General features: G+C 45.6%; 4 protein-coding genes across 14 annotated transcripts in view; all 4 read left to right on the forward strand.

Moving 5' to 3' along the window:
- The window catches only part of STARD3NL (STARD3 N-terminal like), a 17,526-nt gene extending 10,924 nt beyond the window's left edge, over window positions 1-6,602 (forward strand). For 3 of the 6 annotated variants that reach the window (XM_057431435.1, XM_057431436.1, XM_057431434.1), the window contains exons 4-8: window positions 1,357-1,434; window positions 2,794-2,847; window positions 2,949-3,066; window positions 5,553-5,651; window positions 6,533-6,602. In XM_057431435.1, coding sequence (XP_057287418.1) covers window positions 1,357-1,434; window positions 2,794-2,847; window positions 2,949-3,066; window positions 5,553-5,651; window positions 6,533-6,585 — 402 coding nt within the window. In that variant the 3' untranslated portion in view covers window positions 6,586-6,602. The remainder of the gene's footprint in view (window positions 1-1,356; window positions 1,435-2,793; window positions 2,848-2,948; window positions 3,067-5,552; window positions 5,652-6,532) is intronic. The other 3 variants (XM_057431437.1, XM_057431438.1, XM_057431439.1) reach the window with 3 other exon arrangements.
- A 2,229-nt stretch (window positions 6,603-8,831) lies between these two features.
- Window positions 8,832-21,984, forward strand: MLH1 (mutL homolog 1). 5 transcript variants are annotated; one of them, XM_057431476.1, is made up of 19 exons: window positions 8,832-8,969; window positions 9,657-9,747; window positions 9,865-9,963; window positions 11,059-11,132; window positions 11,858-11,930; window positions 12,660-12,751; window positions 13,149-13,191; window positions 13,617-13,705; window positions 14,803-14,915; window positions 15,509-15,602; window positions 16,106-16,259; window positions 16,978-17,336; window positions 18,030-18,178; window positions 18,964-19,072; window positions 19,614-19,677; window positions 19,995-20,159; window positions 20,640-20,732; window positions 21,100-21,213; window positions 21,703-21,984. In XM_057431476.1, exons 1-19 carry the CDS (start codon window positions 8,860-8,862, stop codon window positions 21,868-21,870), a joined length of 2,253 nt encoding a protein of 750 aa, XP_057287459.1. In that variant the 5' UTR covers window positions 8,832-8,859; the 3' UTR covers window positions 21,871-21,984. The 5 variants fall into 5 exon arrangements, with proteins under 5 accessions (XP_057287459.1, XP_057287460.1, XP_057287461.1 ...); XM_057431477.1 differs by lacking the exons at window positions 14,803-14,915; window positions 15,509-15,602; XM_057431478.1 differs by lacking the exons at window positions 8,832-8,969; window positions 11,059-11,132 and having other exon boundaries at window positions 9,658-9,747.
- A 12,172-nt stretch (window positions 21,985-34,156) lies between these two features.
- On the forward strand, window positions 34,157-74,472 carry TRANK1 (tetratricopeptide repeat and ankyrin repeat containing 1). The gene is made up of 24 exons (XM_057431656.1): window positions 34,157-34,191; window positions 42,585-42,719; window positions 44,180-44,303; window positions 45,617-45,767; window positions 46,760-46,878; window positions 47,920-48,003; window positions 49,786-49,924; window positions 50,488-50,619; window positions 50,966-51,133; window positions 52,010-52,168; window positions 52,539-52,790; window positions 53,645-53,821; window positions 54,494-57,373; window positions 58,517-58,716; window positions 59,168-59,305; window positions 60,552-60,692; window positions 61,374-61,530; window positions 62,529-62,617; window positions 64,106-64,209; window positions 65,619-65,751; window positions 66,593-66,738; window positions 68,673-71,743; window positions 73,215-73,316; window positions 73,583-74,472. Exons 1-24 carry the CDS (start codon window positions 34,172-34,174, stop codon window positions 73,693-73,695), a joined length of 8,934 nt encoding a protein of 2,977 aa, XP_057287639.1. The 5' UTR covers window positions 34,157-34,171; the 3' UTR covers window positions 73,696-74,472.
- Window positions 74,473-92,549: 18,077 nt separating this feature from the next.
- On the forward strand, window positions 92,550-115,140 carry DCLK3 (doublecortin like kinase 3). Of its 2 annotated transcripts, none has more exons than XM_057431552.1 (5): window positions 92,550-92,703; window positions 104,857-106,736; window positions 112,752-112,884; window positions 113,771-113,938; window positions 114,787-115,140. In XM_057431552.1, the coding sequence occupies exons 1-5, from the start codon at window positions 92,634-92,636 to the stop codon at window positions 114,981-114,983; spliced, it is 2,448 nt and encodes an 815-aa protein (XP_057287535.1). In that variant the 5' UTR covers window positions 92,550-92,633; the 3' UTR covers window positions 114,984-115,140. The 2 variants fall into 2 exon arrangements, with proteins under 2 accessions (XP_057287535.1, XP_057287536.1); XM_057431553.1 differs by having other exon boundaries at window positions 114,790-115,140.
- Window positions 115,141-141,304: the final 26,164 nt, after the last annotated feature.

Consider the following 141,304-nt stretch of genomic DNA (forward strand, 5'->3'; position numbering starts at 1 on the left):
TCCTCTTTCAGCCACGCTGTAGCTCTGTAGTTGCGATGCATTTTGCACTGCATGGACCAAGTTACTGATCTCAAAGTAAAAGCTGTTTCTTTATGGTTCTTCCAATGTTCCCGTTCCCAAAGGCCCCATGTTCCTCCAAGATCATTAATACTACCAGATCTTGTTTGCCTGGCAGAGATGAGTTGGTTTGGTGTGTACTATACTATATCCAGAATCTCTCTTTGAAATGGAGGTACCATGGAATGGAATGAGGTACCAGATACAAAAATGTCATAAGCTAGCAAACTATGCTACTGCCCCCTTTCTTGTTACTTTCCTGTCAGGCTCTTTATGATACAGTTTACTGCAGAAAGCAAAATGTTGATGCTCTGGAAATGATTTTGCCCTTCAGTTTAACCAAGGGTTAAAAACATGTAATGCAAGATAATAGACTTTTATTCCCTGGGAAAGGATGAGGTCACTGAATTCTGCAAAATGGTTTATGAGCTTATACAGGATTTCTTCTGTTTCTGCCACACAACACTGAAACATATGTATTTGCTTAAGATTAAATGGGTTCATCACACCTCTGTCCGTGCCTGTCCTTGATGCCCCTTAATTTTTAAGCCTTTGTTTCACGTTTCTCTAGATTCTGAATGCATCTTTTAAAGCAAGTTGGAAGAAATCCAATAGCGAAGAATAAACAGGGAAATTGAGGGTTAGCACCCCTGATTCAGAAATCTTGTCTGCTATCGATTGAATTTTCTGGCCCAGAGATGCCATACCTTCCCTTTATTTACTGCAGAGTATTTGGAACAGCTTGCTGTTGCAGGCTCCTCCATAAAGAAGAATTGATTGTTGCAAACCTAATATTGCAATAAATACTTAAACTTTAGTAAGTAGAAAATGGTTTAAAACAATTCTTCCCCTTTTCTGATGGCATTTGTGAAGTACTTACAGTTTTTAATGCTACTCTTGACCGGTACCACACCACTAAGATCAGTGAGATGCAAAGTGATGCTCAAAGTATTTGCTGGATTAACTGCATCTAGATTTAACTGCTTAGGTTGCAGCCAGGTAAAATGATCATGAACATACTTTGTGTAGCTCTCTTGTGTTTCTAACTTACTTGTGTAATTGCACATGCTTGTATATTAGAGCCTATGTAGGCGTATGAGTGGTGCCATTTGCTTTACAAATGGGAAATAATGTTCTGTTTGTTTTATAAGCACATGTTCAAATTTGTTTCTCAGTAACAGAGCTTGGATTGTCCTGTTTTAAGTTTTGTAAGAAATGAGTATTTTCAGTGAGCTGAGATTCTTGTGGTTCTGCTGTGTTCTGCATTAACCAACAACTATTTTTTTCCTTTCTCTATAGCTACTGGCAGTCTTTCGATTTAAGGTGTTAATACTTGCATATGCAATGTGCAGACTGCGCCATTGGTGGGCAATAGCTGTGAGTAGTAGCCAAGCATAATGGAGTTTTAACTAGAATGGATCAAACAGACAGAACTTTAGATGCCTCTTAACACTTGTATGTTAAGAATCATCTTGATTCATCTTGATATATGAAATCATCTTGATATAATTAATCACCTTAAAGTCTGCTGTACAGATTCAAAACTTCAGGAAGATTTCCAGCCTAAAGACAAGAATTTACCAGCACAGTGAGTGTGCAGCTCTGCTGTGTAGATGAGAGAGAATGCAAAACTTGATGATAATCTGTACCAGTCAGTGTGATAGTCCATACACCAGTCAGTGCTATAGATTATAAAAAATAGGCATGTTGCTGGCTTGGTGCAAAATCTTGGTAAATCTTATTTTCCCTTACACTGTGGTAAGTGCATGTAGAACATGTTCATGTATAACTTTCTTCAAGTGATTAACATGCAGCTTATTCAGTAGTCTGAGATTACATGCCATAATCTTTTAAGGTTATTAGCATGGCACACGCACACATGATAGCAACTGCTGCACTGTGTTTATTTTTAAGTGCATGCCTCTCAAAATCTCTAACTGTTGGTTGTGCAGCTGAAGAATCCTTCCAGTGGTATCCTCAGCTTGACACAGTTGTTTGTGAGGTGGTGGGAGTGAAGCCGTCATGGTAGTAAGCGGTCAGATATATAAAACTTCACTGAAGGTGTTGCAGAAGCTGTTAATCTTGAATTCCTACCTGTGCTTTACCAAAAGGTTCTGCTGTTACTTAAAGAATTGCTGGACCCAAATGCACTAGCAGAGTTATAAGCCTTGCCTAAGTGAGTAGTACTTGTCCACTACTGCTTTGTTTTATGCAGGCTGCCATTTTTTTATGGCAGGGACTCTAAAGTCTTCAAGGGAATTAATTTTTCACAGTATCAGTACATGAATTAAAATACAAATTCAGATTTACTCCTGTAAAGATCTTTTACCTGAAATAGATACTTTGATTTACATGGTAGCGTAAGAAGCATTTGGAGCAATTGCTGTTTGCTTTCTCCCAAATACATAGATAGTTTCTACAGGGGCTTTGTGAATAAAATACTGGATCTTCATTATACGGGAAGATCACAATTTACATAGCTCAGCATCTGTGTAGCATCTAAACTGCCTCATTGCTGCGTGGCAATTAACATTTGGAGATGTCAGTATTAAAAGTTACCTTTAGGAAGGAGGTTATTTTAATAGCACTTTATTTGTATCTTACATGTTATGTTTTATTAGCCTGTGATCTTGCTGTTGTTGGTAAATATTTAAAGTTGCAACTGATAGATAATGGCAGAAATGAGAAAGTAAATCCGTTTATTAGCCTTAACTGTTCTTACCCTGTCTCTTTCAGTTTACAACAGCAGTGACCAGTGCCTTTTTATTAGCAAAAGTAATTATTTCACAGGTATATATTCTACTCAACTGTTTGGTTTACTTTGTTGTTTTCTTGAAAGTAAAATTCTTCAGGGTAACTCTGTAATGTTGTGTGGTTTTCTTCCCTTCAAGCTGTTCTCACAGGGTGCTTTTGGCTACGTGCTGCCCATCATATCCTTCATACTTGCCTGGATTGAAACTTGGTTCTTGGACTTCAAAGTGTTACCGCAGGAAGCTGAAGAAGAAAACAGTAAGCTTTTGCTATTTCCCCTCATTTTGGCAACGTTTGATCCCATGTTATCTGGCAGAAGAATGCTTCTTTCAGATTCTCATAGGAAGACAGGCTGGGAGAGCTGGGCTGGGTCAGCCTGGAGAAGAGAAGGCTCCTGAAGGGGAGACCTGAGAGCAGCTCCGGGGCCTAAAGGAGCTGCAGGAAACCTGGAGAGGGGCTTAGGACAAGGGCCTGTAGGACAGAACAAGGGGAATGGCTTTAACCTGACAGAGGGGAGACTGAGATGAAACCTTAGGCAGAAGTTCTTCCCTGTGAGGAGATTGGAACTGGATGAGCTTAAATGTCCCTTCCAACACAAACCAGTCTGGGATTCTCAAAACTTAAAGAGCTGTGGGAAGAATTAAATCACATGGCACAATTTTTCTGTGAAGGAGCACATGCCCTCAGAGAAGTGGGGGTTTCATTAGTTTAAGGAGGCAAAGTTAGAAGTTGCAAGGATTAGATCAGCAGTTTGTCAGGCACTTAAGAGCATACATCATTTTTATGCTGAGGACCTGAAAATTCAATGGACTTGGGCTTGTAAAATTCTATTTTCTGAGCAATGCATAGAATAATCTCTGGTTCCTGTTTCAGGAAGAGCAGACAGAGTGACTAATTCAGTGTCACTGAGGCGGAAAAGGGAAGGCAAAGAAGTACTGTAGAAGGACTGCTTCATGCACAGGCAGAGTGAGACCAGAGCAATGGTGAATTGCAGCCTTGTGAACGTGAGGCAGCAGAGCACCTGACACTCCGTGTGTTCAGCTGAATGGAGGAAACCCATTGGTGTAGTTGAAAGAGAGTTTTGCTTGAGTGGTGAAGAAAAGAAAGCCTAGATTTCTGCTACAAGTGTTTTGTTAGTTTCAGCAGCAGGAGAGTGATGTAACAGTTCATTACAGTTCACTGTATAATTACCTGCAGTAGTCTAAAACTCTGCTGCAAGGGTATGTTGGCCTGTTAGGTAAAACAAAAAACTTTACATGGGCTTGGATGTCTCCTTTGGGTTTTTTAGTGCTCTAAAGTGCAATCTTTCTACTAGATCCTTTCCCTCTTCTTTTTTACCACTCCAACAAAGAAGTTGGTTAATAGCATGCACTGGGTTCTGCCTAGAGAAAGGGAAACTGAGGGTAATTATATTCCTCTTTTGAGGGGATGAGGAAATGCAGCTGCACTACACTTCTATGTCAACAAGTAAGAAGTGTAACCAGTTCAGAGACTTTTGTATTTTTATTATCCTGAATTTTTATAGACAAGATATTGGGTACATGCACATGTAAAATACTTGATCTTGTTGATAAAATTGAGGTTGTATTTCTAAATCCCTGTGGAATTCAAAGATACTTTCTTTTCCTTCATTCCTGCTGTGCTTGAAATAGATGGCATTTGTGTACTAATAGATGCTGCTATTTCCAAAAAAGATGGGGTTTCACTGGAAAATGCTGATTTGAAGCAATTAAGTCAGGCAAATGATAGGCACATTTGGATTGTGTTGGGTGGTGGTATATACAAAGTGCCTCATTTGCTTGTAAATCTGAGGCCGATAATGAAAACTGATTTTAGTAGTTCTTGCTTTTTGACCAGGTATTTTTCTTTCCTGTCTCTAGTGAGGGTAGAAGCTGACTTTTTTTCCATCCCAACCAACCAAAACCCACCACCACAGCAGTTTTCTGCCTAATGCAGCAGTGCTCATAAATTGGAGATGGTTTGCCTGTAACTTAACAAATAAAGGAGAAAAAAAGGGGCAAACCTGACTTCTTCCACTGAAGCTGATTTCCAGCTCTAAAAGTTGCCTTCTGTGAGCAGGATTTAAAGCTAAAGTCCAACCCCTGTGTGTCTTCTGGTATCTTGTGACTTATTGTTAAGTGTAGAGACTGATCTTCCTCTTTTGGACAAGTCAAACAGAGGCTTTAACTAGTTAATAGGATAAATTGGGATGTAGAAATAAAGTCTGAGTTGGAAAGGGATTTATTTATTGTTAATAAATGGCCACCTCAGGTAGCTCTCCTGATTCAGTAAAACATCAGGGGTTTCTTTTTTATCCCCCCATCAGTCTTCGTGTGGCAGAGAGTAAGCGATGGAAGTTAAATCCCCTTATGTTGACCTAAAACGCCGTCTTTGCCCAGTTATAACCAGACCTGTTGATGGCAGTGAGGATGAATTAGCTTCTCTCCCAACCCCTTTTGGGTTTATTCTGTATTAAACACACCAGAATAGCCCCATGTCATTTCCAGATCATTTTCCTGATTTCAGAGGAAACTGAGCCAAAAGGAGTGGAAGGTTGGAATAACTCAGTATGTTGACACAGACAGGTGGAAGCAAGCCATTGATGAGGAGTCTTTCCATGGCAAAGGGAGACAATGACTTGGTGATGTGTAGCAGCTCCCTGATCATTAAAAATAGACTTGACCTTTAAGATGCTCTGTGGTAGCACTGAGGATTGATTTGTTTGGGTGTTTTTGTCCTTTCAGGGTTTTTGATAGCACAGGATGCTTCTGAACGAGCAGCTCTTCTTCACCCCGGGGTCCTCTCCGATGGGCAGTTCTATTCTCCTCCTGAATCTGTAGCAGGTATGTTCATGTACTGAATGAGTTTTCATATTGATGTTGAAGTCCTGCATCTCTGACCCCTTCAGAGGGTAAGGCAGGGGAAGGGGCCCTTCCAGTTTGAGATTGTGATCTCTTCTTACCTGCTGGCAGTAGTGTTTCAGCAGTAGTGCACTATTTAATCTAGCCTAAACTTTGAGCTTTACAGTAGCTTAGGGTAGACAGTGAACCTGAACCTGCTCCAAAGCAAACGTTTTCCTCTCATAACAAAAAGAAAAAGCCCTCTCTGTACAAAAAGGCTGGTTCTGTGGGTGTATTAAATTGAGGGCAAGTGTTAATTGCATCTCAACTCTGCATGTCATGTGCTTTGCTGTAGTTGAGGTATAAGCCAAATAAGCCTCAAAATAAATGTAAACACAGGAAGATTTAAGACTGTGTTTGCAGGAACTGCAAGGAAACGAGTGATTTATTTCTGGATTGAGTGGTTTTGAGTTACTTGAGGAGGTAGCATGAACCCCCAAATACTGTTGGCAGTCTTTTGTACCCTAAACTGCAAATTTCTTCTGTAAAGCTGTGCTGTATTATGCAATACATTGAGAATATGAATAGCTGCTAATGGCCAGAGATGCATTTGCCTATCTTGCGTTATGGATTTCTATATACTGGTGATAATTCGATGGCTGTCTCTTGATTGCTGAGCATCTTGGCATTAATGCATGTCTTAGAGCTCCATCTAGGGTTGACAAAGCGTTAGGACATGGGAAATCCTTGCTTTGACTTGCCTTTTAATAAGCATTACCAGTGAGAGTCTGCTTTTTATTCCCCCACTTCCTTCCCCCCCCCCCTCCCCTTTTTTTTTCTTCTTCTTTCCAGTGCTCTGATAGCATTTTTATCTTCCTTTTCAGGATCTGATGAAGATTCTGAAGAAAAACAAGACAGTGAAAAACCAGTTGTATAGCAGACAGGAAAAAGCAGGTCAGTTCCTGTGCATACAGCCTGGATATTCCTGAAAACATCTTTCTTCTTACTTCTTCCCAAACCATTTGAACAGTGGGTACCTCTTAGCAGGTCATCACTTGAAGCCAGACTGTCCCCTAATGGCTGCCAGGCTCTTGAGAGCCTGGGGTTGAGTTCTCGTTAACCCAGGCCTACAGGGCTGAGAGTGCTGTGGGGAGCAGGGTGTAAAAGGCTGCAGGGTAGGGACAGAACCCCTCCAGCATTTCTTTGTGGCTGTGCTGAGAAGAGCAGTGGTGAACTGCATGTGTAAAAGCTTCTTTTTCTGGATGGGGGGGGAGAGTTGCTCCTCTGGAGATGGCAGTGCAAGAGTGCGAGGAAGAGATTTTCTTTTAGCTTAGGTCTAGGGCAAATGTTCTCACTTTGATGACTGAATGGACAAAACCACCTTGATCTTTCCCCTCCTCAGTCTGTATAATACTATGAACTGGTTCCACTGAAGCAGCTGCACCTGAAGGTTATTGTTAGTGCAGTTTGGTTAAATATGAAAGGTGATTTCCTGATTTTGGAAATGACTTAATTTACTTTTGGGATTCTCTTGCCCCATACTTTCACTTCACCACATGTGGTAAAGCTCAAGCTAGGGGAGATGTTACATGTTCTTGAGAAGCTGAAGCTTCCCGTCTGAAATCTTCTAATACTCCTCTGGAAGAGTAGAAAACCTTTTCCTTGTCAGTATCTGTTTCTTTGACTTGCATCTTCCTTTACCCTGACTTGTGTCATCTGTTACAGAAAGAAAACCTCTGAGGGAAGTTGTTGGGGTTGGAAACCGGCAACAACGTCTGTGACTGACTTGCCGATGGAGCTGCTGCAGGTTTTATTCCTTAGAAAGCAAAGGGAACGGTTTCCATGTACTGTAATACCTCACAAAGGTGTACCTTGGTGACATATGTATATTAGGTTGCCTCCCAGGTGATATGAAAATATTTGTCCATGATGTATTTTATTATTCAGTGATTCCTGAAGTTGATCTTCTACTGACTAGGTAATTACTGAAGCGTGTCGTTTTGTGTACCTAATCAAGAGACTGGTAATATAATGAAGTAAAACTTCTCTACGGTCGAAGTCTATTTAATGATTGTTGGGGCTCATGAGTAACATTATTTTATGTTATTGCTAATTTGTCATTCGTTTTACATATGCTTTTTTTTTTAACTCCACGTTTGCTTTTTTAACAGACATGTTCACTTTCTAAAATAAAACTGTTAAAACAAGGGCGATGTGTGATGAGAGTTTGTTGCTTTATCAGCTGAACAGCACCATGCACCGCCCCCTGAGTTCTTGGAGGGTCCGGAGCATTCTGGTTTGCAGAGGTCCTGTGCACGATGTGTGCTGCTGCCGGCTGGGATGCAGTGGTACAAACGTGGTGTCAAAAGGATGCAAGGAGCTCTAAATATACTAATATTGTATAACAATGTATATTTTATGTAGTATTATATTAGTATATACTATATATTTTATATGTCATACTAATATATATTTTATATCTTTTATTTTTACATAATATATATTATATATTATATTAATACATTATATAGTCTACGTATATTATTTATTTTATAAAATGTATATATACTAATATATATAAATATATGTTATAAAAATAAAGATATATAAAAACATATATAAATTTATAACATCAATATAAATTCATATGTACTATATAAATACATATAAGTATATTTATATTTTAATATAATTTATATAAAAATATATAAATACATATATAAATATACACACATATATGGTTTATATATTTATATATTTTTCTTCTCCTCCTGCCACCAGGCGGCGCTCTCCTCCGCAGCTGCTGGCGCTCACTCCTCGTTGCCCTTCCCGCAGCCAATCGCAGTGGAGCCTCGTGCTCCCACCGCCTTCCGGCCCCGCCTCCGTATTGGTGTTTTGGCCTCGTGATGGGCACTCTCGTCAGCCAATCAGAGCGCCGCCCGGCCGGGAGGGCGGGAAGCAGAGCCTGTCGGGAGCGGGGCCCCGCGGCCTTCCCCACCCTCCGCCATCTCCGTGCCGCGGCGGTGCCGCCGGTTCAGTTACCGGCCTCCGCCCGCTCAGCCCCCGCTGCGCTGCCCCTTCAGCGCCCGCCCCGGCAGCAGCCGCACTCCCGCCTCTCCCTTCAGAGGCACGTTTGTTGGCTGGGGCTGGCCGCGCCGCCGGCCTTTCCCAGGCCCCTTTGAAGCCCAGCGGGGCTCCTGTCGCGGCGCCGATGGCGGCTGGCATCATCCGGCGGCTGGATGAGGCCGTGGTGAACCGCATCGCGGCCGGCGAGGTCATCCAGAGACCGGCGAACGCCATCAAGGAGATGGTCGAGAACTGGTACCGCGGGGGGCGCCCGGGGCCGGCCGTGCCTTGGGTGCTGAGGGGAGGTGCGGTTGAGCGCGCGGGGGAGCGGCGGGTCCGAAGTGACTCTGAATCAGTGCCCGGGGCTGCTGTGGCCTTGGGTAAGGCTGTGAATGGTGTGCTGCCAGTGCGCAGTTAATGGCTCCTCCTGAAGAGAAAGGGCGGCCTGGGGTTAAAATTGCTGCTGCTTCGGTGGCGAGCGTAGCGCCGTGGGAGGAGCTGAGGCGGGGGGGGGTTCGGTCATGAAAGCTGCTCATGATTGCTGTGGATGGTGTTTGGAATCGCTGTAGGGAGAAGGGGAGGGGTAATCAGGCTGTAAGGATTTATCCGAAATAGGATGAATGCTGATATCCCTGTGAGGGTGCTGAGGCGCTGGCACAGGGTGCCCAGAGAAGCTGTGGCTGCCCCATCCCTGGCAGTGTTCAAGGGCAGGTTGGACACAGGGGCTTGGAGCAAGCTGCTCTAGTGGAAGGGGTCCCTGCCCGTGGCAGGAGGCTGGAGCTGGAGGAGCTTTAAGGTCCCTTCAGCCCAAACCAGTCTGGGATTCTGAATGGCAAGCAGAAATAAACCATCACTTGTGCGAGACAAGTTTTGTATCAAAGCCGTGCAGTCCTGCACTCTCTAGAATCACTGCTTTCTAGAATGCTGTCTTGTTTCCTGCAGCTTGGATGCTAAATGCACAAGTATCAATGTGATAGTGAAAGAAGGCGGTCTGAAGCTCATCCAGGTGCAAGATAACGGCTGTGGCATCCGAGTGAGTACACAAAGTTGTGATGTTTAATACTGCCTTTTAAAACATATTTCGATTTACAAATGTTTCTGACCTTGACCTGGGGATGGAAAGTGACTGCTGCTCGTCCCTTTCCTGTAGAAAGAAGATCTGGACATTGTTTGTGAGAGGTTTACTACGAGTAAACTGCAGAAATTTGAAGACCTGGCTAGTATTTCTACCTATGGCTTTAGGGGTGAGGTAAGCTCTTCATCAAGTTTTGACACTGTTTGCTGTTGGTTGTTACCCTGTTGTAGCGGGGTTTACACATACCGTTTCTTTCCCAATGGCCTTCACTGAAGCTTCTGCTTTCTGAGGGAGTCTGCCATGTGAATACAGTTTAAAATACATTTCTGTGTCTTTATGGATGACCAGGCAGAGGTGTATGTTCTTTTTGCTTTCTGGAGTAAGAGTTGGTTGGTTTTGTGTTCTGGGTTTTTAAGGAGAACAAGGCCTGTCTTCTGAAATGCTGCTTCAGAAGCCTGCAAGTAGTAGACAATGAAAGGTTTGAGTGGAAGGTGCCTCTTGCATGTCAGACATTTGTCTAAATATCATATGTAAAGCTAAATGTTTGAAATGTCCATTTGTCTTGCTTTGCTTTTGGTGTTAGTCAGAGTTAGTATCTCTGATCCCTTGGAGATACTTGTTCTCCACGTTCTCCTAGGCTGTATCTAAACTTGTCTGAAAGAACAGTCCAGGATGAGTTCTGCTTTCCCCTCCTGATGGACAATGAGATATTTAAGTATGCTGCGGGTGCTCAGATACGTAGATCCTCGTATGCTACAGAGAATGGACTGATGAGGCCTCTTCTCACACAATAGCACCATAGTCAGCTCCACAACCAGTGGACTCTGGTCCTCGGGCTGTGTGGGCATATCCATTGAGTCTTCCAGGAAAACCACTGTAACTGGGCTTTGTAATCTTGCATATGGTCAGGAGATGAATTTGGTCAGGGATAAGGAAGTAACAGCTGAAATCTTCCAGTTGTTTTTCTTAATGTGAAAGAAAGGGCACAGCTGCAATAGCTTTGCAAATTTCTTTTAGCTGTGTTACATGCTTGGCTACTTGCATTGACAGAGATAATGAAATGTGAGAAAAGCCAAAAGAAGGTCCTGGATAAAAGTCAGTGTTATATGTACTAAAAGTTGTTAAAGCCCTTTTGACCTGCACTTTCATTATAAGGGTGCTTATTAACTGCTTGCAAGCAGTATATCAAAGTTTAGTGATGTTGTTTAAAGTGTGGACACTCAGTAGTGGCCAGAGGAAGGTTTACAAAGGTGCTTTCTCTTTCTCCAGGCATTGGCTAGCATCAGTCATGTTGCCCATGTTACAGTAACAACTAAAACAGCTGATGCAAAGTGTGCATACAGGTAGGCTACCTGTTAATTACCCACCTGACTGCTGTGATCATTAACAGATGCAGTTAATTCTCTTAAGTGCTCTTAGTAAGGAGGAGTGACAGGTGGAGTTAATTGTCTTTTCAGTGACCTTAGTAAGGAGGAGGGTGGGGTGAGGGGTTGAGTGGTTCTGGGGTAGTTACAAGAAAGACCCAGAATGTGAGGAAACGTAGTTTGAGTGATTGTTTTGTTCTGTTTTACTTATTCTAGATTGTAAAGGTAAGCTTTAGCTAAACTGTGTGTAACTTGCTGAAAGACCTGTGTGTCTCTAGTGCTCAAAATCCTATCAAAAAGGAAACAGATCTTATATGTAAAGTCAAGAATTGCTTATAGCTGAAGTGTAAAGCGTAGTGGAAGGAGTTTTATTAATCCAGGTCTAGCTATTAAAGATAAAAGGCAATAATCCTGCCTTTACAGGAAAAGCCTCAGTAACCCAATTTCAGAGCCCCTTTTTCTCTGCTGTTCTTCTCACTCTTCTGCTGCCCCTCTGGGTCCCAAGGTCAATGAACAGTTTTCCTCCAGCACAAAGGTAGTGGTGGTGGGGATTGCAACCAATTGTCAGTGTCCCAAGTTCCTTGCCGGGAGGAGTCTGCTGATGATGTGATTTCTTTTGTCTTCTCCCTTTTGCTGTCCTGGGTCTGTCTGCCCTCTGTAAACCTGGGTGTCTGACAACTTCTCCTGTTCCTTTTTCTGCCTAGAGCTACTTACAGTGATGGAAAAATTAAAGCTCCTCCAAAGCCCTGTGCTGGGAACCAAGGAACTCAGATCACGGTAGGGTTTTGTGCCTGTTCTCTCTTGTCCCTTCTCTGTTCCCTGCACCACTCACTACTATGTGTTACGTGTCAGGTACATGACAGCATCACCTTGTTGAGTGTTTTCCAAGTGATGATGTGTCATTTGTTGGGGGTTTTGTTTTGTTTTCTTCACCAAAGAGAGCAAGGTAGATGTCAGAAGGTGCTGGGGTGCTTTGGTTGGTTGGTTCTGGTGGGAGTGTGCATCCAGCCAGCTTCCCACGTCAGCCTTTAGGATGATGTGTCTTGAAAAAGAAACTGAGATTTAAACTTCTGCCTTTCTCAGTATAGCAGAGAAGTAATTTGCATATTGCTTAAATAGTGCAAATGAACAGTTTAAGCTGCTGTTTTAATGATATTAACAGCCTTGATTGCAGTAACTGTTTTAATGCTTACTTGCATTTCATTAGAACACACCGTAATCTTAACCTGTTGTCAAAGAAGCTGTGGCTTGCCCCATCCCTGGCAGTGTTCAAGGTCAGGTTGGACCTTGGAGCAAGCTGCTCTAGTGGAAGGTGTCCCGGCCCGTGGCAGGGGTTGGAACTGGACGTTTTAGTTGTTGCTGGGTGATGCTTACCCTGATCAAGGGCTGTTTGGTCTCTGGTGCTTTGTCAGTGGTACTTAGTTGCCAGCTGGTTTAAACCACAACAATTCCATAGCGAGAGAAGGTTTTGAAAGTTAGTTTTAATTGTGATCTTTTTCTCCGTAGGTTGAAGATCTCTTTTACAATGTAGTGACAAGGAGAAAAGCTTTAAAAAATCGAAGCGAAGAATATGCAAAAATACTGGAAGTTTGTGGCAGGTAAATCGAAACAGGAGTTTCCAGTTCTTTAATCTGCCCTGGGGAATGCCAGGGACTGGCATGTGTGTGCTTGGTGTCATTTTTCAAGGGAAGTAACCTTCTCCTTCATATACTGCAGTCTTTGGCTTTAAGCTGACAAAGAGGACATTTAGGTTGGATATAAGGAAGGAGCTCTTCCCTGTGAGGGTGTTGAGGCACTGGCACAGGGTGCCCAGAGGAGCTGTGGCTGCCCCATCCCTGGCAGTGTTCAAGGGCAGGTTGGACACAGGGGCTTGGAGCAAGCTGCTTTAGGGGAAGGTGTCCCTGCCCATGGCAGGGGTTGGAGCTGGGTTTGGAGCTGGGTGAGCTTTTAAGTTCCCTTCCAACACAAACCATTCCATGATTCCCTGTTTTTCAGGTATGCCATCCATAACTCAGGCATCAGCTTTTCAGTTAAAAAGGTATGACAATAAGTCTTTATAATTTCACTGTGTGTATGTATATGTAATGTATGTGTCTGATAATGCCAGGAAGTGTGCACTGCATCTTCTGCAGCGGGGGTAGCGTATAGAACCTTCCCTTGTGTTGAAATGCTGAAGCATATTTGATGCAGTTTGGATAGGAAATGCATCAGTTAAAAGCAAAAAAGGCACAAATACATTTGTCAGGAGTTTGGTTGTTTTCCTGTGTGGCCAACACTTTATTTCATTGTAGCTTTATGAGCTGTTTTAGCTTCTTGTGAGAGTCTGGTCACTAATTGCTGTATGAAAGAGGATGGGGTCAAGAACCTTCTGTGCTATTCTTAATTATTAGCTGAGCTGCTTATGCTCCTTGCTTTCAAACTGATTTTGACTGAATTGATGATGTTCGTTTCTGCTGACTTCAGCAAGGTGAAACCATGTCAGATGTTAGAACCTTATCAAACGCCTCAACAGTGGACAACATCAGATCCATCTTTGGGAATGCTGTTAGCAGGTATGCTGATGCCGTGTTTCCTTCTGACATTTTCTAGTAAGCCATAGAACCCTAGAATGGAATACAGATCTCCTTCCCCTTTCTCTCCTGATGAACATGGGCTGTGCTACCTTCTGCTTCCTTCAAGCTGAATTGCAGAAAAGAGGCAGTGTTGCAGTACCAGAACTCTCCCCAGTCTCGCAGAATGTGGGACATTCCTTCAGGATGTCAGAAGGAAAGAGGGAGGTTGCAGAGCTGTTCCTGTGATGCATTAAAAGAGAACTCAGATTCTCTTTACTGGATTCCTGTGGTTTGCTATGTTGACAAAAGCCACGTTAGCTGAGGCTGAGCAAACAAGGCAAAGCATTTTAAACCAAATACTTTTTCAAGAGAGGATTGTTTTTTTTCACCACGCTAGGGAAAATTCTCTTTCTGAGACTTTCAGCTGTGAAGGATCCATTGAATGGACTTGTAGAATGGATTTGTCCCATGAATACATGGGTGTCAGTTTGATTCAGTTACTAGAGTCTCATATGAAGGGAATGTAGCTTCTAATATAGGCAAACACTGTTATGAGACAGCAAACTAGAGAGGTTGTTTAGTGGCAAGGTTTGCAGTGTTTGTGTTTCTTTCTTATGCTTTTGTTTTTTTGTCTACTGCTAATGCTTGTTGGATACAGGTTTGGTTTTCCTTTGTGCTTTTCAATGCAAATGTTTTGATCAGCAACACTTTCACTGTGTTGAGCCTGGCTTGTTGTTTTGAATTACAAAATGAACACAGATAAAAATGGCACTCAGCAGATACCAAGGTTGAATTGGAAATAAGTGTCCTGTTAACCTTCTCTCTGCCAGCTTCTGAAGCTGGCCCAATGCCTTGCTATAGAGCTGTGCCCACAACCTGCCAGAGTGCATTTCCTTGACTAATGAATCCTGAAAATCATAAAGTTATGACAGTGATTTTGGTGGCTCAGCAATGAGTGTTTGAGCTCTCAAATCATTCCTGAGGTTTCATGGTACAACTGTGAGATGAACACAGAAAAGTACATTGCTGCTCGTGAGGACTGCTTGAAATGTGCATCAGCAGAAGAAGTCATTATTTGTATGTGTCTCTGTGAATAGGGAACTGATAGAAGTGGACTGTGAGGATGAGAGCCTGGCCTTTAAAATGAAAGGCTACGTCACAAATGCAAACTACTCTGTGAAGAAATGTATATTTCTACTCTTCATAAACCGTAAGTTTGGAACAAAAAGGCAGTGTTTTGTACATTCACAGCGTGCTCAGGTAATCGGCAGAAGAGCAAAACTTCCTGAAGAGCTACAGAGTGTATGAACCTTCCTAAAAACATGGAGCAAAAAGTGTTACAGTTCACTGTCGGTCTGAAGGTGGTTCTCTGTTTGTAGCGTGCATCATGCTTTGCACTCTGTATAGTGGGAAGCAGCAAAGGCTGGGCCTAAAGACACTGAAGCTTGCGGAGTGTCAAGGTTGGGATTGTGTCCTGTCAGCTTACATGGGGGTGGTCTCTCCATTCTGTAGCCATGTTGGCGTGGGGTGCAGCAGACCTTGACTGCATGCAGTAATGAAAAGGTAGTCTGGTTATTTTAGTGTTTGTAGAAAAAACTACTTCTAAATATAAAGCATCCTAAGCAGATACTGCCTCTTCCTGGGTTTACATGAAGAATAAATAAGTCTTGGGGGGAAAACCACACGTACCGGGTGCCCTCTGAAGATAGGAAGCGTGAAGATGTTGGTCTGGAGAAGCAGTGGGGTGCTGTGTGCTGTGTGTCAGTGAGTTTCTTTAGAACAGTGCTTTGTTGTGTGTTTCAGATCGGTTGGTGGAGTCGGCCGCTCTGCGGAAAGCCATAGAGACTGTATATGCTGCTTACCTGCCAAAAGGCACACATCCCTTCCTGTACTTAAGGTAAAGTAACAGGAAGAAGTAGCCTTTTAATACCACCGTGTAGCATATAGCTGGGGTGATTCGGTTTAGAAGGGCATTTGTGATCCTGATAGTAGTGTTAAGCATTGCACCGAGGTAATTAATTGCCAGACAGGAGGTAATTAAATCACATTAAAGAAATCTTTAGAGAGGTCTTGTTTTCAGAGGTATTGAGTGTAGTTTCAGGTTGAGTCCCCTCATATTAAATCATGAAACACTGCAAGCAAAAGATACTTCTGAAACCTCTTTTTAGTCATAGTACAGTGGAGAGATTGGTTTGAGCTTCCTTGTGAAAGCTGGTTTGGGGAGTTTGGAGTAGAGTTCTGCAGATCAGTTATTAATACACCCAACAGTCTGACTGCAGCGTAACTTCAGGAGGTTTCAGGACCACTTTGACATCTTTGTTATGAAGTAACAGCCCCACCTTTTGTACTGAATCACTCTGTGCCCTCTCTGATTAGATTAACTTTTCCAATGTTTTCCAGCCTGGAAATAGCCCCCCAGAACGTAGATGTGAATGTGCACCCTACAAAACACGAGGTCCATTTCCTTCATGAAGACAGTATTCTAGAGCGTGTACAGCAGCACATAGAGAGCAGGTTACTGGGCTCAAATTCCTCAAGGATGTACTTCACTCAGGTGAGAGCGTGTTTGCAGTGACCATGGCTCTGCACTGTTTGAGCTGTGGTGGATAAGTTTACTCTGTTGAATTGCACAGTCTATGCAGTGATTGACAGTCATCAGCCTTGTACTGGTATCTCGAGATCTTTGCGTCTTGGGGATTAAATTGCTTTAATAAGCCAATGTTAATGTGGCAAAGGAGAGGAAAAGCGTACAAAACCATTGTCGGTACCCTCCTGGCAGGTATCTGATCGGTGGTTTTGGTTTTACAAGTGTATTAGACTTGATAGGTGGTAAATTGGGTCTTTTTCTGCCCTGGTTCATGTGGAAGATGTGACTGAGGAAACTGTTCCAGGTATTTGACACCACTTTGGGTGTATTTGACACCACTTTGGGTGTATTTGACAACACTTAATCAAACCAGAGGAAAATCAGAAGATTCCCTAATCTCTCTTTATGTAGAACATAGTAAGAATTGCAGCTATTTAAAACCACAGATTTCCTTGTGATATTTTTTACATAAAAGGCTATTTTCCCTCTGAGTCAAAGGAATGCCAATGAACCATTTTCTCAGCTGCCCAGACAGCCACATTCCCATTATGTGGATTGCAGGTGCAGAGCTGGTGGCCTGTTCCAGCAGCTGACAGTGTGTCCGCGGGGTGTGAAAGCTCCTCCCCCTGAGCAGTAATGCGCTGTGAGAAGCGTGGCTGATCTTTGTGTCCTCTTTCCTTCCAAGACCCTGCTTCCCGGGGCTGACTGCTCGTCCAGCGGGGTTGTGAAAGCAGCAGCAAAGTCCTCGGCGGCCCCCAAAGGAGCCAGTGACAAAGTGTACGCGCATCAGATGGTGCGCACCGATTCCCGGGAGCAGAAGCTGGATGCTTTCCTCCAGCCAGCAAACAACCCCCTGAGCACAGCCCCCAGGGAAGCACCAGCCCAGGGCAACGCCAGGCCCATGGAGGGGGCCGTGGGGCCGCAGGATGCTGAGATGGCAGATGTCAGTGCTCCGGTGGAAGCTGCCCCCCGTGTTCAGGACCCAGCGGTGCCCGGGGGGCTGAGGGACAGCGGACGCTTGTCTCCTGAGGCAGCACCGCCTCGGTAAGTGTCACCTTTCCTGAGGGAATACCCGTTTATTACACGGCACAGCCCTGAAACTGAGGAGTTTGGGACTTTCTTGGAAGATTTTTCCTAGAATAATTCCAGGGCATTTTGTGGAGAAATTGAACTCCAGCTGTGAATGGCAAATCACATGAGTTGTGATGGAGTTTGTACCTGGGGTGTCTGCGCATGCTGAAAGGCAAGCAACTGTGCAATAATGACATTAACTTCAGCACAGGTTGACCTTTGGAGGCCCTCCCTTTTTGGGGGTATAGAAACCCCATCACTGAATTTGACAGACATTGTCCTAGTGAAGATAAAAGTGCTGGAAGGTTTCCATAGCTCCCGCTGTTATGACAGGCCAGAGCCTTCTGAGGGAACCTGATGTCAGTGTCCCCCACTATGATCATTAAACACGAGAATGGGAAAAAATCATTAAAAAATCCACATTTTCTTTGATGTGACTTTAGAGCCCAGCTTGTTTTGTGCTGCAACAGGTGCCTGTGATTGGTGTTAGAGTCAGGAATCCTCTTAAGAATTACCTTCTCCTATGGGATTATGCCCAGGAAGTAAAAGAAAACAGGCTTTTTTCCTGGGAAGCATTTTGTGTCAAGGTACAACATCTGAATTGAGCATCCCACATGTTGGTGTGGTAGAAGAATTAACATAGGTCCTTTTGGTTTGCTATTGCAGGAAGAGACCACGGGAAGACACGGATGTAGAAATGGAGGAAGATGACAGCAGCAAGGACATGACTGCTGCTTGCACCCCTCGAAGAAGAATCGTCAACCTGACCAGCGTGCTGACTCTCCAGGATGAAATCAGTAGCCAGGCACATGCACGTAAGCAAGGCTTCTGCTGCTCCAGATTAGTGTTGTTTCACCAACGGTGTTGGAACTGCTGAGGAAAAAGGTATTCAAGAGGTGGCCCAGTCAGCTCCACTGTGCTGCTGAGTAAGCTTGTAACTGAGATGTGTCTTAACCACCAAGGGCCAGGGTGTGAAGAGGTGGTGTCCAGCCTGGAGAAGAGAAGGCTTCTGAAGGGGTGGCCTTAAAGCAGCTCCAGTGGCTACAGGAAACCTGGAGAGGGGCTTTGGACAAGGGCCTGCAGGGACAGACCAAAGGGAATGGCTTTAACCTGCCCGAGGGGAGACTGAGCTGAGCTCTTAGGCAGAAGCTCTTCCCTGTGAGGGTGCTGAGGCGCTGGCACAGGGTGCCCAGAGAAGCTGTGGCTGCCCCATCCCTGGCAGTGCTCAAGGGCAGGTTGGACACAGGGGCTTGGAGCAACCTAATCTCCTGTGGCTGGAAATGAATTCTGAAAGTGTTCCAGTCAGACCCTGGGATTTATTCAATGTTTAATTTGCACTGTGGGTTGTTAACTGTTGTGTTACATCCTAAGTGAGAACTATGTATGTTCATGCACACAAATGAGTAACACTTCAAAACGTGGGCAATTGGTAGTACAGACCAGTAAGCAGCAGCAGGGCTGTAGCAGTGACTGAACAGTCATCCAAGACTGTAATGCCAAAACCCCACAATCCACTCAGATAAATAAACTAGGGCAGGGTTGCAAATATGAAACTATACCTTGTTGTTTCTTCCCCCTCCCCTCCCCTCCATTGTTTCAGGTCTTCAGGAGATGCTAAGGGACCACTCTTTTGTGGGCTGTGTCAGTCCTCAGTGGGCACTGGCCCAGTATCAGACAAAACTGTATCTTCTCAATACAACAAAGCTCAGGTAAAGCTCACGTCAGACTTGTCAGCCGAAGTAAATGCCAATGATTAATGTAATTAGAAGAAGGAAGGAAATAGTGGGGAAGACAACATCATTTACTTGTTGCCTGTCTGAAAAGTCATGAGGCAAAAGATGGAGCAGGGAATTCCGAACAGTGGGAAACAAGCCTGGTGTGCTGGGGAAAAGCGACAGGGCATCAGCAGAACTGCCATAGCAGCTGTACTGTGTGCTCCTGGGCTGGGGAAGGGAAAGATGTTGTATGAGTAAAGAGGTTGAAATACAAGGCATCAGGATTAATGGATAGCGGCTGCATGTGTGAGTGGGTACCAGTGTGGCCCATGTCAGAAACCAAGAAACAAGATTTACTTGTCAGCATCTGGATAGTGCATGTGAGTCTTTAACTAAACTGTTCAAGTCTGGGTTAGTGTTACCAGATGTACACATCTGGTGTTTCCAAGAGGAGCCTCACTTTCCCCTCTTAATATTGGGAACTGGTTGAGACGTGATCCTGTCCATGTAACTGACTTTTGTGCTTCCAATTTAGCCAGGAACTCTTCTACCAGATCCTTATTTATGACTTCGCAAACTTCGGAGTCTTAAGGCTGTCTGTAAGTACAATTTTCCATTCTATCCTGTGTAAAATGATTTTAAAAGCACTTCTTTACAAGAAGCCTCTCCTCTCGGGGAAACGCACGGTTTCAAATGCTGGGTTTTGTCCACTCCAGGACTGCTGCTGCATTTCTTCTACACTAAGAATAAAACATAGAATTACCAGTCTGCTTTGGAGCTTGGCTATGATAAGCAGAACTGTTTGCTCTGCAGGCTGGCGATGGTAAATGACAGTTAGCTGTATGTGTAAGAAGCAGCTGCTGATTTCCACTAGCGCATGTTGATCACTAACAAGTTTTGCCTCCTCCACTTTTAGGAGCCAGCTCCTATATATGAACTTTCAATGCTTGCTTTAGAGGACCCTGAAAGCGGCTGGACAGAAGAAGATGGCCCAAAAGAAGGGCTCGCTGAGTACATTGTGGAGTTCCTCAAGAAGAAGACTGAAATGTTGAAAGAGTATTTTTCTCTTGAAATTGATGAGGTAACTGCTGCTCTTACTGCTAACAGTAACTGAAAGGTGGCCTTGGCAGTGCTGGCTTTGTGGCTGGACTCCATCTTAAAGGTCTTTTCCAACCTAAATGATTCAATGCTTCTGCATTTTGGCAGATACCTGCAGTAGTCTGCTTGCAGTATCACCAAGAACTGTCAGGATTTAAGCTGCTTTTAGAAGGCTGCTACACAAAGTAGTTCTACGTCCAGTTAGTTACCAGGTCAGAAGCTTTAGTCATTGCTTCTATAACTAGGATGTAGATCTCCTAATGAACGAGATGTGCACCTGGTTACAGCATCCCCATTCCTCTCAAGGTGCCTTGCCTTTGTCCTGACACATCTCTTACTCTACAAAACCGAATCGCTTCATCGAGGGTCATATAACCCAGGCACTTCACCTGGATTTTGGTGCAGTTACTGGAAGAAAGAACATTTGGGGCTTTTTACTGAAGCAGCAGTGATTTTTTTACAGGAAGGAAACCTCGTTGGGTTGCCACTTTTGATAGAGAGCTATGTTCCGCCGCTGGAAGGACTGCCCATGTTCATCCTTCGTTTGGCCACAGAGGTATGCTCTCTTCATGGTTTTATTCATTCGTAAATGACTCTTTCTTTTTAGGAAAGAATGAAGTGAATCAAATTAATTAATTAGAAGCTGCCAAGGCAAGGCTGGAGTTGGTTAAAGGCACTGGTTCACGCTCCAGCCACTGCTCCTGTGGCTACTGATGAGTTGTGCTTTGCCTCTGCATTCACTACTGATGGAATGAGCATGTACTGCAAGTTGAAAGCTTGCGTTGCTACATTTCTTTGTTCTGTACTTTTACCTTGTCAGCACAAAAGTGGCCAAGACATTATGATGACTTTAACATGTTAACAGTCTCTATCAGGTCTCTGCTGCCCAGGTTGTACTAAATGACTTCTTTTTCTTCTAACAGGTAAACTGGGATGAAGAAAAGCCATGTTTTGAAAGCCTGAGCAAAGAACTAGCACTGTTCTACTCCATTAGAAAGCAATACGTAATAGGTGAAGCCAACCCAACAAACTCTCAGGTACATGAACATGTAACTAGTCCTGTGAACAGGTAGCACTACACAGGAAACTCATCCTCTTTCAGCTCTGGACTTCTGGTACCAGCACTGCTTTTAGTGAAGTGAATCAAGCAGCAGTGTGGCAAGATGAATGTGGCTTACATTTGTGATTATATGTATTAAAAGAACCTTTTAACTCTGGGTATTGCAGGGTGCTTGGTATTACAACAGTTCTTGGCCTCTGAATGTTTTAATCTACTGAGCCATAATAGATCTCTATAGAAGAATAAGGATGCATAGAAATTATAAATACGGCTTGCTTCTGTCTAAGTGTCTGCTTAATCATTCAGTAAGTGACTTGAGGTTAAAATTAACTTGGCTGTATGCAATGAACTTCTCTAGTACGAGGAAGAATTTTACCATCATGGTAGTCATATGTAATAAAGGCTTTTAAGGAATGCTCTCCTCTTGTCAGTTTAATTGCTTCTCTTTTTTTCCCCTGTATTTCAGGCTGAAGGTTCTGACTCTGGCTCAACAAAGTGGAAATGGACTGTGGAACATGTACTTTACAAAGCTTTTAGGACTCATCTTTTACCTCCTAAACACTTTGCAGAAGATGGCAGCATTTTGCAGCTTGCTAACCTGCCTGACCTCTATAAAGTTTTTGAGAGATGTTGAGCAAGTTGTTGTTACAGACTGGGGCATATCCAAAACCACTCATGCTGCATTCTGTTCTACTGCGTAGAGGAGAAAGCTGCAAGCTTCATGGAGGAAAGAAGAGGGGGTTTAATATCATACAGGATAGCAAATGGTCTGTTTGTTTTCCATCTGCTGATGAAAGAAGGAAAAGAATTGTTTTAGCCATGTGTAAACCCAACTGTAGCGCCTAAAATCAAATGCACTTAAACTCAGTGGCACTGTTAGGCAGTATGTTAACAGAATACAGCTCTTACTGAAGGGAAATCACTTGGTTGAGTAAAATCTTAATTGAAATGTGAGTGCTTTTTGCTTCTTGAAAACAATACAGGTTATCCACCTCCTTTTGGTTTGTTCGTGTCTGTTGTGTGACAGTACCTACCCTGTGGATATACATGTGAAGTGCTTAAGATCATCTGTTGCTGCAGGAGCTTGTCCTGTAGAAGTTCAGACCTCTTGCTGAAATAGGGCCAATCCCTCCCCTTTAACTCAAGCAGTCAGCGTGCGCACAGGACATGGGTGCATTATATAATAGAATGTGTGTCACATATTAAAATATATAAACATAAAATATATAAGAACATACACTTACATATCAGTATATGCTTTTTATATAAGTTTATTTTATGCATTTTTTAGGATATATAAGTTTCTAAATACATATAAAGGGTGTTTAAATGCATCAATTATATATAACTTTAAATATCTGTGTACTAACGTATATACTATATACGAGTACAATAAATATTAAATATATAAAATATATAGTAACAGTACGTATACTACTTATAGTGTGTATATGTACACTATACTTGAATAGAATGAATACACAATATATAGCATACTATTATTATATATAAAATATATATTCTATACTAATATTACATATAAAATATTATTCAATTTAGAAAAAATAAGTATATGTAAATACATATCAATATATATAAAAGACAAAATATATATAACGTATATAGTAAAAAAATATAAAGTGAATGTACTAATATATTTTCTATTTTATACAGTACTAGTATATGCTATATTTATTACATATAATATACTTTTATGCATATGTTTATATTATGTATATTTCTACATATTTATATAAGTAAAATACATAATATTTATATATATATCTTTTAAAGTAGATATTTTATATATTAGAATATATGCAGTATTTGTTTATAAAGCAAATAGAAAATATAAATTATATGGTATTAGAGTGTATATATAGTATAGAAATTATATACTATGCATATTACTATATAATATATATTTCTATATGATATATATTTAGGTAATTGCATATCTTATATATTTATTTTTATATTTTATATATTAGTATATATCATGTTTTATAAAAATATTTATAAAGTGATCAATATATAATATATATGACATAACATAATATATATTATGTATAAATTACATATATTTAAATACATATATATTTAATATATATAAATTGCATATAAATTTATATGTATTTATGTATATACATTATATATGTATTTTTAATATTTACAATATATATTATGAACTTAAGTATTAAATTTGTTTTTTATAAAACATTTTCTGTTAGTATATATCATATCTTTCATAAAATGTAAATATGTTTTCTATATTTATATATATAGAATATATATTTTTACATTTTTTATAAAATATATATTTTTTCTATATAATGATATAAAATACGTTTTATAAAAAGAAATGTATATAAGTATAATATATACTATATAAATATGTCGTCTCTATTATACATAAATTATATATACACAAAAATATATATGGCTTGATATATAAATATATTGATATATATTGATATATAGTTATAGCTCATATATTTTAAAAAACTTGTATATATTAGAATATGTATAATTACATAATGTTGTAGAAAAACTTATATAAATATCATCTATAGTATATAATAGATATGTATAATATGTATACATATGTATATATACACACACGTGTATATATGTATGTGTATGTATATAATATATAGAATGTTTTATAGCACATGTCCTGTGTAAACATAGCCTGCCTAGGTGGGAGGAGGAGAGCGCCCCCTAGGTGGGAGGAGGAGAGCGCCCCCTATGTGGCAGGAGGAAAGCGCCCCCTAGGTGGGAGGAGGAAAGCGCCCCCTAGGCGGCAGGAGGAAAGCGCCCCCTAGGTGGGAGGAGGAGAGCGCCCCCTATGTGGCAGGAGGAAAGCGCCCCCTAGGTGGGAGGAGGAAAGCGCCCCCTAGGCGGGAGGAGGAGAGCGCCCCCTAGGTGGGAGGAAGAGAGCGCCCCCTATGTGACAGGAGGAAAGGGCTGCCGAGTAGCAGGAAGAGTGCGCCCCCTAGGTGGCAGGAGGAGAGCGCCCCCTAGGTGGGAGGAGGAGAGCGCCCCCTATGTGGCAGGAGGAAAGCGCCCCCTAGGTGGGAGGAGGAGAGCGCCCCCTATGTGGCAAGAGGAAAGCGCCCCCTAGGTGGGAGGAGGAGAGCGCCCCCTAGGCGGCATTAGGAGAGCGCCCCCTAGGTGGGAGGAGGAGAGCGCCCCCTAGGTGGGAGGAGGAGAACGCCCCCTAGGCGGCATTAGGAGAGCACCTCCTAGGTGGGAGGAGGAGAGCGCCCCCTATGTGGCAAGAGCAAAGCGCCCCCTAGGTGGGAGGAGGAAAGCACCCCCTATGTGGCAGGAGGAAAACGCCCCCTAGGTGGGAGGAGGAGAGCGCCCCCCTAGGCCTCAAGAGGAAAGCACCCTCTAGGTGGCAGGAGGAAAGCGCCCCCTAGGTTTGAGGAGGAGAGCGCCCCCTAGGTGGGAGGAGGAGAGCGCCCCCTAGGTGGGAGGAGGAGAGCGCCCCCTAGGTGGGAGGAGGAGAGCGGCCCCTAGGTGGCAGGAGGAAAGCGCCCCCTAGGTGGGAGGAGGAAAGCGCCCCCTAGGTGGGAGGAGGAAAGCGCCCCCTAGGCGGGAGGAGGAGAGCGCCCTCTAGGCGGCAGGAGGAGAGCGCCCCCTAGGTGGCAGGCGGAGAGCGCCCCCTAGGTGGCAGGCAGAGAGCGCCCCCTAGGTGGCAGGAGGAAAGCGCCCCCTAGCTGGGAGGAGGAAAGCGCCCTCTAGGCGGCAGGAGGAGAGCGCCCCCTAGGTGGCAGGAGGAGAGCGCCCCCTAGGCGGCAGGAGGAGAGCGCCCCCTAGGCGGCAGGAGGAGAGCGCCCCCTAGGCGGCAGGAGGAAAGCGCCCCCTAGGTTTGAGGAGGAGAGCGCCCCCTAGGCGGGAGGAGGAAAGCGCCCCCTAGGTGGGAGGAGGAGAGCGCCCCCTATGTGGCAAGAGGAAAGCGCCCCCTAGGTGGGAGGAGGAGAGCGCCCCCTATGTGGCAAGAGGAAAGCGCCCCCTAGGTGGGAGGAGGAGAGCGCCCCCTAGGCGGCATTAGGAGAGCGCCCCCTAGGTGGGAGGAGGAGAACGCCCCCTAGGCGGCATTAGGAGAGCGCCTCCTAGGTGGGAGGAGGAGAGCGCCCCCTATGTGGCAAGAGCAAAGCGCCCCCTAGGTGGGAGGAGGAAAGCGCCCCCTATGTGGCAGGAGGAAAACGCCCCCTAGGTGGGAGGAGGAGAGCGCCCCCCTAGGCCGCAAGAGGAAAGCACCCTCTAGGTGGCAGGGGGAAAGCGCCCCCTAGGTTTGAGGAGGAGAGCGCCCCCTAGGTGGGAGGAGGAGAGCGCCCCCTAGGTGGGAGGAGGAGAGCGGCCCCTAGGTGGCAGGAGGAAAGCGCCCCCTAGGCGGGAGGAGGAAAGCGCCCCCTAGGCGGGAGGAGGAAAGCGCCCCCTAGGTGGCAGGCGGAGAGCGCCCCCTAGGTGGCAGGCAGAGAGCGCCCCCTAGGTGGCAGGAGGAAAGCGCCCCCTAGCTGGGAGGAGGAAAGCGCCCTCTAGGCGGCAGGAGGAAAGCGCCCCCTAGCCGGGAGGAGGAGAGCGCCCCCTAGGTGGCAGGAGGAGAGCGACCCCTAGGCGGCAGGAGGAGAGCGCCCCCTAGGTTTGAGGAGAAAAGCGCCCCCTAGGTTTGAGGAGGAGAGCGCCCCCTAGGTGGGAGGAGGAGAGCGCCCCCTAGGCGGGAGGAGGAGAGCGCCCCCTAGGCGGCAGGAGGAGAGCGCCCCCTAGGTTTGAGGAGGAGAGCGCACCCTAGGTGGGAGGAGGAAAGCGCCCCCTAGGTTTGAGGAGGAGAGCGCACCCTAGGTGGGAGGAGGAAAGCGCCCCCTAGGTGGGAGGAGGAGAGCGCCCCCTAGGCGGGAGGAGGAGAGCGCCCCCTAGGTTGCAGGAGGAGAGCGCCCCCTAGGTGGCAGGAGGAGAGCGCCCCCTAGGTTTGAGGAGGAGAGCGCACCCTAGGTGGGAGGAGGAAAGCGCCCCCTAGGTGGCAGGAGGAGAGCGCCCCCTAGGCGGCAGGAGGAAAGCGCCCCCTAGGTTTGAGGAGAAAAGCGCCCCCTAGGTTTGAGGAGGAGAGCGCCCCCTAGGTGGGAGGAGGAAAGCGCCCCCTAGGTGGGAGGAGGAGAGCGCCCCCTAGGCGGGAGGAGGAGAGCGCCCCCTAGGTGGCAGGAGGAGAGCGCCCCCTAGGTGGCAGGAGGAGAGCGCCCCCTAGGTGGCAGGAGGAAAGCGCCCCCTAGGCGGGAGGAGGAAAGCGCCCCCTAGGTGGGAGGAGGAGAGCGCCCCCTATGTGGCAGGAGGAAAGCGCCCCCTAGGTGGGAGGAGAAGTGCGCCCCCTAGGTGGGAGGAGGAAAGCGCCCCCTAGGTGGGAGGAGAAGTGCGCCCCCTAGGTGGGAGGAGGAAAGCGCCCCCTAGGTGGGAGGAGAAGTGCGCCCCCTAGGCGGCAGGAGGAGAGCGCCCCCTAGGTGGCAGGAGGAGAGCGCCCCCTAGGTGGCAGGAGGAAATGGCTGTTTAGTAGCAGGAGGAGAGCGCCCCCTGGTGGCAGCAGGCTGCATCGCACGAGTGCCAGCGCCTCAGCACCCTCACAGGGAACAGTTTCTGCCTAAGAGCTCATCTCAGTCTCCCAGGTAGGTTAAAAGCTCATCTAAAAACCCAGGTAGGTTAAAAGCTCATGCCTAAGAGCTCAGCTCAGTCTCCCCTCTGGCAGGTTAAAGCCATTCCCCTTGGCCTGTCCCTACAGGCCCTTGTCCCGAGCCCCTCTCCAGGCTTCCTGCAGCCCCTTCAGGCACTGGAGCTGCTCTCAGGTCTCCCTTTCCAGAGCCTTTTCCATGCTGATCCAGCCCAGCTCTCTCAGCCTTGAACCCCCGTCCCAACACCGCACATCCCTGTCTGCACTTGGACATGGAGTTGTTGAGCACCAGCAACCGTCCAGCCAATTCCTTATCCATCCTTCCATCCCATGCCACTTATATTGACCCATGCATCACCCACCTCTGCACTTTGTGTTGACATTACTTACCCTGCTGCCCACTTTGGGATGGAGAAAGGAAGTCATGCTCACGTCAGAGAGGGTGTTCTATCACTTCTACCACCGAGTGCATCCAAATAATGTGGCAAAGCCACTTTAAAAGACCAAAGCTTTGTCAAAGCACAATCACAGCTGTTGTGTTCTATCTATCGGTACAAGATGGGAAAGCAGACTACATGACTTAAACAAGCCAAAGTTCATGGGTGGGATGTTGCAGGTGGTACCCAGGCACCAGTGTCTATGTGAACCTACAGACATCAGTGCTCAGAGGGACGAGTGGCTGATGGGGACTAATGGCTGCATGTCATGTAACCTCTGAGCCCTCTGCCTCTGCTATTTAGGGGTGTCCCCTTCAGCGCAGAGACACCGAGGGCACCGCCTCAGCTGTGGAGCAGGAAGCGGGCGATGCTGCTTTTTGGCTTGGAAGGGACTCTGACCCCAGTGCGGGCACCAGGGTCACTGCTGTGCCTGTTGGCACGGCAGGGCTGTGTTTGTGGGACCGGTCACGAGGCAGGAAACGAAACCGTCCGCTCTCTGAACTCGTGTGCAGGAACGGACCTTGGCAGCTGGGGAGCCTTTGGGGCGCTTCCTGCTCCTGCACCGCGTCCCTGCCACGCACACGCGCTGCCGGGCGTCACCGAGCCTGCAAAGCGCTGCGTGTCCTTGGTGCTAAATGAGGGGAAGGGAAACAGAAACTGGAAAGGGTGAGCCCGCTGGCACAGACAGCGCTGTGAGTGAATGGGTAGGAGGTCAGGAGTGCTGGCTGGTCTGGGATGCTCGGGTGCAGGTGAAGGGGCACTGGGAGGAGGTGCTCATAAAGATGAGTATGGCAGCATGAAGTGATGCATAAAGCCCTGTCTACGTAGCTCCTCCATCCCTTCCGTTGCAGCTGTAGAGGCATTGCTGTGGGTACGTTTCCAAGGGAAAATGTTTCTCTTGGATGGGAGAGCGAATACCAGGTCCCACCACTTCCTTGTCACTCCACACGGGAACCCGCACATCACAGCTCAGGATGGAGGCGCATCCATTGCGTGGAAAGGATGGGCCTTGGCACAAGGCTGATGCTAGAAATCACGCCTGTTAGCTCTGCTCCTTTCTCACAGACGGGAAAGCCTCCCTCTGTGGGGAAGAACATCCTTTGGAACACATCCATGACACGTGTCTCAAGCCATGCTGAGCTTGTGCGAGCTACTCCACCTAAAGCTCTTGCTTTCCTGGGCAGCCATCATCTTCTCCTGGCTCCTGAGAGTACAGCACCAAACCTGGGTCAGATACTGCTGCATCTTACTGCGGACCTGCGTCTAACGGGGTGCAGACTCGGCTCCAAACTGAAGGCACCATGTACGTTGTGATGCCAACATGCACCTGACACTGACATGCGGCAAACACACGTCTTCCTCTGTCCCTCGAGGACCCAAGCAAGCTATACCGCATGTCAGGGCCCTGGAGAAACCAACTAGCCTCAAGGGCCTGACCAACCTCATCTGGATCACCCCATCCCATGGACCTGGCGTTCTAGGGGCTGTGTTTGACCCTGGTTCTCCTCCCCGGGCCTTATCCTGACTCTCCCCACACGACAGAGTAAGTAAAAGAAATGACACTGGCCATAAATGATGTCTGCAGCTATCACAGGTGTCAGGGCAGAGGTTTGTGGTGTAGGTGTGGTTTCGTGGAGGTACTGGAGCTGCAGTTTCTATCAGGATGATTATAGCAGGATGTTTGCTTGACTTCACAAGCGTACCTCCAAACTGACGTAGTAATGCTGGTGATGGGCTCCTGTTTACCACAGTTTCTTTCTGAGGTCAACAAACATGTCCCAGAGAAATCACGTGCTTCAGAATAAGAGCTTTAAAAGAATGTTTAATGGAATCTTCAGCCCATAGGAAGTAAAGGGTAATGCAACATGACTAATGGCATTCTTTATACGCTTAAACCACTTGTGGCACAGCGTGTCCCGAGCAGGGGCTGGAGCCCTGTGACAGCAAGCACTGTGTACGTTGTTAGGAAGGCAATGTAATCTTTTACACCTCCACAAGGCCTGTTGTGCATGGAAAGACCGCTCTAGGGATGTCTCTGAGCTAGACTTTAACCCAGCTATTGACACCAGCATTAAAGCTGCAGAGGCATGGAACTCATTTAGTATCGCCCAAGTAGTTACCTTCCTTTGCCATCTCCTTTTATGGCTCCTAAACAACTCGGAGTAACTCAGCCAGTTCAAGACTGTTTGCATGAAGTGCAGTCACTGCTGTGAGAGCAGCTCAGTCTTACAGGAGGCAGGGGCTGAGCCAAGCCAGTGATGAAGAATGGGCTGGGAAAGCAACAGGCGCGACCAGGGTAAAGAGACGTACGTGCTCCTTCTGCACCCACCATCTCAACCTGTTCGTTCTGGAGGCAAAACAGCTGAGTGAGGAGGAGTGGGGACAAAGGAAGGAGGAGGAAGGTGAAGAACAATAACTGAACAGTTCCGTATTTAGTAAAATGTGGCTGCATTTATTTCACCTTAGAAAGCTGAGGAATGTAGAGGTCATTGGCTCCAGGCTCAGATGTCCCCCAAGAGCCACCTCATCTACAAAAGGAAAGGTTAAGGTATTGAAACTCCAGCATATGTATCTTGCCATTCTTGTAAGGCCCAATCACGCAATAATCTCAGAAACGTAGTAGAGCCCGGGTTGGAAAGAGCCTCCAAGCATCCTCCTGTGATCCTCTGGTCCAACCTTTGGTGGGAAAGGGAGCCTAGAGAAGATCATCTTGGAAACCTCCAGGGATGGGGGCTTTAGCGCATCCCTGAGGAGCTTTTTGCAGGGGTTGATTGTTCTCACTGCAGAAGATTTCTTTATTACGTATCAAGCTGAGGACAACTGTATATAATTTCAAGTGTTTATTCTTCAGTTTACGTCTATGAGTACATAATAACTCTCTGCAGCTAATAAAGTACCTTTAAGTTTGTCTTAAGCTTTGGCTAACTGAGACTGTGCCAAAAGAACCGGTCTTTCGGAACATACTAAATCCCAGGGGAAAACCCACAGTGACAGATACAAGCAATGCCCTGCACTAGTATTACACCATCATACAGGAGTTACCAGCCAGAGCTCACAGGATGGTTTATAAGGATAAGTCTTACATTCTGCAGAATACACAGTCACACAGGTCACAAAAATGAAGGAGAAAAGGAGGGCTTTTGTGTCACGCTTCCCAACCGGCCAAGAAGGGGTTTTTGTTCCGAAGGGAAAGATAAGCAGACTGTCAGAAAAACCAGCATCACTGGGAACAGGAGCTTGGAAAACTCCGAACGCTGCGGGATAATGACGCAGTTACTGGAAACGGGGAGAAGAAAGAAGTTGGCATCAATTCCATCTCATAAATTCCATCTTTGTATCATTTTGGGAACACAGAGAATGCTGCCTCCGCACCAACGTGTGACTCATTTACATGAGCGTTCTGCTTGTGACAGGTTTTTATGGCAAATGAGAAGAAGACATAACAAGTAAGGCTGTGGTAGGTTTGTGAAGGATGACTATGAATGCCTCACCTACGGCAGTGCCTCCCTAAGAACCAGGGCTTAGTCTGCAGCCAAGTAAAGACCATTTTCACACTGCAAGTGAAAGGCTGAAGGGCTTGCAGTAGCTTGACAATGCAGGGTCTTGTCTGGGTTCTGCTGGCCTAAGGTGATTTGGCCTTATTTTACCAGTGATAGTAATTATCTAGAGGTTAGGCTGGGTTTAGATTAGCCTTAGTTTATAGTGACAAGATGTAACTGTATCTTTGTTGACTGTGGTGCTATCCTAGAACAGAATGGGAGCCACAACACTCAAAAATAGGATGGTACCAGAGGCCCCGGGACATGAACACAAACCACAGTGGTCATCACAGGAGGATAAGCTTGTTCAACCAGCTCAGGCAGGAAAGAAAGAACAGATTACTGTGCCAGTGAGAACCAAAGAAGAGCAAGTTCCCATACACAGGTTGCATTAAGGGAATATGTAAGTATATAGGCGGGCAGTCCCCAAGACCAAGAAGGAAAGGACCCCCACTCCAGCATCCCTGGAGCGTAGCAAGTCTTCACCTTGTACAGCAATTTACTTATTTTTTCCCTAGGAAATGCAACTATGGGCATTTTAAGGTCCATATAAATAAATGCTTGCATTTTAGGCAGACAAGTGATGTTATGGTTAACATACTGGCAAGAAGAATGAACTCTGGTTCCAAATTCTACTAGGTATGCCCTGCAGGGCCTTGCACCAACCCCCTGCTCATCTAGGTGCCCCAGGGTCCTATAAAGTCGACTTAATTCCTTACTTGACAGTGCTGCACACGCAGGGTATGATGAGGGGATATAAATACCTAGCACATGGACTTCAAAGTGATTTTCTCTTCCTGAGCTTTCAGAACCTGCTTTCCTTCAGAACTCATAAAAATGCACTATAAATTAGGGAGAAGAATCTCAATTGGGGCAATATTTTCTAGCAAAACCTCCTCTTGCCATCTGTACCTGCCTGAGGCTGTGTATGTGTGACACGTAGTCTTGAGCAGCTCTTCTACTTGCAGAAGCACATTTTCACCTAGCCCTGGACTGTGAGATACTGACTCAGAGTATAACTACTGCAGCTTCACAAGTGACCCTGTGGCAGGTGAGCAGCAGTAACTGTCTTGAATTATAGATCATATCACATATATATATATATATATGATTCTATCATAGAATCATAAAATAGTTATGCTTGGAAAGGACCTTAAGATCATCCAGTTCCACCCCCCCTGCCATGGGCAGGGACACCTCACACTAAACCATGTCACCCAAGGCTCTGCCCAACCTGGCCTTGAACACTGCCAGGGATGGAGCATTCACCACTTCCTTGGGCAGCCTTTTCCAATGTCTCAGCACCCTCACAGTAAAGAACTTCTTCCTCATATCTAACCTGAACTTCCCCTGTTTCAGTTTGAACCCATCACCCCTTGTCCTATCGCTACAGCCCCTGATGAAGAGTCCCTTTCCAGCATCCTTGTAGGCCCCCTTCAGATATGGCATACTTTGATTTCACTGGAACATCAATCCAAAGTTTTTCTGTCTTGGGATAGGAGGCTTTGTGTCATTTTGTTTTTTTCTTTAGGTAGACACTGCATTAACTTAAAGCAGCTTCTTCTCTCTAAGTAAGTTTAGTAATGCATCAGTACCAGCAGTGCTATTGCTTCTGCTGCTGATACACAGCCAGCCACTGAAGCACAGATTTTGTGTTAGTGTTTTCTCCAGCATCCTAAAGCTGCGTGAAATCCACTGCAAGACGAGTGGGGTCTGCACTCAGCCATGCTAAGGGTTCCAAGAACTGCACAGACACTGGGGGTGCTTGCCAGGACAAGCTGAAAACAGCAGAGATCTGTGGATCAAGGTTCTGTGGTCTGCATTCTTGCAGTTATCTCCTTCTAACCAACTGGAGACAGCTTGGAGAAGCTGTCCTAAACTTTGCTGCAGTAAAAACTGTAAGAAGGGTGAAAGATACCATTTCCCATTAACATGCATATCAAGGAGACTTATTTAAGGGTAAATGAGGAGGCCTTTGCAGAGACTGCTGTATCAGCTATGAAAATGCTTTTTCTTACAAAGAGGTCTATAAAGGTACCAGGGTAGGAAAAAACCCAGTTACGTACTGGAATGCTGCTTAGCTTGCTTCTCCTTAAAAACAAACAGAAAATACAGGCTCTTGTTCTCAAGCAATCCCCACCTTTTTAACTCCTATTCTGCTGGAGCTGCAGCCTGAAACCCCAGCAATTTAAACCCTCTGAAGTGATTTCCTCACTCTTCAGTATTTTCCTCCTTGTAGCAGGTCTTTGCCTTTTTGTAGCCTTGCCTCATGTTAGAGGGCATGGTCTCTGCTTCTTGTTTTCTAAAGGAAACTGTCCACCTTCCGGTGATTTCTTAAGCCTTATTTACTATTTCTAAATACTCTCTTTTTAATTGCTCAAGCCAAATAAAGCGATTGTTGACTTTGAATGGGTCACTGACACATTACAACTAAGTTTAAACACTGCTCCATGGGCTTAATACTTTCGAGTTGGAACAGTAAGTACATGCCGCAGATAAGCAGACTTGAAGCTGGTATTCAGGAGAGTAGGTTATCAGACCCCAAACTAAGCAGATCTTTGCATTAAAAAGATCCAAAGATTATAAAACCCAAAGAATTCAAAACTCCTTTACTGGCACTTGGGGCATCTCCTCTCAGCAGCGAGGAGTTTGGTAAGACCGCGGTTCCGCTGCCTTCTCTTCTATTTCTTTTTAATTAACTGGTCCTCAATGTCTCCAAGGGAAAACCTCACCACATTCCTGTGTATTTCCCATGACACCTATGGCCCTGGGGAATTATTTCTAGGGATTAAATCGTTCCTGGTGTTTCCCTTCTTCAACAGATCGTCACCCAAACCAACTCAGTTTAAAACTGAGTGTGTCAGAGCAAAGGAGCAACTAGGAGAGTCTGCTGGTGGCTCTCTGCAGCCGAACAGAGAAACAGACTTATTCACATCAGCTTCAACAGGGAAATGAGGAGCTGGGCACAGATCATGTATGATTTTAAAGCTGCGTGCACCCAGTACGATGAACCCATCTGCGTGACACAAACTGTAACGCAGGTAGAAATGCTGAAAGGTGGAAATTTCCCCCCTGATGCTGGCAGTGCACGCAGGTGTCAGCGGCAACACGGACGAGGAAGAGACGGAACGTGTTCTGTCCCAGGCTGCGTGCTGAGATCCAGCAGATGCCTTCTGCTTTCCCACTCCGCTCACCAGCTGCTCGTGGCAGAGTGCCCAAGGCCACTGAAACCGCATCCCTCCCCAGAGCTCAGATCCTGGGCCAGACCCGGATCCATCTGCTCTGGGACTCCCCATGCTCCTGATGCTCCCCAGGTGGGTGCACAGTCCCTCGCCCCCTCTTTGGGCCTATTAACCCTTTGCTACCTGCCCCGCTCATGCTAACACGGGGACTTGTATCAGGATCCTGAACCTTTCCTGCTGAGGCAAAGCAAACGCACGCAATGGCTCCTGGGTTGTTACTGCAGCCTGGTGCAGGAAGATGGGGCTGGTGAGGAGATTCTCTCCTGCTCTGAGGAGACCCCCCCTGCAGTCCTGATCCAGCATCAGAGGGACGTGGAGCTGTTGGAGCGAGGCCAGAGGAGGCCATGGAGGTGCTGCGAGGGCTGGAGCAGCTCTGCCCTGGAGCCAGGCTGAGAGAGCTGGGCTGGGTCAGCCTGGAGAAGAGAAGGCTCCTGAAGGGGAGACCTGAGAGCAGCTCCAGTGCCTGAAGGGGCTGCAGGAAAGCTGGAGGGGGGCTTGGGACAAGGGATGTAGGGACAGGCCAAGGGGAATGGCTTTAACCTGCCAGAGGGGAGACTGAGATGAGCTCTTAGGCAGAAGCTCTTCCCTGTGAGGGTGCTGAGGCGCTGGCACAGGGTGCCCAGAGAAGCTGTGGCTGCCCCATCCCTGGCAGTGCTCAAGGCCAGGTTGGACACAGGGGCTTGGAGCAAGCTGCTCCAGTGGAAGGGGTCCCTGCCCGTGGCAGGGGTTGGAGCTGGAGGAGCTTTGAGGTCCCCTCCCGCACCACGGAGGCTGTGAGTCCCTGATAACTCTGGCAACGGGAAGTGCCCACAGGAGCCGCCTCGCTCCCGAGTTTTCCCTCAACCCGTGGAGCGCCGCAGCAGTTCCCTTCCCTCTGGACACAGCTCGGCGGCTGCACGGCCCCTCAGGGTTCCCGCCCCCACCCCATTTAACCCGTTAAGCGGAGCTGCCGCCCCATTTAACCCCTCAGACCCCCCCCCCGCCCCGCTCGGTGGTGGCGGCGGCCGACGGTCCTCCGGCCCGGCAGGGGGCCGCACGCGCGGTCAGCTGACAGCTGGTGCGCGCGCGGCCGGTGGCAGCGACCCGCGGGAGCGCGCGTGGCGAGCGCGGGGGTTGGGGGGGGGGGGGGGGGTTGGGGTCTGCGCGAGTCGCGGTCGCGGTGTTTGCAGCAGCCTCCCCCCAACCCCCCCCAACCCTCCCCCCCCCCCTCCATCCGCGGCGGCGGGAGCTGCCCGGGCTGCGCGGGTCCCTGCGTGGGTCCGCACCGTGCGCGGTGCTGCGGGGCTGCGCGGTTCTTTGCGCGGGTCTGCGCGGCTCTGTGCGCGGGTCTGCACATCTGTACAGCTCTGTGTGCGGGTCTGCACATCTGCGCGGTTCTGTGTGCGGGTCTGCACATCTGTACAGTTCTGCTTACAGTTCTGCACATCTGCACAGCTCTGTGCGCGGGTCTGCACATCTGTGCGGTTCTGTGTGCGGGTCTGCACATCTGTACAGCTCTGTGTGCGGGTCTGCACATCTGCGCGGTTCTGTGTGCGGGTCTGCACATCTGTACAGTTCTGCTTACAGTTCTGCACATCTGCACAGCTCTGTGCGCGGGTCTGCACATCTGTGCGGTTCTGTGTGCGGGTCTGCACATCTGTACAGCTCTGTGTGCGGGTCTGCACATCTGCGCGGTTCTGTGTGCGGTTCTGCACATCTGTACAGTTCTGCTTACAGTTCTGCACATCTGCACAGCTCTGTGCGCGGGTCTGCACATCTGTGCGGTTCTGTGTGCGGGTCTGCACATCTGCGCGGTTCTGTGTGTGGGTCTGCACATCTGTGCGGTTCTGTGTGCGGGTCTGCACATCTGCACAGCTCTGTGTGCGGGTCTGCACATCTGTACGGCTCTGTGTGTGGGTCTGCACATCTGTACAGTTCTGCTTACAGTTCTGCACATCTGCACAGATCTATGGTGCGGGTCTGCACATCTGTGTGCCTGGTTCTGCACACCTGTGTGGTTCTGTGTCCAGTTCTGCAGATCTGCACATCTCTGTGTGTGGTTCTGCGCATCTGCGTGGTTCTGTGTGCGGTTCTGCACATCTGTGTGCGTGGTTCTGCACATCTGCACCGCTCTGCCGTGAGAGATTTGGCCTCTTGGGGTGGTTTCCCACCTGGGGGGAACTCTCCCCATCTCCCTGTGTGCAGGAGCAGGAGGTTCCCTGGAAAGGAACCCGTCAGGAGTGTTGGTTTCGGGGTGCAGGGTGTTTGGTGCTGAGGGTGGCTGTGCTGGCTGGGAAGCTGCCAGGGAAGTTGAGGGAGGAGCAGCAGAGTGCATTCCTGCTCTGCCAGGCAGCTGGGAGCGTGCGTTGCCCTGGTACGGTTTGCACGGGGGAGCTGGGGTTGGAAGAGCGCTTGTGGAGAAGAAAGAGAAACTCCTTTGGCACAGCGCCGAGCTGAGCGGTGTCTGCAGCGGGGCTTGGATCCCTTCCCTGGAAACCAGACCTCTTGTGCGAGGTCGTGGAGTGGTCACTTACCAAAACAGGGCATTCGGAAATGAGCTTGGGCGCAGCTTCAGGAGGAGGAAAGGCAAAAAGAGCTCTCGGCACCCATCGGGTCTTATTCCAGTTCACGTAAATAAGCTCCAGGCTGGTGGGGTTTGTTGCAGAGGGGAAGAGGCTTTGCTTCCCCATGAACACATGCGAGAGGGAGTGTTTCCTCCCCGTGTTTTTATCAACACGCAGTTAATCTTGTCAAGCGCTGGCTGCCAACTGCGCAACCTTGAAAGCCTTCCTGGTCTGGGGTTGTTTGCGTTGTTGTGTTTCAGATGCAAGAACCATCTTGAGCTCATCTCTACAGTAAAGGAAGTACCGAGGCAGTTTGTTGGCATGGTCTTCCTACCCGGCCAGCCCTCTCTGATGACAAGGCTGAGCAAACAACTGCAGCAGTGTAAACATCTTCCTCGAGCTGAGCCAGCTCTTGTATGGCTGAGCTGGACAGGGATTTGCAGATGGTGGTTGGTTCAGAGGAAACAAGGTTAACCTTTTTCTGCTCTTTTATGAGGTTTTGGGTTGGGTTTTTTTGAGTTGTAAAGCAGTGATGACTCTGGAGATGGAACATTGGACTTGGGTTTGCATCATATATAACATGGGACATGCAAGTCCTGTCTTAGTTTACTGGAAATCATAAGTATATGTGTCAGGGAATCATAGACTTGCAGGTTGGAAGGGATCTCGGGGATCATCTTTGTAGGCAAAACATGATCTAGATCTTAGAAGTATCCAATGTTGGAGCCCACCACTTCCGTGGGGAGATTATTCCAATGGCTGATTGTTACCACTGGGAAAAAAATCCCTTTTGTGTCCAGTCAGGGTCTCCCCAGGAGGAGCTTGTGCCCATCACCCCTTGTCTTCTCCATGTGCCTCCTTGTAAGAAGAGTCTCTATCTTCTTTGTAGCCACCCTTTAAATACTGGCACATGGTGATAAGGCCTCCTCCCCTGCGCCTCCTTTTCTCCAGGCTGGACAAACCCAGTCCTGGGGCTTATCCCACCACGTTTCAGATATTGCTATGGTACCACAGCTTTCTGACTGGGCACAGAGCCTCTTTGTGTCCAGTTGCATTAGTACACATAGAGTTGGGGTGACTGGCCTTCTGGCTTTCATCTTGGGAGGCAGTTACGGAGCATTTGTGGCTGCCCTGGCTTGTTCCCCAGTTAGTTGCAATGGTGGAAGCAAGGCCACTTTGGATCTCACCCCGCAAGCCCTCCAGTTTAAAGCCACCTCATCAAGTTGGCCAGCCTGCTGCCAAAGATTCCCTTGCCCCTCTAGAGAAGGGAAGGTGGATCCCGTCCCTCCCTAACAGGCTATAGTCATCAAAGAATGTCCTGGTATAAAAGCCAAAACCCTCATGATGGCACCAGCCCTGAAGCCAGTAGTTCATTTGCAAAATATGCCTATTTCTGGCTGCACCCTTCTCTCTAACTGATAAAAAAGAGGAAAAGATCACTTTGGCACCAGTATTTTTCACTTGCACCCCCAGTGCTTTATAGTCTTCCTTGATTTGCCCAGGTTCTGGCATGTGGTATCAGTTGTGCCCATATGAATATGGACCCCACTGGTCCTCCCAGGGGAGGCCACGGGGGTGCTGTAAGGGCTGGATCCAGGCTGAGAGAGCTGGGCTGGGTCAGCCTGGAGAAGAGAAGGCTCCTGAAGGGGAGACCTTGGAGCAGCTCCAGTGCCTGAAGGGGCTGCAGGAAACCTGGAAAGGGGCTTGGGACAAGGGATGTAGGGACAGGTCAAGGGGAATGGCTTTAACCTGCCAGAGGGGAGACTGAGGTGGGACATTAGGAACTGGATGAGCTTTAAGGTCCCATCCAGCAGAAACCATTCCGTGATTCCATGGTGAAAGAGTAGCAGCGGGCAGTAGCAATCTGTGCTCTTGACAAGCTGCAGAACCCTCTTGGCAGCATCTCGGACTGTAGCTCCAGGGAGGCAGCGCTCCCTGTCAGGCTCCTCAGTGCTCCTTAGCAGGGAGTCACCCAGTGTGAGCACTCATCTTTTTGCAGTGTCCACTGTGTGCTGCTGGGGTGGTTCCCCCATGCAGAGCTTGCTCGTAGGTGAATACAGCTGTATTCATGTGCGTAATGCTTCCTGTCTGGTTTCGTTGCAATACCGGAGGGTTGGGATGCAAGTGGCACTCGTGCGACTCCACGCTTGCCTTAACCATCTTATGTGTACCCTGTTAACTGGTAGGTTACAAAGGAAGGTTTGAAACTGAAAGCAGAAAAGGCTGTTTGGTTTCTTAGGAAAACAGGATGTGCTGGGGAAGGAGGCCATAGGTGTCACTGGTGCAAGCTGTGAGGCAGCCTCCAACAAGAGCTTTTGTTGAGCAGCAGTGTAAGTTCAGCTGGCGAGGGGAGGAAGAAAGGTGTTCTGAGATGCCACCTGTCCTGCTTGCAGCTGGGATGGAGTTAATGCTCTTCCCAGCAGCTGGTGCAGTGCCGCGTCTTGGCTTTAGCCTGAGAACAGCGCTGATAACGCACTGTGGGTTTGATGTTGCTAAGCAGTGTTTACACAAAGTCAAGGACTTCGAGGAGCTGGGAGTGATGGGGAGGGAAATGAGGGGAGGCACAGCCAGGAGACCTGACCCAAACTGGCCACAGGGCTATTCCTCAGGGCGAGAGGAATCAACACTTAGCTTTTTAAACCTCCAAAACCGCTCTGCTTCCGAGGATGCTCTGACTGGAACAGTCCAGTGGGACGCTGACCATCGCAGTAACGTAAGAGTTGGCAACATGTGGAGGAAATGGGAATGTTGCCCACTGGCAGCAGTAGGGGTTGGATCCGATTGTTTCCTACCTAACTGTATCATGTTTTGTTTTAATTCTTGGAGTAGGCGTAAATGTGCTTCATTCTGCTGTCATGGTCATGCTGGTGGCTTTAGGAACCATAAACCATGAGCAGAGGACACCATCCTGTCTTTGGTTTTCTTTGTTGTGGTATCTGTGAAGGACAAGGTCTCAGCAGTGCACTGGGAAGGGTCTGCTCGACCTTAGGGTTACCCCCACGCGTTTGTGTGTTTCCTGGACTCTATCACTCTCCACTGTGTGAGGAGAACATCTCTTTACTGTGCGTGGCTGGGATGGAGCTTGGGAGCTTGGCCTGCATGTGGGACATGGTGGATGTTGCCTTTGCACCTCTTGTTTTCTTTCTCTCTTCTTCCACTTCTCTCTCGCTTATGAAACAGTTCTTATCTTTACACACAAGTTTGCTTGCTTTTACGCTTCCTCTTTCCCTATCCTGCAGGGAGTAGGGGTTAACACACAGCACTCATCACAACCTTCAGCTATATTCAGATGCGGTTGTGACCCACTAGAAGTAACCGACAACAGCATTGTTTAATGCTCACCGTGCTCAGTAGACTTTATGTATCTCCAGTTAATGCCCTGGTTTGGAGTTAAAGCTGTTTACTCTTCAGGAGGATGTTGGGCAATAGCAAGGCGCGCTGAGCTGAGTCAGCACGGCGGTTTCTCTTGGATCACGAACTTAGATTTGCATGCCTGTGCATCTCCTGGGTCTCCAGACTTGGGTGTAGTTGCTAAAGCTTGCAGCAGGCATCCCAGTTGTTTAAGTGACCTATAGCTTGGAGTTTTGGATGGGAAACTGCAGTGCTGGGAAAGGGTAGGGATCTGTGTTCTGCTCCCTGGAGCGGGAGGGGGATGCCACCTCCTGAGCACAAACAGGGGGTTCAGTTCCAGCATCTCTCAACACAGGACATGTTTGAAAGCCCCTTTAAAACTTACGTTGTAAGTGGGGTCCTTTTGCTCTATCATCCGTCAAATGCCTTGTAAATACCTTTTATTTGTAGTTGTGCTTTCAGCAGAGTCCAAGGAAAAGTGAGGTAAATGCGGTTCTGGGTAGCAGTGTCACCTTAAGTGGAAGCATAGCCATCTTAGCAGAAGGAAAAAGCTCAGAGTTCAGCTGTGATGTAGAAAACCACAGGTTCACGTGCATTCCCACCTGAAGAAGCTCCTGCGTAGTTGAACTGGTTGGGTGTTATTCTTGGTGGAAATCATTCATCAAACCTGCTGAAGCCACAAAGTTGAAAGCTGGGAGAATTACAGAACTATGAGGTTGGAACTGTCTCTTAGCACCTGCTTTTTATTCTTTGCTTTGTTGCTCTGTTTTATCCTTTCCTTCTCCTCACTAGTGCTCATACTATGCAGTGTAAGAGCTTACGCTGTGAGTACACTTGATTTGCTGCCTGGAGAAGCAGTGTTTTTAAGGCACATAGTGTACGCACACTGCTCAGTGAAGTGATGATTTAATTTGCTGGGGTAGACATCATAATTACTCCTCGAATGTGACTGATCGTTGAACTTCGCCGTGTAGGTGGGAGCTATTTTCATTCGGTTTAGTTCGTAGCCTGGAATTCCATCTGGATTTGGCGCTTCCCTGGAATGAGCGAGGTGATGTTTGGGTTGCAGACTTCACCGGGGTGTCTGTTTGTTTAATTGAAGAAGATACAACTTCTGACAGGCCTTTTCCCAGCCAGCCTGAAGCAGTTGGGATGCGAGTGCCTGGTTCTGCTGTTGCCTCTTCACGGTTGTGGGCTGCTGCTTTCCTCCTGTGCTTGGTGCAGGTGTCCCTGGATAAAGGAGGGAGGCACTGTGCCATCCATAGCGTGCCTCTTCGTACCTCTGTGGTCACAGTGCAATCCTGATTCTCGGTGTTTCAGGTTCATTGTGGGGAATACTACACAGTAAGTGCATCAGTAATACTTCTTGGTTCGTCTGGAGGTTCATAGACTTAAAAATATCTAATGTGCTCTGTTGTGAAGTGGTCCTGGGCTGGGATAGAGTTAATGTTCTTCCTGTACTGGACCTAGTAGCTGGTACAGTGCTGTGTTTTATCTTTAAGATGACAATACCCTTGATGACACACTGGTTTAGCTGCCTGCCAGGTTAAACCATGATGTTCTGTTGGCAGGTTGTGAAGTTTACAGGTCGTTCCTGGCTTTGTTCCAGCCCTACTAATACCAGGATAATGAGTAAATCTGTGCATTCCTTTTGGGCAACTTACCCTCACTTAATAGTACTGAGATTTGTGAGATTCGTGCAGGTTTTTGCAGGTAATGGAAATGGGTTTTGATCATAAAAACCCATCTGGGAAGAGTAATTCTATGCAAGGCTTTAGCACTGAGTTTCTTTCTCCTTTGTGATTTTGATGTGCTGTTTCTCAACATACATGTAGCTGGGTTTTCCTCTTGTGTTTGTTCCCTTTATCTAACTGCTTCACCAGGTGATTTGTTTGATGTAACAAACCTGATATCACAATTTCAGTGATGAAATATTTCTATTCTTCAAATCTGTTTCAGTCAATGCCTCTTTTCACCTCTGTTTTCTTATGTTCGTTTTCATAGCTGTCCGAAATCTGGTTCAGGGTTCTCATGCACTGCTAATATACTTAGGTTGCACTATTGTCATGCAGGAATCAAGTTTCAGAGGTGCTTTGTGTCCACTGGATTCTTGAATGTCCAGGCAGACAGGCTGGGCAAAAGAAGTCATAAATAAAAAGCAAGTTTTGGGTTGGATTAGTTAATAGCTTCATGTATTTCTTAAGCATCATGTATTTCTTTGTTCCCTCTGATATTTCCCTGTGCATTTATTGTGTGTGCATGCCTTTAAATCGTTTGGGATCTTAATTAAAAGGTTTAAGACTTGAGGAAGAAAACTGGGAAAAAAAGCATAGCGGTGGTAGGTCTGGTTCATTAAAACATAGCTGGGAAGTTGGGGCATCAACAGCAAAGATGAGGCTTTCACCTGAGGTGTGTTTTACTGTTCCAACAATAAAAAGAGTGCTTCTTTTGTCCTCCTTTTCAAAGATGCAAAAACTGAGGTGAAAATTTGAGTGGATTTTAGGGAAAGAAGTGTCTCATAAATCACTGCTTTTGTTTGATTAATGGATTTTTCCCCCCCCTCTTCATTAGCATGGATGCCATGGAATATGCACAGTTCATGAGGCAAGCTGGGAATCAGGATTTCAAAAATGGGAATTACTCTATGGCCATCAGAAAGTATGATCAAGCTCTGCATATGCTCGGTTGTTTAATGCAGTGGGTCCCGTAAGTACTCTTGAATTACAAGATGTAAACCAGTTGTTACATGGGTCGTCTAATTTGCTTTAAAATGATTCATTCAAGTTACTTTGTTCACTTTTGGGGGTCTTTTTTAGTATTCTTTGATTTGTTAAAAATAATTCTTTAGCAAAAATGTTTTTTTTTGTCTTTTCTTTCTAAATGTTAAGTGCTTGATTTCATCAGTTAACAGCTGTTGCTAATGCTACTAATGATTAAATGGTTGGGTATTGTACTAACTGTTAAACATTCCTTACTACCATGTATTAAAACTGCTGTTAACCTAATTTCACATCAGCTATCAGTTTATTTTCCCTCTTAGCCATTTATACCAAGTAGTAAAGCAAGTCTGGAGTATGTGCAGGGAGTGGGAAGGAGCGAGGGCAGATGTCAGAAGGCTACATCCAGTGCCTGCCCCTTGCCTGATCCCTTCATCGTATTGCAGGGATCTGCTCCTGAGCATCAATTTGCCCCTTGCTGTCAGTTGCTTCATCAGGATTTGCTTGCATGCAAGAGAGTGCTCTGAGCATATTCACTGTAGTTGAAACAGCTTTCTTGAGTGTAAGGAGGAGGTAGGAATAAGGTGAAGGATGCAGTGCTGTGGTGTGTGCTGTTTGTTCGAGTGCAGGCAAGACAGGCTGTGCAGGCTCCCCAGTAAAATCCCCCAGCAGATGGTTGGACACTGGAGGAAGAGTTTTCACAATGAGAACAACCAGCCATTGGAATAATCTCCCCAGGTGGACTTCCCCACGCTGGATACTTCTAAGGTGCAGCTGGACAGGATGCTGGGCCATCTAGTCTAGGTCACGATTGCCTGGGAAGGTTGGACCAGATGATCTTTGAGGTCCCTTCCAACCTGGGATTCTGTGATTCACTGCCCTGTGGACTGTAGTTTGTAATTTGTGTGCAGCTCTATCCACAACCTTTCGAGATCCAGCAGCTGCATTATATACTCAGTATGTTCTGTTACGTAAAAGACATTTCTCTGTTTCTTAGCTGATGTAAATGTGGATCATTCTGTTCACTTCATCAACTGGTGATACAGTAAAATGCATTTAAGTTGTTTATTGGTGACTAGAATGTGTTTAGCATTCTTCCCATCTAGTAGCTTCCATTTTTGTGCCTATTTTCTCCCATTATTGGCCACTGGCTTTCACCAAGCTTTATCTAGGTGTGTCGAGGGGGTCTGAACTCTTTCTAAATCCTCATACTGAGTTATTCCAGTGAGTTGGCTTTCTGCTTCAGAAGAGACCAGGATATCACTAAGATAATAACATTTACAGTGTCTTTGAAGCTGATGTTCAAATGGTCTTTATTTTCTACAGCTCCATTTCTACCTCTAACTTTGTTAAGTGGGTGATGTAGACTTTATTTCTTGTTTCTAAGTATAAAGTACAATGTGTCCTTCTTCAAGTGAATAAACAGTTATGCTAAAAATGTATATTTAGGTGTACCAGGGACATTGCTGTGCTGTACTGCAACAGATCGACTGCCTTGTACAACCTTGGCAAATGGAGGGAAGCAGTGTTTTCAGCCTACCAGAGCTTACACTGGGATCCACAGTACGTTAAGGTATCGAGATGTTTAAGATGGCAGTTTTTGCATGACTGACTTTGTAAAACAAGCATCAATATCTGCTTTTTGTTGTGTTTTAGTTTTGAGGCCCGATAAGCAAATAGAGCAGAAAAGTCCAGAATCAGTGTCTAACTGCACAAAAGCATCAGAATTACTGTTGTGATAGTACTTCTAATAAAATGAAGTCGCTCTCTTTGGCACCAGGAGATGCTGGTTCTTTCTGGCTCCCAACAAGAGAGGCACCAATGCTTTCAAGAAAGAGAACTGTTTTGTTAATATCCCAGACAAGGTGACAGTAATAACATCTTATGTGCCCTTGTGATGCTGGAGACCCAGGGATGATGCAGGTCCCTGGCCAGGCCATGGCACCGTCCGTGGTGAGGTTCACCAGCTCTGTCTTACAGAGCCTGGCTCCCAGTACAGATTCAGCAGTCACTGGCAGCAGTCAGCTCTGGGAGGGACTTAGCTTTGAAGTCTCCCTTGGGCAGTGTGCCCTGATATTCTTTACATGTTAATAAGCCTGAGGTTCCTGAGAACAGTGTGTGGTGATCGAGGTCATATTGTATTTCCAGTGGACAGAACAATGCACTACGCATACTCTTGTGATTAAATACGCATGGATTAAGTTACACTAAGTTACACATTGACCCAAATATTCATCTGTTAGGAGTAAGCAGTGGTTATACAGTGTTTATGATACAGAAGCATACACTTGGGTTGGCTTTTATGTGCAGTAGTCTTCTGGACCAACAACTACAGCATCCCAGAGACTTCAGGAGAAGGTATTTGGTTTAAACACAGTAAAATAGCATGCAAATGCCAATTTAACTTGTGCTGTATTGCAGCATGTGAGTTATTGGAGCAAGTGGACTCCCCTGTGACTCAGGCAGTTCAGTGGCTCAGACTCAGCCGAATTCAGTGGTGACTAGAAACATGTTCAGGTGCCACTGACTGAAGAATAGATGCATTGTGGTAAATACTGCAAACTGCGGTGCCATGGGGACATAAATGTATATTCTAGACTTTGTGAGGGAGTTAAGTTATAGTTACTAATGGTATGTCTTCCAGCTTGTAGTTATTTTCCAGATTTTATGTGTCAGGATTTACCACTTACAGTAGCTGTGATCACATCGGTAGCATACTGTGAATGTCACGGGGTGTTGTAGAACTGTGTGTAAGAAGCTGCAAAACCAGTCCATGTCGTTTTTCTAACATAGAGAATTTAGGAAAGAATTGCAGTGTTTTGTGATAAAGATCTCTGAATGTTTTCTCAGCAGTGGTCTTTTTTGTTCTGTTCTTTTTTTCCTCAGGCTTACTACAGAGCTGGCCACTCACTGATCATGTTGGCAGACTCTTACGAGGCAATTTCTATGTTTCATAAAGGTTTGATTCTCCTGAGTACTTCTGCAGATCGCACTCAGATCGCTGATTTCATAGCAGGAATCTTCATCAGTGTCAACGGTAAACTCAGCTCGAGAGCTTGGTTTGTCTGCTTTCAGTAGCGATCGCGAGTCCTTGGGCATCCTTCATGAGATCATTCATTTAGTCCTTAGTGCCTCAGGTCCATTTGAAGATGATGAACATGGCGAGCGGCCTGACCAAAATCAGTGCGGTCCAGTTTGTGTACGTCAGATGCCAGCCATCACAGAGCACTGTGCAGGGGAGTGTGTTGCCCCATAAGAACACATCAGTTGTGGAATAGGTAGAAGAGGTTAAAATTCAGAGCTAGGGAGGCAGGATTGCATATTTGGAGCTCCAGACCCAAGAGACTTTTCATTGTTTTTTGCCCAAGTGGCTCTGCTTCTCTTTAGCTCGATAGATTTAAAACTAATGAGAAAATACTCAGCTTAAACATGATTTTACAGCCCAGTGTATTGCGGCGTGGGGTTCTCCCTCAGCTACTGATGGCCAGCACAAAAAGGGGGAATTTGGCTTTTCTTTGCCATTGTGTGGTGGGTTTTTTTGAGCAATAACCATCTTACCTCTCCCTGGCCTCTCCTCAGTTCCCCTTTTCTATTTGCCTGTTTGTCCAGTTCTCAGGCTTTGTATGATGAGGCGTGCAGCCATGCCAGGAGATTCTGGGTTGTGCCCCTGGTGCATTTACTTGCACTTGTAGCCCTGTGTTAAGGACCTTGCTTCGCTTTAGCAGTGTCTGTAGCTGGGCTCGCCCACAAGTGGAAGAGCTGCCACAAGCTGCACAACATCTTGGGACTTAGAGGTGTTTCTTGAGGGCAGGGATTAATACCTTTTCACCTTGTTGAAGGAAGACTGGCCATGGGTAACAAGGTGCTGTGTCAGTTGGGTGGGAAGGATGCTTAACCCTACATTTGGCATTCCTCTGGGTGTAAATCACTGCTAAGTTTGTCACTGTGCAATGAAGTTGTTTAGTTGGAGCCCCCAGCTTTAAAGGGCTGCGTATACTGACTGGTTTTCTCAATTGCTTATTCTTGCAGATGAAAGGGACTTTCCACCAACTTTCCGCCCTGCTTATGATTATATTTTCAGTGCAAGGTTTGATGCACTGATTTGGCAAGGAGTGATAGAAAGGGTGGCCCAGAAAGGGAAGTGGCGGGTAAGTGTTGCTGCATTGCCTACAATGAACCTGAAATCCCACTTGTCTCTTGCTGTTATCTCTCTTGTAATTGTGGTGCCATCTAGAGCCAGTATGGTTAACAGAAATCGCAGGGGAAAACAATACATGTTTATTTGTGGTCCCTTCTGCTTTTTGCTTCTGTGTGCAAGCTGGATTTTTGAAGCTGTCTGTGAAAGATACCCAAATAAAAGAGCATCTCAGGCATCACCTTCCCTTAAGCTCATCAACTGCACCACACAGGTTGGTGCTCTCCGCAGACTTGCCGAGTACAATCCCACTTTTATGTCAGTGATGAAGATATTAAATAGTACTGGTGCCAGTACGGACCCTTGAGAGACAGCACTCATTACTGGTTTCCACTTGAATACGGAGCTGTTGTCTGTAACTCTTTGGATGCAGCCATCCAGCCAATTCCTTGTCCATTCATCAAACCCGTATCTTTCCAAACTGGAGCTAAGAATGTTGGTGGGGACTGTATCAAAGGCCTTACAGAAGTCCAGATAGCTGATATCTGTGTTCTTCCCTTGTCCCCTGGTTAAGCTGTGTGAGTTTTCAAGGAGCAAAGTCGAGTTTTTAAGGAAACTGAAACCACAGAAAGATAGGATGTGCATTCCTAGCTTTCTGCTCAGGATATCAGTGTAGCTGGGGAGTCTCATCCCCGTGAATGCAAAGGTCCATTCCTAAAGCGAAGGGTCACTTCCCAGGTGTATTGGAGGGCCTGACCTTTCTACATGGTTTTTATTTCGGAGGGAACTTCCATCAGTCATAGCTTCCCACAGCCCGGTGTTTATTACAGTCATTCAGTTGGAAAGTGGAAAGGGAGACTCAGTATTTTGTTACAGTCTCAAGCAGAGATCTGTGATGTTGTTGGCCCTCGTTTGCTTTCCTACAAGGTCTTCTGAGGCAGTGAAAAACAAAGTTTCTGAGTGAAACTTGGGGTTTTAGGAATTATGATTTTATTTTTATCAGTTTTCTGAGTGATGCTTAGAAGATCACCATCGTTTTGGGTTTTTTTCCTAGTCTTGTCTCTTGCTGTTGTCTGAGAAGAAAGCATTGCCCCCCAATCTCACGGTCAGCCAGGTCTCACTGAAGAACCTCTTTGAGGTAAAGTAGCATCCTTCTTTTTTGTTTGTCTTGTGTCTGTTGCTTCCTGTTCCCTTTCATGAGAGGGATTTTGCCATCTTGTGTTCAGGGCTAAAACAGACAACAAAAACTGAAATGGAAGATAATACATGAACTTTGTGTGGTTCTGTTAAATCAGCTGCTCTGTGCCTTTTAAATGGAAATTGAAACATCCCAATTCTGCAGAATTTCTGCTTGTAATTTAAGATTTCCTTTAATTTGATCAAAAGAAGACATCTTCCTCTCATGTGTCCATGTCACACTTGTAACCAGGCAATTTAATGCTGAAAAATGACTGACATCAGTTAAGCTGGATATATTCTCCAGCCAGGAGAACTTACAATGTACATAGAATACAGTATTTTTATACTTTACTAGCACGTCTCTGGACTGCTTTCTGGTGCTGAGCATGATTATAAGGAGCTGAGCTGGACGCAGTGTTGGCATTTTCCCTTCCCTCGGTGCCCCACATTTTTGGTAGGTTACTTTATACCTGGGCAGCAACTGCTAAACTTTCTCCCTAAAGGCTTTGACACCTTCCAAATGACAGAGAGGATTTTAGCAAGATGCAAACAGGCAGTTGTAGACCAAGGAGCCACAGGTCCTAATGCCTTTCACGGAGATGATGGCATCTGCAGACAGCAGATCTTCATGGTGTTCTTCTGCAACTTGCTCTCTTCTTCTCCTTCCCCTGCTGCCACTGCGTTCTCCCTGTAATCTGTTGTATTTCGAGTCTGGAGCTGTGCGCAAACAGTAGTCCTTGCCAGTCAAAATCTGGCACGAGGTGTTAGAATAAAGAGTGTATTTGTGGATGCTGGAAGCGTGTGTGAAGGCTGCTATTTAAAAAGATGACTGGCACAAATGGAGGAATTATGTCTGAACGCTGCTTCCGACCACCCCCTCATGTCCTGATCCTTCTGGCATATTGTCTCAATTTCCTTCTGAGCTTCCTCTGCCCACCTCCCGTTACCCAGACTGCGGTACCCCTTGCAGGCTGTGCTTCGTGTTCATTAAGTCCTCATTAGAACATCCTTTTTCAGTTCAGCTGCTTTCTGCTCAGGTTGCGTGCTTTTAAAGCGGGTCTGTAAACTTCCCTGTGAATGACCTGCTTTTATCTGATCACCTGCTAGGAATTTATCTGCCCAGAAATCTGTCTCCCAAGGTTTGACACCTTTACTTCATGTGAGCAGTTGTATTATCATTGTTGTCTTGATTATGACAGATGTTTTCTTAGCTGGATGAGAGTAGGGCTTTGCCCTTCTCTCCACTCTGGCTTCCTGACTGGTTGCCCGAGTTCCCTATACCTCTTTCTTTCAGTCTCTAACCCCCTTTTCCCAGTTTCAAGTATTTTGCCAGTCTTTTCTTACTTTGAGGCAGCTGCCTGCAAAAGCTGCCTCATCAAAGCTTAATAGGCACAGCATCCAGCCGCAGCAGTATGTGCACTCAGATGCAGTACATTTAATAGGCAACTCTAAGGCAGAAAGTTGCAGTCAGTTACAGCAAAGAACTATAGAAATGTGTATTGTAAAATAGACTTTAGGTTCAGTGCTCTTCAGAACCGGCCAAGATGGGTTTTTTTACTCATAGAAGAGTATTTTGTTTTGAGTTTCTATTGGAATTGTTAGATATATAAGTGTTCCATTTTACAGTGGACATGACTGTTACTGTTCCACTGATTCTTGTCATGAAAGACATGAAAATAGGATTAAAAAAGCAATGCCCTTTATGTGTGTAATGTGTTATAATTGTTCTCTTTGTTCTCAGACTTCTGAATTGTATGGCCATGGGGAGAAGATGCAAGAAGTAGCGGAATTAGTCAAGTGGCTAATCTCCATGGGGGCAAAAGTGGAAACCATTGGCACGTGTCTACTTCATGCTGTTATCAGACTGTGTATCAAAGCAAGTGAGTGACATCCACAGCTAAAAAACCCAATGGTGGCCTTCATCAAAGAAGGAAAAAACGAACCAGAGTATTTTGAGAAACTGAGCTGAGCTCTTAGGCAGAAGCTGTTCCCTGTGAGGGTGCTGAGGCGCTGGCACAGGGTGCCCACAGAAGCTGTGGCTGCCCCATCCCTGGCAGTGTTCAAGGGCAGGTTGGACACAGGGGCTTGGAGCAAGCTGCTCTAGTGGAAGGGGTCCCTGCCTGTGGCAGGGGTTGGAACTGGATGAGCTTTAAATTCCCTTCAATCCCAAACCAGGCTGGGATTTTATGATTCTGTCTGTATGTGCTAAGGAGTCATGAGTCAACCTCAAATTTGTGCTTGCTGGTAGTCAGCAAGGACGTAGCATCCTGTCTCCCACAATGCGGCTGGCTCTTACCATCGCTTCGTTCTTCTCCTCCTCACTGTCTTACAGAAGAGGTTTCATACAGATGCATCTTGCCACTCCATAGGGGAGAAACCCAGGATCTGTTTCTGCTGTATCTCTGCTTACCCTTTATAACAAGTGGGGGTTTTATTGTTTCAGGAAAGAACCATCTCTTCAGGTGGTTACTGACTCAGAGGCCAGACTTGAAGGACCGCATCAACCAGAAGGACAGAGATGGATGCACCCTCTTGCATGTTGTGGCATCTTCCAGTGAATATTCCCAGAAACGCAGTAAATACAATGATTATTTTCTTCTCTGCGTGTGCTGGTTTGTTTTCATATAGAAAAATGAGTAATGGAAGAAAGTTTGAAGCCCCGGTGTTTACTACTTCCTGTGCTTCCATTTCCTAATGAATTACAATGAAGAGAAGTGTTTTAATGTTTTGAAGGGGTTTCTTCTGGGGGAAGAGCACCCAATAATTCCTCCTCCTTCTGAGACATTAGAAAAATTTAGATTTATATTAAAATTATGCTAGAGAATGTGCCAGGAAATTAAAAAATCAAAGGGAAAACAGAACAAAACCCCTGAACAATGAGAACTCTTCTTCCTCTGATGTTTATTCGTGCAATGTTTTAGGCCAAACAGAAGACGTGATAATGCTCCTGAATTTTGGGGCTGATCCCACTGTTCCAGATGCACGCTCAAGATACGTCATAGATATCTTGAAGAAGAACAAAAACTTTGATGCTGTAAAAGCGGTCAGCAATCACATTGAGAAACGCACTTCCTCTGAGAAACAGACAGGTACTACATGGATACACGACATGGACTGTGTGGTTTTACTGGTTTAAAATGACATCCTTTAGATGCAAAATTACTTGGGGAATAGTTTTGTGTAACATTTCTTATGTTGTCACCCTGATGTCCTATTATTCAGTGATGAAGACTTTGTCCGTGCCTGAGGGTGACTGTTGTCCAACTGATGATCTTAGTATATCAGCCAATAAGTAACTACAAGTTGCTTAAGGTTACTATAACCCACTGGTTTTTATTCCTTACCCTTAATATGAGGCTCCTCCTGCCATAGAAACTGCTTCTTTTTGATGCTTTTTCAGTCTTAAGTATTTATCTTCACGGGTTTTGTAAAATGAATGTTAAAATGTTGGTGGCATATTTAGAATATTTTATAACAAAAAATATTGACAAGAAAAGGAGAAGCTCTGAAATGGTGAAAACGTGAGTGAAAGGTTGCTGACACTTGGAAAAACCAACTTGTAGTCAGAGCTCTTTGCTCACAAGGGTTTAGCCATCTTTGATCTATGTCCCTGCCCATGGCAAGGAGTTGGAACTGGATGAGCTTTAACATCCCTTCCAACCCAGACTATTCCAGGATTATGATCACTGCGAGGCAGCAGTGTCCTGCCTGTGTGCAGATCAACTTGTGAACTATTACAGTTTCCAACCTAGTGTATTTCAGTCGAGTGTATTTGATGAGGGTTCCCAGTATCCTGTAGGATTTGAAATCCATCACAGGTCTAGCTCTTGCACTGTGAGTTTCAGCCCTCTGATTTTAACTGCCGCTGCACATTTCTTAGAGGCCTGAGATGTGACATCTTCCAGTCGTGCCCTGGAAACATACCAGCGAGGAGCTGGATTTTCAATCTCTAAACTGTTTTGCAGGGGGGAGTGAGAGCAGAGCCGTAGCTGACACAGATTCTCTCCTGGATGTTCTTGAACAGTTTGTCCAGTTCTACAGGTCAGAAGATGGAGCACATCATAAGAATGTATTGAAGGAGGATGCAGTTAAGCGGTTTCTGAAACTGCTGTCTTCTGTGAAAGGTACAGTGAGTTCCCGTTTCTCCTCTTCACAAAACCTAATTGCTGAGAAAGGTGTGTTTGATGCTACCAGACAGGTTTTGCCCTTCCTTCTCTTCCCTGTTTCTGCAGCTGGTATTACTGGAACAGAATGGGCTTTCGCTTATTTTTCTGTTCTGTTCTGCACTTAGAACCACCACAATAGGCACAAAAATTCAGTGTGATGAACCAAAGTGTTCAGGCTTGTTTACTGGCCATCATAAGGACAGAAAGATGAGAGTGTTGCGTTTTGTACTTTGAGTTTAATGGGCTCATTACTCTGAAAGCGGTTTACAGTGTGATGGGTTTTATGATATGGCTTTGAGTGAGTGGTGTTGTCTTCACTGTCTTGCAGAAATCCCTGAAGGGGTGGTTTGCAACATCTCCCAGGCCTGTGCTAGCAGCTTCATAAAGCAGTTGCTGGAGAAGCAAATGTGGCATAAAGTTTTGCTGCTGCTAACAGGGAAAGCCAGTGGGGAAGAGCCATCAGGGGAAGGACTCTTCAGGAGCTGCAGTCTTGCAGATGTTGACATTGGCGACGTTATCCAGCGGTGCGACAGATGGGATAAGCAAGTGCATCTCATAAGATGCTTGATCGAGCGAGGAGGTGAAAAACTGTGGGATATGAATCTGTTATAAGAGATCCAGTGTTTTATTTGGCATGTTTGGAGCAACGTAGTTTCAGAGATACCATCACATGGCTTTTGTGGTTCTCTGTATGTGCAGCAGCTTGTTGGAGTGCATTGGCTCCGATGCCTGCATCCGTCGTGTGGGACATGGGGAAGCCAATAAGGCTATATGGGATAGAAGATGTTTTCTCAACTGGAATTTGGCTGTTAGGGTTGAAAGGCCAAAGAATCAAAGAATATTGTTGCTCCTTTGTTTGTAGTTTCCTTGGGTTTTAATTCCTCCGTCTTTAGGCACAGTATTATCCCGATAGAAACTGCAAGCCACAGTCTTTGGGTTTAGTCTGTTACAAGTCATTGACTGCTTCAGTGATCTTAAAGGCATGACCACATGTCTTTGTTTTTTCAGCTAGTACAGACACCATCCTTTTTCTTGGTTTGCATGAGGTTTATTTCTAGGATTACTCTGTCAATGTGCATTTCAGTTTATAACTTGGTGTTCACTATAAATTACGGGCACACAGTCCTCCTCTAGCCTTGTGGGTGCCAGAAACGCAAGGAGGCTCCTTGGGTTGGTCAGTGACTGACTGACTTGAAGAAGGTATGTTCTGGCCTTTCCTATCACAACAGCAGGACTGCTTGCTCAGCTTTATGGGAGAGAGCAGGAGACTTTGAAGATTTTCTTAGTCAAAAGTTCTTCAATGTGTAAAAAGCTGTCAGAAAGATGTTACCTGCTCAGCAATCAGCCTGTGCCTTCATCTGTTTGCAGCTTTCTCTAGTTTGCAGGTCTGATGTATCAGATTTAACCCCTGTATTTTCGTGTTCTTCACCCCAGCTCTGCCGGATGGGATTGGAACCAGCTCTGAAATACCACTGCAGATATGCCTCAAAAAGAATTATTTTGAACTGGTATATTTGCTGCTGACCAAAGGTGCAGATCCTCAAAATGTCTCCATTGCAGGTGGAGATACCCCTCTGCACGCTGCAGTTGCCATCTATTTAGATAATAAAGGTAAGGCTCTTGTGTGCCTGGGCTTGGGGGACATAGAAGCTCCAGCAGATGTGCACTGTTCATTCAACTGTTGGAAACATCCTCATTTCTTACCTGTCCATCCAGCTGCCCCTTCTCCTGCTGTGCAGGTGACCAGAGGGAATCAAGCAGCTGGAATGTCTCCACTAGTTACTGTGTCGTGGATATTTAGAATCACCGAATGGTTTGGGTTGGAAAGGACCTTAAGATCATCCAGTTCCAACCCCCCTGCAGTGGGCAGGGGCAGCTCACGCTATTCTTTACAATGATTTTGGTGTGCCACTGTTTCACCATTAGGAAGGAAACATTTCACATACATTAACCAGTTTAAATCTCATCTCTTACCTGTGTCTATGGAATGTCTTTTCTCTTTTTTTTCCCCCCAAAGAGGTATTGGACTGATCTTATTTTGTAGGAAGTTGCTTTAGGGACAGTTGCAGCGCTAGGCATTTCTAAAGCTTTGCTGTTGTAGTGTTGTTTTCCCTGAGTACTACAACAGCTCAGTTTTGAACCATTTCAAATGAGCAAGTTCTACAAATCTAAAATGGTATTTTTTGTTCTTAGGGAAGCAAATTGATTTTCATTTAATAGCTGCAGGAAATAAAAGCAGTCTTGTAACACAAGTGATGATTTTGGTTGTTCTCTCGCTTTCAGATGGCACTGGTTTGAACATCCTGAACTACCTCCTTGACCTCTTCGCTTCAAGACCTTCCGACTTCCCATGTCTTAATCCAAACATACAAGATGAGAATGGAAATACAGTGATGCATGTTGTTTTTCAGAGAGGCTTTTCAAAACAGACTAAGAGAATAATGGAGTCGTTGGCAAAATTTGACATTAACTTCAATATAAAGAACAAATTAGGAAGAGATGTGAGGCACAGAATTAAAAAAAATGACCCACTGCTGCTTGCCTGGAATAATGCTGTACTGGAGAAGAAGAAGCACCGTCAGGATATAGCAGGGCAATCGGTTAAAGCATCCAAGCTTGTTCCAGCCTCTGAGATTTCACAGCCGAAGAGCACAGGGCGTTCTTCATCTGGGTCCTCAATAAAGGCACCATCTGGCAACATGGTGCATAATGATTTAAAAACCCCGTGTTCTGTGAAGGCAAAAAAAGATCAGCTGGCAAAGCAGGAAACAGAAAGAATAAATAGCCCTTTAACACTCCAGGAGAGTCTAGTGCAGGCAATCACAGCTCTGATTCAGCAGCTGAAATGGGGTGACACCCTGAGAAAGGATCATTCTCTGGTGCAAAAGCCATCTTCAGCCCAAACTAATTTGGAAGAGGGAAGAAGTAAGTTCTTGCAACCTTGTGGTAACATAGCTTATCCTGAAGGAAAAGGGAATGACTGGGAGAAAAAGAAGGGAGTAGGGGATTTTACTACAGCCCTGCCTGATGGAGAGAAGGAGGAACCAGAGGAAGAGAAGGGGAAGATCGTGGATATTGAAGCGTATGTGCAGGAGTTTGACAACATGACCTGGGAAATAGAGTGCACTCCTGAGATGCTGAAGACATTGGGCAGCAAAGCTGTGCCTCATTATCTGAAAACTAAAACTATCATGACAATTAAGCAGCTCGGCAATGGGGAATGGACCAGGGGACTTCAGAAGCCACTGAAACACTTGAAAGCTGATATCCAGCTGTATGAAGCCAAGTTGGGTAAAGGTGCAAGGATGCTGTGGGAACTTGCAATTGACTTTTCTCCTCGTTGCAGCGAGAGTGCGGAAAAGATCATGGAGACAGAGCAGGCCAAGAGTCTTCCAGAAAAATCGGGCAGAGTTTACACAGAAATAATCAGAATTTGGGCCATTGTTCTTGACCACTGCAAGCTGAACCGCGTCTTGGATAATATCTGTATTTCCTACAATCGTGGCTTATCCTGCATCTTGAGGAAGAAGCTCAAGGGCATCAACGAAGGGCATCAGAACCACAGTGTGACAACGCAGAGGCGTGTCCCGCGTTGTTACATTGAAGACCTAGAGGCAGAAAGGTCCAAAGAACATACCATACCTGAGTATTTCCCTCCAGCCAGCGCAGCAGAACTGGAATACAATATCATGAAATTCCACAGCTTCAGTACTAACATGGCCCTTAACATTATAAACGATGTCCATTCTTCTGTTGAATACCCTTTCCGAGTTGGGGAGTTGGAGTACGCAGTGATTGATCTCAATCCAAAGCCCATGGAGCCAATCATTTTAATTGGGCGAAGTGGGACAGGGAAGACGACTTGCTGCTTATATAGGCTTTGGAAGAAGTTCTATTCGTACTGGGAAAAATCCGCCTTGGCAAATGGTCCTCTGCTGGAGAGGCAAACATGGCAGCAAAGACAGTGCAGCGAGGCTGAGAAAGCGAGGTTAGAGAAGGAAGAAAGTGAGCTAAAACAGGACAGCGATGATTCAAGTGAGGAGCAGGTGAGCGACGAGCAAGACCAGGACAGCGAGGATGAAGCTGTTCCTGCAGGCACAGCTGGGGCAGAGGTGAACTCCTGCGGTGACCACGAAGAAGACCAAATGTGTAGCGCAGAAGCATCGAACAGGCTGGAGCACCTGCACCAGATCTTTGTGACGAAAAACCCTGTCTTGTGCCAGGAGGTTCAGAAGAATTTCATTGAGCTTAGCAAGTCTTCCAAGGTCACCAGTCACTTCAGGCCTCTGGAGCCAAGTGTGCACAAGCTACAGGATGTTAAAGATGAGAATTTCCCGCTGTTCGTCACCTCCAAGCAGTTGTTGCTGTTACTGGATGCATCCATGCCTGACCCGTTTTTCCCAAGGAACGAAGACGGGAGCCTGAAGAGAATCATTGTTGGCTGGAGTCCTCAGGAAGACGTGGTTGTACCAAATTGGCAAGAGGAGGATGAAGAAGGGAATGTCGAAGCAGAACGTGGTCATGAGGAAGGAGCTGCAGATGCGTACTCTAAGGAGAGCGATCCTCGGACTTTTGTGACTTATGATGTATTTGCGAATGAAATGTGGCCCAAAATGATAAAAGGTAAAAGCTTGTACAATCCAGCGCTGGTCTGGAAGGAGATCAAATCGTTTCTGAAAGGGTCTTTTGAGGCCCTGAGCTGCTTTGGGGGTAAACTTACGGAGGAGCAGTACAAAAAGCTAGGCCGAAAGAGATCACCGAACTTCACGGAAGACAGGAGTGAGATCTATCACCTCTTCTGTCTTTACCAGCAGATACGATCGCAGAGAGGTTACTTCGATGAAGAAGATCTGCTGTATAATATATCTCAAAGACTCTCAAAGCTCAGGGAGCTGCCTTGGTCCATCCATGAGTTTTATGGTGATGAGATACAAGATTTCACCCAAGCTGAGCTAGCCCTGTTAATGAAATGTATCAATGACCCTAATGCCATGTTTCTAACTGGTGACACTGCCCAGAGCATCATGAAAGGAGTTGCTTTTCGCTTCAGCGATCTGAGGTCCCTGTTCCATTACGCAAGCAAGAACTCCATCAGCAAGAAGCAGCGTGTTAGAAAACCAAAAAGGATCTACCAGTTGTACCAGAACTACAGGTCCCATTCAGGTAGAGTAACAAATCATAGAATCATAGAATAGTTAGGGTTGGAAAGGACCTTAAGATCATCCAGTTCCAACCCCCCTGCCATGGGCAGGGACACCTCACACTAAACCATCTCACCCAAGGCTCTGTCCAACCTGGTTCTGAACGCTGCCAGGGATGGAGCATTCACAAACCTCCCTGGGCAACCCATTCCAGTGCCTCACCACCCTAACAGGAAAGAATTTCCTCCTTACATCCAATCTAAACTTCCCCTGTTTAAGTTTTAACCCGTTACCCCTTGTCCTCTCACTACAGTCCCTAATGAAGAGTCCCTCCCCAGCATCCCTATAGGCCCCCTTCAGACACTGGAAGCTGCTCTGAGGTCTCCATGCAGCTTCTCTTCTCCAGGCTGAACAGCCCCAACTTCCTCAGCCTGTCTCCATACAGGAGGTGCTCCAGTCCCTGCTCATCCTCGTGGCCTCCTCTGGACTTGTTCCAACAGTTCCATGTCCTTTTGATGTTGAGGACACCAGAACTGCACACAGTGCTCCAGGTGAGGTCTCACAAGAGCAGAGCAGAGGGGCAGGATCACCTCCTTCGACCTGCTGGTCACGCTCCTTTTGATGCAGCCCAGGACACAGTTGGTTTCTGGCCTGTGAGTGCACACTGAAGCCGGCTCATGTTCATTTTCTCATTGACCAGCACCCCCAAGTCCTTCTCCTTGGGCTGCTCTGAATCTCTTCTCTGCCCAACCTGTAGCTGTGCCTGGGTTTGTTCCCACCCAGGTGTAGGACCTTGCACTTGGCATGGTTAAACTTCATGAGGTTGGCATCAGCCCACCTCACAAGCGTGTCGAGGTCCCTCTGGATGGCATTCCTTCCCTCCTGCATATCAACCAAACCACACAGCTCGGTGTCATCAGCAAACTTGCTGATGTATTTATGATCTGAGTCTTTGCTCTTCAGGTCACTAATGATTGAGGGTTTCTACTGGCCAATTCCAACCATCTTCAGGCAGCCTGTTTTGTTAAAGAGATCAGCTTTGTCACATGCAAATTCTGACAAGATGTGTCTTGTTTCCAGGCTTCTAACAAAGTCTTTTAAAAGTGTGTTTGTGAGAGAGTATGCGACAGACTGAGGTTTAAAACCTGTGTTCTGCTCATGGCAGGTATTCTCCGTTTAGCATCTGGAGTGGTGGATTTGCTGCAGCATTATTTCCCGGAGTCTTTTGATCGGCTTCCTAAGGACTGCGGTCTCTTCGATGGACCAAAGCCTACGGTGTTGGAGTCCTGCAGCGTCAGTGACCTGGCAATTCTGCTGAGGGGCAACAAAAGGAAAACACAGCCCATTGAATTTGGAGCACATCAGGTTTGCTTTCCTTAGGTATACGGGTTTTTGCAGATTCTCCCAGCTCTGATGCCGGGTTATCATTTATGGACTGCCGCAGTTTGAGCCCTTTTATCTCACTGATAAATTATGCTTTTTGAACTTAGAAACCTTTATTGTGTTGGTTTCTGTTTCTTCTTAATATGTCTGGCTTCTGTTATGTTTTTTGCATCAGGGGTTGCCTGTCCTGTTCCTTTCTAATTCCACATTTTCTTACACCAGATCTACAACTGCCTGCACATACCATGCATCTGTCAGTCTTCTAGTGGCAGCTTTGTGAGCTTGTGCTTGAATGTCTGTGTTAAATGTTGCCTGGCTTTGAGAAGGCTCTTGCATTGTCATGGCATGTCTGTGTGCTTTCTCTATGCAGTTGCTACCTATTTTATGTTTCCTTACTAATATGTTCTTTTTTTGTTACTGTATTTTATGGCAGGTGGTTTTAGTGGCAAATGAGACTGCAAAGGAGAAGATACCTGAGGAGCTTAGTTTAGCACTTGTGCTGACAGTTTATGAAGCAAAGGGCTTGGAATTTGATGACGTTCTTCTTTACAACTTTTTCACCGATTCAGAGGTATTTAATTCTTACCCATTTCCTGCATTTTTAGTTAACTCTTCATTTGCACATGGTCCAATTGGCTTTCCAGCCGGGGAAGGACTCCCTCTCACCTCTGAAGATGGGTGGTTTCACCGCAGCAGAAAACGGGCTTAGGAATTGAGACCATTTTCCCTTGGTGCTGCATTTTCCTTCAGATTGACTGTTGGAATTCAAGGGCGAGCTCTGGGGTTAGCACAGCACAGCAGTGCGTGCATACACACGCTTCTGCTGCATATCAAGAGTACTCTGCTAGCTGACAGCATGCCCCTTCAGGCTGCTCCCTGTTCAGGTCAGAGGAGGTGGTGAAGGGACACTCTATCACCCGCTCATACTCTTTATCTTATACTGGAGTTCTGGGTCCCCCAGAAGCACCTGAGATCCCCCGCTTTGCATCACCACAGAACTGAAAAACAACTATGTGTAGAATCAAATAGTGTGTGTATGTGTTTGAGGGTGGCAGGAAGAGGGATGCTTTGTAGCCATCCACGGCTTAGCTCCGGAAAACTCATTCTGGTTTAGCTCAGGAGTTGTCCAGAAACTTAGGAATGTTTCACAGTCTGTAGTGGAGACCATTGCCCATAGAATGGCCTCGGATAAGTAATACGTAGCTTGAAGCCACCTCAAGCCAGTTGCACTCTTCCACATCAGTATGGTTTGCTGCTCAGTCTTTACCCACTCTTGGGCTGAGCCATGTGTTCACTTTCCCCCAGGTTGGTCTGGGTGGCTCAGGGTGCCATTACTCTCTTCTAGCTATTTGGAGGAAAGTTGTTTGTTGGGCTTGATAACAGCCTGGTGCAGACATGTACCTCAAGAGAAGGTTAACCTCCAACCCTGTTTGCATTGGGATGAAGTTCTGCTTTCTTGGAATATTGAATGTTCTTTACATTCTTCCCAGAGATAACTTTTCCCCCCACTCATCTCCTCTGAGCCTTCTTCAGCTGTGGGGGTGAATTTGTCAATCACATCCCAGAATCCCAGACTGGGTTGGGTTGAAGGGACCTTAAAGCTCATCAAGTTCCAACCCCTGCCACGGGCAGGGACCCCTTCCACTAGAGCAGCTTGCTCCAAGCCCCTGTGTCCAATCTGGCCTTGAACACTGCCAGGGATGGGGCAGCCACAGCTTCTCTGGGCACCTTGTGCCAGTGTCTCACCCTTATCCTTTGCATTTGTGGGGAGTAGTGATTGCTGCATACAAGTAAACTTCATTCTCTTGACATTTTAGGCTAGCAAAGAATGGAAGATAATTTCTTCTTATACTCCTGGTTTGGATGTGCAAGTAGGAAACAAATTGCTCATCGAAATGCCTTTAGAGGATGCTGCTGGTGCGCAGAAAAGAACTCCTTTTAATGTAGAAATGTACAAGGTGAGTTTTTTTTGTGACACTGGGATTAAGAAAGATAAACTCAGTTTTTAAATCTTAGAAGTAGGGAAATTTCTTCAAGAAATCCTTTCGGCCTGTATTTCCATGTGTTACTGAGCTTGCTTTTTTTGGTAGTTGTTCACATTTGTATAATCCCTCTTGATTGTAAAAGACGAAGTGTTTTGTAAATGCAGTTTGATATGAGAAGGAAGACTATGGGTAAGAGACTTTCAGGTGTCTTTACGGAGCAGCTGCGGTTAAAGCAAATAACAGATCATCTTGCTGATGTTGTTGGTTTAGTCTGGTTTCAGATCAGCGTCACTGCCTTAAAATGAAGGAAACTTCTTAGAGTTTAATGAGTCAGATATTTTTTACCATGCAGTGTTGAGAATGATTAATTGTGTGTGCAGGTGTTTAGGAGGAGAATGGACTGTCACACCTACAGCTGCCTCAGTTGCAGTAGCTGTACTTTCATGCAAATTATCTGGACAATTGCTTATGTAATTGAAAAAAATGCATATTTAATATTGAGAGTTCCTTGAAGATACTTTCTTCTTGGTTATTAATTATATATATGCACAGTTTTCTTATAACTGCAAAGTACATTTCTTTGTAGGGGTTTAGCTCATCTGGCATTTAATCGATTTTATTTGGTGTGCTGCCTTTTGTTTGGTTCTGCTTCAGATGCTGAATGGAGAGCTGAAGCAGTTGTATACTGCCATTACAAGAGCTCGAGTCAATCTTTGGATCTTCGATGAAGACAGTGATAAACGGGCTCCAGCTTTTAAGTATTTCATCAAAAGAGAATTTGTTCAGGTTGTCAAAACAGATGAAAAGAAAGGTAAAGTTATCCTAAAGCTTTCTTTAAGAGGCTGTCAAACAGAACAGCCTGCTCATGCTTTCTTACTCTGAGGCTGTGTAATAAAGAAGGTTAAACTCCGTGCTCCCTCTAACAGTGCTCATTGATAACAGCCCTTGCAAATTTCCACTGATTTCTTTTGGCTCTAAAGCTCAATCGTATATGTTAATATGTAACTTCATTCATTAGTATGAGTTTTCCTGCTGTCAGAGGAGAAGAGTCAGAGTTCATTCAGGCAGATCTGACCTCGTAATTAGGTCTTTTTGAGTTCGAACCAGTCAATTTAGGTATGTGAAATATTTAATGAGTACAGATGGACTGGCAGTCAGTACTGTTTACTGCACTTAAAGATAGTATGGGATACAAAGATAATTGCTTAAGCTTACTGTACAGACCTTAAATGTTACATGCATGGAAAAGTGCCACTTACCAAGCCATTGATACCTGGTGTCAGGTAGGGGATCTCTCAGCGTCGAGGGGTAACGTTGAGAAGCACCCCTGGTCAATGGGAGATCACCTCCAGATCCACTGCTATGCAGGGAGAGCTCAACGGACCCTGATGGCTAGAGAAATGTATAGCATAAACTGGTTGATTTGTGGTCAGGTTTCTGCTGTGTTTATAGTTTCAGCCACTTGCCAGCCCAGTCTGCAGCCAGACTGTTGGCTGGTTTGGGTTTGGTGCTGTGCTGTCACCAATAACCTCACACAACAGGATTTACTTCAGTAAGGCCTGCTTGATGAGCATCTGCCTGGACCAGAGCTCAGTTAGTTCAAACGAAGGAGTGCATCCATCACACCTGTACAGGAGCAAAGGCTGTTCACGGAAAACCATCCTAGCTAAGAGAGGTTTATCAAATGAAAGCATTCGTTTGATACGGTTATCATTACTGGTGTCATGTTAATTCTTAGCTTTGGGGCATGATAGGTGGTTTCTGTGGGTTCCCCATTCTAACATAAAGTGATTACCCCTGACCTTCTAGACTTTGACGACAGCATGTTTGCCAAGACTTCAACTCCAGAAGAATGGATTGCACAAGGAGACTACTACGCTAAACATCAGTTCTGGGAGGTAGGAGCAAATGTTTATCTGAAGTAATGGTTATTGCCTATTCTGAAACCTCCTGGGCTTTTCCTTTCCATCTCTAAAATTGTCTCTAAGCCTTCGGTTGCTCGTAGCAGCCTATCTCAGTTTGTGCTTTGTAGTTGTGTAGGTGTCTACAGACTACTTGTTAACAAATGGCAAGAAGTAAGCAGGGACAGCGAGCCTGTTGTCTGTAATACTGAATTCACTCCTCCAAAATCTGCGCTTCAGTGAGGGAAAAGCATTTTAATGTGCACAACTGAAAGATGGTTGAAAACCCCCAGTTGTTAGCAGCGACTGGAATTGACTGGAATTTGTGACTCTAAACCATGTGCAAAGTTAAGATTGGACGTTAGAAAATGGTTCTTGACTAATAGAGAGGTTGGTTGCAGGAACAGGCTCCCCAGGGAAGTGGTCACAGCACCACATCTCTCAGAGTTAAAGAGGAGTCTGGATAATGCTCTTACCCCTCCCTGTGAGGAGCAGGGAGTTGGCCTCAGTGATCCTTAGGAGTTCCTTCCAATTTGAGGTACTCCATGATCCTATGAAATCATATTCTGGACACTGCTTTTGATCCTGGCAGAAGGAAAGATTCCATTTTTGCTGATGGCAGTGTGAGGGGTTTTGGGTGGAAAACAGTTATTTATAACAAGGCAAAAATCAAAACAATCAGCTGCCTCTGTACAGTCTTTATCTCCCCTTGGAAAAAAGGCAATTTCCTAAATGGACAGCAGAGTGTTTAGATAAAAACCACACAGCTGGAAAAATCTTGTCTTGTAATCTGAAATGCATTAGCTATATTATCTGCTATTTTGTTTGCTTTATAACCCTCATCTTTGCTTATCATTGCTACATTAAGAAGGAATTATCTGGTGAATCTGGCAGTTCTAAGAGTGGTTTGCAGTGTGCAGTTTCCGAACAGAAGCAAATACTAAATCAGTGGATAGATTAGAGAAATAATGGTGTTGCAGAATGAGTGAGGTGATAAGGAAACAAACCTTGCTAGGAGCATGACAGCTTCTGCTGTTTCTCTTTAGCTTATCACAGAAAGGGCCTGGTGTGGTAAAAGCATGAATAAAGGATCCATGCTTTTTGGTTGACCTTTGAATTGGTTCTCCTATCAGTAATACAATTTATGTGGTAGATGCCTGGTGACTTCCCAGTTAATGGTTGAGGACATCATTCAGATTGCATGTGCTGTTGCTTCTATCAGCCTTCCAGGAGGGTTGCTTTCACTACCTCCATGTAAAGCCTTTTAATTAAAGCTCTAATTGTGATGGTCCCATGTGGACTGACTTCAAAGCTTTTCTTTTTGTCCTACAAATAAGCTGCAGTGTTTCACCTTTTTCTTCCTCCAGGCACCCTGCTAGTCTTTCTGTTTTCCATCACAGTGACTGTAAAATAAAGGCTTCCTTTTATGTGCTAAGCCATGGGCTGGATGCTGGGGTGTGAACGCTGTGTATGCTTTCACCCCAGGTGGCAGCCAAATGTTACCAAAAGGGAGGAGCAGCCGAGAAGTCAAAACTGGCCCTGGCACACGATGCTGTTCTCAAAGTGCGCTCCAAGAAAAGCAGCCCCAGGTAAGTGTCACTGCAGAGGGGTGCCAGTCGCTCTGCAGTGCCAGACCTCATGGGGAGACTCCCACCATGGTTGTGGGACCACACTGGGGACCCACGCAGGTGAGGTGTCTCCACATCTGTGTCTGTGGGTTGCAAAAGAGGTGAAAGGAATTGGGAAGTCTAGCATAGCTCCAACAGGATCTAGGGCACTGCTCCCTTTGGGGAGTACTGAAAGCAGTTGTACTCCATAGGCTGTCCAAAGAAAAAGTGGCCTTTGAAAGTGCTTACTGGTTATGTGAGAGAAAAGCAACAGGTTTTGCATTGCCTCAAGAGGCTTTATATTCTTAGACCTAGGTAGAGGAGCGTATGTCATCAGCAGTGCTCAACTCCAGTTAGTCCCACTCCATATTCACTTAACAAAGAAGAAGGAGTGGGGTAGTACATTGCTTCCGCTAACAAAAAGTGGGCTTTGAGGTAAAATTCACGTTAGCCAGGGGAGAAAGTTTGCAGTTTCCTGAAGAGGCTGAAAAACTGCCTGGGGCTTGTCTCAGATAAGACAGGAAAACACTTCATGGGGAGGACTGTAAGTGAAGTACTTCCTTTTCATGCTGGGGAGGTTGAAAACTGGCAGTGACATCAGGAATAACTAGAGCAGAGCAAGGTAGCACTGAAGGGGGAAGGTCTGGAGAAGTGTTATTACTGGATAAAATGAAAGGTTTATCATTTTAATTGCCTGTTCTATATTAGTGGTCCTAACTACAAGTAGGATATCCATAGCATTTCGTGATCATAGAGAATTTGTTGATGGGATTGAAAAAAACCTTCAGTTGGCTGTAAACTGGGGTGCTTGTCAATTAGATACGATCTGAGGAGAAGAAATGGGTTATCTTAAGTTGACAGAACATATGTCATGATGAAGCTGTGAAAGTGGCAGCTTTCTTTAGCAGAGGTATTAATGCCAGTGTACGAAGCATAGGTAAGATTCCTGTGAGCTCTATAATATTAACTGCTCTGTACAGTTCTGATACTCCGGTCTGAAGGATGATGAATTCAGACTTGGTCTGGCAATGATACCAGAAAGGATGGGCTTAGGAACAAATTTGATTGCTGTCTTTAATGGCATTGAGGCTAAACAGCAGGTAGGAAGAAGGAACAAGTTCAGCTAGAAAAGAGAAGCAGCGTAGAACCACACTAAGTGTACCTAAGTTTGAGAACTTAAAGCTTTTTACTGTCAGAGCAGTGAGATTCTGGAACAGGCTTCTGGACAGAACAGTGATAGCCCAAAATGCAAGTACTTGCAAGGTCGTACCTCATCACTGTATGTATGAAAAAGAACGCATGATGTCAGTGTTGATTGGATTCAGTGACAGATCATGTGTTCCTAAATGTAATTTGGATGTAGTTAGTGATTTTCTCTTTATTTTCCACAGGGAAAAGCAGATGGAATATATGACATTGGCTAAAACTTACTTGGAATGTGGAGAACCAAAATTATCACTCAAATGTCTGTTTCAATCAAAGGAGTTCCGGCTTTGTGCAGAACTGTGTAAGAAGTTAGGAAAGGTATGAAGTCCTCTAAACTATCCTCTCCTTATCCCTTTCCTTTTCCTACAGTTTTTTTTGGTGACATGGTAGTAGCTGGATTAAACCAGGTCTTTAAGCTGGACTGCTCAAGGGAAAGCACTTGTCACAGGATAGCCAGAAGAGGAATGAAGAGGACAAGGATGCACTTACGCAGTCGAGGTCCATTTCTTCGCCTTTCCTCGAATGTCACCACCAGTCACTTCTGCTTTGCAGTCGAAAGTTAATAGTGACTGATTTCCTGAAACTGTGAAGAGCTGACCTGTTACTTCATCCAGGACTGTGACCGTAGTGAAACTTCACTGGTGACAGCCATCTCCATGGAATCATGAAACTTGTGAGGGCTGACAGTGATTTTCCAAGTGCGGGAGCTATTCAGCGTTTTTATTTGCAGTGCATTCCTGCTAAAAGGAAGTGAAGTGATTGCTCCCAAATATGTAAAGTTCCAGAAACAAAGTTAGTTCTGCATCCGTAACTGTTTCAACTTAATCCTGATGATTCTGAGTTAATTTGCAAGTGAACAGAAGCATCTGTGGTGGTTGTTAACAACAGGCAGAGCTGGGTGAATGAAAAGTACTTTGGAAATCCTGTATAATACCTTTAATTTTACATTCTGGTTTTTTTTCAGACGCAGGTATTTTGAAGGCTTCAGTTCAGTTTTAGTGGTGGTTATTTAATGTGTATTTAGTTACATTCAGATACTTTAATTGCATTTTATTAAAGTGTGTTTCTCCATGAGACACCTACATGATGGAATTAGTAAATTCATTCTATTTGTGTAGTTTTGACTCCTTCCGTTTCATTATTGACTTCTGCGTTGCAGATGAAAGATGCTGCACTTTACTATCAGAAATGCCAGTGCTACAAAGAGGCATCCGAATGTTATGAACAAATTGAGGAGTTTGATCTGGCAATTAAAATGTATTGTCGGGAAGAGCTCTATGAAGAAGCAGCAAAGGCAGTTGAGAGGTATGCCTTCCAAGCTGGTTTTGGAATACAGTTCTTTTTTCCATTTCCAGATTCCAGATGACACAGTTGGCTCACCTCAGATTGTCACAAGAGTTCTGGCTGGTGACTTTGTTGTGTAGGAAGTTAAATTAACTTGGTCAGAATTCTCTCTTGGGTAATGATAACCCAGTGGGAGCATCCACTGTATTCTACTGCAGCATTCTACTGCATCCACAGATGGAGCGGTGACTAGCTTCGTTTTCCTGGGATTTTTTTCCAGTCTCTATTTACTAGTTGTGCAAGTTCTCCTGCAGCCAATCCTCTGAACTAGGTTCTTACGTTAAATGCAACAAACACATTGATTTGAAGTATTAAACACTTCCCTTTTAAGACTGAAATAGTAACAGATTTAGCTTAGTGCCACCTACTGCCACTTAGGCAGTATATACCATTAGATGTATGGTATATAATGCAGCGGTTGTTGTGGCAAATGAACTATTTGTCTATCAAAATCCATGTAGGGAGCAAAGAACAGTAATTTAAATGAGCAGCTTGGGCTGCCTGTCCGACACATTCTTGGTCCCAGTCTCTAAGGTGAACTTTTCCATACCATCTCCCCTGTGCTGGCCAAGGGCAGTTAAGAACTGCCTCTCGCTGTGCTTGATAAACTGATTTTATGAGTATCCCTGTGACAGAACTTTGCATCTGGCACTGTCCCTGTGACCTCCTTAGCACATTCTTGCAGAAAGAGTACATTTATTGGCTGCACCTCTCATTAATTCCACCTAAATTGCACTTTTAAAGCATATATACACCAATTAGAATTCTAGCAAGGCCTGTAGTTATGCACCTTAACTGAGAGCCTTTGTGATGTCCTTTTAATAATGACAGCTGGTTTTTGAAGGATTAAAGCTTGTTTCATATGTAAAGATAGTTTGATCCAAGAATTCAAGCATTAGAGGCACCAAATAACCATGTTTTAAATCAGCCTCCCCAAATCATTCCTGCGAATTCATCAGCAAAGGTACCAAAATTTGCACTCCCACATTCGTCATGAAAATATGATAATGAAAGGCTAATGATAATTTACTCACCCATCAGGAGAAAAATTACTCATTCTCAGCATGCAGGAGAAAATAGTCTTGCAAGAATGGCTTAGGGGATATCTTAATAATTTCACAGCAGCCAGTGATAAGAACTGAGTGGTTTAAAGTGCTTGTTTTGAGAGATGCAACCAGGTATTTTGCTCAGGCACTCGATAAGCAGCGCAGTATATATAGGTGCGTGTGACAGAATTGGAAGAGTCCTCTAAACTGAGTGGTTTATGTAAATTTTACAGGCTGTTACCTATATTAGCCTTGGGGAATTCATGGAAATTTGCATTTATTCCATTCTGGCTTTTGTTCCTGTAAACAGCCATTCTAGCTTGAGGTTTACTTTAATAAAGAGAAGGTTACCACTGGCAAAATGTGGTTAAAATAATTTGTACAGTGATTTGACAGCATGGAGAAAGATCCCCTAATGCTGTAAAACACCTCGTGGTCCCCTTTGTACCAGAAGTTGTCATGATCTTGGTTCAGACAGCCTTGCGTTGTAACTCGGTTTCTTCAGTAGATCTTTTAAGATGATGTGATTGTTTTTCTTGCATGACAGACATCACTTAAATTACTTGGCCTTTTGGAAGAAAGAGCTTCTGGGGACAGCTATTTCCTAGCATCATAGAATGGTTGAGGTTAGAAAAGACCTTTAAGATCTTTGGGTCCAACTGTTAACTCAGCACTGCCAAGGCCACCACTAAACCGTGTCCCTAAGTGCCCCATCGACAGGTCTTTTAAATACCTCCAGGGATGGTGGCTGTTTAATGCTTCAGGGGCTTTTTAAAACTGAAACGGGGTGGGGTTTTTTTGCCTAGGTTAGTCACGTATGGTATTAAATTGATGCATCTGTTATTTCAGATATGAAGAGATGTTGAACACAAAAGGACAGATGGTTTCCAAACTCTCCTGTACGGCAAATCAGTTGTATTTGGAAGCAGCTGCGAAGTACCTGAGTATGAACAGAACGGAGGAGATGATGCGAGTCCTCTCAAAACTTGACGTAGAGGATCAGCTCGAGTTCCTGAAGTCTCGTGGCTGCCTGCGCCAAACAGCAGACTTACTCAAAAGGGAAGGTCGTGAGGAGGAAGCTGCCAAGCTGATGAAGCAGCATGGCTTTGCTCTGGAAGCAGCTAACCTCACGGCTGTAAAAGAGTTCCGTGCATCGTGTTTGCTTGCTGCAGCTCGCGCCGGTATCGCTCGCTGTTCGGAATCGGACCCGGTGGGAATGGAGCTCATCCTTAAAGAAGCCCTCGAGCTGTATGAACAAACGAAGCAGACGTCAGGCATTGCTGAGGCTGTGTTCTTGCAGGGGGTTCTGAAGGGAGACTTCACGAAGCTGAGCAGCGCCTACTGTCAGTTCCTGTCTCTGAATCACGCCGCTGGTGCCGTGGAGGCTCTCTTTGCGTTGTCTCGCTGCAGCGCTCCTTGCCAGAACGTCCTCTTTATGGCAATACGTGGCTTGATGGCTCTGCTGAGTCTGGTTAGGAGTTTGAAGAAAGCAGCCACCAATGCAGAGAAAGATATGGTGAAGTTATGCTTTGCCTACTTTGGGATTGTCCCAACAGGTGACAGTTGCCTGGTGTCCCAAAATGAAGGTGAACCCATTCTCAGGTTTTTGTTAGGCAAACCATGTCTAAAAGAGACGAAGACAAAAGGTGGCTTCTCAGTAAGCACAGAGGAGGTAAAATCAGCTTTGAAGTGGCACTTGTTAAGCAGATTGTGCTCAATCACCCATGAGTTACTGAACAAGCATTACCCTGATATTTGTCTGAAGTTCATTGTTGGCCTGAACTGTGAAGATAAAGCCTGTAAGGATTACCATAAGCCCTTGTTGCGCCATGAAGCAAAGACAATAATTCAGTGTAAAATGCACCTGGTGGCAATAAATGGCCTGCTATTGGAAGCCGCCTGTGTTTTCCCTAAAGAGCTACTTAACCAGTACAAAGGCTTTGCAGACGTTTTGACTGCTGACAAACATGCATCGTGTAAAGCCCTCCTGGATATGTTTTTTCCTAGCCATTTCCATTTGAGAATACTGTCTGAGAACCCAAAGGCATGCAAAGAAATCCTGGAGGTCAGTAACGTTATTTCCAAACCCTGCAGAGCAATGTTGAAGGCGTACCTCACGTTTAAGTTTAAAAATGAAGAGACTGCAGCCAGAAGAGAATCGACTGACTTGTGGCTACACATCATGCAAGTCCTCATCTTATCCTCGGGGTATCCCGAGGAGTTTGAGAAACTGCTTTTTAAGGAAGAGGACGATTATAACAAAGAGCTCAACCTTGCTTTGGCAAAGGCAAAAAACTCCCCAAAGGGGAAAGGCCAAGGAGGAAAGACCAAAGGAATAGAGGGCAGATACGGTATGTTGCTGCCTGACAAAAATGCTGAGCACGGAGGGAGAACACACTTGTGCTTCATTCGCCTCCTTGAAAACTCACTGGAGCAATTCTACGTTCACAAGAACCCGGAAAACTGTAAAAGGTTTTTTTTCCGGTTTATGAATGTCCTGGTCAAGAAGTGCACGAGATACCTGATTCCAAGCATAGGAAACACGGTGATGTTGTTGGAATTCCAGTATATTCTCTGTTGCGCTGTCCTGATGCGTCTCTCCAAGAACATTACTCTCTGCTTTCCAAAGAGCTACATTGCTCTCATCCATTACTGGGAGTTCTTGTTCAAAAGCAAGGACCGTAACAAAGAACCTAGAGACACATTTTCTATTATACAGGAGTACAGGCCGAAGGACACCTATGTGGCTGTACAGAAGTTCATGTTTCACCTCTATTATCTGGCAGAGGTTTTGTGTGGAGTTCATGGAAGGTTCAATGTCCTTCTGGATGCTTTTGACGACCCTGACTGTATAACTTCAGGGGAGGCTGAGCGGACTGTCGTGCTGTGCTTAGTGATGCTACTGAATGCTGACCAGGTGCAGAGCTTGAAATACAAATCCCTTTTACACCACCACTTCCCTGAAATCAAGGCGATGCTGAAATCTCAGCACTCGCCCTCTAAAGTGCCTAGAAGGTTGCTGAGGGTTGTGGAACAAGTGAGTGATGCTACACACGTCAGAGAAATCGCTGTGGGCCTGCAAGAGCTGCTGACAGAGCGAGATGAAGAGTACTTGGTGGACTGCCGATGGAGGTGGGACTCTGCGTACACTCAGGGGCATCCACCCATACGGGGCATCCTGTACGAAAACATAAACCTCGACAGGTTTGTGACCTCTTTGGATAAGACGGAGTATGCTGATGAGCTAGAAAAGGAGCTTGAAAGGGTTCATTGCCTAGAGGACCAGAAGGATCCCCTGGAAGTCATTGCACTCAGCAAGCAGCAGAAGCAGGAGCAGAAAGCATCTGCGCAGCGCCATCTGCGTCGTGTGTTCCACGTCGTTTACCTGTGTGTGAAGTGGAAGAGGAGGGCCTGCTCCAAAGCTGAGCCTGTTGCGATGGAAGGGGAGGAGTTTTTATCAGAGATCTTCAAAAGAGCAGATATCGACCAAACCCAGTGTGACCTCTGCGGGGTCAGGTTTATCCAGAGCAGTGAGAGCTATTTCAGCCGGTCAGAAAGCATGGAGGCAGACACTGCTGAACCTGTGACACCAGCAGAGATCAGCGGAGAAGAAAAGCTGCATGCAGAAGGAGATGCGAGTTCTGTGGCCAGTGAGGCTTACATAGAGCACAGGAACACAGAGGAACACAGGAGTAACAGCGCTGCCTACAAATACTACGCCGACTTTTTCAGGAGGAAGATAGATCCGATGATACGTGATGGACTGGAAGTAGTGGAGGCCATTATGGAAAAGAGTTACACCCAAGGCCATTTGGCGTATAAAGAAGGTTCCAACTTACGCCAGAGAAAAATCAAAGAGAATATTAAGAAGATTTCAGATGCAGTAGAGGAAATCTATGAGAGAAAAGCCTGGGCTAAAGGTAGGAACTTTGATGAGACATTTGTGGCCAAACTGAGGATCTTAATGGGGTCAAGAGAAAGGTATTTCAGGTAGCTGAGGAAAAAAGAACTGAGACAGCTGAGTGTATCAAATGCATTCTGACCTCTTCCAAAGACAAAGTAATCCATCCGATAGTACAAGTTAAGTGAATAGTGATGAATTTTAGTAAAGTGAGTTTTACCACATGAGCAGATGTGCTGTGTGCTCTGACTTTCCAGCCTTACAGCAGTGTGTTACGTTAGCCCAGGTAGTCTTTGCTTCTTTTTCTACTGTTCTCTGCTCATTTTGTTCTGCCAGCCGTAATAATTGGGATATGCAGGGGCAGAGCATTGGAGTCTTTGGTGAAGGATACCTCTGAGTAGTCTGCCCTTGGACTTGTAATTTTGCTAGGGCTGAACAGAAGTGGATACTTGACTACAGATCTGTGGGCTGTCAGACACTCAAAGGCAACCCTGGTGCTCAGTCCACATGGCACTCAGGAGACACACATTTTGAGTATCCTTTTTTTCACCCATATACTTGAGCATTCATCTAAGCTGATTTTTGCAAGCAGATTTGAATGAGCAGCCTAGGAGCACAATTGTTTGGAGTATTTGCTGTGGGAAAGTGACATCTTAAATCAAAACATTGTTACTGGCTTTAGTTGTGGAAATCTACCAACCCCATCACGTTATCACTTTGCCTGTGATGTCTGACAGGAGTGAAAAGCTGTAATCCTTGATACGTTCATCAGCTCTGATCAGTGAGCCATGGTAAATTTGTACCTAAGCGTTCGGTTGCGATCTTCCTGTGTAAGCTTTACCTTTACTCCTAGTGGAAAGCTTTACCACAGGGATGAATTCCATGAAGTTTTGCTTATTATTTAGTTGGCTTTCTTCTCAGTGAACCACGCTAGCGAGGAATGTGATGGATGCAGTAAGCTTAATTAAGTAATAGTTGATTTTGTTATGACAATTGCTTGATGAATGTTACCTTGCTCTTCCACTTGGTGAAAATATATTTACAGCAATTATTTGCCTTTGAGGTTACTTTTTCCTCACTTTATAACAAGCGTTTTACAAGTCCCTGATGGTGCAGTTAATGAAAGGCTGCAGCATCTTGGGGCGATGTTTGACTTGTGTAATGGAAATCAGGAACTTTCATACCCCCAAAACAGATAAGCCAGGATATTTTCAGGAGTTTCTGGTGTACCTTAAAAGGGACAACACAAGGATGCAGAGCTTCTCTTCTGCTAGTGCTAGTGAGGTTAATTGGAATGGGGAGGAATGCATCCAGCACCTTCATCCCCGCTAGTGAATTTCCCTGCATGTGAGATCAGTGGTGACTGAGACTTCTTCCTTTGCAGCAGCATCACAAAGGCATCTCTGAGTAACTCTGCTTTGTGCTTGGCTTTGAGCTGCTGTCCATCTCTCGGCTAGTTCTTACACAGTGTTAATTGTGCTCCATTTCAGCTGAAGAGGCAATAACCAAACACACCAGCAAATTGGTTGCCACCATTGATGAGGCTCATAAGTGGCTGAAGAAAATGGACTCTCATCAGATAAAAGAAGAAGGTATGTGTTCGAATTGCACAGGTTTCCAACAGGTTTTCTATGTAAAAATTAATTATTAGTGCAGCAAGTGGCTTGGCAGTCCCTGCTTCCTCGCAGAGCTCTTAAATACTTGTCATATTAAGCCCAATACTTCTTAAACATGATTATATATTATATATGAAGCTATATTGCCGACATAAAAGAGCAATGACATAACTTGGCATGCTATCAAGAGGAAAAGGTGTTGGGGTTTTCCATACTTCATTCCTTTCTTGTTCTTAATACAGGCTTTGTGCATGATAGAGACTTGGAAAATGAAGTGGAAGATGAAAGCATGGCTTTTGAAGAGCTCGTCTATAAAAAACCCTCCAGAAAAAAAGGAAGATGTGGGAAATGGTGATGAGAAGCAGCATGCAGGTGGCTGTTCTCTCCTCCTAACAGTCTAGTGTTAGAATTAAGAAGCAAAATAGAGGGATGGAGCCAGAAATGGGAAGAGTCTGAAAAAAAAAGAGCAATTTACGCTATTGTGTTTATGTCACTTGTATTCTGTCAGAATAATTACCTATGTGCTGATGATGTAGTTGTTGAGACAAATTTCCTTTCAAACCTCTATGGTAGCTTGAAAGTAGTGAAAAGCCAAAGAAGCAGCAAGTAGGAAGAAATAAGAACGTTTCTGCCTTACCTCAGGGTATTTTCCCACTCTGTCTTCTTTTCCTTCTTCCCTCTTACCTTACATCATCATTCTTCTGAGTTGGAACACTCAGAACAATAGGGTAGTTTCTCTGATTTTAAGAGGTTTTAATCAGTGTTCTTAGGTTACCATTGTAAACCAGGTGTGTTCTGAGTCTTTCTATGTCTGGAAACTCTTGAGTCTTCAGGTGAGATGCTTGCAGTATCTCTCTTCTATTTTTATAGGCAAAACCAGTGATTTCTTAACACATTCCTATTTTTGTCAGTGTACATACTTCTAACTGGCTTAGTATGAACATTACGGATTGTCCTTCATTTCATCAAGTTTTGATATAAACTGTTCCCTGTATATATTGAAATACAGATAATCTGCCTTTAAAAGAATATTGGCATTTTAAGTGTTTTGTAAGGTTTAATTGATAAAAGGCTTTTTGTAATGTATAATAATGTTTTTATAAAACCTGTAAGATTTTTGGAATCACTTGAATCTTGTCTTCTGTTTTCAATGCTTCCTGAAAGCTGTATGTGACTGCCTGCATCAGTGAGCGCACAGGCTGGGTCCAGAGTATCACGTCGTACTGATGCTGGTTTACTTCTGGGATTTTGGTGGCTCCAGCATAATGGTTTGGGCTGGGATAGACTTAATTTTGTTCCTAGTAGCTGGTACAGTGCTGTGTTTGGGATTTAATAAGAGAGTGATGCTGATAACACCCTGATGTTTCAGTTGTTGCTGAGTGGTGTTTATCCTCATGAAGGACTTTTCAGTCTCTCATGCTCTTCCTAAGAAGCCAAGAGGGAGCACAGCTGACCCCAGCTACCCAAAGGGATATTCCATATCATAGAACATCATCTTGGTAGCGGGGGGTTGACTGGAAGGCACTGAGAGCCCCGGGAAGTGGTGAATGCCCCATCCCTGGCAGTGTTCAAGGCCAGGTTGGACACAGGGGCTTGGAGCAAGCTGCTCTAGTAGAAGGGGTCCCTGCCCGTGGCAGGGGTTGGAACTGGGTGAGCTTTGAGGTCCCGTCCAACACAAACCAGTCTGGGATTCTATGAAATGGGAACTCTAGTTGGATCTCCAGGCCAATATGAGTACTTAAAGGTTTTTTTCCCCTATCATGATATCCATAAACAAACATAAACCTTTCTTTTCCATGGCAATCTCTTCAGATCCTGACCCTCTGTGTGCATTAATCCTATTGGAATATTTATTTAGCAAGAAGCGGTTGTCCAGATACACCCTTGGGAGTGGTTTTGTGTTTGTTTAAAAGCTTTTCTCACCCTGGTGGAAGCTCCAGTGTTTTGGCATAGGCAGAGCCTTTGACTTGGAGGGCTTAAGAGCCTTGGTACATGTGAGATGCGTATTGCACCGAGACCTTGGAACTGAGTAGTGGTGGCTGCAGGCTGTCGAGCCCATCCATCCACCTTCTGCCTGTCTAAGCCATGCTGAGTTCAAAAGAATTAAGAAGAGGCTTCAAAATCACAGGAACTGGTGACTTAAAATCTCTCTCCCTGGTGGTACAAAAGTGACCCCTAAATGAAAAAGAAGACTGAACTATTTGCTGTAGTTGGAAGATGGGGATGTGCTCTAAAAGACACTTGATCCTCCTGTGAATAGGAAGGACTGTGTGGTAAGTGGTGGGGGTAAGTGATGGGTATTTTCCACCTTTTCACCCTTACTTCTCTTAACAGCATTGTTTCATAATACTGTCCACTTTGATTCCAGAGTGCTTCCCTGACAATGAGCTGTTCTAAACTGACCCAGCAAAACATTTCAACACTTGCTGGTTTTTAGGTGTTTGCTTTCATTCCTAAAGGGAAGCCTTTGATCTTGATGCTCACTGAAAACAGGAGGGAAGAAATTCTCTTGTCTCAGTGTAAATAAAGCCAGCTGTCCCCATGATGTGATTTGGTGACAGCCAGTTTTGAAGCACCCTTCCCTATATGAAAGGGGACCACGGATGTTGCTGCGGAGCTTCTGCCTTTGCTGTTGGAGCCTTGAGTTTTGGTGAAAACTTTCACACCTGCACTTAGTGAGTGTCTCAGCAGGAGAGTGCACTCTGTGGGGATGCCCATCGTGTACAGGAACCCTGGGGAGAGGTTTACTGGGCTAAGGCAGATCATCATAGAATCACAGAGGGGTTTGGGGATGGAAGGGACCTTAAAGCTCATCCAGTTCCAATCCCCTGACAGGGAAGAGCTTCTGCCTAAGAGCTCACCTCAGTCTCCCCTCTGGCAGGTTAAAGCCATTCCCCTTGGCCTGTCCCTACATCCCTTGTCCCAAGCCCCTCTCCAGGTTTCCTGCAGCCCTTTCAGGCACTGGAGCTGCTCTCAGGTCTCCCCTTCAGGAGCCTTCTCTTGTCCAGGCTGCCCCAGCCCAGCTCTCCCAGCCTGGCTCCAGAGCAGAGCTGCTCCAGCCCTCACAGCATCTCCGTGGTCTCCTCTGGCCTCACTAAGTGAAAGAGTTGCCTGTTCTCTGGATCCTGGTTGCACTCACAGGTAGGTAACACACCGAGCTGCTCAAGCGTGTCAAAATACAGCAGCTCTGGGTGGATAACAGAGGTAAGCAGATACTGGCTCAGAGCCGGGGTGGTGCAGCCGGGTATCTTGGTATTGGCCAGTTGCTACTATTCCCACCCATTTTCTTCTGAAGCCTCTTCCTTCCCCCCCCCAGTCTGCTCAATTGCACGGTCAAGTTCAAAGTGACATGACCTTCAAGGCAAGGAGCGCTGTTTCCCAGGCTACCTCCGTGCTGGTAAGGCTGCTTCTGCTCTTGTGTCCATCAAATGCAGCTATCAGTACTGCTTAGATAACTCCATCCGTTTTTAGAGCTGGGAGATTTTAGGACAACTGGTGCTTTGTGCTCTTGTGGGGTGATTCTGCACTGTATGGTGTGTTCTTGTGTTCTGCACTGTGTGGTAATCAGTGCTGGGGTGAGTTAGCAGTGCTGTCGTATTTATTTGAACCGTGATTATTGGGCACATACAAAGCATTCAAGTACTTGACCAAATCATGCAGAACCACGTTTTCCACAGCTCTTACATAAACCATGGTCAGGTTTCCTCAAAGATACACTTGGAGCACTTAACAAGGAGCTCTTGGCTGGAGACCTGCATAAGGAAGAGAGGCGTCAAGCTGAAGTGAATGAGTAAGTAACAGAAAAAGCTGTCAGCTTCCAAGCTGCTTTGCCTGTCTCTGTAAATAACATGCGTTGGGAACCTCACTTCTTCCTGACCCTGTCGCTCCCAATGCGTCTGCTCTTCAATCCGGTGCTGCTCAGACAAGATTAAACACCGCCTCATGGGAAGGAATTGCCCAATGTTGCATTCAGTTTCTCACCTCCCTTCACTTAGGCTGGAGGAGCCTGATGTTTAACAAGGGGGTAAACTCCGAGTGCCATAAGCTGTACCTGTGTCATGGGGTACTTACAGCTCCCTGCTCTGCAGCAGTCTGGGTGGAGGGGGAGAGAAAAGACTTTGATTGCTCTGTGGAATAGGTTTTGTGTTGGGAATGAAGATTAGGTTTTAATAGATTAAACTGGCTGTTTGTTACTGAACAGTGACCATGGGTGTGGAAGGGAGCTTGTTGCCTGTTTCCCCCAGGTTTTGCCTCAATGATAAATGAGGCAATATCTGCCTTTTTCATCTCATTACTCTTGTGCTTTCTCTTCGAGCAGTATCTCAAGCCCAGACCTTGAGATCTGGCCTAGAATACTGTCTGGACCCAGGTTTTTATAGTCCCTGTAGTTCCATGCGGTGGACAGCCTTGTATTCGTAAGCACGGGTTTTCCCTGCTCCTCATAGTGCCGGTTCCACAGATGTAGAAGTGTTGCACCCCGGCTTAAAACCAAAAGATTGCATTGTGTGTTTAATGATTTTTGATGCTTTCTGCCTTTATTTCCTGAGTCGTTTCGAGTGTCTTCAGCAAAACCTGATTTTCCTCCCAAGCCAGGAGTGCTTGACTTACAAAGAGACAGCAAATCTCAGGCGAGCACTTCTTTCTAGGAGCCAGGTATGAAAGGGAAATACCAATGGGTCACGAGACTTGGGATTAAACCTCAAAACTGGGGAGTATGGCTGAGTTGGACTGCTTGTGACAGGGGAAAGAGAATCAGCCTTTAGTGTCGGGTATCCCCTGTTCCATTCCATCCCCAGGAGTCGGGGTGGCGGGGATCAGCAGTGAGCATCATGTGGATTTGGGGGCAGCGCCTAATGAAGAGCGCTGGAGAAGCCTCTTCTTACCCAGGGTGCTGGTGAAGAGATGTCATAGCTCAGCATGAAGCACTTGGGCGGTGGGTGTGTGTGGAGGAGAGAGTGGGATCGCGCTGTAAAAAGTGCTCACATTTTTAGCCAGACAGCACTTGTGCAGCAAATAAAATCCCTCCCTCCGACAGATGGAGGAGAGGGGAGTGGGAGGGAGCTTTGGAAGCGCACGTTGTCATTTCTGCCTCGGCTGCAAGGGAGGGAGCACCAAATACCAGCCGACAACAGAGAGTGGATTAAAAAGTGCATCGAGGAGGGAGAGGCGACTCCCCGTGGAGCAGCTTCCATCTGGGCCTGTCAGAATGCTGTGCAAACATTAGGCAGCCAAGCTTTGCGGTCGCCCAGTGGACGTGTATTGATCATTCCTGTTTAGAGATGGGGAAATTCAGGAAGAGAGAGTGCAGGATGAAGGATATTGCTTGTAGGGCTGGAACTAATGCTGCCAGCATCTTCTGCTCCCAGTCCCTATATGTTGTTCAGGCTTGGACCAGCTCCCTGGCATTGACGTGGATAATCCCGTACATGTCTGACCCAGCCTTCCCCTGGAATACACTCTCATTTACTTTCCTTGATCAGGATTAATTTACCTGTCGCTTCCATTAGATCTGATGAAATTGAAAGCTCACCTGGAAAAATTCCCATCTGAGAATGACAGGGAAAGGATCACAAAGTGAGAGTATCTGCTTCCACCTGCAAAACCCTACTGATTACCTCAATACTTGCTTTTAAATGAGAAAAGAAGCATCTCCGATGGTTTCTTGCAATATAAATAAATGAGCTTCCCACATCTCCTCAGGAAAGGGCTGCTGGTTTAAAGCCACACTTCCATGAGGTACTTGGGTGAGGCGTTTAAACCTGAGCTCACAGAGATCTGTAAGTTCTGCTGTCCGTGCCCTGCAAGTGAGGCTGTGAGTGTATCTGCACCCAGCACAACTGCCTCAAGACACCTTTTCATCTTTACCCATGTGGGAAAGGGAAATAAATCTGGTAAAAATCAGATTCATTTCATCAGTATAAAAGGAAACCAAGCAAAACCAGAGTCAGATCCTTCAGTTCTTACTGCAGGGCAGGCAGGTCTCGGTGTACAAGCTAAGTTCAAGTGGACCTCCTGAACTCCTCTGACTTGTTCACCCAGTAGGAAATCAAAGAAAGGCTGTTCTTTGGGCAGTTCAAGTGGATGTTGGTAGCACTGACCTGCTGATGAAGGCTACAGGGCACTGAACCTCTTGCTTTCCCTCTTGGGCTCTAGACAGTGTTTCTGTGGCTGAGAGGACTGCTGGAGCCAAGGTTCTGGAATGCTGGGCTCCTTGGCTGCTCTTTGGGAGGTGTTCTGGGTGCCTGATCAGGGATCCAAGCCGTGGATTCATCTCCTGGGTTTGTGCTTTTGAACGGTGGTGTCTCAGACCAACCAGTCCTGTTTGTCCCTGCTGTGCTAAACCAGGCAGCAAAACGCATTCTGTAAGGAGCTGGTGTTCATCATTCAGCTATTTTTATAATTGCAGTTTATTTGTGCCTTCAGTGCTGACTCATAAAGCAAGGTATTGCACTGGAGCCGGGAGGGAAATGACCCTGCCTCTTCTACTGCTGCTTTGGAATCTGACTTCTTTGTCCCTCTTTGGGGATCTCTGTCCTACTTGCTGTCACACATCGGCTGATTGACAGGAAGGCATCAAGAGCCTTGGGCAAAACCAGCTTTATAAGCGAAGCTGGAGAATCCTTCTGCTCCATTTAGAAGAAAAGTCTCTTACGTAGAATGCAAGAGCATGAAGTGACCCATTTCTAGACTAACTTAGGGGTAGATGAACAAAGAAACTCACATGAAAGTCTGATGGTTTATTTTGCTGTGTGAATCCACAGAATACAACAGTGGTGGCTTCAGGACACACAACTGGGCCCACTGTCAGGGGTGTTTCCTACTAAAATGCCTTTACAGCTCCTGACCTGACCATTGCCATGAGAATGTACCCTGCAGGTCAGATTTAGGTATGAAATACTCATCAATGACCTGGGTGAAGAAAACGTATGAGCTAATTTAGTGTGAGGTGTCCCTGCCCGTGGCAGGGGGGTTGGAACTGGATGATCTTAAGGTCCTTTCCAACCCAAACCATTCTATGATTCTAATGACAAAACCTTGAAGAGGAGGAGTTCCACCTCCTCTGCTTCCAGGTGTCTTGAAAGACAGAGAGATGGCCACATAGAACTCCTGAGTCAGACAGTTTTAACTCCAAATTAAATGTTTTGTGACTACTCAGAGTGTTCCATGTAATTACGTTTAATTGATTAAAGCGCAGCGAGTGTTTGCCTTTTATATGTAATTGAAATTTCCATCCAAATTAGCTTAACTCCAATCATGACTAAAAAGGAATCCCCTTAGAAACAAGAAACATTATCTGCGTTTCTCTATTAGAATAGCCTAAAAATTCAGTAACCTCATTACCCGTTCTGCTGGTTCCCAAAGCAAAAGTACCAGATTTAGTAAGCCCACCTCACTTACTTGCAAAACAGTAAGTCTTAATAACTGCTAAAAGCGAGGCTCAATCTCCAGCAAAATAACTAAGTATAACAAATGTGAGATAAGAATAAAGCTACATTTTGAATCAGGATGTGTTCTTTGCTGAGCTAAAGCATGTTAAAATTAGCTTTTCCAGCCTTACCCATATGTTACCTTTCTCTTTGAGCTCTTGGAGGCTTTGAGTGCATTTGCTGATAGCTGTGTCTGTGAATTTGACTTTTTCTTTAGCTTTTCTTTCTGGTACCAGTTGAGGAACGAACAATTAATAGATGACCTCAAACCATGCGGTGACCTCAAAGGTACATCTTTCTCTCCCTTCTATTTAGTGCAAGCACATTAAAGCAAATGTGTCCAGTAAAAGTGCTATGCACTCATATGCAATACTAGGTGCTTGGCTCCCCAGTGAAATCCAAAATCCTCTGTTCAGAAATGCATGCGGTTCATGTAGAGAATAAAACTCTCTGGGATGTGATCCAGTGCAGCCATTACACTGATTTATGAGACCAGCTCAAATGCGCAGCTGCCTCAAGCCAGGCATATGGAAACAGCAGAGAGAAGGATGAGTCTCTCTCTCTCTGAGGTGCCCTGGTGTCTACATGAGATCCATCCCCCCAAAGTGTTTCCTGAAGCTCCTGCCTGAAGCCAGCACTGAAATGGTGGGAGCTTTTGGACACAGAATGGGAGCATCAGCCTCTTCCTTATCCAGAATACTCAGACCAACCTCTCCCACCTTGAGACCATGAGACAAAGCTGAGCTGGAGGCAAGGTTCCCCCTTGGATCTGGCCCTTTCATGCAAACAGTCATTAAGAGACTTACTGGGTAAGAAAGGGAGGTGGTGCAGGGACCAACATCTCACAGCCTAGCAGCGGGGTCGCTGGGTGATAAAGCCTGCTCTCCTCTTGATGGTTGTGCATTGCACACGAGATAACTTCTGGCTAAACCAAAGGCACAGAGAGCATTCAGAGGTGGGCAAGAGGAAGGTGACACGCTCAAGAATGTGTGTTTGGTTTGATGAACTGAAGCGTCGCTTGTGTGGCCTTTAAACTCTTCCTTAAATCTAGCTCTTGGTCACTCCTCCGAGAGCTCAGGAGTGAAAGAGCCAGCGCTGCTTGTCTCTCAGCACAGGGATCCTAATTGTTTCCCTTTGGATTTATGCCACGTCAGTTAAAGCAATGCGCAGTGAATAAACAAAGCTGTAAGTCATGTGCAGTCATCCCCAACCTACTGGCGTTATTAACAGCACCCACTCCTTGACTTCATAACAGCGAGATTCAGCTTCCCTTTGAATTCTCCCCTGGAAAAGTAGCCATAAAAAACCACAGGAGGCTCAAGCAGGCTCTGTTCTGAAGGAATTCTGATTGAAAACTGATTGTCAGTATTTACCACAGCGTGATTCTCTCTCAATGGTCCTCCTTTGGGGCGCTCACTGAACATTCAAACCAGATAAGCTTCTAATCTTGCCTCCAGATATTCCCTATGCCCTTGCACTGACGATGCGTGCTTTACTGGAACACAGAAATTCACTGGAGATTTATTCTTTTAAATGTCTGAAACAAGTAAATTCCCATTCCTGCCTTAAAAAGAGAAGTTCAGAGCACGAATCTGTTCACGTGGTGCTTTTCCTTCCCTTATCAACTGGTTGGAGCGGCAATCTTCACTTACAGTCTTGCTTTTCAAGTTCAGGTCATGCTTTTACAGCAGGACACGGAGCCTTGAGTAGAGCAAAATAATGAGCGCAGCCTCCTTAGATCTCCCAGTGGAAAGGGCAAGGAACAGCAAAGCCGCACGCTTCTCAGAACATACTGCTCAAGACAGCTGTGCACAGGCTGCATGCAGTTCCCCAGCTCCTGCTCTGGGCACTGTGTTACACACTGGGCAGTGTCGATGTATGACCAGCGCGCATCGGCACATGTATGACTTATGTATTTAATACGTTTTGTATTTAAAGATACCTGAAACTCCAGATAGCTCCAGTCAATTACTTAAAGCAGGTGAAATCTGTGCAGAAAGCACACATTTTAAAGAGGGGAGTCTTTGTGTTTGCCCCTAAACGAGCAAAGTTACCTATCAAAGCATCTCATCCGCTTGGTTTCAAAGGGCCTAGGAGGTTTTGCAGCTCCGGTTAAGGCTGACTCGCTCTTCTGTTCATCTTTGCTGGCACAACTCAACAGCTCGTTCTGATTACTCCCCGGTACAAAGATGGTGTTTTGAATTGCACCTTCAGTTTTACACAGGTCTAAGGCATGCCGCATTTCAACACCAGCTTCGCCTAAGGGAAATGCATCACTAGAGTGAGTTTGACACTTACGGTGATCTTTAGCACAGGCTAAAGGGAGGATAAAGCACTGGCTGACACCCACGATCAAGTTATCATTGTAAACTTCACCCCTTTCTTTACAGAAACCACCAGACAGCTGCTGTATTTGTACCTTGTTAAGTAAATCCATGACACAGCTGTGGGGACGCAGGACTCTTCATTCACATTAGTTTACAGACACTATCCACAGGGCTTTACTGATGATGTGAATAAGTTGCCTGGGTAGCAAACTATCATCCCCAGGCTCCCAGGCTGTAAGCAAACACTCCACTCAGGCCTGTTCCTAACAAGTGTAGAGGGATTAGAAATCACTTGCTTACTTTGAACTGTTTTGCTCCTGCTTCCTTACCTGAGACTGATTTATGGATCATTTAAAGGAGGGGAAAGTGCTGTTTGAGGGGGCATTTTTGAAGCGAGCTTATATTTTTGGGTGCCTCATTTTCCAGGCAAATACATGGGGTTTTGGGGAGTGGATCTGCAATGGATTTAAGATGAGTTTGAAGAGAACAGCCTTTGAAACTGCCACCTCTTTTTCTTTTCTCACCTTTTGCCATTGAGATGTCAAGTCTGGTTTTCCTTGGTTTAGACAGACACTGTGGGGAACACTGGCAAATGAGAGAAGTATAAGTGAAAGGCTGTAGTCATCAGTCTCCATAACAGTAAATAGCATCGTCTGTAAGCTTAATACTTCATCCATGATCTGACTGAGCTGGGAGGGGGAATGAGGGATTGTGCCCATACCATTTGATGTGTAACATGAATGGGTAGAAGCAGGGAAAGGGGATTGTTTCCCTCTAAAGGAGCTTACTGCTGTGTCTGAAGGACACACAGCAGAGGAAAGGATATACTAGGCACATTCCTCTTGGCTGAGTAGCCATGGTTTGGGAGACCCATCAACTTCTCCCCTTTCTCCACACCATGAAGTGAAGGGCAAAACCAGAAAATAACTGGCTTGCTGACATGTGGCTGTGTGCTCAAACACCACCTCCATCCAAATCCTAATAAAGCACTTCATTGCCTGCTCTTGCCTTTTACAGCTTTCTCCTTCACTTGGGTAGAGGTAGATTGGCAGCTATATAGAAGTACTTTCATCACGTCAGCTTCCCCTTGTGTTCCCTGGGGTTGAGCAAAGTTCATCAGGGCCAGTGGAAAACCGTGTAGTTTCTCGTGAGTTTCTGCCTTGCCCAGTTACGTGCATCTCTTGCGCTCTGGTTTCGCAAGGCTAAGTCAGGGAAGCAACGAAATCAATGCATGAAGAGCTCAGAAGCTTGCAAACCGTGTAATACTGCATATTGGCACAGGAAGCGAAGGGAAGCGCTGTCACAGAAAGGTGGCAAGGCTTTTCAAGTGCTTCCCTGAGGGGCCGAAATGAATGCCATGTGCCCATTGTACTGTGCTCTTTTACAACTGACAGAGTCTGTGCTGCGGCCCCTGTCTTAAAACCAGTGATATTTAAGCAAGTCCTTCTGGTTTCCTATGACTTGTCCTTTGCCTCCAGCTTTTTATCTGCCCCTTTGCACATTCTTCTGATGATAATAATGTCAGCTCCGCACCATGAGCTGTTGCAGCAGCAGCTACTGATGTTAGCCGAAAAACAGGGCTAATGTGAAGCTATCCGTGGATGACTACCCATGTGCAACTGCCAGTTGGTTGTCATCAGCTGCATATGTGAAGAGCAGTTCCATCCTAGCTGCTTTGCCCTCATAAGAGAATATAATTTGGCTTCTTGTGTGCTTTAAGCTTTCTATACAAGAGAGTTACGTTTCAAATGCCCACCCTCTTGTCAGTTTTGGTAGAAATCAGGCAGTGGTTTCAAAGCTACTAGGTGAGCTTATTGGTCTTTCTTGCTTGGGAATTCAGGCTTGAAGCAGTTTATTGCGTATTTGCCTGCTCCTTCTTCAAGCTGTAAGGTTGATACTTTCAAGATCACCCTTTCTCAATCAGCAGGACTGAATATTCTCTTCTGGTAGCACAAACGCCCATATGACTGGAACTAGGGCTTCGAAAAATCACTGCTACATCGTGGGATGAACTCTAAAAAGAATAAAACCAAAGTCACCAGAACAGGTTCTCCCATTTTGGCTCTCTTGCTGATTTGGTGTCACGTCCATCACAGTCCAGTATAAATAGCTAATTTAACCAGTGGCACCAGTTGTCCTAAGCATGCAGCAAAGGAACAGCTGCTGACTGTTTTTAAACACCATCTTCCTCTATATATTAGAGGGTGTTTGGCAGTGTAATATTATTATTCATACCCCAGTAATACCGAGCTGAAAGTGGAGCCTGAAGTTGCTATGTTTTCTATCTACATGCTGTAGGAGATAATCCTGTCCCCAGTTCCCCTCTATCCCTCCCCACCAAAATATCATAGCAAAGAGGGGAAGAGGAAGGGCTGGCGCCATGAAATGAGGTGCCTTGTGCCTGGCTCCCCAGCAGATCAGTGTTGTCTGTGCTGAGAATAGAGCTCAGTCTCCTGCCTGCCCATTGGAATCTCTTCCCTGAACTCCCCGGCCATATCCCAGGGTCCCAAATAAGAGATTGCTTTTTTTAATGTGGTGTTATAAAACTCCAAAGTTTTAAGGCAACATTATAGATAATTCATAAAGAGAGGAAACTGTGCAAAACACTCGAAGTTCGCTGTGTCTTAGTGTATTGCTGGGCAGTATTCATTTGTTTTCATGCAAGGTTGTTAGGATCCTCATTGAGACAAGGGCTAAAAAGGGGAGAAAAACCTAATTTGGTTTCAAGGTTTCATCACAGGCTTTTCAGACACTCATGAATGGTCAGGAGAATTATATTCCCTATAACTATTCTTGTGTTTGCATTATCTTTAGCATAAATGCAGGAGCACTCCATGCTGTTGCCGTGCACAGGCTTGTCCTGGCTCTTGGCCTTGTCAATGTGGTACAATATTCTTCCCCACAACATTCTTTTATTTAATAGGCTTTTCTCTCTTGTAGGACTTTTCTTTCTTTGTCGCTGACTTGGATCCCAATGGTCTTTATTTCCCTGTTCTTCTGGGCTAAATAGCTAAACGCAGGTTCCTGGGGATATAAAAGGAAGGTTTGTATGAGTCATACAAACAAAAATATGTTAACTTCTTGTGTGGGTTGTGATCCATTAGAAACATTCTCATTCCATATGCTTTAACCTTGTCCTTTTTTCCTATTATACCTGTCAAACCACAGCTAATGAAAGTGTCATTTTGGACCCGGTTCATGAGCCCGGTAGACCTGCATATCACAAAGCGTTCATGTAATTCCAGGTGCAAAGATATGCCACATTACATCATTGCCTCTCAGTATTACTGTGGTGGGAAAGGATTCAGTAACTGTCAGTCTTTTGGGGGTAAGGGTAGTACAAGTGAAGGCAAGTTACATGCTCTGAATTCTCCTCCCTATTGTGTACAAAGCAGCAGATAACCTCCTGCTGCAGGAGCTTCGTCTTCCTCTGTAAAGACCTGGCTCTTTCCAGCTCCCATGAGGATAAACTAAGAGCAGGCTGGTCCCATAGCCTGTCTTCCCAGATGGTTTGACCAGCCTGCTGTGATCGCTGAGGGGTCCCACTGAAGTCCCTGCCTATGGAGGCTTATCCCTTGTGTTCTCCTTGGGGAGAGCTGGTGGAATGCTGAATCCCTGTGTGCCTCCGTTCCCTTTGTGTCATACATGCTGCTTACGGAGAAGGCCATCAGGAATTCCGCTGTGGTCAGCACTGCAACAGCACAGGGAAGCAACAAGTTCTGTCCTGGGGAAGAAATGGGAAAATGCTACTGCAAGCAAGCACAAAGCAACCACTATAGTGCCCTGTTTGCTGTCTGCGTTTTAACTGCAGTGGAATGCATTCATGAATGAAGTGGAAAAGATGGATTCCTCACGCCTCTTCGCTAAGAATCATAACCTAAGCCATCACTTATGATTTAGACCGGATCTTGAGCAAAGGACAGGTTTCAAGTGTTCTTAATGCAGGCACAGAAGCTGGGGTGTTTCTTGTGATGGTGCTAAAGCCCAAGTTTTGAATTATTTAGGAGGTTTCTCAGATCAAATCTTCATTTTTCAAAGTCCTGCTTTTCCCACCCGCCGTGAGCCAGGGCATTGTCTGTGTGACAAGTCCTTATTACAAAAGAAGCTTTAAGTGAGAATAAATTTAAGGTCTGCAGAAGTCTGACTCAATCAATGAGTCCCTTCCTTTTGCATGTATGAACATCAGAGGCTGTGGCCTTGGACCCCAAAGATGCAGCAGAGGTAGGGCAATTTAGCCCTGTTCACTTTCCTTGTTCCAGCCTTTTCATTCAATGCAGCAGTGAGGAGTTGAATTCATTTAGCTGCTGAACATGGGGAGAGGAACACATATTGCCCATTGAGTTACCTGAAGAGGCACCCAGAAAACCAGTGATGCTTCTCTTACCTTGTCAGCAGCGGCTGCCTTGCTCTGGCAGCACTCAGAAGCCAGGCTCGTTCATTAGCACTGACCTCTGTTAGATTAAATGACCTTGAGGTCTCACACTGTTTGCAGTTAAATTCTCTGTTGTCTGAGCCATTACTGGCAATGCAAATCAGTGTCTCCCATCAGCTGAGGTTCCTATTCACTTTACATGACGCATGAAATAAGCTGATGCGTAGCGAATAGAAGTTTTCACAGCAGGGAGAATGTTCAAAGCATCTAAGGAAGGAAGGGAGGGAGCATGTATTTAAAGCTATGCTGTCAACTAGGGAATTCAGTTCCTTAAAAATCCACAAGGAGCTTATGTGTGTCTGTAGGTGTCTGAATACCTTTCAAGAAATGCACCCAGCACCAAATATTGTGATATCAACGGTAAATAAGTCTGGGTTGAAGCCTGGGTTCTATTTCCATTTGTATTCCTATTTCTGTGACTAGCTATGTGACTCTTACTGAGTCTCTTTGTGCCCCAACCTTCTCACTTCGAATATTTATATAAGCTGCTAAAATAAAATGAAGTGTCTGTACACGAACTGTTTTCTCTCCAGCTCTAGGCTTTGATCTGGTCACCTACTCATGAAGATCCTACGTGCCTTAGACTGTGGCGTGAGGTTTCACTGAATTTTGATGAGCTTTGAGATACTTGAATGGAAGGCGATATTAATATATTAATATCAATATAATATATATGAAAGGCATAATTAATATAATTTATATTAATATACAAAAAGTCTCCTTTGAGAAGTGCCTTAATGACAAGCATTCCCTTCTGTGAGTCTTCCTAGAAGGCAAGAGTCATAAAGGAATACAAATACCTGTGTATTAGCACAGGTAAAGCATGAATCTGGCCTGTCAGGGGCTATCAGGCAATCATCATTTCTAGTCATTGGATACAAATGAGTGTCTCTTAAAACAACACATTAACAGTCTAAAACAAGTCATTAAGGATTACCGCACACCACCAAAACATTGCCATTTATAACACACCTATTATCAATGCCCTTCTCCATTGCAGCTTCTAATTATCTGAGTTTGACACTGATTAAGTGCATTTATGGCTTAGAAACTGAAATAAGGCAGTATGTTAGAGGAAGATAACACAACTTACCCCGGTAAAACCGTAGTGGGTTTTTAGACCTAAATTTGTCCTTTGAATACTGGTTTGAATAATGCCTGTCATTTTTATTTTACTGATGGCTTTTGCCTTCTTTTTGAGGCCGTCTGAAACATTTCCTCCTGGAGTTCCAGCACAGATGACTGTTACCTACTATTACCTTTATTCAGATTAATTCCTTAATCTTTTTCCCCTTGTATTTCATATACTCAAGCCATAGAACATAGGAAAGAAACACAGTTTGGAGAGAACTCAGTCTTATTTTTAGTCCTCTGTAAAGGTCAGGAGTTTTGTCTTTATTTCTATATTAAATGCATTTGGTTTCTTTTTTTAAAGGGAGCCATATTAAGTGCTGTCTTATTTACAGCATCACTGCTTGCAATATCCCAGTGACGTGGGGTATTCAGATTCATCTGAGATGGAGATGCACTTTTCTTTATAGACTAAGGACAGATTATGTTATAGTGCTGGGCTTTGAGACTTTAAACCTAATTTGCCTCCTCAAGGACTGTGAGCAAGCTGGAAGCTCACTGGGTATGAATGACTTCCACATACAAATGACGAGCTAACATTTTTGTTATTGAAACCACATTACACAACTGCTACCTTTATGCAGATTCCTTCAATATTCTTGATTATATTTCTGGGCATTAGGAAGACAGCTCTCGTCAGACTTTGCGAATAAACTGATTGAGGTTAAAGCAGCTGTTTGTTTCTTGCCAACGGGCAATCATAATGTCTTTTACGTAAAACAGAGCCAAACAGAAACAGCTTAGTTGTTCCTTTGCTCTTCCTACTTTACCCTCACTTGATATGGTAAATGTGTACAGGTGATTTATCATTTTCAACACAATGAGTTGTGGCGTTGGAAGGGATGGTGGTACCTGCGGTACAACTTCATAGATCCACCCTGGAAAAATGTGGATCCTATTTTCATGATATTTTCTAAAGAAGGTGAGAAGAAGTACACAAAATGCATGATCATCTAAAGAGAATAATTTCCCAAGAGTATCAGTAGGATCTTTTGTTCTACACATCTCCTTTAATGTAAGTACAGTCCTTGAAAGCAAGCAGGTGCCAGCAGAATCCTGGGTCTCAAGGGAAGGGGAAAGCAAGAGAAAGAACAGATGATTTCTAAGGCAGAAAGAAATCACTGAGTTTAAGACAAGGTCAAAAGAAACCAGGCTTTCTTCCTACAAGATGCTGAACATTCATTTCCAGTGGTGTACCAACAGACCTCTTGTCAGCTGTGGACATATGCAGATGCTACTTTTGACCTTGGTGTGCAACACATGGAGATGTGTATCTGACAAGTCTCCACTAATCAGTCATTAGCCTGTGATCTCAGGCTGTGAAATTAAGTGTTCTCACAGGTTTAAAGGTTATTATTGAGAAGCAAATCTTGTGGCTCTTGTTTGTGCTTAGTAAGAAATAGTAAGGAAGTTGCGGATGGTTAAGTAGAGGAATGGGATGGCTGAGATCACCGGCTGGTGGAGAAGTGGATTAAAGGGAAACCAGCTTCACTCACTGTTTAAAAGAGAGGTGACAAATCTCCAGAGGCAAGTAGGAAGGAGATGTCTTCAGACATCTGCATCCACTCTTCATCTGTTCTTCATTCTACGGGAAGAGATGTGAGTACTACCAATCTAGTGTTGACTTTTGAATCGTGTTACAGTCTCATTTTGGAAACCAACTGCAGGGAGTAATACCAGATAATCAGGGCTGCTACTTAGCTCTCCTAAGGGTTTTGCATCCGTGGACAGCAAATCGCTTTAATTGGTGTCATTATCCACATTTCACAGGTGGAAAAGGTCACACAGAGAAATGTGGAGTAACCTGACAGAGGAGGCACAGAGACAGGAACCAAGCACAGCACCTTAATTCTTAAGACCGTGTTAAGTCATCGAGATGCCAAGAACTGCAGGAATTAGTTGCAGCGTTATTCAAAGAGCATGTGAAGGATGGGGTATAGCAGAAGATGCCTTCCACTGCCTTCAGTGAAGCTGAGATTTTACATGGGCATTGGGTGTGGTAGAAGCAGTAGCCTTTTATACCATACAAGCTGCACGTGTTAAACATGACTTTAGTTACGCTCCTCCAGGCAGTTCTAATCCTGAGAACCTATGATATGAAAACATCGGGCAGACAGATAATGATGACTGTAGGATTAACAAACTCTACACAATGGGGAGAGGCAAAAATACGAAAATAAATGTGGAATTAGAGAGTTTCGAAATTTTAAACAAACTGGAAGGTTTTGGACAGTGTTGCCTGAAAAGTGATGAAATACTCTGGAAGTGAAATCACAGAAGATAGTTGAATGGACAAAGCTATCAGTAAACGGGCCTGTTTAGCATGTTCTGCTTTGTCCTGTTTATACACAGTTTGAGGATAGAATGATGGAACACCGGCTGTTTTAGTCTGACTTACTACATATCCCTGGCCAGTAGATTTTATCCAGTTATACCTATGGTAAACCCAACTACTTCCATTGGGATGCAGTATATTTTCCACAAAGGCATCTTGTTTGGAGATTTCCAGAGAATAAAGCACACCTTCCCTCCGTCATTTGTGCCAAAGATCACTGGCTCCCATTGATAACAGTTATAGTTTGAATTTCTCCAACTTCAGCTTCTAGACATTGACTCTATATTATTCTTTTCCTTTACAAAATTAAAGGACCTTTTAATTCCTGGTGTTTTCCCTATGAAGATATGTACATGCTGTTAGCAAACTGCACCTCCTTTGTAGTATGGTGAGCAGTCTGACTTCTTGTTATAGAATCCTCCAACCAGCTCTATGGCTTGATGCTTCACTCTCACATCTTTTTCAGTGTGCTCCTCCTGTGTGCGCCAGCTGTGTAGCCAGCATCCCATGGGCAGCCTGGACACTGCAGCACAGGGAAGATAAAATGAACTGCTCGTCCCTCCTTTCCTTCTCACACTTTACAAAGACATTGGGCAACCAGTTGTTCATGTGCCCAGCTTGTGCTTTGTTTATGTCTTTTTTAATCCAAGACAAACCGAATGATTTCATTCACTCAGCATTCTCCTGGAGGAGCTGCAGCGTCCTGGCCTGTATCAGCACCAGTGCGGCAGCAGGGCCAGGCAGTGGTTGTGCCCCTGCACTGGGCACTGGTGAGGATGCACCTTGAATCCTGTGTTCAGTTCTGGGCCCCTCACTACAAGAGAGACATTGAGGTGCTGGAGCGGGGCCAGAGAAGGGAATGGAGCTGGTGCAGGGCCTGGAGCACAGGGGTGATGGGGAACGGCTGAGGGACCTGGGGGTTCAGTCTGGAGAAGAGAAGGCTCGGGGGGGACCTGATTTCTCCCTACAAGTGGCTGACAGGAGGATGGAGCCAGGAGGGGCTGGGCTCTGCTCCCAAGGAACAAGGGATGGGACAAGAGGAAACGGCCTCAAGCTGCACCAGGGCAGGTTTAGATGGAGCTGAGGAACAATTCCTGCCCCAGAGGGTGCTCAGGCATTGGAACAGGCTGCCCAGGGCAGGGCTGCAGTCACCGTCCCTGCAAGTGTTCACACAGCGTGGAGACGAGGCCGCAGTGCCACGGGTTAGGGGTGGCCTCGGCGGTGTCTGGTTGACGGCTGGATTTGAAGATCCTGAAGGTTTTTCCCACCTATGTGATCTGAGATTTACCAAGTCTGCTCAGCACGGAGGGGAGTCCTCACTGCGGCTGGGTCCCACACCCCATCACCCACGGGTCCATGAAGCCCCCAGCACACAACCGACCCCCGGCTGCTGGGGACACAGGGACTGCCGGCTGGGGGGGAGCGCGGCGCAGACAGAAGGGGGGACCGGTGCCAGGCGGGTGATGGCCGCGGGGCTGCCCCGGGCTGGGCGGGCTGTGGAGGGGGTGTGACCGCCGGGGTGGCCGCTCCGCAGCGCCGCCTCCCCGCCCGCTCACTGCCCCGGCAGCCGGGAGGCGGCGCGGAGGTTCCGCGCCTGCGGTGGGGCGCGGTGCGGGCAGCCCCCGAGCCCAGCCCCGAGCGATGCCGGCCGCCGCGCCACCGCCGCTGCACCCCGCCGCGGGCTCCTGCTGCCCCTATGGCCACTGCGCGGGTAAGTGCCGGTCCCTCGGTACCCCCATCCCTAAACAGGGTCTCGTTGGGATCGAAGGGGGGTGTGAGGCGGCTCCATCGAAACTTCCTTCCCCCCCCGTCCTTGAGTGTGTGTGGGTCTGGTGGCGTTTGGGCTTGAGATGCGGGTGGGGAGAGACGGGGAAAGGAGCGGTTCCCGGTGGGAGAGGGGTTTGGGAGGCTCGGTCGGGCTGCCTGTGCTCCTTCCCACCTCGGCAGCCCTGCGAGGTACGAGAGAGCAAGCTGTGAAGCCTGAGGGTGCAGGAGGTGTTTGTTACTCCGAACGGCAGGCTCAGTGTCCCTTCCGATATCGGTTGAAGGTTAGAAGTAACTTGCGCTCTTAGTGTAGTCTGTGCGAGCGTGGATCGCTTGGAACGGATGCTCGTGTGCTGCTCGGAGAGCACCGATGCTCTGCAAAGAAAGTAAACGGCACCCGGTGTAAGGAGCTTGAGTTGCAGAGCCGTGTGTTAAACGCACTTAAAAGGGGGTGAATTTTCCTTCAGCTCGGAAATTGCTGCAGCTGGAGCTACGCGGGGTACGGGCTGGGACGCAGGGTCCCATGAGGATGCTGGCAGCCAAACCTCTCTGTGGGAAAATGCTGGTTGTGCCCTTGTATCTCCTGACTTTTGTAGTTAGGCTGCTCATGTTTGCTCCTGTTTAATAGCTGGTACTTATAGGAAAGCTGTGCCCTAACTTTTCACTGCACAGCGTTATTTCCTGCCTTCCTTAGGGGACATTCAGTGTGCAGCGTCAAGGGAACTGGACAGGCAACTGGGGGTGGTTTTCAGGTTGTCAGACACTGTTTGGACACCCCAAACTGAAACTTCTGTACTGAAAGGTTTCCTTTTAAAGCAAACCAGCCAACCAACCCTTTGCAACAGTATGACAAAACTCTGCCTTCCTTCCTTCCTGGGCATTTGCATTGCAACCTGTGTTGTGTGAGGCGATAAAGAGTTTATTGCCAAGCCTTGCAGTGAATCATGCATGCTTTTACTGCTAGCTTTATGCAGAAATAGAAATCTACATCTATGCTTGTTTGCATGCAAGTTTGTCTTCCCACCTGCTGGTCTCCTTTCCCCATAGCCACCCTCTTTCCTCTTGACACCTCTTGGGTGCTTGTTGTATTTTTTATATGGTCTAAATGCAGTTCTGATTCTTCGAAGCGTTGAGAATCAGCAGAGTCCCAAAACAGCCAGCAAGTGAAACCGAGCTTACAAAACATTACAGCTACGTGGTGTGGTAGGAGTGCAGTTATTATAGCAACTCCGTCATGCTCTTCTCAGGAGGTGGCTGAGTTTTGTGTCTCAGGGAGGCATCCTGCAGCTCTCTGGATAAAAAGGATATTGCAGGCTTAGAGTCTCTTTCTTGTAGGGTAATGGGTGTGGTGAAAGGGCATGGATGGCCCTTGCCGTGAGCATTTGGGTGGGATGTTAGGACACATCAGCTGGGAACTGCTTCTAGGAAATCTCATCTGTGGTTCGTTAACCTGAATTGGTTAATTGGACTGTAACTGTCAGCAAAGATAAACTTGGTTTTAATTCAAGATATTGGCAGCAGTTCAAGCCTGTGAATTTCAGCTGGGCTAAACTTACCTTGTCTTTATTGTGGGGGTTTCTTTTGAGGGGGAATTTATACTCAAGTTAGTTACCTGGGACATGCTAATCTGAGTTGTGGCTGTATCTTTACCTGGTAGTGTCACTGTGTGCTTTGTATCTGTCTGCACTGCTGCTTTTTCTGTTCCTGTTCTGCAGAGCGTCACAGCTTTGGCATCTGTGGGACTTGGAGCATGTGGTGACGAAGGGAAGTTGTGTGGGATTCATTTCCCCATTTCTGAGATTGCTTGGCTTAGTTTGTTTTTTTTTCTTGCAGAAATATCTATAGTTGTGTAGAGATCAGGGAAGCCGGTGGTCCTTCCTTCTCTTCCCGCAGCTCCAGGGTGAATTGGGTTGGTTTCTGTCGCTGCTTTTCCTCCTTTCCTTTGACTCGATTCCTGACCATTTAACAACATTGGGAATCAGAGTTATATGGATTTTCTTGTCAATATAGTCAGCATCAGAACATTATGGTGGCTTTAGCAGCCTCTGTTAAATCAGATCCAGGTCTCAGTGAAAATAATGTGAATCTTTTAACTAGCTTCAGCGCAACTTGGTTCAGAGCTGAAAAAGTTGTAGTTGAAAGAGCTGAATGTGACACTTCACAGTATCCCCTTTTCCAGTTTTTCCTCATTTTCAGGGTATGGGGTCTCTCCTTTTGGAGCATGCAGTAGATACTGGAAGCAATGAAAAAAAGGAAAGGGAGCTACTGCCTTCATTGGCTTTAATGCAGATTTGGAGTTTTGGTAGTGCTTGCATATTGTCCATCTCGCCTAGCAGCAGTTTGTCTTCACCGCAAAGGAAAGCCAGGCTCCTTTGCCATCTTCCCTCCGTTCCTGGTGTGATTTGCTCAGTCTAATTGTTGTAAGAATGCAAAACAAGCATTTGTGTCAGATATTCTCAGCAGAAGCACTCGGCAATCATTCCGAGAACACCCTCTCCCACTCAATCAGTATAGCTAGCCTGCACATACACTCCAATTTTTCACTTGTCACCCCAAATAGTGTTGTTAATGGAGACGCTGAGAAGTGTCTGCTGATATGAAAATCCTGATCTTTGCGCTTGTCATCGTGCTTTTAAGCCTAATTAGCACTGGCTTAGAGTTTTCCCTGAGAAACCCATTCCCTTTTATAAGTTCCCCAAACCAAGTTATTTTGCGGTGTAGACTTTAATACATGAGTCTCTTCTGCAAAAGTGGTTCTGTAATAACGGGCTGGGAATTCTACATTTACATCCGAGTTAACATCTCTTCAATGTACTAAATTTCCAAAGAAAACTTTGGGGTAATTGCCCCTTTTTTTTGCAAACCAGATGGAGAATCAGACTCTGGCTGGGTCTTGTCTTTAGTTATGCAACAAGTTTATTGGTAATGGAGGATCTGAAAGCCTAATTAAACCCTCAGTGACACCTCTGCAAGCTCTCTTATTTGCAGTGGGTTTGCTCAGTTGCAACTGATTAGTCATCAAGCTGAGATTTGGGAAGCGATGCAAATAAAATCTCCCACAAGAAGAAACAGAATCCTGCTCCTTTGACTGAGGCACCGTCGGCTAACGGGGTTAGAAAGCAGTGAAAGCTTACTTTGTGCTGAATCATGAATAATTGATCTAAAATGTATGGTGGGTCAGGAGGCAAGAGCATCAACGCGAAAGCATACACTGAGCCTCGAGAAACACATGGAGGATTTGCCAGATGGATCCTGGCAAATAGCATAGTTGTGTAAGATGTTTTTGACTCCCTTTGTCAGTTCTGCCCCTCTCCTGAAGGATTATTGATGGAAGGTCCTGGACTGACAAGCTCGCTTCCCTGGTTGCTGGGGCAGACCCTAAAGCTGTCAAGCTGCAGAAAGCAGGCATGGCTGTTCCCAACAAGACACACAGCCTGTCATCTTTGAGAGGAATGAAACAAATGAGCAGTTTCATAATACCCTTTTTTTGGTTTTATGCAGGGTAACAACTTAAAACTGAGCCTCACACCTCCAAAGGCACTGATTCATTTCACGTGCACTCTTACATTGCGCTTAGTCTTTACAGATTATGCAGCTGTATACTTCTTCAGAGGGCTTTCTTTATGCTCGCTTCTTGATTTGCTGCCCTTAAAATGTCAAAAGATAATGAAAGTGGGGTTCTGCTCTTAAAAAAAGCCCAGAAGAAGTAAAAACAATGACACTTGTGACTCATTGCAAGACTACATAAAAGCTTTACCTTCATCTGCTGCTCTGGGGGTGATCCAGCTCAGTTGAGCGCTGCCACATGGCAATAGCCATCTGTGTTTGCTGTAAATATTTGATTTTTTAATTACAAATGGCTTGATTTAGAAGACTTTAAACCATGCAGTGGGGTGGCTGTGGGCCCACAGGGGCGGGTGGGGAGCTCCTGAGAAGGTAGATTTTGCCCAACCACTGTTGCCAGGTCAGAAAAGGGAGCGTAATGCTGAGAGAGCAAACCAGGCTGCCTTGCAGCAGTCTGGACGCTGCTGCTTCATCCATGGACATGAGAGTGCCAGGGAACGCTGCAGGGGGGCTCTGAACATGAAGCAAAGGAAAAGGGTTAAGAAAAGAGGCAAGGAAAAGCCAGGGTTTATCTTTGAGGAGAAAGAAGGAAAGGAGGCTGCTAAATGTCATTTATCCCTCATGGTTTTCATACAGTAAATAATGTCAAGCATTGCTACATGGTGAGAGTCCTACACGTATCTCACTGCAGGATGGCACCCACTGTGGAGCTGGAGGTGACACAGAGGTGCAATACATCCTCAGGTGGAAAAATCCAGAGCTTATTGGTCCATAGTGGAGGATCCAGTGTGGGCATCCCATAGGCTCCTGCCCTCTGCTGAAGTCCAGCCAGTTTTCCACCCAGGCTGTCCCTCCTGCCAGTGCTGCTCATCTGCCTACCTTTCAGCTGCTCCGGTACTATTTGCTCTCTAAGATCTCCCATAAACTCAGAGGTCTGTGTCCCAAAACTGGCAGTGAAAAGGGAGCAAGAGAAATAGTCAGGGAGAAGAGAGTCAAGCCCCTTTTTCTTTCTTTCTGCAATGAAAGACTGGGGCACAATGGCAATGGGCAATTGTGGAACTTAAAGAATTTGGAGATCTCCAGTTTCCATGATAGAATGCATGTTCACTTTATTCTTAAAGTAAAAAGCAGGCATGTTGAAGATGCAGTGCACGATGCAAAGCTGTGAAGTCTCCTTGCCTGCCTTTGTGAGGGCAGGGTGTGGGTACAAAGGTGTGTATCTCTTGTACTCTAGAAGAAGCCACCAAGGCCATTTACTTTCCTCACAGCTGATGCTTTGGCACTCACTTAATGGGACCAGACGCCTTTGGCCAGGAGAAACTTTAGTCCCGCTGATGACCTGTGGGATAGAAGGAACAGACCTTGGCACACAGCTGAGTTTGCAGGGCTCGCAGTCAAATTCATATGCAATGTTCAGTTTTCCTTTAAGCTTGCTTGATGTGAACGTGTGAATGATAATGAACTTGGAATCTCCATTATGGCTGGAGATGCCCAGTAGGGTAGCAGAAATAATGTTATAGATCTTAAACTGATCCCCCCCCTCCCTGTGACAGTGTTAAAACTGCCCTTAGGTGATGGTTTGGTTTGCCTTCTGCACCATTAGCTAATGCAGATAAGAATTCTTGTAAATACCATGATGTTGGTTTTTAATGTGATTGGATAAAACACACTTTGGTCTTCTAAAAATACTTGGATTGTGTTTATTTCATTTTGTTTAATAATACTTATAATGCCACAGGGTTTACATTAGTATTTTATTGCATAGTATGTTCCATAACTGCCTTGCCATCAGATGTATTCTAGCCACATAAAATTTGTTCAATGTTTTTGTTCAATGTATTAAAATACTGTATTTCTATGAGGCCAGGTACTTAGAATCTAACATTATTGAGGTTACAAACTCGGGCCTTTATGGCTATTGATTAACAACACTCCCCCCCCCCCCAGTGCATGTTCCTGTACACTAATATATGAACATTAATTACACTATCAGATGCTGCTGTTTTCTCCCAGGGTCTCTGGCTCCATCAGTGCATATGATGGACAAAGCGTACCTAATGAGCATCTATTTACTGTTTACCCCGTTGCTCCTGGCCTTCCAGGCATGCTTTTTGAGCCCTGCTGTTAACACAGGCTTATTAACTCATGGGCTTTTCTGTCACGGTTATTGCTAGAGCAACAAACATGGACTGGCATCTCTGTGATACCTGTAAAGAGAGCACGTGAACTGCGGTCAGTGGGAGTCCAGGTCTAAAAGGTAAAGTCAAAAGGACTTTGACTTGGGGAAGAATGTAACTAGAGATGCCCAGGTCCTGACTTTTTGGAGGATCTTTGTGTTGCGTTGTATTACCTTGTGTCTGAAGTACCTCTTCCAGTGCGTTCTCTTGCAGCTGTGAGCAGTGAGCAGGTTTGCAGATCAGGTCTTAGGGTATTGTTTTGGCCACCAGCATGTGATCCTGTCTGAGAAATACAGATTGACTGCCCTGAAACCCTGTGCAATTGGTTGAGAGAAAACCCAGTTCTTCAGGTCGACATTGCCTTATGCAGAGAAACCATTCTTCTTCCTATATTCTTTTACTGCCCGCTTTTCAGCTTTCACAGTTATAGATTTTTTTATGGCACAGTCCTGATTCCAGTTTATCTGCAAAAGAGACTCCACTGTACCTTGGTGTAGACACAAAAACAAACTGTATGCACTTCTAAACTGCCTTGTGTGCAGGGAGGAATTGAATTCAAGTCATGCTGATAGCTTCTGATTTTTGTCTTGTCTAGATGATGACCTTGGTGATGTTCTGCAATAGTCACCTGTTCATGTGCATGTAGTTTTTCCTGCTCTTAAAAAAAAAACATCAAGGTGAACTGATATGGGGACAACAAAATCAAGTAGGTTTCCTTTGTAAAGAACAGCAAAGGAGCAGACCATGGAATGGTAGAATCAACTTGGTTGGAAAAGACCTTTAAGATCACCAAGTCCAACCATCCCCAGCGCTGCCAAGGCCACCACTAACCCATGGCATTGAGGACCTCATCTACACAATGTGTGAACACTTGCAAGGACGGTGACTCCAGTCCTGCCCTGGGCAGCCTGTTCCAATGCCTGAGCACCCTCTGGGGAAGGAATTGTTCCTAATATCCAATCTAACCCTCCCCTGGTGCAGCTTAAGGCTGTTCCCCTTGTCCTGTCCCTACAGGCCCTTGTCCAAAGCCCCTCTCCAGGTTTCTTGGTTGAAATGTTTTGGTTGGAAACCTGGAGAGGGGCCTGGGACAAGGGGTGTAGGGACAGGCCAAGGGGAATGGCTTTAACCTGCCAGAGGGGAGACTGGGATGAGCTCTTAGGCAGAAGCTGTTGCCTGTGAGGGTGCTGAGGCGCTGGCACAGGGTGCCCAGAGAAGCTGTGGCTGCCCCATCCCTGGCAGTGTTCAAGGCCAGGTTGGACACAGGGGCTTGGAGCAAGCTGCTCTAGTGGAAGGGGTCCCTGCCCGTGGCAGGGGTTGGAGCTGGAGGAGCTTTTAGGTCCCTTCCAACCTAAACCATTCTATGTATATCTGTGCAGTAAAACACTCTAAAGCATGGTGGGAGGCAAGGATGAGCAGCAGGGAAGGAAGGAGAGGGTCCTACAGCTCTTGAGAGAGAAGTTCACCAGTGGTGTTTTCCAACAGTAGAGCTGTAAGCAATGCTCATGAAAAATTTACTTGCTGTAAAAGGATGCCTGTGATCATATTTTGTTTCCATGTAAGTAGAGGACTCAGACTGCATCCTGAACTGAGCTGCTGGTGCACACTGATAACCCTGTGTGAGCTACACACCTGGCTGCTCTGAGTTGAAGGCCAGATGTATTCTTCACCCTCAACTTTAAGATACTTGTTGATAACTTTGGCATGAACTTACTGGTTTGGGCTCCAATTAAGGTTATTTTTATTCCCTATGGTCATTATTTTCCATGCCCTCAGCAGAAATTGCTGGGGCTATGATAAAACCAGACAGTTTTAGTTCCCTTCTTTTCCTTCCCTTTTGAAAGTGTTCTGCTTACCCTGCATGGGCACCAATACGTAACGAAACCTCCCAGATGCACAGTTTCTGTCGTGCGCAACTTTAGTTGCCTGAAGAATGCTGCTGGTGTTCTAGGGAGTTCTCACACTTGATTTTGTAAGTGGAGGCTTTCGTACCGATCCAGGGTCCTCTAAGGAAATTGCAGGGCTTAAATAACACCACCTTATTCACAGAAAGCAATGCCAGAACTGGACCCTGTTTTAGTGTTGCCTTCTGTGTGGGAATACTCCCTGTAAAAGTTTAATGCCGCTGCAACCTGTGACTTGAGAGCAGAGCCGGCTGCTGGGTAAACCATTCAGTTAATTACTGCGACTGCCATCACTCATTAGAGCCAAGGAGGATGCAGGATGAGCAGCAGTGGTTTAATGAAAGAACAAAGACTGGTCAAGGGAAGGGAGAAGTTCTGAAGGACAAATGGCAGCAGTCTGTTTTTGATTGCCAGAATAGGTCGCCTCTGGGAAGCCCTGTTATTCTGGTGCTGTAGGGGGAATAGCGAGGCAAGTCCCTCACTGTGAAGATGAGGATTGGTTGAAGCTCTGTATGCACGCCTTATTCAGAGCTTAAGTCTTCTCAGTTCCCTTTATTTCACTCCAGGTCCAGATACTGAGCCAAACCGCACAAGGAGAAGTCTTCTTTTGCTGTTTCCCTGCTATGCCTTCCTCTCCCCAGCACAGTGGGACTGACTGTGACTATCACTCAATCACACATGGTTTGTGAACTGGCTTTTAAAAATGAATCACAAAAGCTGTCCTCCCTGCAGCAACCATTTTCTCTCCATGGACCACTGATGCTTTGGTCAGTAGATGCTACATTTTGTGTTCCTGCTACCTGTTTGAGCCCCCAGATCCCTGATTGTCCCATCCTTCCTGCTTCCTGAGGACTTGCTGTGATCGTTTACCTTACAAGACCATCACGTCTTTACCACCTGGAGCTCTGTATCACTCTGTAAATCCCAGTTTTATCTTGTTTGGGTGCCCAAGTGCGCAGCTTAGATGGCATACATGATGCCTGTGACCAGCTGTGCTGTGGTTGCCCTACCCCTGGCCATGCTCAAGGCCAGGTTAGACACAGGGGCTTGGAGCAAGCTGCTCTAGTGGAAGGGGTCTCTGCCTGTGGCAGGGGTTGGAGCTGGAGGAGCTTTAAGCTCCCTTCACCTCAAACCGTTCTATGATTAGCTTTCAGTAAGACAGTAAAAGAATAAACACATTTTATTCCCCGAGGTATAGTTTGCTAGGACTTAGACTCATTGAAGTGTGTTTCTGATCCCACCTCCCTCTCCCACTTGTATATAAATATGGAAGCAACATTTTGAAGCAATATAAATTGTAGCTGGAGCATTTGTGTATGTGTGTGACCTTTGAAGGCTTTCCAGAAACGCTTGTTACTGCTTTAAGGGTGTGCACTTTCCTGACAGATTGAGGCTTGCTTGATGGGAATCAGTTCAATTAAATATAGCATCAGTGGAAAATAACACAAACCCTATATAATGTATAGTCATTGTGGCCACCACTTTAACAGGATTTGACACTTCCCCTTTCTCAGGAAAAGGAGATTCCTTTCCACATGAATTTAAGCATTCATGTAACTTCCCCTTTCATCTTAGAAAAATATACAATATTGTTATTATTATTCCTAAAACGATTACATATTAACTTATGGCTTGTGTCAAACTTCCTCTTTGGCTAGGAATGTAGCCAGTTTAAAAAGGACAAAAGCACATTCCTATATTGTTCTTAATAATTGCACACAACTGCTCTTATTCCCTTAATTATAGAATTAATAACTAAATTTGGTTTCTGTTTAGAGCTTAGCCCGTTTAGTGAAGAAAGAAAACATAATTGATGTTTGGGAAATTGAAACGGTCAGCAGTGCAGCCAGGCACTTGAAATGAATGGTTTATAGCAAGGTGTGCTAATGGCTGGGGGACACAAAGGGAAGTCATTATTAGTGCAGCACAGGTTTTATGTAGCACCAAGATTGTGAGCAGTACAAATGTCACGTGCTGTTCTGGTAAGCAAGATGGTGCTTTGGTGACAGTGGGCATCCAGTTGATTAAATTCAGGGCTTCAGCAGTTCCTGGTAACCAGGAACATTCTGGACTTGATTCAGATCTCAGAGGACTATTATTAATCTAAATATGTTTTTACCAGCCCATTCACAGTAGGCTTTCTTCTGAATAGAATGTAAATATCTGCAGCAGAATCACTAGCACGCATGTAGTCATCTTTTGATAACAAAGAGCTCATCCTCAAAAAGCAGAATGAAGACAGAAATAACTTGTACAACCACAAAGTATTAGTCACATGTAGCTTTTATATAATGCTTACGTCTTCAATCCCTGTGCTGGCAGTTGGGCTTCTTCGTAATATTTATTTGGAGAGAAGTTTCTCTCTCACTTGGCAGGGGGAATAAAATGAAGCCAAGAGTTAAAGGACATACTGGGGGCACACAGTGCTTAATGGGGAGAGTATTGCAACTAAGAAGCATCCATCATAGAATCACAGACTGCTTTGTGTCGGAAGGGATGTGAAAGCTCACACAGCTTCTCTGGGCACCCTGTGCCAGCGCCTCAGCACCCTCCCAGGGAAGAGCTTCTGCCTGAGAGCTCAGCTCAGTCTCCCCTCGGGCAGGTTAAAGCCATTCCCCTTGGCCTGTCCCTACATCCCTTGTCCCAAGCCCCTCTCCAGGTTTCCTGCAGCCCCTTCAGGCACTGGAGCTGCTCTCAGGTCCCCCCTTCAGGAGCCTTCTCTTGTCCAGGCTGACCCAGCCCAGCTCTCTCAGCCTGGCTCCAGAGCAGAGCTGCTCCAGCCCTCGCAGCATCCCTCTGGGCTTGTTTGAGCAGGTCCACATCCTTCCTGTGCTAGCGGTCCCAGAGCTGGATGCAGTACACAGAGCAAAGCCAGCAGCAGAATGGAGGTCTGTAGTGGTGTCTTCTTATGTGCTTTCCCCACTCAGCCACTGGCCTTTTGGATGCGCTCTTTTGGCAGCAGCTTGAGTGAATGCTGCAGCATTTGTTGTGTTCTCCCTCCTGTTTGTTTTTCTAGGTGAGGAGGTGTATTTCCTCTTCGTTCTATTATGCCTTGGTGAAAAGGACAAAGAAAAACGCATAGCTTGAAATACTGAAAATAGCTTTTCAGCTGCTGAAATCCAAACTGTAGTAGGCTTAAGCCTGCCAGAATGCTTGAACGGGTATGTGTTAAGCCTAGAGCCCAGGGGAAGGCTCATATGTGCAGATTTTCCTTTGTGGCTTTGTCCATGGCACGCACTGTGACTATGTAATCATAGGAATATAGGAAAATGGGTGGGATGCTCTGGGAGATAAGCCGTTTGTTATGGTCATTACCCAATTCTAGCTGCTTTCTTTTGTCTTGGTCCTGTTCATACCTGTTGAATATTTGTTCCTAACTGAACTGCAAGAGTGTCAAATGGAGTTGGAAGCACTCTGTGATCTCAACCTGAAAGTTTATTTCTCAAGGCTGAAAAGAACTGCATTATAATCAAGTTTTAATCTCAATATGTACAAGAAATCAGAGTATTTAAGGGGACATTTTTATTCTTACCTTATTGTTGCGTTTATAGACAGTGAATTATGTTAAAGCTTGGTTTGTCCATAACCATATGTGGTGTTCTCAGTTCTGTTCAGAATTACCAGTAACAAATGGTGCTGTTTTCTTTGGTTGGTGTTCTAAGATGAAATATGGGATGGAAAATGTTTAATGTCGCTGGAGGACACTCAGGACTTTGTGTCGTTTTACGTAAGTTTTAGACTAAAAAAGTCAAACCAAAATATTGGGCTCCAGTCATCAAACAAACAAGGAAAAAAAAAAAAGGATGTCCTTCCTTTAAGAGAAAAAAAAAGAAACTTCATCACTCTTAAATGTGCTATAAAATTCCTGTAAAATTAGAGCGAAAGTAATGCTTTTTAAAATGAATCTCATGTACTTAATTTGTTGTAGAAGTCTAGAAAATTAATGAATGGTCCGAGGAAAGTGGAGGCAGTTATTTATAGGAATATAAGGCTGCACACACATTGCCATCTGGTAGCAATTTTGAACCAGAAGTAATTCATCTCTTTTACTTCGTGCGATGTAATTGTGGAACTTGTTGCTGCAGGGTGTACAGAGGCCAAACTTGTAATTGGGTTCAGAAAGGAAGTGAGTGTGCTCGTGGTAGGTGGATTTGTAAGAGAATGCTGAACAATCTGGATGCAATCCTGGCACAAGTAACCCCATGGTTTTTTGTGGATTTCTGGAAGTTGGGAAGGATTTAGGAGAAGGATTTGTTTCCAGTATTATTTGTCACAAAGTGCGTTTACGTTTTCTCCCAAACTTGAACGTGTTTGTAGTTGCGTGCACATGGAGTTACTCCTTAGTGGCAGTTCTTTATAAGCACTGAATGCACCTACCCCTACTCTTTTTGGTCACATGCATTGCCATGTAGAAAGCTTTTACTCAGAAATAATATGCCTGCTCTTTCTTTGCTTTAGGGCGCCAGGCCTTGTTTGACCATTCGCCACACAACTCGAGCTCAAAAGTAAAAGAGAGGAAGCTACAAGGGACGTGTCCTCCTCTTGGTCGTAGAAGCTATGGAAAAGCTTGTTTGCACGAAAGCAGTCAGAGGTCCCCGCTTTTTAATCCCCGCAATGGTTTTCACACCTTACATTCAGAGCACAGTCCTGTGAAGCCACGGATTATCACAGTGGTGAAACCTGGTGGCCACACGCTCAGGAGGATAACCTTGCTTCTCAACAGGAGGTCGGTCCAGACCTTCGAGCAGCTGATGGCTGACATTTCAGAGGCTCTGGGATTTCCACGCTGGAAGAATGACCGTGTGCGAAAGCTTTACAATCTGAGAGGCAGAGAAATCCAAAGTGTTTCTGACTTCTTCAGGGAAGGTGATGCATTCATAGCGATGGGCAGAGAGCCCCTCACTTTGAAGGACCTGGAAGTGGTGTTACAAGAACTTTACCCTGAAAACCCATACGCTGCCAGTGCCGTCATTCAGCAGAATGAGGAGCAGTCCCAGAAGCTGATGAGCAGGCTGTATGACAAGGCTTCCAAAGTGGACGGTGGCTTTGATGAAACAGAAATTGCCAAGAACTGCAGCAATGGCATGTCTCCCAAACTGGCAGCCGGACATAAAGGGAAAAGTCAAGCCAAGGCAAAGCAAGAGGAAAAGATGAGAACAAAAAAGAAGTGGAGTAGGGAGGGCTGGGATGGAGAGCAAGGGGCGAAGCCTTCTAGGAAGATCCGAGAAAGCGAGAGGTACTTCAGCCGTGAGAGGAGCCCTGAGGATGGGTTAGAAGAGAGCTCGGAGGAGGTGGTGAGATGTGAGAAGTGCGAACAGGAAAGGCAGGCCAGGCAGAAGTTAGAACGGGAAAGGCGGGCTGAGGCCTCATTAGAGAGCAGAGACCTGACCGCGGGTGCGTGTCAGAGGTACCACATAGAGAGAAATGCAAAAATCAGGAACTGCCGGAAATCCTCAGAAACCTGTCTGGAAGGTGAGGAAGTTGGTTGGAAGGATAATAGCTGTAGGAGGACGTGGAAGCCCCTGCTTAGGAATGTTAGTGAAGGGCTGGAGAAACAAAAAAGGAGCATCGAGAAGGAAAGGGATGTGGAGAAACATGAAAGCCATGGGAAGGAAGTAGTGAAAATCAAGAAGAATGCTGTAGAAGGGCTGCAGCTAACTCGGGAAGCGAAGGAAGAGAATGGAAGTAGCTGCATAATGAACCAAAGTGGTTGGCTAAAGAAAGACACTCCGAGGGATGCTGAGAAACCATCTAAAACACATAGAGAGGGACAAAGAGCTAAAGAGGAGGGTGCCAGAAGAGAGGGGAATATCGCGTGTAGAGAGAGTGACCTGACACGACGAGAGAAAACAGGGGAGCGCAGAGCCAATAAGGAAGAAAGCAAGGCTCAGGGGTTGGAAGGCACAAGCCGGAGGCATGCCATTAAAAACAGAACTGATGTGGAAAAACACTACGAGATTGGCAGAACTATTGGGGATGGGAACTTTGCAGTGGTGAAGGAATGTCGCCACTGTGACTCCAACCAGATCTATGCCATGAAAATCGTTGATAAATCCAAGTTGAAGGGGAAAGAGGACATGATGGAGAGTGAAATTCTGATCATCAGGAGTCTCTCTCATCCCAATATAGTAAGCTTAATTGAAGTGTATGAGACAGAAGCGGAGATCTACCTAATCCTAGAGTACGTCCCAGGAGGGGACTTATTTGATGCCATCATAGAAAGTGTGAAATTCACAGAGCATGATGCTGCTGTCATGATCACTGACCTGTGTGAAGCGCTGGTTTATATCCACAGCAAGAACATTGTCCACAGGGACCTCAAACCAGAGAATCTTTTGGTAAGTACTGGTAAACTCATTCCACGTGAGCAGGAGCTGAATTCATTTTCCTTTTAGTTGCGGACCTTTGACTATTTAGAAGCAAATACTTTGTAGAGAGAATGTGCTGTGGCAGCTCTGTTTGCAAAAACAGGTATAATTGCGAAGTGAAATTACCATTACAGTTCACCTCACGTAGCTCTCCTGTGCATTGCAGATAGCAGTGCTTGCAGATAGAAACGCAAATAAAAATGACCTCTCTTCCAGGGGTAGGGAGCATTTGTGTCTTTCTGGAAGTCTGGTTTCAGGTGTGAAGGATGACTTTTCTTGTATGAAGCACACCCTGAACCATGAGGCCTTGCAGACCAAAATTTATCACAGTTGCTAATTTAGCTCATTTATTTGATGGACTTCTTTTTGTCCACTACTGCAGTGATTTTTGTCTTGTGACCATTGTTTAGGAGCAGAAGGACGATGCAGCTGATTAAAATAACCTGGCAATAAAACGTGTTGTGGTGCAAACCAGCACTAAAGCCAGCTCAAATACTAGCTTCATGCCAAAGAGAAAAGCTCTTTTTTCCACTGCATTTCTGAGGCTGCATTCTCTGCATCCGGCGCTGAAATCAATAGGATTACTCACATGTGTGAACATGCAAAGAAATGTTTGCAGTGCTGGCACAAGACACTCATTGTAGAACACTAACAGCAAGCAGCTCTCCCTTGCTAATTGTGTGTTCGAGGGTTCCAGATTTCCTGATGGATACCAAGTATTTGCCAGTCTCTAATGAGTGCAGCCTTTAGGGCATGCAGAGGTTGCACAAGGACCTCAACTTCTTGCTCTCAGACCTTTTGACTAAGCGATTGCACTTGTACAAGACCTTGCTGCGTATCCTGCTTAGTCTGATGGCAATGCTTGGTATGTGGTCTGTGTGTAAATAAAAGCTGGGGAGTGCAAATGGCTGATTTCCATTAAAAAGTGGGATTGTAGGCCCTGTTTTCATGCCTTGCTTTGCCAAAACTTCAATTAAAACCACAGGGCTTTCTCCAGAAGCTGATTTTTCCATCATAATGGAAAAGCTCTGCGCCTTCCTATTTGCTGAAAATAAGGCAGTGCCTTTGAAACACCTGAAACCAGATGTTTCATTTCCCTCTGCAATATGTAATCATTGCGGTGATGCAGGTAAGCCAAGAGAAGCAAGATAACAGGTCCATTCTGGTTGTTCTCACATTTAGCTCACAGCACTGCGAACCGGAGATTTCTGGGCAGTGACAATGTTGCGTAGCACTGAAATGATCATGTTGCCTGTTCTGACAGTCAGAAAACACTTGTCAAGGACAGGCTGGCCCCAAGCCTGTAGGTATTTTGACATAGGAGGCTGGTGCTCCCCAAATGCTGGTTCCACTTTCACTGTGGGCAGGGAAATTGTACCTGTTCCAGTTTCACCTTTTGCTGCCTGTTAGTGAGTGTGATGTTTTGCTGCCTGTTTCAACAAGCCAAATGAGTTTATAAGCTCTCGATAGTGTTGGATAGCTGATGTGCCATCTAAAACAGGCCATTTGGGCAAGAGTCTGCCTTTTCTGGCTTTTCAATGTGTTCTCTCTGACTCCTCTGAGTGACTGGACCAGCAGCAGCAGAGTAGGAAGGAGACCTGCCACCCATTTTAACATCAGCCAGTGCTCCACAATAACAAACAGTATTGAAGCAAGTTTCAGGGGTTGTTCTGCTGCTGTTGGTGGGTCAGGGGCTGGGGGGAGCCTTTTGGGAGGAAGCAGAGTGCTGAAAGTGCCAGCATCCTGCAGGCATGTCCTTGGGTGTGGGATACCTCTTGCTTCACTGCAGATGTTTAAGTCTGAATTAGTGTCCTCAGACTTCCTCTGTAAGCAGAGGACAGAAATAGGGATGTACTTTCAGGCTGCTGACTTGTTTGTTCTCCTTTGAGATATTCTTTTAGTCAGGGTGAATCTTGTCCTTTATATTTGTGGTCAACAGTTTTCTCCCTCTTTCCAGCAAATGGGAAATGGAAGGAAACAGACCCTTGGGCTGTTTTAGTAAGGAAATGAGTTTGTCTACTGTAAACCTGCTTTGTGTGAGAATCCAACCCTGTTCATGATGACACTTGAACGTAGTAATTTCCATGGCGAATGGCTCATCTCCATCTGAGTTTCCAGAGAAGCAGCAAACTGGGGAAAATGAAAACTGGGGGGAGAAGGAAAACCATTTCTATCCCTGCAGAAGAAAAGGTGGAAATGCACTTTGATGTCCAGCAAAATTATTGGTGCAGGAGAGAGTTGGAAACTGGGGTTAATCATTAGTTCACTGCACTACTGCTCCTCTTATGGAACTGTCCTCTAGTTCTAAGCTTCTGTAGCAGTCCATCCTCATTGGTTTTAGTTTCCCTCCATCCCTCTTTTACTGCTGTGTCTGCCCACAGCGATCAGAGTGGTCGCAGCATTGCTGTGGGGCAGAGGGATGGTGACTTGCAGTGCAAGACCAAAACCTGTTGGACTGCTGGTGTAAAGCCAGCTGCTCGCACTCCCTCCTGTCTGCTAACTGAATCACCTCATTTAGGACGAGGTGTTCAGCAGCGAGAGCTTTGCCACCAAGGATGAGCAATGGGATGATTTTGGTCCCATGAAAGAAGCCAGTCATTTCTTTAATGCTACCTGGAGGAGCAGAATTTGCTGGCAAGGTTTTTGTGGAAGGGATGGTTAATTCTGCAGGTGCTGGCATTCCCTGGCTTGTGAGAAGTTAATTTCAAAGTGTAGTGGTGTTTTTGCAGGGTATGGGATGTAAATGGCACAAAGTCACCTCCTTGCTCCATTGTAGGGGGAAGGGACAGGGTTATATTCGTGACTGTATGCTCATCTCTTTGTACACTTCTGAAGCATACTTACATGGCAGTTGTTTAACACTTGGCTTCATAAACAAGGGTTATAACTGTTTGTGTGTTTGGGTTTCTTTTTCTAAGTTCAACACTTGGCTTCATAAACAAGGGTTATAACTGTTTGTGTGTTTGGGTTTCTTTTTGTAAGTTCAAGTACTTCCTTTTTGTCCTTTAACCTTGCTTTTGTGACACTATTTACGTCTGCACAACGCACTGTTAGAGGTTTCTGAGTACATTTCAGTTAAACCAGTTTGCTAGTTTCCTGTCAGGAGCTTTCAGTCTGATAGAGATTCTTCTAGCTAGCAGCAAGGGCTGTCTGAAACTTAGACATGTAAGCAGTACCTTTTCTTAAGTGCTTCTATTTCTAATATACAAAACATCCCATGGGCTAACTTGCTGTAAGAAGAATCTGTGCTACCATATGTACGTGCATACAGAGAAATAGTGATGCTATAAATCATCATCTGCTGATCTGCATGATCTGAAATCTGGTGGATTTCACAAGGTAGATAGGAAACCAAACAGGAACATGAAGTACTGGAAATCATCAATATACAGGACAAAAGGAGATCAATCTGTCCTTTATTTGAAGATTAACTTGGCTTTGAACTAGTGTATTATTATCTTCTGGATGTATGGCTGGGATAGCTAGAAATCCTCAGGCAATATTCTGACATCCTTCTATAGCATCTGTATTGGAGAGAGCAGTGAGCAGTTCTGACTGCCTTTAGTCCAAGACTACCAGATACTGGCTTCTCTTGCAGCTGAAGGACACGGGTAGTTGTATGGCCCAAGCTGGCTGGCTACAGAAAGTGTACTGAATTCTGGTCTTACCTCAACTCCAGGCAGCTAAGACAAGGCAACAGTTTTAAATGGACTTTTGGAACCATTCTTTTTAGTCTTGAATGTAGACACAGAAAAAGCTGTCCTGTGGGTGTTACAGCAAGGCTGGTATGTTTGTTTAATGTTCCCATTTTTCCTTTGTTCTCCCATATTCACAGAGCACGTACTGTAGATGGCAGAGGCTGGATTTCTCTGGAGCAGGTTGTCTGTTTCTGTGGTAGTGCTGTGAGTAAGTAATCTGGCTTCAGAAAGCTGAGGAAGCTTTTGTTTCTGTAGTGGAGCGTTATTTGCATGCTCAAGGTGATGGGAAGGTAGACTGGAGAGTACCAAGCTGAGGATGAAGGGAATGCTCCCTCTGCCTGAGCTGACTTTGAGTTGTTCTGAGCATAGCGTTAGTGAGGATGCTGAGGAGTTCTGGGCTGGCGCTTTCAGGTGTGCTGGCAGGTTACATGCTGTCTTGAAAATGACTGTTACAAAGCTGTGAAGATACACCCTCAGTGCATGCTCTTCCTACCTGTCCCGTTCATATAGAATGAAAGCTCGGTGGGTTTGTCCTGGAACAATAGATGGTGCAGTGTTGCCACCTTGTGCTGTGATGAGAGATTAGGAGCCTGGCATGGAAGAGAATGGCCTGGGAGGGACCTTAAAGCTCATCTAGTTCCAATCCCCTGCCATGGGCAGAGACAAGGTTGCCCCAAGCCCTGTCCAAGCCTGTATTTTTCATGTTAGTACAGTAGCATGCAGGGTATTAATTGAAATTCCATGTGACATGATTTTCTTGTATAATTGTAAAAGCTTTATTTAAAAAATAGGAAAATATGAATTCTCCTATTTCATATGCTCAGTGATATAAAATTGAGCATTTTACCCGTGAGGTGCTGTAGCATTGTGCCACTATTACCTCTATTGTTAGACATAGATGCTGCTCTAAGAAGTAACTGGTAACTTTGCAATTGAATTTTCATTTCTGTCAGCTATTGTGCCTGCAGCACATCATGGCAGAACATCATCATGAAGCTGGCTAATGTCATAGAATCATAGAATAGTTAGGGTTGGAAAGGACCTTAAGATCATCCAGTTCCAACCCCCCTGCCATGGGCAGGGACACATCACACTAAACCATCTCACCCAAGGCCTCGTCCAACCTGGTCTTGAACACTGCCAGGGATGGAGCATTCACAGCCTCCCTGGGCAATTTATTCCAGTGCCTCACCACCCTAACAGGAAAGAATTTCCTCCTTAGATCCAATCTAAACTTCCCCTGTTTCATTTTTAACCCGTGACCCCTTGTCCTATCACTACAGTCCCTAATGAAGAGTCCCTCTCCAGCATCCCTATAGCCCCCCTTCAGACACTGGAAGCTGCTCTGAGGTCTCCACTCAGCCTTCTCTTCTCCAGGCTGAACAGCCCCAACTTCCTCAGCCTGTCTCCATACAGGAGGTGCTCCAGTCCCTGATCATCCTCGTGGCCTCCTCTGGACTTGTTCCAACAGTTCCATGTCCTTTTTATGTTGAGGACCCCAGAACTGCACACAATGCTCCAGGTGAGGTCTCACAAGAGCAGAGCAGAGGGGCAGGATCACCTCCTTCGCCCTGCTGGTCACGCTGCCTTTGATGCAGCCCAGGATACGGTTGCTTTCTGGGCTGCGAGCGCACATTGAAGCCGGCTCATGTTCATTTTCTCATCAAGCAACACCCCCAAGTCACAGGGAAAATGGCTGTGGCATTGTAGCTGTCTCCTGCAGTTTCAACTGAATGTTTGTAGTAAACTTGATTTTCAATTTCATACTGAAAAATGTTTTTCCTAGAAAAACACCCCCCCCGAATGGTTTGCTTAATCAGCAGTAGAAGGCTGCTTATATTTTCTATAAAGAAGATGAAAAGCGATTAGCAGGCTGTAACGTATGCCCACAGTGCTTTCCCAGAACTCCCAGAAGAGTTTCCCAAGGAAAAATGACAACATTTAATTGACTCTTGATCATTTTCCCTTCCTCCTTTTCATTCCTTGGAAATTGCAGCGTGCCAGGCTTTGTAAAGCAGCGTTTCCTTTTCCCATGATTGCTTGTCCTCTTAAATATATGCACCCTCTTGGAATATGGGGGGAAAAGCCACTTTCTGAGCACTGTCTATCAGCATACTGTTTCCATGTGGTGTTGCTCTATTTGAAGGCACTGTTATTAGAACTTTTATAACTTTTACAGCGTTTATAAACTCTTCTATGAACTCTTCCTGTTTATTATTAACTACTCAATCTTTTTCTGTCTCAAAATGCATCTGGACTAAAGGTATGTATTTTTTGTTGAGCGTAGGTTCAGCATAATGCCGATAAATCTACTACACTGAAACTAGCGGATTTTGGCCTTGCAAAGCAGGTGACGAAACCCATATTTACTGTGTGTGGAACACCGACGTATGTTGCCCCTGAAATCCTTGCTGAGAAGGGTAAGTGTCCCATAAATAATACAGTTGTTCTGAACTTTCTAATCCTGGAAATACCCCAAAGTGTTCCAACCTACTGATCTGTCTTTGCAGGGTAGGAGGTTGGAGGAAGGAAGCCTTTTAGCTTTTGACAGACACGAGCATGGCATCAGCCATGTTTGCGTTATTCATGTCCATGATAATATAACACAGATTTCCAAGCAGAGAAGCCATAAAATAGCATAGATGGTAACTGCTGAATTTAGGAAATGAGCTAAAGTTCATGTTACAACCTGAGGGTAGTCAGCCCTGTTTCTTGACGGTACCCCAAGAACCTTTCAAGGCCCCTAATGATGTGAAAACACCGTGTGTATGTTAAACTTGGATACCAAGCTGAAACATACTTCCCATTAGAAGGTATTTTGGAGATTTCCTACCCAAAAAGTTTCAGACCTGCAAGGGAGTCAGTTTTGTTGGTGAATAAAGCGAAGCTATTTCTGTCTTTTGTTGCGTGGAGCTGGGTTGCACGTCTCCAGTTATACCCAGTTTCAATGGAAACTTGGCACTTTCTCCGTGCTTTCTTGAAGGGAATCTGAGGAGGACTGTGTTTGGAATATATGCTGTGTTTTCTCAATGAGTTTCCAGTTGACACTGGCCTTGCGAGACACTGTTTGTGAAACACGAAGAAGAAGAAGAGGCACTCTGTGAAAGCTGTAATTATCGCCAGGCAGAGCAGCTCATTTTGCAAGCGTGATGCACCAGCCACCATTCTTCTGCTGACCTCTTCTCTTTGAGAAACTGAGCAGAGCTTCTGTGTCCCTTGGAAAAGAGAATGAACAAGAAACAGCTCCCTACCAGTTGTGAGTTTTCTCTCTAAACCAGGCCTTTCGGTTTGTCTTGTCTTCCTTAGGCTATGGGCTGGAAGTAGATATGTGGGCAGCTGGTGTGATCCTTTACATTCTGCTCTGCGGTTTTCCCCCTTTTCGCAGTCAGGACCGTGACCAAGAGGAGCTGTTCCAGATCATACAGCTGGGTCACTATGAGTTCCTTTCCCCATACTGGGACAATATTTCTGCAGGTAAGATTCAGCATGGGCGGCAGCATGTCTGAGAAGTGACAGACGTCATCCCAGTAGTGAGAACTCCCTTTTGTTCAGGACAGTGAGCTCAACGAACCCTGGGGGTGTCTTACAGGTCTTTTATGTGATCCTGTGTTTGCTTTAGATGGGGATTTAGTCTGCTATTACTATCAATGACTGTGGATCTGAATATTAGGTCTGATTGATTTAATGAATTGCTCCCTTTCTGAGGTAAGAGCAAGCATCTGCTTAACCGTGCTTACAAGGGGAAGAAAAAGGTACCAAAAGAATCTCCAGGTTTCTGTTAGGTCGAACACAAACCTCTCAAAAGCTGAGTAATGAAATCCTTGCTCTGCAGAGTGCGGTGTGGATTCCCTCATGAGATCAGTGGGGTCTGCACGAAGTAGTTTCCTCCTCCTTGCAGGCTAGCAGCGTCTTCTGTGCACTCTTGAAAATCAGAAACCCTAACACCCTTCTCTCCATATAAAGTCTTTTAAAGAACATGCTCAACAGCACTCTATGACTTTTATGCTCCTTGACGGATGAGGTATGAAATGCTAATTCCCATGAATATGGTGCCTACAGCATGCTTTCAAGTTGAAATTCCCTTTGCTTTCCCCTCCCTTTCTGACGGGGAGAATGAAATCAGTATAGCATATGCTGGAGTTCTAACATCTCATGTCACTAATTCTATATCCAGTTGTTGGAATATCTCTTGGGGATAGTCACAAAAGGCATTCTGGTAACACAATAAATCGTAATAAGAAGGATGTTTTGTGTGGGTAAAACTGTCAGCATCAGCACATCACTGTTCTTTTCCCCCTCTCCTTTTCTTTCTTTCCTAATAGCAGCAAAAGACCTCATAACCAGGCTGTTGATAGTGGATCCCCAGAAGCGCTACACAGCACGCCAAGTACTGCAGCACCCTTGGATCAGAACAGCTGGGAAAACCAACAGCAGGAATTTGCAGAAGGAAGTGACCATAAACATTGAGCGTCATTTCCGGGCCCAGCGCCGGAGGGAAGCTGCTGCTGAGGACACCTGAAACCCCTTCAAGCTTCTTTAGTCTTCTTTCTATCATTAAGCAATTATTTATGTTTTCTTTTCTAAATGAATCGGGCCTTTAGTGTATAGCTGTTGCTAGCTATCACCATGCCTTTGGGGGTTGTGATTCTGAAGAAGGACAGAGATTGATTGCATCCATCTCCTTTCATATTATTTGTGAGTCCCTCTATTGGCAAGTGGAGACTGGATGTTTCCTGGAGGGTGCCTAATGGTTTTCTTTACTGATTTGGGCTTTTACATTACAAAATGTGTTATCTGTTGTAGAAGACAAATGTTTGCTTCTGAGGCTGACACTAGTGATGACTCTTGTCTCTTTTTGTATGGCATCTTCCAGGAGTTTTATGTTTATAATGTTGTGTGTTTATAATGTTTTCAAACTAGCTGTCTGCATATACCTCCTGCACTAATTCTATCATCTGTCTCTTCACCAATTCCTGCTAGCAGTGGAGAAGGTGAAGGAATAAAATAGAAGTAAATCTATCCTTTAGCTTTAGGATATGTTAAACAAGCAGCAAGATACTATTTATTAAGTCGTGAGGGAAGCCTTCTAGAGTAAATCAGATGTTTTAATGATATATCCCTCGGCAACATCTTTAATTGGATGCTCTTGGGACAGGTTAATAGGTGGTACAGTGTTTCTGCTGAACGATGGTGGTGCTGTGTAATGTGGTAGTTTCATTTGGTTTGGAGAAGAAGTGGGAAGATCTCTTGACCGCTACCTTCTCATGACTGTAATAATAACTAGCAAAGAGCTTTTCTTTCTGTTCTAGGAAGTCAGAAGTTGAGCAGCTCTAAGGGAGCTTTGGTTCTTTTCCCAAAGATGTATTTATGGAATGATAACCCATAGAAGGAGCCATCATTGTACATCTGTCATTGTTCCGTGCTGAGGGAGAAGAGAAAGCTGGGAAGCTGCTTTTGTGACTTAAGTTAACCGTTGCCTTCATGGTTCCCCTTCCATCAACACACTTCACAGTTAAATCACTTTTCCATGCTTTTCCAGTGTAGGTTAGCAATTGTTTGGTTTTTTTTTCCCTGTTGTCTTCCCTGGGGACTCTTTCTCCCTACTTCCATGAGAATGGGCAATGGGATGAAATTACATTAAAATGCAGCTTGGGGAAAAACAACAGCTTGTTGGCTATGGGAAGGTCTCCCAGGGGAAGTGTCAGATGCTTCGCTGCATGTGTTTTTATAATGTGATTTGATGCAGTTTTAAAGAAATCCTGTGGGGGAGAAAGGTCCTGAGAAGGTCCATGACCTGGAGCAGCATTTGAGCCTCAGGATTTTGGGTTAACTAGTCAAGTCCCAAAAGCACTTGAGTTGTCCATTTGATAGTGCTTTGTCCATGAGTTCCATGTGCTGGCAACTAATATTGATGTTAAAATATCAGTAATATAAGCCTTGAATTTGTAGCTTATAGAAATAAGTGAGGGTATTTTCTATTTGCAGAGCTGCTGCTCTGCCTAGGTATTTCACACTGGAAGTGTCAGAAGCATTTTGGAATCAGTCGAACATTTTCACACCTGTATGAACCAGAATGTTATTTTTGGGGAGTGCTAATAACTTGTGTGAACCTTCTGAATGACCCCAGAGTGTGGGATACTGTCATCCTGCCTGTTTCTGTTTCAATGCGTGGCTGTTTTGCTGCAAGAATGATGTGTGAAAGTCGAGACAACTTGGCTCTTAAACGGGAATTGCACTTTCAGTTGAACCGGCTTATTTTTAATACACACTGGACTAAGACTGGCTGTGGAATTTAAGGATTTGTGAAACAAACCACTCAAATCTCTGCTCTCTGGCCAAGTATGATGTATCATACCTCTGCTTCGGAGGTCCTGAGTCGGGAATATTTGCCCTTCTCCTGAAAACAGGAATAGATTTAAGTGCTTTTCTGAGTTAAGTCTATGTGCGACCTAATATTCTAAGAGCATTACGTGGTCTTTGAGTTCTAGTAATGACCTCTCTGTTAAGTACGTTTTGGATAGGAAACGGTTGGCAAATAGCCTCTGACTTGCCACATTGTATTTTGTAATTATCTTATTTTTAATATATTAACTTAGGAATAAAGTTTGAAGTGACAAAAGAAAAAGAACATTTTTATCAGCCACAATCTGAGTTTTGCAATTGATTTGCCTTTTTCCCTTTAAGAACTGTCTATAGCCTTATAGTGCAGAAGGTAGAGAATTTGCTTGTCAGTACAGACACTGCTCTGGCAGCACTGAGGAACTTCTATGTTGGCATTACTAACAGATATGTGGCTTTAGGCCCTCTTTCTTCAGATTGGAGGCTGAAAAAAGCTTCCAGGTGCTTCTCAGGGTTTTTCCTCTTTCCTTCTTGCATAGATACTCCTATTCTCTCACTGCTTCCAGCATTCTTGCTCTGCCTTTGTGTTGCCCTAAGGAGTTCAGGTCCCCGGTCACTGCATGAAGCAATAGGAATTTGGTCCTTCTGGATAGCTTTAGTCCCTTAATATTTAAACCTGTGTGCCCAAGAAGTCTCTTGTGAGAGGGAGGGCAGTGATTGAAGGGCAGTATAGCAGAGACTCTGTTTCCTCTGAGACACAGGCACTTGAATTCTTTTATTCAGGGACTCCTTCACTGAAGATTGTTGAGCTACTCTGTGAAATAGCTGAATCCAAACCCCATGAAGTCTGCCATCTCTGTTAAGACTGACATTATAGGTGGGTTTCCCATATCTCTATTACTGGAATCTTTGGCTGCAGGGTGAAAGAGGGTAGTGGGATGTTGTCCTCTGAGCTTGGGCCTTTTGGGTTGTGGTCCTACCATGCCAGCAGTAGCAGCAAGAAGTTACTGGAGCTGACTGCTTGCTTCTGCGTGAGTATCCAGATGTGGGGCAGTATTCACCCTGCCTGAGAATACAGTAAATTTGCTGTGCTTCTAAACTGATCTCCCCAAAGACAAGTAAGTATCAGCCTGAAATCTTTCTCCTACCATTTCTTCTGTTGCCTAGATTTCTCTTCATTTAAGCAACGTGTGGAAAACGCTTTTTATGTTGCTGGGCATGCGTTTTTCCGTCCTCTCTCAGCCCACCAGCACTATTTTTTACTGTTGACATTCTTGTTCCTGGAAGGAATATGGGGACATTAACTGGGCTAACAGTGTGTATCGGCACTGCTTGTTCTGCAAGTGAGGTTTATTTGCAACTAGGCTGAAAGTGTCCTTTTCTGAATTAGAATACATGATAGACTTCAGCAGGACAGTGTTTGTTCTGTCTGTCCCCTCAGTAGAGGCAAACTCTATAGTGGACATTATATTTCAATGTTCTTTCCAATAAACTGGAAAACGATTGTGTTGTATTTTGAGGTTTTATTTAAAATTGAGGTTTTCCTGGCAATTTAACTGTTTGGGAAATGCTGGATTTGGAAGGTTTGCGGTAAGCGCTGTGTGTACCCTCATTTTCATGTAGACCTGTCCCAGTGCAGCAGTCCTTTGAACACTTCCAGATGGTTTTCTTTGCTTCTGTGTGATCCTATTAAAAACAACACTATGCAAGACCAAAGCTAGCACTCTCCAACACCATTTTTCTCCTTGCACTGCATCATGTCTGCTATGATGTTAAAGTAATAGTGATGAGCAGAGCTAGCTTCACTGAAGCTTAATGCCCCACAGACTGAATTCTCCCATCGTTAATTCTCACCCTGTAAAATCCAAGTTTGTTTAGAGAAAGGTTTGCTTTGTTTGTGGAAGCAGGCATTGAGAATGAATTGATTCCAGAAGTGGCTGCTCAAAGGACGCAGTGTGTTAGGAGCTTGTGTATATTTCAGTTCTGGTATTAAAGGCAGTATTTCCCTGCAGTATCAGCTGCAGCAGTGGAAATCAAACCGCATCTTATCTGTTGAGGATGTTGTCAAAGAAGCTACTTTCTCTGGATGCGAGCACATGTGATTAAGTGGCTGCTAGTGAGGATCAGTACAGACTCCCATTTATTGGTGCTTAAAGAGACCTCAGCCTCCTCACTCCTGCTAGAATAACTGTTAGAAAGAAATAGGTTTTATGATAATCACACAAATTCATTGCATTGTATTTTAATGGTACGTATATGCAGGGAATTAAACCGGATTTAATGCTTTGCTGGTAGGAGTGGGATTCACTCGTGTTTCCTCCATCACTGGTAGTTGAAGCCAGAGCCCAGCAATGTCTTTTTTAAGAGATGGGCCATTAAAGCTGTCACTGCTACATGCTGTTCCTTTAGAAAAGAAGAGATGACCCCATGTATCATTCAGTTTGCTGATTTATTCTGTTGCCTTGAGCTAGGAGACAGATGTTGTATTCCTGCAGAACTTTACCATTTTAAATGAGGGCTGTTTTGATAACGTAGCAATTGGAGAAAGACAAAATAGAAAACTAAAGCTGATACCTTACGTTGTCACTGGAAGTGTATTGAGTTGTCTGAAACTGAAACAAAAACCTGGAACAGTCTGAGAGTTTAGAGAAGTGCAGGATTGTTCCTGTAGAAGATGCTTCAGGAACTCAAGCAATAAGAGCACTTACAGTGAGGGTGCTGAGGTGCTGGCACAGGGTGCCCAGAGAAGCTGTGGCTGCCCCATCCCTGGCAGTGTTCAAGGCCAGGTTGGACACAGGGGCTTGGGGCAAGCTGCTCTAGTGGAAGGGGTTGGAACTGGATGAGCTTTAAGGTTCTTTTCAACCCAACCCATTTCATGACATGATATATTTGATAGCAAGAACACTGAGCCATGCAGGACATTGCTAGGGATAAATAGGTGGTGCAAGAGTCAACTTCTGGGGGTGTTAGAGATTGCTGCGTTGGATAAGGTGCAGGACTGAATAAGGGGTATTCCTAACCACTGTGAAACAGCGATGCATCATGGACAGAAGGTTATTCTGTGTTGTCATTGCTGTGTTAGTTGGTAGAGCTTTCTAGATTTCAGTGGCAACCACTGTATTGTAAGAAGGCACTTATCACAAAGAGTCTCAGTCTCAAACGGTTTAGGCGATGTTTAATGTCAAGGATTTCAGCAATGAAGACAATTTGCCTACAAAACTGGAGTGTGTGGTTGTTAACTGCAGTGGAAAGATGGCAAGGAAACCTTATTGCTGGATTTTCAGATCACAAAATTGCACTCTCTGAAGCGCTTGCAACTACCCAGCTTGCAAAGCTGGCAGTTAATGACCCTGTACTGCTTCAGCATACAACCATACTTACCAGGCTGAGAAGAAACCTGTGTGCCCAGGGCAAGGATGGAGCTAAATGGGTTGCAAACATGTGTTTCATATCAGCTTGTCTGGGAGCTTACTGGCCTGAATAATGTTCGGGGGGTGACTGGTGTGTGAAAGCTGTGTTACTGATGGGTATTCCAAATGGATGTTAATGGGGGTGTCCTTCAAACCGTGAGCCTGTTGGCTGTTCGGTTGAAGGCTGGCACGTGTCCTGACAGGGTGTTATTTCTATGTGCTTTAAACAAAGAGAGATGCTGTGTGAATAACCCCTCACCACTGGAAAGAAGAAAAGGTTCTGAAAGAAAAATGTGGGGGAAAAATAAAAAAAAAGAGGAGGAAAAGCTGAAAAAAAATGTAACTTTTTCCAAAATGCTTTATTTTCTGACGTAAATCAATGCTGTGGACAAATCTAAAAAAGTTTTATGAGTGAAATAAAACCAATATCTCTTCCTTTACTGGTGTGTAACATTCCTGTGATGGTTCCCCAGTTATTCCTGTGTGCGTGGAGATTCCAAGCAGATACTATAGCAACGACTAGCATTATCCCACCGGCATCCTAATTCCATAACAACAGGGAAGGAGGAGAATCCCTTAAAAGACATTGAAGCCAAACTGCTGCACCGTATAAATAACCAAGCAATTATTCAGCCGCAGGAGTTTGATGGAAGATTACTTTTAAATGCTTTTATAACCCATGCAGTTCAAGGAACAAGCAGTTGGAGCTGGATGTTAGAATGTGACAGCAGTAACTCCCTCCTGGCAGATGAAGCCTCACATAAATGAATAGCAAATGACTGGTAAGGATGTAACATCAGAAGCTTCCAAAGCCTGTGTTTAGGTGCACAGTTCACCTGGGGAAAGCCTGAACGAAGGCATGCAGGTAAGATCTTTGTAAGCAGGAAAAGGAGCGTGTTCTCTAATTGCCAACACAGAGCACCGAGTACAATGGTCACTGAAGATGACCCGGTGTTTCCTTTATGATGACATATTTCTTCTGTTAATTTGAAGCTCTGAGGGTGGGCTCTTAAAAGCCCTAAACAAGGGGTTTCTTTTATCCCTCTCTGTGGAATGACGAGTACAATTGATGCTTCTGCAGCAATCGGCTTTGAAATTCCCACCCTTCATTTAAAATGCTTTCTGCTTGTTGCTAATCCAGTTAGTGAGAAAAACAGGTTTCTCTGACATTAAGCTTTGCCCTCTATGCACTTGCTATCAGCAAAGTTTCCTTCACAAATGTCTTCCAAAAGGAATACTTAAAACACTATCAAAAACACTGTTAAATCATTGTCCTAATGAAGCAGTGATGGGGTTGCTATAAATTATACCAACAGCTACAGAGCCTTTACCAGGAGGATGCTTTGGGTAGGCTCTTGGACAGATCCTTTATGACGGATCCTGGGAAGTGAATAAGCAGAGATTCAGCAGCTTCATTCTGGCGAGGAACCTGGATTTGCTGTCACTCAATTTGTTTTCAGCATCAAACAGACTGATACAGGGAAGGGTAAGGATGGCACAGCTTAGTTTTTGGAAGTGGGAGCCTCCCTGTTGGCAGGCTACAAGGGTTTGGATTCTGTGGAATACTTTCTGTGGAATACAGTCCGACCTGTATTTAATGAGTCCTGAACTAGAAGCTTTTCAGTGCACGTATGCAGATGGATTTGCACTTTTGGGTAGACTGGTTCAGTGTGGGCTGAAAGAAGCAATCTTTATCTTCCTTGGTATGTCAGCATTATGCTTATGGGTTTTCAGGTGTGGTCTTTTTCAGTGAAAAAATACAGCTTGCAAATTAGGATTTCTGTTTAACCCCATATAACCGCAGATACTTGGAGGTGACACTTTCTATGTTCTTTGGAAAGAGATCCTTTGCATCGATGCAGTGTGTGAGTATTTTTTGTTAGCATTAAACTTTGCTGTATCTGTGTTAACTGATCATAGCAGCGATGCTTCTGGAGATCCTCAGAGGCCTGAATGTACTTGAGCTCTTGATTGTTTGTTAGGCATTAGTGCCTGGTGCCTCAGTGAATAGGCCTTCTATAAGAGCACAGCAACCTGAATTCCTTCCTGGGAGGGATGCTGGAGCATGAGGCGCAGGGCAGCTGGATTCCAGGATTCATTCCTGTTCTGCCAACCAAGCTGATCCTGGTGTGGGGAAAAGGGCTGATGTGGAGGGTTGGGGGTCAGGGGTTTCTGCCATCCAGCTGAGGGGCAAGAGGGGCTTCATGAGTGCAGAAAGGTGTTAGAGCAAAGCCCTGCCTGTCGTAGGATCATGGAATGGTTTGGGACGGAACAGACCTTAAAGCTCATCCGTTTCCAACCCCTGCCACAGGCAGGGACACCTTCCACTAGAGCAGCTTGCTCCAAGCCCCTGTGTCCAACCTGGCCTTGAACACTGCCAGGGATGGGGCACCCCAGGATGGCACAGACATCCATCTGTCCTCTTGCTCCTGCAGCTGTGGTCCCCAGCAGCCTCGGTCAGGGTCACTTCTGTCCTTGAAATCCTCTCACCTCACCTTTGCTGTATCCAACTTTGAAGGCTCCATTACCAGCAATGGTGAGGATAGCACCTAGTGTTCATACAGCACTTTGTGTGTTCAAAGCTCTCCACAAACATGAACTCATTCACCCTCAGAAGTCCTTACAAGGCTGGTACTTATTCCAGTGTTTGCATTCACAATTAAGATTATGCTAGGCATAATCCTGCTGTCAATCAGCCTAATTGACTTACATGTCTAATTGGGTAGATTCCCCCAAGTAAGTTCAGTTTAAAAGGTGTTAACCTGGGGAGGGGAATTATGCAGTGCAGAGGAACCACAAGAGCTCTTCCTCAGGCAGGGAAAGGTTCGGGAGGCTGTCAGTGATGGGTTTAGAAGCAGCCAGGGAGAAGGAAGCTGTTTTGTCATTGCTGCAGAGCATCTTCACAGAGGCTTGAATTAACTTGGGTTCAAAAAGTCAGTCCTCACAACCGGGTTGGTTTCGACAGGAGGAATGCAAACAGTAAAACCCTAGCAGCAGAGAGGAGGAGGAGGAGGAGAAGCAAGGGACTGAGGGAAGCTGCTTTGTGAGTAAGCCTGGGTTCAGGGTCTCTCATCTGGACTTTAGTTCTGTTAGAGAATGACAGCTTCCCTTCAAGTCTTACAGGAGGCCAGTGTGCAACCTGCTTGAGGCTGACAGGTTGGAACTAGATGATCTTTAAGGTCCCTTCTGACCTAAACCATTCTGTGATTCTCACCTAAACATTTCTTACTGTGGCATTGAAGGGTAAGTCGTATCTAAAGTGCTGCTAGATGGTAACCAAAAGATGAAATATCATCTCTTTGGGACTGAATGAGTTCAAATGCAGTTGGAGATTAAACATAAGTAGCATTTTTCAGTTATAACCACATACAGTAATGCATATTATAAGCATGATGTATATGATGGATGCAGTGGACAGATACGATTATCACCTTCCTAGCCCTCCAGCTCCAGTGGTGAGTTCAGGTCTTAAGACTTCTTCACTGGTCAGATTCATCAGTACTCTGTGCAACGAGTGTGGGTCTCATGTACTCAGCTCCCCCCTTGGCACTCCCATAGCCATGCATGGTCACTGCGCACCCACACGATGCCACAGGCCCAGGTCACACCGTGGAGCAGGGAATAAAGGTCACGAATAGGAGATCTGAGCTGGGAAGTGAGCACCCCAGGCTCAAAGGGCTGGGTTATCTGCTGCAGTGTCCCCTCATGACTCTCCAGGGAGCTAGAAGCCATTCCAGGAGGTCACCACTCCCTATCTTCCCATGTAAGATGCCTGTGGCATTCCTGATTCACACTGGCTATCCTGTTCTTCAAAAGCTGAAGAAAAAGATCCCAAGCTCAAACAAAAGGATCTCATTTGCTTTCCAAGCAATCTGCAGTAGTGTTTTGCTCTGCTTACTGCCAGAAAGCATTTCCTAATTCTCCCTCTTGCCAAGTGAGTCTCCCTTGCCAAAACCTTAGCTCATTCTTCTGCTCATGGCCAGAATGGGTTTGAAGAACAGCTTTCTCCTTCTGCACCTCAAGGTTGCTCACTCCACAGTCAGTGCCCTAGAGGTGGGACAGGGCTGGCTCATGCCGTCAGCTGGGTAGAAAATGCTTTGGAGATGGGTACAAGCTTTGGCATTCTCAGGTCTGATTGCCAATGGGCTCGCTGTCATTTTCTCAGGTATTAACACCTTAGACTCATCAAGCTTACAGTGGGATCGATATCCATGCTTAAGTGCATGTTTCAGCTGATTTCACTGCCTATACCCTGTGCTGTGCGTAAGCTACAAGCACTTTCCAGCTTGGGTCTTGCTTCCCTCTTTGCACCAGCCTCATTCCCTTGTGTGTGGCCGCAGCACATACAGACCTTTATAGCTTGGGACTTGCAGCTGGAGAAATGCTTTTGAGAGCTGAGATTCGGTGGTACTTCATGTGAAGACTTTAAGTACTTAGGTCCCTATTGTGAGCTTTAAGGAAAAGGAGGTCTACAAAGGCTGCTTAAAGTACCCTCTGTGGGGCAGCATCCAGGGACCCTCCAGGGTGGACCCTTGTTGTGCCAGAGGGAGTGTAAGGAGGGCGTAAAGAGCAGCTCACAAACAAATCCTATGCCTCTCTTCAGAATGTTACTACTAGAAGCAATCCCTATGGAAATTCCCAGGGAAAGGGAGCAGCAAGCCATGTTTTTGCAGTTGCTGCAGGGAAAGCATCCTCTTGCCTGTATCCTTTGCTGGAATCTGCAAACTTGGCTTTGGAAAACAGATGCGGCTGTGGATTCAAGCTGACAAGTGTTACAGCATGCTGTGTATCTCAGAGGGGACAACATGAAGAAGGATGCAGCTGGGGAGACTGTAGTAACCTGTTGAAAATGTTGCTTTACACATGGTGACATCAAGACCGTTTACGTGAAAGGAAAATCCAATCACGTTATTGTGTTCTAAAAGCAAATGCTGCTGTTGTGATCACCCATTTCTTACGGACAAAGGAATGGTGCTTTGAAACAAAACCATCTGAATCAATTCCCAAAGAGCTTTGAGCATGAGAGGGATAATTTGGGCTTCATCCTTTTGGTTTTGTGTTCTGATGAGATTTCTGTGCTGATGCTCATTGAATGGCTGCTAAAACCTGGACAAGGCCCGTACTCAGGTCATGCTGCTCTGTGTTTTGAGTTAGCGCAGGCTTCTCTTTTCAGTGCCTTTCTATAAGATTGGGCCCTTGCAGTTTTAGGGAACTAAAGCTTGACACTGCATTTTGTTACACAGCAGGAGCCTGCATGTGTGTGTTGACTCTAATGATCCTATCTGTTTGTATTAACAATCCTATGTGTTTGTACTGGTGAACGTATGTGTTTGTACTAATGATCGTATATGTTTGTACTAATGATTGTATGTGTTTGTACTAACGGTCCTATGTGTTTGTACTAGTGAACGTATGTGTTTGTACTAGTGAACATATGTGTTTGTACTAATGATCGTATATGTTTGTACTAATGATCGTACGTGTTTGTACTAACGATCCTATGTGTTTGTACTGGTGAACGTATGTGTTTGTACTAATGATCGTATGTGTACTGATGATCGTATGTATTTGTACTAATGATCATATGTGTTTGTACTAATGATTGTATGTGTTTGTGCTAGCGATCCTATGTGTTTGTACTAGAGAACATATGTGTTTGTACTAATGATCGTGTGTGTTTGTACTAATGATCCTATGTGTTTGTACTAGAGAACATATGTGTTTGTACTAATGATCCTATGTGTTTGTACTAGAGAACATGTGTTTGTACTAATGATCGTGTGTGTTTGTACTAATGATCCTATGTGTTTGTACTAGAGAACATATGTGTTTGTACTAATGATCGTGTGTGTTTGTACTAATGATCCTATGTGTTTGTACTAGAGAACATATGTGTTTGTACTAATGATCCTATGTGTTTGTACTAGAGAACATGTGTTTGTACTAATGATCGTGTGTGTTTGTACTAATGATCCTATGTGTTTGTACTAGAGAACATATGTGTTTGTACTAATGATCGTGTGTGTTTGTACTAATGATCCTATGTGTTTGTACTAGAGAACATATGTGTTTGTACTAATGATCGTGTGTGTTTGTACTAATGATCCTATGTGTTTGTACTAGAGAACATATGTGTTTGTACTAATGATCGTATGTGTTTGTACTAATGATCGTATGTGTTTGTACTAATGATCCTATGTGTTTGTACTAATGATCCTATGTGTTTGTACTAGAGAGCATATGTGTTTGTACTAACGATCCTATGTTTTCGTACTGGTGAACGTATGTGTTTGTACTAGTGAACGTATGTGATCCTATGTGTGCTAATGGTCATACGTGTTTGTATTAATGATTGTAGGTGTTTGTGCTTCACTCATATTTACCAGTGGTGCTGCCTTGCCCCAGAAGCTAAACTGCTCTTGGTGCCAAGCACTTGAGAGGACTTTCCAATTACCTGAAATGCTGGAAGTTTACAGAGCTGCAGTGTCCTGAAGGGCCTCTCCAAGAGAAGAGCCTTTTAGGTGATTCTGACTTTACTAAGGTATTATAGCAGAACCCCCCCCGGGTTTCTTGTGATGTGGTTGTGCTCAGGCAAAGTGACATCCAGGAGATAAACAAGACCAGGGCACGCTGGATGGGTTTATCAGACGTCTGTAGTGTTTGTCACGCTGGGGCTGCTCACAGGCTATAGAAACCATCTTCTCTAAACTCATAGAATCACACAGTCCCAGACTGGGTTGGGTTGGAAGGGACCTTAAAGCTCATCCAGTCCCATCCCCTTGCCACAGGCAGGGACACCTTCCACTAGAGCAGCTTGCTCCAAGCCCCATCCAACCTGGCCTTGAACACTGCCAGGGATGGGGGAACTCATATTGAAAATGGAAGTGGAAAGGAAAGAGAAATGAGAGGGGGGGAAAGGGAGGTGGAGGACTGCATTAGCTGACTGAATGCTTCAGCTGAGCATTAAGCTGTGCCCTTGTGAGCTAAAGCACGTTGTGTGAGTCGGTGCAGTGCTGCCAGGATGAGCATGCTGGTGTTTGGTGTAGGTTGCTCGCTCCCAAAGTAGCCCTGTCAAACCCTTTCCTCCTCCATATTCATACTCATGAGAGGTCTTTGTATTTCTCATTACTCCAAGCGAGGTCACTTGCCTGTTTAGTGGGGTCTCCTGTGCCAGAGCATGGCTTGCTCATACTCATTTTGGATCCATTCAGCTTATGGAAACTCCTCAGAGCACTGCATTCAAATGGGAAGGTGAGTGCTCATCCCTGTACTGGACCTGCCTTGGTTTGCTGATGGCACCCTGCTGTGCAGCACAGCACCTTTAACACGATGGTACTTGCCCACCAGGAGCAGCAAGGATGCTCTCCGGGGGGGTGAGGTGATGGAGGAGAGGAGGCAAGTGCCTGTCATAAGTGGGACCAGAGCTTGCTCTCTCAAAGCCTCCGCAGCTCTGCACATTCCGCCTGGTCCCAGCACCTCTTCCCTCTCCCACGGGACACCTGTAACACAGGATCGTGTTCGTTGCTCGTGTAGTGCCTGGGTTTCATCCAGTGAACAGGGCGTTTGCCCAGCTCTGTCCATGCAGCTCCAGGCACAGCCCCAAGCTTCTGATTTGTTTTACTTCAATATTCCAGTTTTATGGTGGTTCTAAGGGAGAAAGCCACAGCTGGGGAGGCCACCGGGTGGAGCTCTTGGCACAGAAATGGGGGGACTCTGGGGGCTGCTCTGCAGGGGAACTAGCGCCGCATGAAGAGCTAATGTGGACAAGTACAGGGTGCCCAGAGAAGCTGCGGCTGCCCCATCCCTGGCAGCGTCCAAGGCCAGGTTGGACACAGGGGCTTGGAGCAAGCTGCTCCAGTGGAAGGGGTCCCTGCCCGTGGCAGGGGTTGGAGCTGGAGGAGCTTTAAGGTTCCTTCAACCCAAACCAGTCTGGGATCTATGATTTCACTGGTGCAAACAGTGCCTGTAACAAGCAGCAACCACCACCTTGTGGGTTTCTATGGTCTGAAGGCTGTTTTGGCCACTGCTTTTCCCTCGCCTCCTCTTGTCTGTTCTGGAGATAAACACCTGGATTTGTGCCTGCTGCTGTGCCTGACATGAGCAGAAGAGCTGTCAGCAATGTGCCATCTGACACCATCAGATAGCAAGGAGGATTCAGGCAGGCTCGTGTCCCTGAGTGATAAACAGGTGGAGATGCCAGGGATGAAGCATGCTGTTTTGTGCTGTATCTTACTAAGCAATGTGGGCTGTTTTCTCTGAGTCAGAGCTGAGGAGCTTTGTCCCTGTGCTGACCTGTGCTGATGGAGCTTGGACACCATGGTCCTGGACCAGCCATTCCCAAGCAGCCAAAAGGACTGGGGTAGGCAGGAGGCAGCTGAAAGGGGGGTTCTCAGCAACCTTTGTTTCCCCAGTGTTTTTCCCTGATGTCTTCTTCCTGCTTCTTCAAGTTCCCATGCTCAGCTTCCCCCCATAGGCTTCAGCATCCTCATGGGAAGATGAGGCAGCTGGCATAGAAAAGGCCTTTGAGGTGCTGGTGAGCAATCTCCTGCCCACCACAGGAGGCAGCAGCCTGGTAGGTGGTCCCTCAGCAGCTTTTATGTTGGGCACAGCTCAGGTGCTGGGATGGTGCTGAGCTTTCCAAGTTACTGCCTGGAAGCAGCTGCCCGCATATAGCAAACACTGACCACCGGTGCTACTGCTGTAAATGAACCGGCAGGAGAGCAATGGCCAGGGAGACAATTGCAGCCACCTCTGGTCCCTGATTCCTTGGGCCATGTCAGGAATTCTGCTGGGGTTATCTTCAGCCCAAGTCTTGAGACCCGACCTGTCAAGTGATGGGTTTAAGCCATCCCAGTGCTGCTGCCACCCCAGCAAGGCAGCGGTGAGGCACCAGCTGCAGGTCCTTTGTGCCCACTGGCTGCTGGGGCTGAGCCTGGGAGTTCATTGTGATCGCTGCTGTTGAATTAGCCTTGCCTTGTAATGCCTTCTGAAGAGGAAGGCTCTGGTGGGAATGAGCTGTTCTTAGTGTTGTGTCAGGGTACACGAGCTCTTGGAGCACCAAGGCTCAGACAACCCTCCTGGTGTTGTCACAGCATCCTATTTACTATCCTAGTTACGAAGTGTGCGTGCACAGAGATCCTCCACAGAAGCCACATCCACACATACGCTGTACTCTGTTTCAACCACTTTTCACTGTTAGTGTGCAATATACCCAGCTCTGCAAGCAACCAAATGGAGCCGTAGGATACAGAAAAGCTTCTCATTGTAAAATAAGTTTCCATACATCATGTTTGGGTTTTTGGTGTCTGTTTTGTGTCAGAACAGCTTTGTTTTCCTCCACCGGCTCTGAATTATTTGTAATCTCACATTCTTGCTTCCTTAGGAGCGAAAAATTAGGGAAGAAAACTTCCAGGTGCTTGGGTGTTTTCTTCCCACCGTGATGCTGGTGCCTGAAATGAAATCCGTGGGGAAGATCCAGTGGGGATGTCCACTAAGGAGCCCTGTAGTCTGGAAAGAGGGACAAGACAAGGAAGGTACCCAGGAGGTGGGGTATGTGTGCTTGCAGTACCTGGTTCCTCCACAAGAGGTCTCTGTCGCCTGCCACAGCTCCTTTGCTAACGAAAGGAGCAATTACGACTTATTTATTGCTGCTTCGGATGCTTAAAACGGTACCAAAGGAGGAGGTCACTGATGCTGGATACACACCCCTCTGACCTTTCTTTGGTTCTCATAGCCAGTCCCTTTTAGCAACATGTACGGATAGAATCTGTAGTGTTTAAAATCAAATGGAATGAAGGTGATTGTGCTTGGAAAGGAAATAGGTTATGGGATCTGGTATTGATCCCCTTCGTATCAGTACTTGCTGGTCCTTGAGCTTGAATGCACTGCTCAGTTGCAACTGAAAACTCTAATCTTAAATACTTGTTTTATTCTCAAAAGCTTGCCCTATGAAACCGTGTTGCTGGATCCGCAGAGCTCAAACTACCTTGGGCTGTGGCCAGTGCTTGCTGTTTCCATGCATCTCTTCCATGTGTATCGCTACCAGTTGTAGCATATGCCCAAAAGCAGGACCCAAGACCCTGAACTGTCAGCATCGCTGGTGAAGACCCTGCATGGGGAGTGATGAAGTCAGAGGCAGGGATTTGCTGCCTGAGGTGGTCCATGAGCTGTAAGGCTCCTCACAATTAGTCCTTGTTCTTCTGAAAATGCTCCTCGCAGAGATGCAGGTGAGGGGAGACAGAATTCTGTGAACATAACAAGTAGAATGGGGATTACTTAATTGCCTAAAGAAGCTGTGGCTGCCCCATCCCTGGCAGTGCTCAATGCCAGGTTGGACACAGGGGCTTGGAGCAAGCTGCTCTAGTGGAAGGCATCCTTGCCTGTGGCAGGGGTTGGAGCTGGATGAGCTTTCAGTTCCCTTCAATCCAAACCAGGCTGGGATTGGGAAGTTTAAAAGGCATTTCCCTTCTCAAGCACACTTTTAATGACAAACGGTGCTGTGCTGATCTCCTGAAGGAGTCACAGAAGGTCTGCACGTGCACAGCATGGCACAAAGCTATGTTTACGTGTGATTTGCTTTGCACACCTGAAGGTGAAAGTGGCCCCAGAGCTCTACCACACCATGAAGGAAATACCTGTGTTTGTGCTCAGACAGTTTCTGCCTGGTCTTGATGTCCGAGCCAAGAGAATGCTGAGGGTGAATTTCCTGGAGCTGCTGTGCAAATCTTACCTGAAGTTGGGTCACTGCAGCTCCTGGAGGTCCATTGGTAGCTGTGAGGCATCAATCACATCCTTATGCCAGGACTGCAGTGCCAGTGACGAGGGGCAGGGATTATGTGGTTTTCCTTAGGTTGTTTAAGAAAGAGTTTGGGGAATAAAAATGTTTTGCTCTGTTCCATTCCCTGGAGCCTGGTTGCACCCTTGGAGAACATGGAGGAACTTCAGAAGACAGATCAGAGATGCCTCTGCTTCCTCAGCCTCTCTTCCCATCCCTGTGCTGCAGGCACGGCTTTGAGCTAAGTTTCTCCAGCTGTTTGTTTCCTACGTAGAAATAAACTCCAAATCATGGAATCATAGAATGGTTTGGGTTGGAATCTTGCTGAATCCCATCATATTTCAAATCTTGGTGGACACCTGGTTGATGCACTAGCCTATGTGTACAAACACTTAGCCTATGTGTGCAAATCTCTGTCTTCCTGGGCCTTTTCCTCACCTTTAGCTTTATAAATCCCTCGGAAAACCAGACCAACCAAACCACAGCGGGTCTATGGACCTTACTGAAGGAAAAGGGTCTCCACACATAACCACAAGGGCTGAGATCAGCCACGCTCACAAGTTCACGAGAACAAACACTTCAGGATTGGGTCCTTTAATCTGTACACATAAAGCTGTTGTGGGGAAAGCAAGGGCTGCTGAATTGTCTCTGTTAGAGACAGCTGACTGCACAGGTCCAGAAAGTGCCTGGCTTATAGCAGACATCTTCATTATCCAGGCACATATGGGCTTAGGGCTACATCTGTCTTGCCTTGAATGGAGCACAAATGGCAACACGGCTCTGCTTGAAACTACAGAAACCCCTAAGGTTTAGGTAGGCTTTAAACGTTGAGCTCTGAGTTTTATCTGTTCCCATTTGAAAAGGCACCAGAGTTTCAATGCCGACTTGTTTCACCTCTTAAAAAAGTAATACAGCAAAATGGGTTTGAAAGGGAATCAAATACAACGTTTGAAGAGGAAAATCCTCCTGGTGGCTTCTGGTTGTGCTCTTGCTGATTTGCTGGATAAGCCCTTAAGCTCTGCTGGGGTGGATTCATGGCTAAGTTGTAATGTGTTGTCCCCTCTGTGTCTCTGATTATCCTTTAGGAGATGGGATGTCACACCTGCCAAAGTGTTAAACATAAACTGCTTTTATATGGCACCTTTTATCTCAAAGCCCTGAATGACGCACTGGAACGCTGCTCTGAACTTCCAGATGATGGGGACCATTGCTGCTGTGTGAGTCATCTTTGCAGAGATAAGGGGAGGATTTTGGATTTGGATCCATAAGCCTGATCCTCCTCTTATGTTCTCCCCTGCAGTTAGGAAAACTTCTGGTGTGTTGCAGGGAAAAACTGCTTGGCTCACATGGTTTAAATCAAATAAGGATTAAAGCACTTTGTTGATCCATTATGGGCATAGTGAACCAGCAAGTGGGGAACTGCTTGCTCAGTATTAGTATTAGCAATGCAACAGATAAACCATGGGACTAGATACTTACAAGGTATGAACTAATGCCTATAAGTGCCTAAATTCCCTGTATAAAAAACCCTCCTAACTTTATGGCACTGCTGGACTGAGGTTTGTCTGCTGCTGGTACCACTTTTCCCCCGTCTGCTGCAAGTTTTCAGGCATCTTTCACTCTTGCTCCCAAGCTGACACCTTTCCTCAAGCCTCTTGGGAATTCCCCATCCATTCCTGTTTAATCCATCTGATTGTTCTCTGAGGTAAACTGTGCCATTGCTCATTGGCTTCTGGCAATGTGGATTTTGGGACCTTAGCAGCAGCTATATCTCAGGTCTTTGTCTGCAAGCACTGTTGACTCCTGCATCCCTCCCGCACCATTGCTTGTTATCCAGGCGCAGGTATCCCCATGTTGCTGTTAACTCCTGCTTCTTCATAGACTTGAAAGTTAAAAACCATCCATTGATGGAGTATTTTGCAGGACCAGAGCGGCTCAGACACCAAATGGTGTCACTTTGTGAAGCTGGGACTCAGGTTCCCAAGGTGCTATTGAGAGCCGTGCACTGTGATTTTAGTAAGGGCCCTTGCAGCAAAGAGCACCTTGACTGAAAAGTGCTGTGAACCCTTCAGCCCTGGTGCCCTGTGTGATTCAGCTGCTCAAGAATACAGAAACAAACAGGCCAGGGACCATAAAACCTGACTTCCCTCTCAGATTCAAGTGGCAGGATTGAGGATGTGTGCTCCGTGTCAGCTTGCCATGCACAACTGCTCTCTGAGAATATCCATGGGTGCTTGAGGGCAAGTCTAGTGCTTCTGCTCTAGACAAGTCATAAGAGATACCCATTAGAAAGACCCAGTACTGATAAAGGTGTTCAGTCACCAGTTCAATAAACATCAGACCGATCTGAAGGGAGTGTATGTCCCATGAATAAATATGCCCAAACTCATTAATTCCTGTGATACAGTTATCTATTTGTCTTGGAGCTGCTTAGGTTTTTTGTGTGTGCTTGAGCAAATCCTTTCCTTAAGTCAATGCCTGAGATGATGCTAAGCTTCCTTAATATCTTCACAAAGAAACCCAACTGAAATCACGCAGGCACTGTGGTCCAGAGAGCAGCTATATTTATCCTGCAACGAACTGCTCTGGCACTACTCGGTGTTACGTAGGTGTGATAAGGCCCTTCCTAATGATGGTTTCCCATAATGTCTGCTCAGAGCTCAGAGGGGAGCTGCAGGGGATGAGAAACCTCCCTGGTCTCAATGTTTTCTCGTCCTGCCTTGAACCCATGGCCTCTCCCATGGAGGGAGCTCCTTGTGCTTCATCTTCCACCTTTGTTTTTCCCATTGCAGAGCGAAGTGCACAGCTCCACTTCTTTCTTAGGTACAACAAGAGCTGAGATCCTCGTGAGTGACAGAGGGGCTGTTTCCCTCCAGCTGTGCAAAGACCTTCTCCATTCCCTCCTCTCCCCTCCCAGTGTCTTGCTGTGGGATTGACACTGTAGGATCTGCTTGTGCAGCCTTCTGGGGTTCATTGCAATCCCACCACTGCAGGGCGTTGCGTACTGGTGGCGATGCTGCTTGGGAAGTACAAAGAACTTGCTGGCTAATTCTCTTTTCTAGCAGAACCCTATGGAAAGTGTCACATGGGACTGGGGGAGGAACGCTGATACGTGTGAGATACAGCATAAACCCGAAAAGCAGACCATCTGTTTTGTCTGCATTGAGTAGGTGAGAACCAGCGTGTCCATCCCGAGCCTGAGCAGAGCCTAAAGATGGTGACTGGCAGCGCGAGTGAGCAGCTCAAGCATGCTGCAGCCTTTTTGCTGCTAAATTGCTTTGCACCCCCCAGCCTAAGTTAGAAGCAATTAAGAGCCCAATTTAAAAGCCCATGGAAATCAATGAACATTTCCTGTTGCTAAAGGAGAGGTCCTTCCAGAAGACTGTATCTACTTTTTCACTCATCCGTAGCCCAGGGGAAATGAGGTGTGCTTGCATGGGCTGCTGTGGGATGGAGACCTTATCTCCGGGGTGCCTAATATCCTCCCTGACCGCAACAAGAGCCATCTCTGCCCATCTTTCTCCTTTCAGGACCTAAATAAACCTGCCTTGTGACATAGCCTTTAAAGCAGGCTGGGTGAGGGGTGATAACGTGCTTTGCCTGCAGCTGAAGTCACAATGTGCTCTCAGCACTGACTCAGTGCAGCTTTCTGGGGCTGTTAGAGGATTTTAGGCTGACCTGCCTAGAAAGAAAACACTCTCATTATATCTGTGCTTTAAGGAGATAGTGGGCTTAAGAGCAGGCTGGAGCAGATTATTTGCTGGCTGTAGTTCTTACTCAGAGCATGTACTCTGTGCGAAGGAAGAGTCAGACAAGGGGTTAGGCTACTCCTGCGTCTGGTGAGGTTTAGTCATATCTTTGCCCAATTTTTGCCCCCAGCAGGACTGTTTCATAGGTGGATAAAAGCAGTACAATTCCCTTTTCTCAGCAGGGCAGAGGGGAGCAGAGCCCAAAGTCCTCAGTAAAGTGAGTGGCAGAGCCAGAGATAAACCCCAGCAGTTGGACCTGCAGGACCAGATAAGCATCTCTGCTGTGGGAGGCTCCCAGAAATCCACCCTTTCTCTGTCCCCTTGGGGGTTTAGCCATCACTAACACATAGCGAATGCTTCTATCTGCAGGGATGCCAGCTTGCTGCCCATTGACAGAGCAACGTAACTGGTAGGGAAATCTGTATTTGCTGGGTAGCCTGTTTATTTGATCTGTTAAAATGAGCGCTTGCAGCACATGCAATGGCTTGAATTTTGACCTTGCTATAGATGGTAATTTATTACAATGTGAGAGTATACCTGAGCTGGGAATGCTCCTTCATGATCGCTTCTCCTGGGAGGCAGGGATTCTCAATGTATTCTTTTCATGGCAGTCGATACCCTATTAAAGTGATGACAAACCTTAGTGGCTGTAATTTAGCACTGAGTCTGAAGTGAGGTAACCAATTTGCTTACCTAATGATATAATCAATAGGCACAGAACCGGAGCAAGGGCGAGTCTGTGTTTTGCTGCTTGCTGCTGGCAAGGAAGAGGCAATGTAGCTGAATGAATTACGTGACCTGCCTGTTGCATGGCTTGGGAGTCATTAAAGATTAGCGAAAATAAATCACATCTCTTTTGGGAGGGCTGCCAAAGTGTTTTGGAGGGCAGAGCAGTGTCTAATCGCTTCTCATTGACAAAATACCATGTTGCACTTCTTATGATAGTTTTGTGAGGTATATAGATATATATATTTATTTATTCATTCGCTATCAGTTTTGTTGTCAGTGAGAGCCCTGCAGGAAACTAACCAGGGTGTCTCAATGTTAAGAATCTTCCCTGTAGCAGCTAAGCTAAGCTGACAGTCAGGGCTTTTACTGCATTTCAGGGATGTTCCTGTTCATTTGAAAGCATTAGCCACATTGTTCACAAGGAACTAAAGATATCAAAAGCCTTTTAATCCCTTTCTCTGCTAAGCTGGAAGGAGCAAATGACATTTTCTCCCTGTCCAGGCCATAGTAGTCATACCCATCTTCACTGGGGAAGACCTTGCCCACCTCGGTTGCATGTGGTAGCACTGCTAGTGATGTTCTTTAGTTCCACTGTTTTACCACCCATTTTACCAAGCCAGTCTTACCAGTTAATGACTGCCTCTGCTAGGAGAAGCAGGGAAAGCGAATAAGCTTGGAGTACCCACAGCATCGCACCAAGACAGCTGGCCCACGCAGGGGAAAACCAGCCTTGTGCATTTGTCCTTGTCCAAATTAAGGCAGTGGAAAGGCAGAGGAGCTTTGGAGGATGCCAGCAAAAGCCCAGGCCTTTGACATTGAGTTCTTCTGTCCTCCCACACGTAAATGACAGCAGTGGAGCTCAGGGCACCAGTAGCAATTTCTCCTTGATTTCTTTGTAATATGCCTAGGAGGGAAGCGAGATGCTAGCACCTTGCATGGAGGAGCTGGTTAATGATTGTGCACTAAAGGCAGTTCTTTACTTTCCTTGTCACAGATAGCTGGCACTTCCAGCCCTTTCCAGCAGCATGGACATTCCATGGGTATGGAATAAGAAGAAGGAAGCAATTTTCCACCTGAAAATTCTTGCTGTCGGCAAAGGGAGTGACCAGTGCAGTTTGACAGCTCTTGGGGAGAGTCTTCAATGCCCAACACAGGCAGCTTACAGCAATCACATTGCTTTGCATTGCTCCTTGTCCAGTTAGGTGTGGATTGCTCAAAATGAGTACGTGAGTTACAAGGAGAAGATTAAATGACTCTACTGGGCTTTCACCTGCAGTTGCCTCGCTTCAGATCTGGGGTAAATTAGGCTGAAAAATACTGTGTATTATCACATACCTATATCCCAAAGAGCCCATATTTTCATCAGAAATCTTTCATAGTGAAGGCGTTATCACTGAAGATTACATTAACTTTGCAAGACAGGAGGTCTCATACATGGTGTGATTTTCATGAAGGGTGCAACCTCTATGTATGTGTGTCCTATCCAAGTGTAAGTTGAACTTCCACTTCTTGTGCTGGAATGCCTTTGTTTTATGGCATTCAGTACTGATTTCTATTCATCGATCTCATCTGAAATGAGTTTAGAGGTTTTTCATTAAACATGTCTGTCTTCCACTTCTTTATTAAACTGAATTTTGTCAGACTACCTATATTTTTATATACGTTTTTATTTACATTTTCATATACGAAACATAGGGGTTTTTAAATTGTTCTTCATAAGAATTTAGTCTCTGGCTTCTGTGGCAGCATCTCTACTTAGCACAGGGATAAAAAATCCTATGCAAGAGGTGAGTAAACCCAAGTGTGGTCCTCCATTGGAATGTGTGATCTGCTTAAAACCATTGTGGTATGAACTGGAGATTGCTACATCTCAGGATAACTGAAGGCAAAAAGCAGCTCCATCCTATAAATGCAGAGAGGTGATAGACGCTTAATGGAGTTGCTCCATCCCCATGGCTGCAGGGAGGTGACGGTGTCTTGGCTGCCCGCTGTGGCTGTGCATGGGACATGGTTTGTATCTGGGTTTTGAGCCCTTGGCTCCCAAAGCAGCAAAGCGAGGCTCTCGGGTCACACTGCCCGACGTGCAGAACCACCCCCTGTGTGTGAGAAGGGTTCTGGTGTGCTGGTACAGAGCCAGGCCGTGCTGACTACACCGAGTGCTTGCGCTGCTTAGGAACATCTGCTGAGGAATCTGCACTTCAACCCGCTTAAGCAGGTGCCGCTGCTTATCCTGGGAGTTACAACAGTGCAATTAGCCTGATCTGAACTGGATTTGGGCATATCAATGCAGGCTGTCTGCCTTTTGTCTCAGTTCAAAGCAGATGCATGCTGATGAAACACTGCTTTTGCTACTGTGCTGGTTTTGGATGGGGAAGAGTTGATTTTCTTCTCACTAGCTGATACAGGGCTCTCCTGGAGAGGGTTGTGCACCTGCCTGCCCATGGGAAGGGGTGAGCTGACTTCACTGACTCCTTGTTTTGCTTTGCTTGTGTGCATGGCTTTCGGTTTACCTCTAAGAATGTCTTTATCTCGACTCATATGTTTTCTCCCTTTTACCTTTCCAGTTCTCTCCCCCATCCTGCCATGGGGGACAAAGCGAGTGGCTGTGTGGGGCTTAGCTGCTGGCTGGGGTTAAACCGTGGCACCTATCTTCACCAGGATCATCACGAGACTTCAGCTGACGTTATGGAGACATGAGCTCCAATTGCCTTGATCTGAGCAGTGTGGAAGGCTGGACCATGCTGACACTCCTGTCTTCCTAAACCCAACAGGTAACCAACCAGCTGATCTTCCTGGGGTAACAACTATAGAGTTAGACTCTGCCTGGTTGAAAACTAACAGCAGGGAAAGAACAAGGTCAAAACCAGGAGTATTAACCAGAAGAAGCGGTGTCACTTTGGCATCAGATCTTCACAAGAGATGCAGTGAAAGTACTTGGAAAGATTCCCTGTTTCGTCTTTTCCAGACCAAGCTGGGGGTTTCACAATGAATGGCTCAGAGTATTTGTCTGGGGAGCAAACAGTCACCTGCAGCCTGCTTTGTGACTCTTCCTAATCTGTTCTGTAGCTGCCTGCTAGCTGTCATGCCAGCCTGCACTCCCATCTGGCTAAACTTGGTTGAGTCTGCAGCTATATTTATACCGCTCCCTTGAGGTACCCAGTCGGAAGCTGCCTGTTTGCCTCGTGTTAATGGAAGTCAGGCCCAATTATATGCATGTGGGGTTAAGCTGTTTCCTCTTACTCATAATGAATCCTGACCTTTCCCAGGGTCTGGCTTGTCTGTTTATTCAATAACACGCTACCCATCACACTCAGGAGAGAAATGGAAATATCCCTGAACTCGCTCAATGGCAGCCATCTGCCTTCTGTTGAAGCAGCAAAGGATAACGGAGCTCATGCATGATGCCTGCCTGAGTGGGCAGGTTTGACCCGGTGGCAGAAGGAACGCTTGAGCTGCAGGAGTTGGTTGGAGCGTGCCCAAGCGAGCTCCCACGCTCAGCACGCAGAGGCAGCAGCGGGCATGGGGTGTCCTGCTCGCACTGATGTACCTCTCCAGGCTGAGACGAGCCCAGCCTTCGGGGGAGCACTTCGAGGTGCTGGTGCAGTATGGCTGTGGGTGGGGATGTCCCTTTGCCTTTGTGCCTTGTGCCTGCAGCATCGCCAGGGTTTCTACGTGATGGTTTTGCCAGGAGAAGTGTCATGGAAATCCAAAGCTTGTGCTCTTGGGTGGGAGGTGAGCGCATGACTCACACAGGGTCTTTTGAAAGCCTTACCCTCTGGCCTTTGGCTGCGGCAGCTTCAAGCCCCACTTTTCTCTTGTTTTAATCCCTCTGTGTGTGTGCCTGAAGATGAGGCAGCTGCCAGCTGCTGAATTACTGGAACAAAGGCGAGTTTTCTAAAGCACTTTACATAACACTTGTTCCCTTTCATTTGATGAATGATTCATTAATGTCTCTGTTTGAGATAATTATTACGAAGGCTATAACCTTTCTCATTATTTGAACGAACACAAAACATTACAAAGAAAAACTCTGGAAGGACCTAATTCATGCCCAGCAAATGCGGTGCTGCTCTCAGCAAGTTGTCTACATGTGTGTTAAACACCAAAATCGTATTTACCTCCTGGGCTGCAGAGCACCAACATATCCCTCAGTGATTGCTTAAGAAGCAGATGTATTTCTGTTGATGGTCAGGAAAACTCTGCAGCCATTGCTTCCTTGCTGATGTTTGTCCAGCCCTGGATTTTCCTGGCTCTGCTTGGCACAAGTCTGAACAAGCCAATGCAGTTAAACCATAGAATTACAGAATCACAGCATCATTTGGGTTGGAAGAGACCTTAAAGATCATCTAGTTCCTATCCCCCTGCCCAAAGCTGGCTTGGAGGTGGTGGGGTGTGTGTGTGAAAAGGGACTGACTGCACACAAAAGAGGAGAGAAGGGGGAAAAATGGGATGAGCAGGAAGAGTAAAGGAGCTCTTACAACCAAGCGTGCTGCAGTGTTCTCCCACCACCCTGCACGGTGCATCCAAAGGTCGCGAGGTGCTACTTATGGCCAAAAGCAGCATGATCCTCCTTTAGAGGATGGTTTGCTCTGCTTATAATATCTGAGCTCAGCAGGAAAATGGTCTCGGAGCTGGTAAATCTGAGCTGGGCCTCTTTACTTTTAGTCTTGGTTTTGTCTGATGGCTTCTGTGCCTCCCCAGGAATCTCAGAGGGCGCACAGCCACTCGCTTCTGACAGTGTTCCCTCCGGTGTCCTGGGTACTTCCTGACAGTTCAGGTTTAATTTTACTGTGTGTATTAATGGTTAGAAATGTTTTGAAACATTTCCAGCCAGCTGGAAAAATGGGAGATGACAGCGTCACCATCCAAAACCTCAGTTGAGAACAGTGCTTTCTAACCTGCTGTACACTTACATTTGTTTGGATTTCTTCCTCTTGCTTTCCAATGAATTTCTTAGCTACTCCCTGTTCTGATTCACAGCTTAGAAGGCCAGAAGGGCCATTAGATTGCCTAAAAAAAGTCCAGTTTCAATGAAATATCCTTGAAAACAGTATTTCTGAGTACTGAAGCAACAGAATTTTCCCCAAACCAGATTTTTTTATCAGCATTTCTAAACTTTTACTGGTTTTTGCAACCAAATTTTCCAGAATTTTCTCAGATAATCCATGTGTCCAACAGATTGGTTTTCATCGTTTCATAGAAAGCCCTGCTGCTAAAGTGTCAGGAAGTGATAGTTTAATAAGAGTATCTCCATGAGTCGCTCGTCACCTTGCCCTGTAACTGTGCAGTAGTAACTGATACGGTACTGAAACAACATCTCTTTAGAACGTCTGTAGGTGATTTTAACAATTTATGAATGGAAACTTGGTGTTAGATGTAACCTTACTGCATTTTGTGTCATGAAAACTGCGGAGAATAAATAGTATTGCTTCATTTTAAGGGGTGTGCTCTGCACTAGGGATGACCACTGCTACTGCAGGTGAGTGGGAGCTGGGGGTCACTACTATGGGCTTTTAATGCTACATATACCACTGAAATGTTCCATGGGTGTCATTCAGTACCTTTTATTTACTCAGCAAATGGAGCAACAGAAGGTTAGAAATCATGCATGTGCATTTTGTGTTTCCAAACTGAAATGCTTCAGCCTAAACACAAAACATCCCTGCAATACCACTCTTCTACATCAGAGCCATCATCACTCCAAACTCTCTTCAGCACCATGGTTTTCCTCTGTCTCCCAAAGATGCTGTGCAATTGCTATGATCCCAAGTCCCCCTAGACCAGCAAGAAATACTGCAGTGAACCAGGGGAGCTGTAGCTTGAGAGTAGCAAGCACAGG

Source organism: Pezoporus wallicus, unplaced genomic scaffold, assembly GCF_028554395.1.
Source record: "Pezoporus wallicus isolate ANWC-B61680 ecotype Strahan unplaced genomic scaffold, APGP_CSIRO_Pwel_v1 scaffold_11491, whole genome shotgun sequence".
Classification (NCBI taxonomy): Eukaryota; Metazoa; Chordata; class Aves; order Psittaciformes; family Psittacidae; genus Pezoporus; species Pezoporus wallicus.

Coding starts and splice junctions, on each gene's coding strand:
- MLH1 (XM_057431476.1), top strand. CDS start 8,860: ATGGCGGCTGGCATCATCCGGCGGCTGGATGAGGCCGTGGTGAACCGC. Junction 12,752..13,148: donor ATACTGGAAGTTTGTGGCAG/GTAAATCGAAAC, acceptor CCTGTTTTTCAG/GTATGCCATCCATAACTCAG. Junction 13,192..13,616: donor TCAGCTTTTCAGTTAAAAAG/GTATGACAATAA, acceptor TGCTGACTTCAG/CAAGGTGAAACCATGTCAGA.
- TRANK1 (XM_057431656.1), top strand. CDS start 34,172: ATGCTCCTGATGCTCCCCAG. Junction 44,304..45,616: donor GGGATCCACAGTACGTTAAG/GTATCGAGATGT, acceptor TTTTTTCCTCAG/GCTTACTACAGAGCTGGCCA. Junction 51,134..52,009: donor TTCCTCTGAGAAACAGACAG/GTACTACATGGA, acceptor ACTGTTTTGCAG/GGGGGAGTGAGAGCAGAGCC.
- DCLK3 (XM_057431552.1), top strand. CDS start 92,634: ATGCCGGCCGCCGCGCCACCGCCGCTGCACCCCGCCGCGGGCTCCTGC. Junction 92,704..104,856: donor CCCCTATGGCCACTGCGCGG/GTAAGTGCCGGT, acceptor TCTTTGCTTTAG/GGCGCCAGGCCTTGTTTGAC. Junction 106,737..112,751: donor TCAAACCAGAGAATCTTTTG/GTAAGTACTGGT, acceptor TGTTGAGCGTAG/GTTCAGCATAATGCCGATAA.